Source organism: Theropithecus gelada, chromosome 8, assembly GCF_003255815.1.
Source record: "Theropithecus gelada isolate Dixy chromosome 8, Tgel_1.0, whole genome shotgun sequence".
NCBI lineage: Eukaryota > Metazoa > Chordata > Mammalia > Primates > Cercopithecidae > Theropithecus > Theropithecus gelada.
This window is the reverse complement of record NC_037676.1, coordinates 50,067,199-50,211,377: the sequence shown is the minus strand read 5'-3', so window position 1 is coordinate 50,211,377 and position 144,179 is coordinate 50,067,199. Positions and strand designations below refer to the sequence as shown.

At 43.6% G+C, this 144,179-nt stretch overlaps 2 protein-coding genes across 8 annotated transcripts; one reads left to right on the top strand and one right to left on the bottom strand.

Annotated features, from left to right (window-relative positions):
- Positions 1-42,249: 42,249 nt before the first annotated feature.
- Positions 42,250-115,933, bottom strand: UBE2V2 (ubiquitin conjugating enzyme E2 V2). Of its 6 annotated transcripts, none has more exons than XR_003120763.1 (4): positions 81,816-82,322; positions 74,726-74,851; positions 60,509-60,922; positions 42,250-42,265 (listed from the first exon to the last, which is right to left on the bottom strand). XR_003120763.1 is itself a non-coding variant. In XM_025393659.1 (4 exons), exons 2-4 carry the CDS (start codon positions 81,858-81,860, stop codon positions 60,776-60,778), a joined length of 318 nt encoding a protein of 105 aa, XP_025249444.1. In that variant the 5' UTR covers positions 81,861-81,961; positions 115,859-115,914; the 3' UTR covers positions 56,922-60,775. The 6 variants fall into 6 exon arrangements, 5 of the variants coding, with proteins under 5 accessions (XP_025249444.1, XP_025249445.1, XP_025249440.1 ...); XM_025393659.1 differs by lacking the exon at positions 42,250-42,265 and adding an exon at positions 115,859-115,914 and having other exon boundaries at positions 56,922-60,922; positions 81,816-81,961; XM_025393660.1 differs by lacking the exon at positions 42,250-42,265 and adding an exon at positions 115,762-115,882 and having other exon boundaries at positions 56,922-60,922; positions 81,816-81,964.
- On the top strand, positions 70,398-71,068 carry LOC112629874 (28S ribosomal protein S18c, mitochondrial). Of its 2 annotated transcripts, XM_025393662.1 has the most exons (2): positions 70,409-70,574; positions 70,659-70,872. In XM_025393662.1, the coding sequence occupies exons 1-2, from the start codon at positions 70,420-70,422 to the stop codon at positions 70,852-70,854; spliced, it is 351 nt and encodes a 116-aa protein (XP_025249447.1). In that variant the 5' UTR covers positions 70,409-70,419; the 3' UTR covers positions 70,855-70,872. The 2 variants fall into 2 exon arrangements, with proteins under 2 accessions (XP_025249446.1, XP_025249447.1); XM_025393661.1 differs by having other exon boundaries at positions 70,398-71,068.
- Positions 115,934-144,179: the final 28,246 nt, after the last annotated feature.

The window sequence follows — 144,179 nt, the reverse complement described above, 5'->3', positions numbered from 1 at the left end:
ACCAAGGCCGGCCTGGCCTCCTACTAGAAGGTGAAACCTGGATCTGGGCACAGTGGCTCACACCTGTAATCCCAGCACTTCGAGAGGCCAAGGTGGAAGGATCATTTGAGGCCAAGGAGTTTGAGACCAGCCTGGGCAACACAGTGAGACCTCATCTCCAAAAAAGAATTTTTTAAAAAAATTAGCCAGGCACAGTGGCATGGCTGTAGTCTCAGCAAGTCAGGAGGCAGAAGTGGGAGGCTCACCTGAGCCCAGGATTTCGAGGCTTCAGTGAGTCACCATTGCGCCACAGCACTCCAGCCTGAGTGAGAGTGAGACCCCATCTCAAAAAAGCAAAAAAGGAAAAAAAGAAGTGAGACCTCCCACCCCACCCCCACATCCTCATGGTCATTCGCCGGCTGAGAACTCAACAGGATGTTCTAGCTATTTGTTCACTGAGCTATTTCAAGTGTAAAGAAGAGCATGGACAATAAGATAAATATTATTTTGTCATATTTTCTTCTCTTTTTATGAAACAAAGTCTGTCAAGAGGCTGGAGTGCAGTGGCATGATCTTGGCTCTCTGCAGCCTCAGCCTCCTGGGCTCAAGTGATCCTCCCACCTCAGCCTCCTGAGTAGCTGAGACTACAGGTGCTCATCACCACACCTAACTCATTTTGTACTTTTCATAGAAACAGAGTTTTGCCATGTTGCCCCGGCTGGGCTCGACCTCCCAGGCTCAAGCAATCCACCCGCCTCAGCCTCCCAAAATGCTGGTATTACAGGCATGAGTCACCGCACCCAGCCTTTACTTCCTTTTCTAATGAACATGACTTCACGGATCACATTGAAGCCCATGCAGCACCCTTCTCCCCAGAGGAAAGCATTTCCACATCCCCATGTATACTCAGACGCTCTCAATACTATGGGCATAGAGGCTCCCTGTGTGTCTTCTGTCGAGTCCGCCTCCAGATCTCCTCATTTCATAAGGACACCAGTCCATATTGGATTAGGGCCCACCCTAATGACCTCATCTTACCTTGGCTTTCTCTGTAAAGACCCTATTCCCCAATAAGGTCCCATTCTGAGACACTGGGAGTTAGGACTTCAGGAGATCTTCTTGGAGGGACACAAGTCAACCCAGAAGAGTCTGCTATATTTTTTCTCTCAAAGTTTTAGTTTTGCTTTTCACACGTAGGCCTGCATTTGTCTGGAACTGGTTTTTGAGTGTGACGAGGAATCTCATTCATTTCCTGTCTGCATAACTTCTCCTGGCGCCTCGTATGGAAGAGTCCATTCCTCCCCAGGAGTTCTCAAAGATCCCTCTGCCTTGGATCTAGTTTCCATACACATGTGAGTCTGTCTCTGGGCTTTTTCTCCTCTGCTTAATTGAGCTATTTCCTATTTCTGTCTCTTAATTACATAATCGTATAAAGGGACTTGCTATCTGGTAGTAATAACACTCTCTCTTGGTACTTCCTCTCCAGATTGGGTTTTTACTGTTTACAGCTGTTAGAGTCTCCATGAGAATCTTAGGATCAACATCTCATGCTTTAACAAAAGTCGGTTGATACTTGATTGGTATTGTACTAATTAATCAGGAAGAAGTGACATTTCTTATATCAAGCCTTCCCAACAATGCACACAATCTCACTTCCTACTTGCGCATACATTCGATGAAGTCTTACGTTTAGTCCAAACATATCTGCACAAGTTTGTTTCATTTGTTATAACCTACAAGTTGTTAAGTTCTGTTTCTCTGGAGAACCCAGATTAACACAGTGCAAAACAGTTTTTTGTAACTACTTCAAATTACCCTGTGACTACCTCCCTTCCCCTCCTCATATTAATAAAGACAAGAAAATTCTGGTGTCAAACAAGGTATTGGAGGTAAGGACTGTGAAAGCTCCTAACATCAAAAGCCAATGCTGGCCAGGCATGGTAGCTCACGCCTGTAACCCCGGCACTTTGGGAGGCCAAGCGGTGAAGATCACTTCAGCCCAGGAGTTCGAGACCAGCCTGGCCAACATGGTGAAACCCTGTCTCTACAAAAATTACAAAAATTAGCCAGGCATGATGTCGTGCTCCTGTAGTCCCAGCTACTTGGAAGGCTGAGGCAGGAGGATGGCTTGACCCTGGAAGGTCAAGGGTGCAGTGAGCTGTGTTTGCACCATTGCATTCCAGCCTGGGCAACAGACCAAGACCCTGTCTTTAAAAAAAAAAAAAAAAAAAACAGCCAACGGGCCTGGCGTGATGGCTCACGCCTGTAATCTCAGCACTTTGGGAGGTCAAGGTGGGTGGATCATAAGGACAGGAGATCGAGACCAGCCCCGTCTCTACTAAAAATACAAAAAAATTAGCCGGGTGTGGTGGTGGGTGCCTGTAGTCTCAGCTACTCTGGAGGCTGAAGCAGGAGAATGGCGTGAACCCGGGAGGTGGAGCTTGCAGTGAGCCGAGATCGTGCCACTGCACTCCAGCCTGGGCGACAGAGTGAAACTCCATCTCAAAAAAAAAAAAAAAAGAAAAAGGCCAATGGTGGCATCTACCATTCTAGTGCAATGCCAAAGATGTCATTCCTCAACTCATCATGTTACATCTCTCACCCACTAAGATTATAAAAAACACAGCCAATATAGTTTCAGGATTTGTAGCAGGGAAAAAAAAAAGATGGTGGCAAAGCTTTACACTCTTGCCTTGCCCTTTTGATTTCCTGAGCTATGATTCACATGATGAATGCTCCCTGCTCTCGAGGGAGGACCTCACAGGCAGGAGGGGCCATTCCACACACTGCTGAACAGACCCAGAGCTGCTGGACCCCGGCAGCCATGGAAGAATCGGGCAGGCAGCCTCAGCACACACTGGGACATTCTCGAAGGAGCAGTGGGGCTGGAATCATAAATATGTTTGTGAGCACATATAAGCTGCCTATCTGGGGGCTTGCAGAAATAACAGGAAAGGGGGTACTCTGCAGGAGGGGAGAAGAAGTCCTCGATGGGCCTGGGAGGCCAGGAGCCTAGGTTGTCAATATGGTTGTCAATAGGAAGGAGGCTATCATGAATGCCTGTGTGTTTGCCTGCCCCACACAGCGGTGTCCCTAGAAAGACCCCTCTACCCCACCTTAGTCCCTATGGCCTGAGTGTGGCCCACCCCATCCTCCAGCTACAGAGTTTTCGCTGGAGGCCAGAGGGCTTTCATTCACCTAGGCCAGAGGGCCTGGCAAATGAGGACTATGAGTGGTTGGGCTCCTGGATGGAAAGGAAAGGCCAGATAGAGCAGGCAGCAACCCCAGGACCCCACAGGAACAACTGAGGGGTGACAATCTGAGTTTCCAGGCAGAAGAGATCCCACCTAGGGTTGCCTCCACCTTGTGGGTGGAAAGTGGGGTGTGAGAGTGCAGGAGTCCCCCTGCGAAGAAGCCCACACAGAGGCCAAAGCCATGAAGCAACCAATTCCTTGGCAGCCAACTGCATTTTTACTGGCCTGTGAAGCATGAGACACACCCAAGGCAGGTCACTCCATGAAGGACATGGATAAAAAGTCACATCTGTGCCTAATCAAAACCATTGGCAAACTAACCGTGCAAGAGCAGAAACTTCCTTACGTGAGAGTCAACCTCTGATGGAGGGCTTCAGCAAACACAACCACTAACAACATCTTGTTCAAGCAGGAAGAAGACAAGACATTCGGGCCTGGCTGGCTGGGCCTCAGGTCTGTAATCCCAGCACTTTGGGAGGCCAAGGCGGGTGGATCACAAGGTCAGAGTTCTAGACCAGCCTGGCCAACATGGTGAAATCACATCTCTACTAAAATTACAAAAAGTAGCCCGGTGTGGTAGTGGGTGCCTGTAATCCAGCTACTCGGGAGGCTGAGGCAGTAGAATTGCTTGAACCCTGGAGGCGGAGGTTGCAGTGAGTCAAGATCACACCACTGAACTCCAGCCTGGGCGACAGAGCCAGACTCCATCGCAAAACAAACAAAAAAGACAAAGCTGAGGTTCAAATCAATGCTACAAAGAAAGGGAAGAGTACTAGAACGGAAGAGAAAATGCTTGCCATATGCGGACGACTAGAACTTTTGAATGATGAAATAGAATATAAGTAGCGTGAAAAGTGACAGGCTAGGAGAAACAGTTTTCAATGCACATAAAACCAATGGATTAATAGCCAACATTTATCAACAGTTTCTACAAAACCAACAGGGGGCCAGGCACAGTGGCTCATGCTTGTAATCCCAGCACTTTGGGAGGCCATAGAGGGTGGATCACTTGAGGTCAGGAGTTTGAGACCAGCCTGGCCAACATGGTAAAACCCTGTCTGTACTAAAAATACAAAAATTAGCCGGGTGTGATGGCGCACGCCTGTAATCCCAGCTACTTGGGAGGCTGAGACACAAGAATCACTTGAACCCAGGAGGCGGAGGTTACAGTGAGGCGAGATCGCGCATCTGCACTCCAGCCTGGCGACAGAGCGAGACTCAGACTCAAAAAAACAAAAAAGCAAGCCATGGAGCATTACATGTAGAATAAATCCATTTATCGTGTTTTAAAAATATGTAAACACAAGAATGATGGAACTTCTCCAAGGCTGTAAGAAATGCGCGTTTTATTTTTGTTTTTTAAGTGTACAATGGTATTGACATACCATCTATTAACATTTATAAATGGATTTGTTGGGCCCAGCGCAGGGGCTCATGCCTGTAATCCCAGCACTTTGGGAGGCCGAGGCGGGCGGATCACAAGGTCAGGAGATCAGACCATCCTAGCTAACACAGTGAAACCCCGTCTCTACTAAAATACAAAATAATTAGCCAGGCATGGTGGCAGGCGCCTGTAGTCCCAGATACTCGGGAGGCTGAGGCGGGAGAACGGTGTGAATCCGGGAGGCGGAGCTTGCAGTGAGCGGAGATTGCGCCACTGCACTCCAGCCTGGGCGAAGGAGCCAGACTCCGTTATCAAAAACAAAAAAAACAAAAAAAGGTTGGTGTGAATTCTGTAAATGTTTGGTAGAGTTCAGCGCAAAGCATTTGGGCCTGAGCTTTTCTTTGCAGTTAGTTTTTTTTTTTTTTTTTTTTTTAATTACGAATTAGATCTCTTCTTTTTATGGTTCTATTCAGATTTTCTGTTTATTCTTGAGTTAGTTTTTTAGTTTGTGTCTTTCTAGGAACTTGTCTTTGTTATCTAGCATGCTGGCATAATCCCTTTTATTTCTCTAAGATCAGTAATAATACCCCTGATTGGAGTCATTTCAGTCTTCACTCTTTTTATTTTCTTGGTCAGTGTAGTTAAAGGCTTGTCAAATTTGCCCATGTACAGACTCAGCAGAACTCAAGGTGTCAAGAGACACCAGATGCCATCTGAGTCCCACTCTCGTGTGTAGTGGTGGGTCAGCAAGCGCTCATCCCTCCATGCATGCTCCAGAATCACACTCTCTTCCCTTTCCCTCAATGACATTCAAGTAGCATTGAAATTGGCCCTATGTAAGTATTTTGGAAAACTTTATTTCTACAAAGGTAAAGGCTTAAATAACCTCAGTAAATGTTGAGCACAAGTTTCACATTTTGAAACTTAAATTAAAAATTAAAACTAGCAGAATGATCAAACAATGATACATAATATCATTAGAAAATATATGTAGCATTGGCCAGGTGCAGTGGCTCACGCCTGTAATCTCAGCACTGTGGGAGGCTGAGGTGGGTGGATCATCTGAGGTCAGGAGTTTGAGACCAGCCTGGCCAACATGGTGAAATCCCATCTCTACTACAAATACAAAAACTAGCTGGGCATGGTAGCAGGTGCCTGTAATCCCAGCTACTTGGGAGGCTGAGGCAAGAGAATTGCTTGAACCCAAGAGGCAGAGGTTGTAGTGAGCTGAGATCATGCCATTGCACTCCAGCCTGGGGGACAAGAGCAAGACTTTGTCTCGGAAAAAAAAAAAAAATATGTAGCATCCTAGCCGGGTGCAATGGCTCATGCTTCTAATCCCAACACTTTGGGAGGCCATAGAGGGTGGATCACTTGAGGTCAGGAGTTCAAGACCAGCCTAGGCAACATGGTGAAACCCCATCTCTACTAAAAATACAAAAATTAGCCGGGCATGGTGGTGTGTGCCTGTAGTCCCAGCTACTCGGGAGGCTGAGGCAGGAGAGTCGCTTGAACCTGGGAGGCAGAGGTTGCAGTGAGCTGAGATCACACCATTGCACTCCAGCCTGGGTGACAAAACAAGACTCTGTCTCAGAAAGAAAAGAAAAGAAAAGAAAGAAAAGAAAAGAAAAGAGAAAAGAAAAGAAAAGAAGGGAAGGAAGGAAGGAAGGAAGGAAGGAAGGAAGGAAGGAAGGAAGGAAGGAAGGAAGGGACATATATGTAGCATCCATGATCAACTTACTTTGAAGTCATTTTCCCTCTGTTAACTAAGATTATTTAACCAGCCTCCAAAGTAGATGACCTAAGTACTAAAATGTTAGAACCCGAAACCTGGACAGTCCCATAATTTTCAGAAGGACAAAAGGGTCCTTGTGCTTGCCTTACTGCTATGGCTTCCTGAAGTCACTGCCTGGGCAAGGAAAGGATGTCTCATGTGCTGTGCACTTAAAGGATATGGGCGAGTGGCTGTTCATTTCTTCTCTGTAACAAAGAAGTGATAAGAGTTGAACTTAAGTCCTAATATCGGTGGTAGCCTGGACAAGGACAAGATCATAACATCAGAGAAACAGCCTTCACAGCGACCTTTCCTTGAAACTCACATCTGTGCCCCTGCACACAGTGTGCAAGTGTACACACACACACACACACACCCCTGAACTAACCCCAAAACAGAGATAGAGAGATCTGAGCAGAACTAAGTCAGATGCACAGCTCCAGCTGCAGCATGACCTGGAATCAGGCTCATCCAAGTCATAACAGTTTGTTTCAGAAAAGAACAAGGTTTGACTGTAGCTATTCACGTTCTCTACAGTCTTTCCCTCAGATCCCAAGCTCATTTTGTCCATCAATTTGAGCATCAGTTTTGGAGGTAAAAACGTCGAGAAGCAGGACGGCACTACACGTGCACTCTCGGGACAGCCGTGATTCTGTAGGGAGGGAAAGACACAGAAGAACAGTGAACATTATCTGTGCCATGTGGAGGACTGAGGCTTGCTCTACTAATTCCAGATGAGGAATCTAGCAGGTTGACTCTCAGATTTAAACAGCAAACAAAGAGTCAAAAACTTAAATAAAAGAGTAACTGTGACTGGATCAAGGCGACATCTGCCTTGCTAGGCTGATGACAGTGAGAAGCTCCTCCCTACCCATCAGAGATGAACAAATGAGTAAAGGAGAGTGCTGTGGACTGAACTGTATCTCCCCCAAATTCATATGGTGAAGCCCTAACCCCAAATATCATTGTATCTTTGGCAATGGGCCTTTGGGAGGGGTTAGGGTTAGATGAGGTCATGAGGGTAGGCTCCTCATGAAGGGGTTGGTAGCCTTATAAGGGGGGAGAGAGGGTTGTCTCTCTCTCCTCCATGTGAGGACACAATGTGGTGGCTGGCTGCAAGCTAGGAAGGGGTCCTTGCCAGATAGCAAATCAGCCAGCACCTTGATCTTGGATTCCCAGCTTCCAGAACTGTGAGAAATAAATTTCCATTTTTAAGTCACCCAAACTATGCTATTTTGTTATAGAGACTCAAGAGAATTGATACAAGCAGCAATCACAGAGCTGGGTCTTAACTGAGCCCTATGTGTCTTTTCCTACAGATTGCAGAGGAATGATTGGAAGCACTGTCACTTTCACGGGACTACACCGTGTGTGTGTGTGTGTGTGTGTGTGTGTGTGTGTGTGTGTGTAAATATGTGTAATGGCTCTGATCTTAGAAAGGTCAGGACTCCAGCCTAAGCAACATAAGAAGACTCCAGTTCTACAAAAAATTTAAAAATTAGCACAATGGTGCACAGCTGTAGTCCCAGCTGTTGAGGAGGCTGAGGCAGGAGAACCATTTGAGTCCAGCAGGTTGAGGCTGTGGTGAGCTATGATTGCGTCACTACACTCCAGCCTGGGCGACAGAGTGAGACACTGTCTCAAAAAAGAAAAAAAAATAGAAGTTAGGACACGGCAAAGAAGGATATCAATATAAAGTAAGAGTATTATCCTACCTTCCATTTTCTGTCATTGCAGATGCTGAGACACATACAATAATCACACAGTCCAGCAGGAAATACTTGCGAACTTAAAATTATCTTACTAATAGGACATGCTAACCTCACAAAAATTTCCTAGGGGCATTTTTATAGCACATATATTTTCATAGCAGCATTTCCCAGTGGATAACACTATTGTATAATCAATCTTATTGATACTTTGAAGATAAATGTAACATGGACCATGGGAGTCTATAAGTTACTTTCTCGTTGGGAGCACATCAATCTAGAGAAGGAAAGAGTGTCCCAAGATGTCTGATTAGAGTGTTTTAGACCAGCACTTTTCAAATCAGTTGGTGCAGAATTCCTCACTGCTTCAGGGAAGTGGAGCCCTGGGGTGGGAGGTCAGGGGAACGGCTCCATGCTCCTCCAGCACCGCCCCTCACTCACAGCTGAGCCACTTGTATCTGGTTCACATACTGGACACAAAAATTGTGGGGTTTATGTGTATCTTACATTGTATATACTTTATCTTTTCATGTTACATATTTATATACTTATATCTCTGCTAGAACTCATAAATTGACATAAAATACTATTTATAATAGGAAAAAAAACTAAAAGATTGGGGGTACACTGAAACTACTAAATATTGTTGACAGAAATCAAATAAAACAAAAACAAATGGAAGGCCGGGACTGGTGGCTCATGCCTGTAACCCTAACACTTTGGGAGGCTGAGGCAGGCAGATCACTTGAGGCCAGGAGTTCGAGACCAGCCTGGACAATGTGGTGAAACCCAGTCTCTACTAAAAATACAAAAAAAAAATTATCCAGGCATGGTGGCACACACCTGTAATCCCAGCTACTCAGGAGGCTGAGGTGGGAGGATTGCTTGAACCCAAGAGCCAGAGGTTGCTGTGAGCCGAGATTGCATCTCTGCACACTCCAGCCTAGGTGATAGAGCAAGACTCCATCTCAAATAAATAAATAAATGGAAAGATACTATATTAGGGTTCTCCAGAGAAACAGAAAATATATATATATATATATATATATTCTAAAAACATATATATTCTGAGAAAGGGAGAGAGAGAGATTTATTATAAGGAATTGACTGGGCCGGGTGTGGTAGCTCATACTTGTAATCTCAGCCCTTTGCCCACAGAAAAGAAAAAATGAAAAAAAGAAAAAAAAAGCTATTGGCTTGTGTGATTCTAGAGGCCAGCCAGTCTGAATATCTGCAGGGTGAGCCAGCAGAAAGGAGAGCTGGGGACTGAGAGCTTCAGGCTGAGGCTGGGAGGGGGAAGACCCAGGAAGAACCAGAGTTTCCGTTTGAGTATGAAGGAAGAAAAACGCCAATGTCCCAGCTCGACGGCAGGCAGGAGGAACCTTCTCTTACTTGAGGAGCCCTTGTGTGACTCTTTTTCCTCTTGGTGTTTCATTGTGGATTCTTTCTATTGCCATGTAGTTAACTTCACTACTACTTATTCTGCAGTGTCTAATCTATTAATCCCATTCAGTTAGGATGAATTCCTAATCCTATCAATTCTACTTCTCATCTCAGACATTGTGGTTTTTACTTCTAGAAGTTCAACTTGAGTCTTTTTTATATTTTCTATGTCACTACTTAACATGTTCAATCTTTCCTGTAGCTTCTTAAATGTATCAAATGCAGTTATAACTGTTTTAATGTTCTTGTTTGCTCATTCTATACCTATGTTATTTCTGGGTCAGTTTTGATGATTTTTTCTCCTCATTGTGGATCTTATTTTCCTATTCCTTTGCATGCTAGGCACTTTTTTTTATTACCAACGTGATTGTCAGGTGCTAGACTTTTTTGTATTCCTAAAATAATCTTGAGTTTTGGATATAGTTCGTTTCTTTTTATTATTTATTTATTTATTTATTTATTTTGAGACGGAGTCTAGCTCTTTCGCCCAGGCTGGAGTGAAGTGTCACGATCTCGGCTCAATGCAAGCTCCACCTCCCAGGTTCACGCCATTCTCCTGCCTCAGCCCCCTGAGTAGCTGGGATTACAGGCGCCCGCCACCATGCTCAGCTAATTTTTGTATTTTTAGTAGTAACGGGGTTTCACTGTGTTGGCCAGGCTGGTCTTGAACTCCTGACCTCCTGATCCACCTGCCTCAGCCTCCCAAAGTGCTGGGATTATAGGTGTGAGCCACCACGCCCAGCCATAGTTTATTTCTTAAAAACAGTTTCATCCTTTTAGATCTTGCTTTTAAACTTTGCAAAGCAGGACCAGGTCAGCATTTAGTCTCTGGTCAATTTATCCTCATAACAAACTGGCTTTTCCCCATTTATCCAGCGGTCTTTCAAGATTAAAAGTTGGGGTTTTCAAGGGAAAAATTATCTTCATGACTGAGGCATTACCCTTCTGTGTGTTCCGCCTGACTGCTGGGGGAACAAGCTCTGTCTCAGGTCCCAGGTGAGCACTGAGGAGTGGGCTTCAGATCATCCCAGGTGTCTCTTTCCCCAGTCTCAGGTGCTTTTCTCACACTCGTGCTAATCTGTACTGAGCTGGATACTCAATGCGGACGTCTGTAGACCTCCAGAGTTCTTTCTTACTGTGCAGCTGTCTCCTCTCCAGCACTCTGCCCTGCAAAATCCAGCCATCTTGGCCTCCCAGATTCCCAGCTCTGCCTCCCAAGTCAGGGAGGCTGTGGGCTCCTCCTGGGTTCTCCCTCCCATGCCACAACCTGGAAACTCCCTGCACGCAGCAAGCTGGGGCAGCTGCGGGACTCAGCTCCCTTGTTTCTCATCTTCATTGCTTGATATCCATGGTTTTATATCTTCTGTCTGGATTTTTGGTTCCTTCAGGTAAGAGAATATATTTGGTCCCTGTTAAAGAAATGTCTGTCCTTATCTGTGCAAGTACCCTATAGCGAAACAAGTGAAAATTATGAACAAGTATTTCATCATGAACTTTTTCATATTGTTGAAGCAACTGCCAATATGATGCAGGAGATTCAAACCCCTACAAAGAGAAAATACGAGGACACAGAAAATATTTGATAAGGAAATAGTGTATTTTTTTAATGACTGGCAGACCTTGGAAAAGAAGTAGAAGGAAAGAAAATCACAAAAATAAAAGCAAATTGGAAGTAACACAAGGGAGACTAAGCATTGCCAAAAACCCAGGAAGAGCCGCAGAAGAGAGAATTAGGAAAGCAGGAGAAAGAAAATGGAAGCAAATAACTAGAAAAAAAAAAATCAGAGAGAAACTAACTGCTACGGATGAATGGCAATGGTGGCCCAATTTAGGTATAAGATGAAAACAAAAATAATGAGACAAACTAAATGTTTAAAAATATAACTCAAGAAACTGTTCCAGAACTAGGAGAAGACATAAATCTACCATGTCCGAGAAAAAATTAACACAAAGCATTCAACACTGAGGCATATTCCGAAAAGCCTGCATAGCTCACGCCTGTAATCGCAGCACTTTGGGAGGCCAAGGCGGGTGGATCACCTGAGGTCAGGAGTTCAAGACCAGACTGGCCAAAATGGCGAAACCCCATCTCTACTGAAAATACAAAAATTAGCTGGGCATGGTGGTGTGTGCCTGTAATCCCAGCTAAACAGAAGGCTGAGGCAGGAGAATAGCTTGAACCCTAGCTAGGAGGCAGTGGTTGCAGTGAGCCGAGATCACGCCATTGCACTCCAGCCTGGGCAACAAAGTGAGACTCTGTCTCAAAAAAAGAAAAGAAGAAGAAAACAAAAAGCCTGTGTACATCAAGGTAAAAAGTTCAAGTCACCCATAAGTAGAGGCAGCAGGGAGTGAATGAGGCTGACGCCAAGGCTCTGCCCATCAATGTTCAATGCTGGAAGACAGTGGAGTAACGTATAAATGTGCTCAAGGAAAGAACAAATAGCCTGAGAACTTTATATACAGCCAAGCTGTCATTCAGGAGCTAAGGTAAAAGATTAAAAAGCCTCAGCTTCCTGATTTCCGTAAGTTTGTCTTTAGAAACTACCAAAGAATGAATGTCAGCCAACCAAACATAACAGGAAAAACTATTGCAAAAAAGAAGCCGGTTGTGGTGGCTCACACTTGTAATTCTAGCACTTTGGGAGGCTGAGGGCAGGAGGATCACTTGAGCCCAGGAGTTCGAGACCAGCCTGGGCAACATAGTGAGATCCCATATCTACAAAAAAAATACAAAAATTAGCCAGGTGTGGTGGCACACACCTGTAGTCCCAGCTACTTGGGAGGCTGAGGTGGGAGGATCAATTGAGCCCAGGAGGTTGAAGCTGCAGTGAGCCATGATCAAGCCACTGCACTTCAGCCTGGGCAACATAGCAAGACCCTGTCTCAATAAAAAGCAGGGGTGGGCTGAGTGTGGTGGCTCACGCCTGTAATGCCAACACTTTGGGAGGCTGAGGCAGGCAGATCATGAGGTCAAGAGATCGAAACCATCCTGGCCAATATGGTGAAACCCCACCTCTACTAAAAATACAAAAATTAGCCAGGCATGGTGGCACGCACCTGTAGTCCCAGCTACTCAGGAGGCTGAGGCAGGAGAATCGCTTGAACCCAGGAGGCAGAGGTTGCAGTGAGCCAAGTTTGCACCACTGCACTCCAGCCTGGCCACAGATCAAGACTCAGTCTCAAAAAATAATAATAATAATAAGCGGGGGTGGCAAGAATAGGACTAACATTAAAACAAATATGATTACAGAATAATACAAATATTATAAATACTGGCAACTAAATATAATAATCAAAAATTGGAAAGGGAAGGGAGAGAAGTTGGCAGCTGACAGCTTTCACATGAGATCCCTCTGCCTGAGGTTAAGTCCTTTCCGGGGGCAGTCCACATGCAATGCTAGTCCGTGCATGGGTCCGAGGGCCCAGTGCCCTCCCTGGATCCGCAGCACTCTAAAGGGCCTCCCGAGCTTCAGAGCACCTCAGGGACTGGCCGCAGCTTCTACTGTGACCACCTCACATCTGAACCCTCTTCTAGGGTGCAGAGGTCCTGCCACTTGGGCCACACAACTCAGGAAGCCTATGATATTAGAGGTATCTGCGGTGAGGAAAGACAGCAGGTGGAGCAGTGTCTTAAGGCAGGTCCCCAGGCCTTAAGCAATGCCCTGTTGGCAGGAGCAGACAATTACACATTTTGAGAATGGCTCTTGGTGCACTATTGGCCCTGGGAGACAGAGTGTGCGTGATCATAGCCAACCAGGTGGCCGAGCAGCCAGGGCTGCCACGATGGCAGGCTCTGTCAGACCTACCAAGCCACAGGTCCAGTGAGCCCATCACCTCACCTTGCAGGGAGCAAGCCACTGGGAAGGGAAGGGGTGCCCGGGGTCGGGCACAATCCGGACCAAAAGGGGCAGCGAGCCCACAAGCCAGTGCTCTGAACATCACACCACCCCCATCATCACCTCAGTGTCCTCCTCCGGTGCACACCTGTGGCCACACTGGGAAGCAGGAAGTCTCTGGAGCAGCTCTTCATGGAAGAGCAAGGCCCACACAGCTCCAGTGCTGGTCCCTGGCGTGTCATGCACCACAGCCCCACCGAGGACAGCCCTGCGAGGCGGCAGCCCCTGGCCCACACCCACCGTCCCTGCGACCTGAGGTTGGAACACACAGGGACTTGTGGAAGAGGCAGCAGGCTCGGCTGGCAGGGAGCGGCCTGAAGGAAAACAACAGGAAGCCAGAGACATGGAGGACGAAGGAAGGGGCCACGGCGGCCCTGTGGGAGTGGCACAGAGCGTGGGCACCATGCCCACCACAGCAGAGACACCCAACACCCAGGCAAGCAGAGCAGTTCAGCAGCCAACACCAGCGGGTCTGTCATCAGCCACCTTGGAGCCAGCATGGCAGGCGCATGCAGAGAGTGTCAACAGTGGAAGGAAAGGTGGAGGCCGCAGGGCCACAGCCTGGGCTTCCACTCCCCAAGGTCACTCTTCCAACCACCGCTGTTCAGTGTCCCACCCACTTGTGACAGCGACCGACACAGGGCCCTGTACACCACCACTCCAGAGATGGTCAACCAGATCCCTGGGGCACAGAGGGTCCACTGGAGCCCTTCCCCTGGGAAGGGTGGCTCCACCCCGCCTGGAACAGATATCCCCTTGGGATGGGTCAGCCCTTCCTGCCTCACACCCTGTTCCTAGCGGTAGCCAGGACCACGGCTGCCTGACGGACATAAAGGCCCAGCTCCCTAAATTCAGACGGTTCTGAAGGGCCGTCCCTCTGTTGTGACTGCATCACAGCTCACATTCTCCCTCTGCCCATTCCTGATCTTTTTACTCCCAGGAGTGTTGCTCCTGGGAGCAATTCTCAACAACCTCCCTGCATGAAAAGCTCCACCTCATAGCCTGCGTCCTGGAGACCGACTTGCAACAGGAGGCCAGGCTAGAGACAGAAAGATCAGACGAGGCCAGTGTGTGTGGGTACCTCTCCACACACCTCAGTGTTGGTCTGGACCAGACAGCTAGGCATAGTCTAGTGTTAGGTTCCCAAAGACAAAGCAGTTGATTCTGATCTCTCAGTTTCCATCAAGGGATCCAGGCAGCCGCTCACAGACCTGAAGGTGCATCCAGGGCCTGGATCTCTGGCTTAGAGAATCAGGATTCCAAGAGAAAATAAGAAGAATTCTGTTAAACTGGCAAATACACTTAACAACAACAAGGGCCCCATTTGCAGCCACAGGCTGTGATGTAACTTGCATTAAGTAAATAAAAATCATAAAATAAAATGCACCCGGCCGGGCGCGGTGGCTCAAGCCTGTAATCCCAGCACTTTGGGAGGCTGAGACAGGCGGATCATGAGGTCAGGAGATCGAGACCATCCTGGCTAACACAGTGAAACCCCGTCTCTACTAAAAAAATACAAAAAACTAGCCGGGCGAGGTGGCGGGCGCCTGCAGTCCCAGCTACTCGGGAGGCTGAGGCAGGAGAATGGCGTAAACCCAGGAGGCAGAGCTTGCAGTGAGCTGAGATCCGGCCACTGAACTATAGCCTGGGCGACAGAGCGAGACTCTGTCTCAAAAAATAAATAAATAAATAGAAAATAAAATAAAATACACCCTGTGTGAATTTTTAAACAACCAGAACAGAGGCTGGGCATGGTGGCTCACGCCTATAATCCCAGCACTTTGGGAGGCTGAGGCGGGCAGATCACCTGAGGTCAGGAGTTTGAGACCAGCCTGGCTAACATGGTAAAACCCTGTCTCTACTAAAAATTCAAAAAATTAGCTGGGTGTGATGGTGCATGCCTGTAGTCCCAGCCACTCGGGAGGTTGAGGTAAGAGAATCGCTTGAACCTGGGAGATGGAGGTTCCAGCAAGCTGAGATCGCACCACTGCATTCCAGCCTGGCAGACAGAGCAAAACTCTGTCTCAAAAAAAATAAACACTGAACGGCTTGGCTTGAATATGGCAGCAAGGATGAGAACATTAGTCTTCTGACTTGGAAAATGGGTTGTGTCTGGAGGAGAGCGTATTATTAAACTGGATTAAACCACACTAAAATAATGTCTCTGCAGTCAGCTAGGTGATCCCTATCAACAACCTACAGTGAGTCGATCCATAGTGACACAAAGCAAGGTGCTGTTTTTATGGTGCTATTCGCAAGGTACTATTCTTAATCCCCGTAAAACATGAAAATAGGCAGTCATACAAATCCTGAAATGACTTAAATATGGCTAATATGGCTCACTAAGAAAACTGCCAACTCTGATAAGTCAAGGAGAAATAGAGATTTAGTTACTGTATCCCCCTTTCCATTCCACTTTCCCTTTCTTTCCTTTTTTTTTTTTTTTTTTTTTTGAGATGGACTCCAGGCTGGAGTGCAATGGCATAATCTCGGCCCACTGCAACCTCCATCTCACGGGTTCAAGCAATTCTTCTGCCTCAGCCTCCTGAGTAGCTGGGATTACAGGCACCTGCCATCACGTCCGGCTAATTTTTGTATTTTTGTAGAGACAGGGTTTCACCATGTTGGCCAGGCTGGTCTTGAACTCCTGACCTCAGGTGATCTGCCCACCTCAGCCTCCCAAAGTGCTGGAATTACAGGCATGAGCCACTGTGCCCAGCCTCTTCCCTGTTTTCTCAGAGGTCTCTTTTCCTGCCACAAAAGCCAGAAATTACCAAATAAAAACAAGCCCTTGAAATCATATAAGGTACTTGCAGGGCCTGACACAAAAAGATGATTCTGATATCTGTCTTCCTAGAACTTTAATTTTTATACATGCCATAGTTATAAACGTCACATTAATCCTAATATCTCTATTCAATTTATCAAATGAGTATAACAAGATATCTAAGCAATTCAATATTGCAAATTTTCTTATAATTTTATCACACTTCATTAAATGACCTTCAATATATTAAAACAAGATAAATCCTGTAGATATAAAGACATAGCCAAATCCCTGTTGAGACATAACCAAATAAGGTGGCAAAGGTGATAAAATCATAATTTAGGGCCCTGGAGAAAATATGGGTTCTAATTCAATACTGGAAATACTAGAAATTCAATCAGAAAGCAGATAACAGCCCTCCTGGCATTTGGTTTTCTCAACCAATATTCTGATATTAACCAACAGTTTTATGTCCCTGGGTAACTCTGGTACATTCTCTGTTTGCTTGTCTAAGATCAGTCTCTGTTTACAATGGGTATTCCTTTTTTTTAAAACTGCCAGGGGCCAGACACAGTGGCTCATGCCTGTAATCTCAGCACTTCGGGAGGCCGAGGCAGGCAGACCACCTGAGGTCAGGAGTTCTAGACCAGCCTGGCCAACATGGTGAAACCCTGTCTCTACTAAAAATACAAAAATTAGCCAGGTGTGGTGGTGCGTGCCTGTAATCCCAGCTACTCGGGAGACTGAGGCAGGAGAATCACTTGAAACCAGAAGGCAGAGGTTGCAGTGAGTTGAGACGGCACCACTGCACTCCAGTCTGGGCGGCAGAGCAAGCTTCCTTCTCAATCAATCAATCAATCAATTAATAAAAATAAAACTGCCAGGATCATTTGAGGAAACTCTATCCATAGTTTCTCTGAACATGGTTGCCACATATTGAAATGGCACATAGCATTCCATAAAAAGAAGTATGGGCATGCTCCTCTCACAGGTTTCTGAACCCTCATCCCTGCCTCCCACAGCCAGGCTGGCTCCACCTCGCCCTGTGTCTTCTGCCAACAGACTCAGAACTAGAAGGGAAGGGAGTCATACTCAAGGTAACCTACTTTTTTAAGAGCAACAGAGGAAGACAAAGGGCTTCAGAACTATGTAGGTTTCACTTATGTGTTCACAGCACGATATAAAAAGTGAATCTTCAGGAGAATCAAAAAAGAAAAGCACCTTCATGCTCTAAGGACATGCATTTGGTTTCTGATGAGTCTCTCTAGAGACCTGTGTTTTTATGCACACACTCGTCTCACCCAAGCTGGACTCCCTCCATGTACACAGCGCTGAATGCTATGGTCGGCTCTGATTTCTATTGTGTCACATGAAAGGCAATTGCAATAAAACATATATGCACATTTTTACATTTATAAAGTGCCTGATACTAAACAAGTCAGGTATTTGCAAACTTTCAGCTTTTACTTAGCAAAACCAAAAGTAAAACAAACAAATGCCCTGTTTCTCTTAGGAACTGCCTACTGGCAAAACAGTTCTGGTCAAACACAGGAATTTTTGCTCCCAGAAGGCCAAGATAACACACGTGCCTATAAATAGCAAAGAAGCTGTTCTGGAAAGTAATACATGAAAACGGGCTATGTCAAGCTTCTTTCTCTCTGAGTCTTGCATCAGCCGCAGTGAATTTCCTCAAATGGCTGCCTTGCTGAGGCTGCTTATTTTCAAGTCAGTCTGAAAATAAGTCACCTCCAGCTATTACATTCACTACCAGGTCAGAAGAAACAGATGGGCTTTTTGCAGGTAATCCTTTATCCAGAGCGCTGCCAAGTAACACCATTACTCACCCAGATTAGTACTGTTTTTCTCTGAATCCTAAAGGCTGTTAACCGTAACAATAGAATAGAAAGCACTATGTTATTCAGATGTTCTTTATTTAGCTTAAGTTTTAGGTGTCTCCACTGCTTCCCAGTTCAGCTGGATGGGAAGTGACAACTTACTTGATGAGCCGGTACTTCAGAATTCAGTCAGCTCCAGTTTTAGCAATATTCCACTCCTTTCTTTGCATACTGCCAACCAGGAAAGTCAGTCCTGGAAAAACCGAGGAGGCAGAGTAAGATGGTAGAACAGATGGCTCCACCAATCTTCCTTCCCCTGCAATGACACCAGTTTAACAACCATCTACACACACACACACACACACACACACAAAACCTTCGTGAGAACCAAAAATCAGGTGGACACTCACAGTAGCTGGTTGTAACTTCTTATCACTGAAACAGGCACTGAGGAGTTAAGAAAAACAGTCCTGAATTGCCAATGCCTCCCCTCCCCAACCCCTGGCAGTGGCTGCATGGTGCCCAGAACATCTCTGTGCACTGGGGAGAGGGAGAGCACAGCAATTGTGAGGCCTCAAACCCAATGCTGCCCTGTTATGTCAGAAAAGAAAGCCAGACCAAACTCAGCTGATCCTCACCCAGGAAGGGAGCATTTAAATCAGCCCTGGCCAAAGGGGAAACGCCCATCCCAGCGATCTAAACCTGAGTTCCTACAAGCCTTGCCACCATAAGCTGAAGTGCTCTAGCACCCTACATCAACTAGAAAGGCACTCTAGGTCACAAGGACTGCAACTTCTAGGACAGTCCTAGTGCTCAACTGTGCCCAGAGCCAGAGGACTGGGGGGCACAAGACATACTGAGACATCAGCCAGGGCAGCTAAGGGAGTGCTGGCATCACTCCTCCCTTAAACCCAGGCTACATGGCTTGTGGCTCCAAACAAGACCCCTTTCGTTTGCTGGAGGAGAGAAGACAGATGAGTGGGGTGGACTTTGTCTTGTATCTTGGATGTCAGCTCAGCCATAGCAGGATAGGGCACTGGGCAGAGTCATGAGGCCCCCTTTCCAGGCTCTAGTGCCTAGATGATATTTCTAGACACACCCTGGGCCAAAAGGAAACCTGCTGCCTTGAAGGGAAGGACCCAGTCCTGGCAAACTCATCACCTGCTAACTGAAGAGCCCTTGAGCCCTGAATAACCAGCACCGACACCCAGGTACTGCATCAGGGCCTTGGCTGAGACTCTGAGACTCAGCACATTCCCAGCTGTGGTGGCTATGGGGCAAGATTCCTTCCGCTTGAGTAAAGGAGAGGAAAAAGTAAAGGGGATTTTGTCTTGCACCTTAGGTACCAGCTAGGCCACGGGGGAGTAGAGCACCAAGTGAGCTGTTGGGGTCCCTGATTCCAGGACTTTTCTCTTGGACAGCATTTCTGGACCTGCCTTGGGCCAGAGGGGTGCCTACTGCCCTGACGGGTGAGTCCTTGGCCAGACAGCATTCACCACAAGCTGAATGAAGAGCACTTGGGACTCAAGGGAACATTGGCAATAGTCTGACAGTACTCCCCATGGGCCAGTGGAGGCGGTGGTCATGGGGTGAGGCTCTGTACCTTGGAAAGGGGAAGAAGAGTGGGAAGGATTGCATCCTGTAGGTTCAGTGCCAGTTCAGCCACAGTACAATAGAACACAAAGTAGACTTCTAAGGTTTTTTAATCTAGTTCCTGGCTCCCAGACAGCACCTTTAGACCAGTCCAGGGCCTGGGAGAACTTGCCACCTTGAAAGGAAGGTCACAGGCCTGGCTGGCTTTGCTACTAGCTAACTGTAGAGTCCCAGGGCCTTGAGAAAACATAAGCAGTAGTCAGGGAGTGGCTACAGCAGGCCTTGAGCAAGACCCAGTTCTGTGCTGGCTTCAGGTCTGACCCACCACGGTCCTAGTGGTGGTGGCCACAGGGGTACTTGTGTCACTCATCCCCAGGTCCATGTAGCTCAGAACCAAGACAGAATTTTCATTTGGGAGAAAGTAAGGGGAAAGAACAACAGTCTCTGCCTGGTAATCCAAGGAATTCTTCCAGATCTTGTCCAAGACCATCAAGGCCATACCTCTACAAGTCTACAAGAACCACAGGGGCTTGGGATGACCCCTAATGCAGATACATCTTAGATAAAAACACTTAAGTCCTTTTGAATATCTGGAAAGTATTCCCAAGATGGACAGATTCAAACAAGCGCAGACTGAGAAAACTACAATAAATACCTAACTCTTGAATGCCCAGACACAAACATCTACAAGTATCAAGACCATCCAGGAAAACATAACCTCCCCAAATGAACTGAATAAGTCACCAGGGATGAATCCTGGAGAAACAGAGATATGTGACCTTTCAGACAGAGAATTCAAAATAGCTGTCTTCAGAAAACTCTAAGAAATTCAAGATAACACAGAGAAGGAATTCAGAATTCTATCAGATAAACTTAAAGAGACTGAAATAATTTAAAAGAATCAAGCATACTAAAGAATGTATCAGAGTCTTTTAAAAGCAGAACTTATCAAGCAGAAGAATTAGTGAGCTTGAAGACAGGCTATTGGAAAATGCACAGAGAAGGTTGGGCATGGGGGCTCATGCCTATAATCCCAGCACTTTGGGAGGCTGAGGCAGGTGGATCAACTGAGGTCAAGAGTTCAAGACTAGCCTGGCCATCAGGATGAAACCCATCTCTACTAAAAATACAAAAATTAGCTGGGTGTAGTGATGGGTGCCTGTAATCCCAACTACTCAGGAGCCTGAGGCAGGAGAATTGCTTGAACTCAGGAAACGAAGGTTGCAGTGAGCTGAGATCACACCACTACACTCCAGCCTGGGCAACAGAGCAAGACTTCATCTCAAAAAAATTAAAAGAAAATACACAGAGGAGACAAAATAAAAAAAGATTTTTTTTAAATGAAGCACACCTAAAGGATTTAGAAAATAGCCTCAAAAGGTCAAATCTAAGACTTACTGGCCTTAAATAGGAGGTAGAGAAAAAAATAGGGGTAGAATTTATTCAAAGGAATAAAAACAGAACTTCCCAAACCTAGAGAAAGATATAAATATCCAAGTAAAAGAAAGTTAAAGAACACAAAGCAGATTTAACTGAAAGAAGACAACCTCAAGACATTTAATAAACAAACTCCCAAAGGTCAAGGATAAAGAAAGGATCCTAAAAGCAGGAAAAAAAAAAAACAACATGCAATGGAGCTCCATTACGTCTGACAGCAGACTTTTCAGTGGAACCCTTACAGGCCAGGAGAGAGTGGCATAACATATTTAAAGTGCTGAAGGAAAAAAACTTTTACCCTAGAATGGTATATCTGGTGAAAATATCCTTCAAACATGAAGGAATAATAAAGATTTTTCCCAGACAGACAAAAGCTGAGAGATTAAAGCTGAGAGATTTCATCAATGCCAGGCCTGTCCTACAGGAAATGCTAAAGGGAGGACTTTGATCAGAAAAAATAAAGGACATTCTGAGCAATAATCATCTGAAGGTTCAAAACTCGCTGGTAATAAGAAGTACTCAGGGCCGGGCGCGGTGGCTCACGCCTGTAATCCCTGCACTTTGGGAGGCCGAGGCGGGCGGATCACGAGGTCAGGAGATCGAGACCATCCTGGCTAACAAGGTGAAACCCCGTCTCTACTAAAATACAAAAAATTAGCCGGGCGTGGTGGCGGCGCCTGTAGTCCCAGCTACTCGGGAGGCTGAGGCAGGAGAATGGCGCGAACCCGGGAGGCGGAGCTTGCAGTGAGCCGAGATGGTGCCACTGCACTCCAGCCTGGGGGACAGAGTGAAGACTCCGCCTCAAAAAAAAAAAAAAAAAAAAAAAAAGAAGCACTCAGAAAAACACAGAATATTATAATACTGTAACTGTGGTGTTTAAAGTACTCTGAAGTAGAATGACTAAATAATGAACAATCAAAAATAATAACCACAAGAAGAAAAATAATAATAATAATAACTACAACTTTTGAGACATGGACAGTACAATAAAATATAAATAGAAACAACAAAAAGTTTAAAAGTGAGGAGGTAAAGTTAAGGCATAGAGTCTCTATTAGTTTTCTTTTTGCTTGTTTCTTTCTTTATGCAAACAGTGTTATCAGTTTAAAATAATAAGTTATAAGATAGTATTTGTAAGCTTCATAGTAACCTCAAATAAAAAAAAAAATACAATGAATACACAAAAATATAAAAAGCAAGAAACTAAATTGTATCACCTGAGAAAATCATCTCCACTAAAAGGAAGACAGAAAAGAAAGGAAAAGAAGAACACAAAACAACCAGAAAATAAATAACAAAATGGCAGGAGTAACTTCTTACATATCAGTAATAACATTGAAAGCAAAGGGAATAAACTCTCCAATCAAAAGATACAGAGTGAATGAATGGGTAAAAAAGTAAAAATTTTTTTAAAAAACACACAATGATCTGTTGCCTACAAGAAATACACTTTACCTATAAAGACACACATAGACTGAAGGGATGGAAAAAGATAAAATTCCATGCCAATGGAAACCAAAAAACAACAGTAGTAGCTGTATTTATATCAGAAAAAAATAGATTTAAAGACAACTATAAGATGAGACAAAGAAGGTCATTAAATGATAAAGAGATCAATTCAACAAGAGGCTGTAACAATTTTAAATATATATGCACCCAACACTGGAGCACCCAGATATATAAAGCAAATATTAGAGCTAAAGAGAGTCATGGGTCACAATACAATAACTAGAGACTTTAACACCCCACTTTTAGCACTGGACAGATCTTTCAGACAGAAAATCAACAAAGAAACATTGAACTTAATCTGCACTATAAACCAAATGGACCTAATAGATTAATAGATATTTACAGAACATTTCATCCAATGGCTGCAGAATACACATTCCTTTTTTTTTTTTTTTTTTTTTTTAAGATGGAATCTAACTCGATCACCCAGGCTGGACTGCAGGGACACGATGACATGATCTTGGCTCACTGTAACCTTTGCCTCCCAGGTTCAAGCAGTTCTCGTTACTCAGCCTTCCAAGTAGCTGGAATTACAGGAGTGCACCACAAGGCCCAGACAAATTTTGTACTTTTAGTAGAGACTAGGTTTCACCATGTTGCCCAAGCTGGTCTCAAACTCCTAAGCTCAGGTGATCTGCTAGCCTTGGCTTCCCAAAGTGCTGGGATTACAGGCATGAGCCACCACACCTGGGCCAGAATACACATTGTTTTCTTCAGCACATACATCATTCTCAAAAATAGACCAGATGTTAGGTCACAGAACAAGTCTAAAAGCATTCAAAAAAAATGAAATAATATCAAGCATCTTCTCTGACCACAATGGAATAAAATTAGAAAAATGACAAGAAGAATTTTGGAAACTATACAAATACATGGCAATTAAACAATATGCTCCTGAATGACCAGTAAGTCAATGAAGAAATAAGAAGGAAATTGAAAAATTTCTGGCAACAAATGATAACCAAAACACAGCATACCAAAATCTTAGTACTGTAAAAGCAGGACTAACAGGAAGGTTGATAGCTATAAGTGCCTCTATCAAAAAAGAAGAAAAACTTCAAAGAAACAATCAAAGGATACATCTTAAAGAATTAGAAAAGCAAGAGCAAACTGAACCCAAAATTAGTAGAAAAAAGAAATAATAAATATCAAAGAATAAATAAATGAAATTGAAATGAAGAAAACAACACCAAAGATCAATGAAACAAAAAGTTGGCTTTTGTGGGAAGTTAAACAAAATTGGCAAACCATTAGCCAGACTAAGAAAAAAGAGAGAAGATCCAAACAAATAAAATCACAGATGAATGATGATACATTAACAGCTGAAATGATACATTAACAGCTGATACCACAGAAATTCAAAGGATCATTAGTAGCTACTATGAGCAACTATATCCCAATAAATTGGAAAATCTAGAAGAAATGGACAAATTCCTAGACACTTACAACCTACCAAGACTGAACCATGAAGAAAACCACAATCTGAACAGACCAGTAACAAATAATAAGATCAAAGCCATAAAAAAAGTCTCCCACTAAAGAAAAGTCTGGCACTTTGGGAGGCTGAGGCAGGCAGATCACCTGACGTCAGGAGTTCAAGACCAGCCTGGTCAACACGGTGAAACCCCACCTCTATTAAAAATACAAAAACTAGGCCGGGCGCAGTGGCTCAAGCCTGTAATCCCAGCACTTTGGGAGGCCGAGATGGGCGGATCACGAGGTCAGGAGATCGAGACCATCCTGGCGAACACGGTGAAACCCCGTCTCTACTAAAAAATACAAAAAACTAGCCAGGCAAGGTGGTGAGCGCCTGTAGTCCCAGCTACTCGGGAGGCTGAGGCAGGAGAATGGCGTAAACCCAGGAGGCGGAGCTTGCAGTGAGCCGAGATCCTGCTACTGCACTCCAGCCTGGGTGACAGAGCGAGACTCCATCTCAAAAAAAATAAAAAATAAAAAAAATAAAAAAATTAGCTGGGAGTGGTGGCACACACCTGTGGTCCCAGCTACTTGGGAGGCTAAAGCAGCAGAATTGCTTGAACCCAGGAGGTAGAGGTTGCAGTGAGCTGAGATTGCGCCACTGCACTCCAGCCTGGCGCTGGATGACAGAGCGAGCCTCATCTCAAAAAAAAAAAAAAAAGAAAAGAAAAGGAAAAAAAAGAAAAAGAAAAGCCCAGAACCCAGTGGCTTCACTGCTGAATTCTACCAAACATTTAAAGAACTAATACCAACCCTATTCAAACTATTCCAAAAAATAGAGGAGGAGGGAATCCTTCCAAACTCATTCTATAAGGCCAATATTACCCTGATAACAAAACCAGATAAAGGCACATTAAAAAAGAAAGAAAGGAAGAAAGAAAACTACAGGTCAATATATCTGATGAATACTATTGCAAAAATCCTCAACAAAATACAAGCAAACCGAATTCAACAATACATTAGAAAGATCATTCACCATGACCAATGGGATTTATCTCTGGGATGCAAGAACGGTTCAACATACACGAACCAGTCAATATGATACATCATATCAACAGAATGAAAAACGAAAACCATATGATTTAAAAAAAAGAAAACCGGCTGGGCGCGGTGGCTCACACCTGTAATCCCAGCACTTTGGGAGGCCAAGGCAGGCGGATCACGACGTCAGGAGATCAAGACCATCCTGGCTAACATGGTGAAAACCCATCTCTACTAAAAATACAAAAAATTAGCTGGGCATGGTGGTGGGCGCCTGTAGTCCCAGCTACTCGGGAGGCTGAGGCGAGAGAATGGCATGAACCCGGGAGGCGGAGCTTGCAGTGAACCAAGATTGTGCCACTGCACTCCAGCCTGGGCAACAGAGGGAGACTCTGTCTCCAAAAAAAAAAAAAAAAAAGAGAAAACCATATGATCATTTCAATTGATGATGAGAAAGCATTTGATAAAATTCAACATCCCTTCATGATTAAAAACTCAAAAATGGGATATAAAAGGAACATATCTCAACACATTAAAAGCCATATAAAACAGACCCACAGCTAGTATCATATTGCATGGGGAAAAACTAAAAGCCTTTCCTCTAAGATCTGGAACATGACAAGGATATCACTTTTACCATTGTTATTCAAGAGAGTACTGGAAGTCCTAGCTAGAACAATCAGAAAAGAGAAAGAAATAAAGGGCATCCAAATCAGAAAAGAAAAAGTCAAATTATCTTTGTTTGCAGATGATATGATCTTATATTTGGAAAAACCTGAAGACTCCACAAAAAAACTATTAGAACTGATAAATTCAGTAAATTTGCAGGATACAAAATCAGTAGCATTTCTACATGCCAACAGTGAACAATCTAAAAAAGAAATTTAAAAGGTAATCAACGTAAAATAGTCACAAATAAAATTAAATACCTAGGAATTAACCAAAGTAATAACAGATTGCTATAATGAAAATTATAAAATGCTGATGAAAGAAATTGAAGAGGACGCCAAAAAAATGAAAAAATATTCCATGTTCATGAATTGGAAGGATCAATATTGTTAAAATATCCATACTACCCAAAGCAATCCACAGATTCAATGCAATCCCTATCAAAATACCAATGACATTCTTCACAGAAATAGAAAAAAAAGAACCCTATAGTTTATATGGAACCACAAAAGACTCAGAATAGCCAAGGTTATCCTAAGCAAAAAGAACAAAACTGGAGGAATCACATTACCTGACTTCAAATCATACTACAGAGCTATAATAACCCAAACAACATGGTACTGGCATAAAAACATTCACATAGGCCAATGGAACTGAATATAAAACTCAGAAACAAATTCACACATGTACAGTGAACTCATTTTCAACAAAGGAGCCAAGAACATACACTGAGAAAAAGACAGCTTCTTCAATAAATGGTGCTGGGAAAACAAGATATCCATATGCAGAAGAATGAAAGTAGACCTCTATCTCTCACCATATTTAAAAAAAAAAGTCAAATGGATTCAAGACTTAAATCTAAAACCTCAAACTATGAAACTACTACAAGAAGACAGCAGAGAAACTCTTCAGGACATTGGTCTGGGCAAAAATTTCTCCACAAGCACAGGCAACCAAAGCAAAAATGGACAAACAGGATCACATAAAGTTTAAAAGCTTCTGCACAGCAAAGGAAACTATCAACAAAGAGACAACCCACAGTATGGGAGAAAATATTTGCAAACTACCCATCTGACAAGGGATTAATAACCAGAATATATAAGGAGCTCAAACAACTCTATAGGAAAAAATCTAATAATCCAATTTAAAATGGCCCAAATATTTGAAATAGCCATTTCTCAAAAGAAGACATACAAGTCCTCGCGCAGTGGCTCATGCCTGTAATCCCAACACTTTGGGAGGCCGAGGTGGGAGGATCACGGGGAGGCCAGGAGTTCAAGGCCAGCCTGAGCAACATGGAGAAACCCTGTCTCTACAAAAAATACAAAAATCTGCCAGGCATGATGGCATGTGCCTATAGTCCCAGATACTCAGGGAGCTGAGGTGGGAGGACTGCTTCAACCTGAGAAGTGGAGACTGAGTGAGTCAAGATTATGCTAGTGTACTCCAGCCTGGGTAACAGAGTGAGACTCTGTCTTTAAAACCTACAAGCAAATGGCAAACAGGCATATCGAAAGGTGCTCAACATCACTGATCATCAGAGAACAGAGAAATGCAAATCAAAACCACAATGAGGTATCATTTCACCCTATTTAAAATGGCTTTTATCCAAAAGACAGGCAATAACCAATGCTGGGGAGGATGTGGAGAAAGGGGAACCTTCATACGCTGTTGGTGGGAATGTAAATTAGTAAAACTACTATGGAGAACAGTTTGGAAGTCCCTCAAAAAGCTGAAGAGAGAGCTACCATATGATCCAGCAATCCTACTGCTGGGTAGATACCCAAAAGAAAGAAAATCAGTATATCAGAGATTTCTGCACTCCCATGTTTGTTGCAGCACTGTTCACAATAACTAAGATTTGGAAGCATCCTAAGTGTCCATCAACAGATGAATGGATAAAGAAAATGTGGTACATGTACACAATGAAATACTATTCAGCCATAAAAAAAAGAAAAAAGATGAGATCCTGTAAATTGCCACAACATGAATGGAAATGGAGGTCATTATGCTATTGAAATAAGCCAGGCACAGAAAGACAAACATCTCATGTTCTCACTTATTTGTGGGATCTAAAAATCAAAACAGTTGCCTGAGGTCAGGAATCCGAGACTAGCCTGGCCAACATGGTTAAACCCCATCCCTACTAAAAATACAAAAATCAGGCCGGGCGCGGTGGCTCAAGCCTGTAATCCCAGCACTTTGGGAGGCCGAGACGGGCGGATCACGAGGTCAGGAGATCGAGACCATCCTGGCTGACACGGTGAAACCCCGTCTCTACTAAAAAATACAAAAAACTAGCCGGGCGAGGTGGCGGGCGCCTGTAGTCCCAGCTACTCGGGAGGCTGAGGCAGGAGAATGGCGTGAACCCGGGAGGCGGAGCTTGCAGTGAGCTGAGATCCGGCCACTGCACTCCAGCCTGGGCGACAGAGCAAGACTCCGTCTCAAAAAAAAAAAAAAAAAAATACAAAAATCAGTCAGTCATGGTGGTGTGCGCCTGTAATCCCAGCTACTGGGGAGGCTGAGGCAGAAGAATTGCTTGAACCAGGGAGGTAGAGGCTTCAGTGAGCTGAGATTGCACCGCTGCACCCCAGCCTGGGCGACAGAGCGAGACTTTGTCTCAGAAAAAAAAAAAAAAAAAAACAATAATAATAATCACATACTCTTTGAAAATAAACAAAGGCAGTACATATTCAAGACAGTAGGAAATAAAGGAAAGTTTTCCTCAAAGGAAAACTTGTAACAATGATTTCATGAAAAACAAGAGTGAAAATAAATTAACTCATCTTCCACTACAAGAGAGTGGTAATAACAATAGTAGCTAACATGCATGGAGGGTTCGTATGTTCTAAGTGTTTCATGTGTATTACTTCATTTAATTCTCATGCCACACTATAACACAGGCATGATTATATTGTCATTTTACTGATGAGGGCACTGAGGCTCAGTGTCTACTAAACATACTGGTACAACAAACTGAGAGGAAGCTTCCACAGCCCAAGCTGTTAACACTGAACTGTCTATGACTCTAATAAAAACAGCAAAACAAAGCCAGAGCAAGCAGAGAGCAGATAATACAGAAAAAAACAGAAGCGAATGAAATGGAAAATATAATTTTCAAGAAATACAGAAAGAACCAAAATATATTTGACAAGTAGTATAAATACTAAAGAAAACAATAACCTCAGAAGTTTAAGGTTAATTCCCAAATAGGTGATATATTCTGAATGCTCTAAGGAAGAATTATACCAGAGCTTTAATGAGCCTATTATTATTATAAACTGTCCAACAGAGCAGAACTTGTTGGGAAGCTTCTAAATTCATTATATTACTACCACAAATCCTAGTATAACCCTGATAACCAAATTATACTATAACAGAACAATTAAGAAAAACTCAAAAATGCCAAAAAATCAACAGGTAAATGTCCCTATGAATAAAACTGCAAATATTTATAAAAAGTAGCATACAAAAGCCATCAATATATTAAAATTATTACAGTACAGCAGTAATGCATGGGAAATTTATCATTACTACATTTAGCAATATAACTAGCCTTATTAATAAATATTGCTTTCTAGGCTGGGCACAGTGGCTCATGCCTGTAATCCCAGCACTTTAGGAGGCTGAGGCAGGCAGATCACCTGAGGTCAGAAGTTCAAGACCAACTTAGCCAACATGGTGAAACCCCGTCTCTACTAAAAATACAAAAATTAGCTGGGCATGGTGGCGGGTGCCTGTAATCCCAGCTACTTGGGAGGCTGAGGCAGGAGAATCGCTTCTTTGAAAAATATACAGAAAGAGTTCATACATAAGATGAATACTAAACAGAAAAAACGAACAAGGAGTAAATAGCAAGGGAAATACAAAAGAATAAGCTTATTAGAAGATGACCAGGCAGGGCATGATGGCTCCCACCTGTAATCCCAGAACTTTGGGAGGCCATGGCAGGAGGATCACTTGAGACCAGGAGTTTCAGATCAGCCTGGGCAACATAGCAAGTCCCCATGTATACAAAAAAAAAAAAAATGAGCCAGGTGCAGGGGTGCACGCCTGTAGTCCCAGCTACTCGGGAGGCTGAGGTAGGAGGATGACTTGAGACCAGGAGTTCCAGGCTGCAGTGAGCTCTGATTATACCACTGCACTACAGCCTGGATGACAGATTGAGACCTTGTCTCAATCTGTATGCTTGAGGAAATGGATTATGTTGTCTACTCTTGGTTCAGCCTTTGAAAAGAAAATTCGGCAGCTTTCTCTTAAATTTTTGGGTTTGCCATTTCTAGGGAATGATCCTACAGAAACACACATTTATAAGAGTATGTACAAAAGCTGTTCACTGCAGAATTATTAAGAAAAAAAAATAGATATTCACCAATAGCAGTTTATTAACCTGATACACCCATAGCATGGAATGCTGTGAGCAATGAAAAAGAATAAGGTACTTTATACGTATAAACATGGAAAGATCTCCAAGACAATGTAAAAAACAACAAAAACATCTGCAGAATATATAGTCAATATGGTACCACTTAAGTAAAAACACACAAACTCCCAAACTCTGTTTCTAACCTTACATAAATATGTATGTAAATATATAGAAACCAATCTGAAATAACAAAGGCAAAATTGTTAAAGGTGGTTATTTTGGGAGAGAAATGGAATTAACAAGGGAGAGGAGGTTGATGTAGGAATAGGGGCTTGCATTTTAACATTTTTCTTAAAAATAAGCAAATATTATCTCATATATATATATATATACACACACACACACATATATATATAATTTAGCAAAACGAGAAAGTCCTAGAAATATGCAGACATTTAAAAAACACTATTGGCAAAATAAAGGCTCAAATCAAAAGAGTGACAGACCAATTCTTGGTTCAAATAATGGTTCTCAACCCAGGTGCCATAAAGTGAAAACTATGAATTTTATAGCATATTAAAATTAAGACATATGGCAAATGACTGGGGGAAATTATCCTCAATACATATGACAGATAGCAGCTAATTTCCTTAGGAAGGGATGGTCACAAAACAGTAAGGGGGGACAAATGAACGACTGAAAAATGGGTGAACAGCCAGGCATGGTGATGTGCACCTGTGGTCCCAGCTACTCAAGAGGCCAATGCAGGAGGATTGCTTGAGCCCAGAAATTGGAGGCTTCAGTGACCTATGACTGCGCCACTGCGCTTCAGCCTGGGTGGCACAGAGACCTTGTCTCTAAAAAAAAAGTTTTTAATTAAAAATTTAGGCCAGGTGAGGTGGCTCATGCACTTTGGGAGGCCGAGGCAGGCAGATCACCTGAGGTCAGGAGTTCAAGGCCATCCTGACCAGCATGGAGAAATCCTACCTCTACTAAAAATACAAAATTAGCCGGGCGTGGTGGCACATGCCTGTAATCCCAGCTACTCGGGAAGCTGAGGCAGGAGAATCGCTTGACCCAGGAGGCAGAGGTTGCAGTGAGCCAAGATCACACCATTGCACTCCAGCCTGGGCAACAAGAGTGAAACTCTGTCTCAAAAAAAAAAAAAATTTAGAAATCAAAAAATGAGTGAAATATTTGAGAAGGCTATGAACAGAGAAATGACAAAAAGTTATCAACTTTGATCACCTTTATTTTTAGCAATGAAATTACAACCGGCTGGGTGCAGTGGCTCATGCCTGTAATCCCAGCACTTTGGGAGGTCGAGATGAGTGGATCACCTGAGGTCAGGAGTTCAAAATCAGCCTGGCCAACATGGTGAAACCCTGTCTCTACTAAAAATACAAAAATTAGGCAGGCATGGTGGCATGCACCTGTAATCCCAGCTACTCGGGAGACTGAGGCAGGAAAATTGCTTGAACCTGGGAGGCAGAGGTTGCAGTGAGCTGAGATCATGCCACTGCACTCCAGCCTGGGGAACAGAGTGCGACTCTGTCTCAAAACAAAAAAAGAAAGAAAGGAAAGAAAAAGACAGAGAGAGAGAGAGAGAGAGAGAGAGAGAGAGAAAGAAAGAAAGAAAGAAAGAAAGAAAGAAAGAAAGAAAGAAAGAAAGAAAGAAAGAAAGAAAGAAAAGAACGGGAGAGAAGGAGGGAGGGAGGAGGGAAGAAGGAGAAAAGAAAGAAAAGAAAGAAAGAAAGATAGAAAGAAAAAAGAAAGAAAGAAAGAAAGAAAGAAAGAAAGAAAGAAAGAAAGAAGAAATTAAAACCAACATCCTTTTTACCTATCAAGTTGACAAAGATGATACATTTTTATTATAAGTCCAGTGATCCTCAATATGTGAGAAAATAGACCCTTTTGCATTATAGGCTGAGTGGAAAAAAACAAACACTTTCTCCTCTGCTCTCACACCACAGTAATCAATACAGAAGACTCTATGACCACACATGTGGGGATTTCTCTCCATCAAACAAGCACACAATCAATTCTTCAGTGGACACCACCTGGGTGTCCTCCAATTCAACTGGAACACTATCTACCTGGACATAGCATCAGATCCCAGAGGCCCACAAGACTGGCCTCCACTTCCAACGACAATGGCAAGCCCCAGTTTGTTTTACCTGTGCTTCTGACAGACTAGCTATAAACCAGGTTTCCACCACCCCCTCTTTGAATTCCATTAATCTGCCTAGAGCAGCTCACAGCACTCAGGGAAACACTTACATTTACCAGTTTATTATGAAGGATATTGCAAAAAGTACAGATAAAGAGATGCATAGGGCCAGGTATGGGGGGAGCCAAGCACATCTTCCAGGAAGTTCTAACCAGAAGGTCTCTAAATCCAGTCCTTTTGGGGTTTTTATGGAGGCTTCATTACATAGGCATGATGGATTAAACCATAGGCTACTGGTGATCAACTCAACCTTCAGCTTCTCTGCCCTCCATGGAAATTGGGTTTGGAGCCGAAAATCTCACCCTTCTAATGTTGCCTTGCTCTTTCCTGTGAGCAGCCCCATCCTGGAGCTACCTAGGGGCTGCCAGCCACCAGTCAGCTCATTAGCACGTATCCAAAAAAAGACATCACTTTAAAGATTGCTAGGATTTAGGCCATGTTGCCCAGCCTGGTCTCAAACTTCTGGGCTCAAGAGATCCTCCCATCTCCAACCCTAGAAGTGCTGAAATTACAGGTGTGAGCCACCATGCCCCGCCACGGGACTGCTTTTTCATAAATCATGGATATACTCCATGATTTTAATCGCATTAAGTCCAAGCATTTATATGACCACCCCTCCTTTGAAAGTTACAATAAAATATTCAAAGTAATGAATGATAAAAACATTGTTATCAGTACCGGAAAATACAAGAGTTACGAGCTTTGAGACATTTCTGCTGCATTGTAGAGATGCGCATGGTTCTCAATCCCAAGGGAACAGCAGAAGGTGTAGTAATTACCAATCCCAGAGGATGATTCTAAATGCGTCTATCCATTGTATCTTGGTATAGCATTCACCAAGTGAACATAATGCAGACAAGCACTGGATGGAACAAGGCTTTACCTACATGCAGAGAGAGGAGACAGTGGAAGTGGAATATCAGCTTCAGTGGTGTCCATCAGTCCCCCATGGTTAGCAGCCAACCCTAACACCACTCCAGGACAGATGGCAATTTGGCTGCTCATACCCCTCTCCTGCAGCAGCTCCAGAAGGACCTTGACTTCTGTCAGTACAGTGTGAAATACTGAACGCTTGGGGTACACCTGGGAGTCATTGATGCACACTCTGAAGCTAAATAAAGGAACAATGAGTCTGAAACAGGGCAAGTCTTACTTGGAGCGGAAGTATTCTGGGCTCCAGGTCCAGTCTTACGTGGCCCAGTGGGGTCAAAGATTGCACACATGAGACTGTTTATCCCAGGCAGTTCGACGAAGTTCTGAATGAGTCAAACTTGTTTTGCACCATTTAAGAGTAAAATATGCTCAAATTTAAGCTGACATATTATTTATACAAGTCATATAAAGGAAGAAACGATGTGGTTGAATGTTAGATTTGCTGGTTTAATGACAATTTCAGTGTTGTACAAAAGCCATGGATATCCCTCATAAATGCCTATTGATGTAATGTAAAATTAATCATCTACTAATCAGCAAAGAATATTACCAACATTGGCCAGACGCAGTGGCTCACACCTGTAATCCCAGCATTTTGGGAGGCCAAGGGAGGTGGATCACCTGAGGTCAGGAGTTTGTTGGCCAGCCTGGCCAACATGGTGAAACCCCATCTCTACTAAAAATGCAAAAAAATTAGCCAGGTGTGGTGGCGTGCGCCTATAGCCCCAGCTACTTGGGAGGCTGAGGCAGGAGAATCACTTGAACCTGGGAGGCGGAGGTTGCAGTGAGCCAAGATTGTGCCACTGAAGTGCAGCCTGGGCAACAGAGTGACACTCTGTCTTTAAAAAAAAAAAAAAAAAAAAAGGAATATTACCAACATCTGAACAAAATATTCATGATTCATCAGCCGGACTTGAAACATAAGTAAAGTTCTTAAAATAGCTAGTGGGTTCATTGAAGGAAATGAGAATATCCTTCAAATTTAGAATAGAGTGAGAGAGGTATAATACGTCACCAAAATTTATTTCAGATGTAAATCATTTAGAAAAAGAGAAGATGAATTAAAGTCATAAGTTATCTCAGGAGGCTTGGAAAAAAGGAAGAATTGTAATGAAAGGAGAATGTAATATATGTATAAAACAAATGTTATTTTCTTCACAAAGCAACAAAGAATGAAACAGTGTCAGAAATCCTTCTCCCCTCACCCTCAGTGTCCCTAAAAGTCCTTGGAATGAGACATCAACTCTGGGAACGGAAAGCTGTTGACCCTTAATGAGGCCATCAGGCAAACGAAGGTAGAAAATATTTATGTTCTGATGTAAATATTTATGTAAAATCAGGTATTTGTCACACCTGAGCATTGCCAGTCTCAGTCTGATTAATATAATTATTCAGAATCACCCTCCTCCAATCAATGCTCTCCCCACCTGGTCCTGATTTCTCCAGATGACTCCAGAGCAGAATAATATTTAAACAAAAGACATTCCAACTTTTTCTTAAAGGTCTTTTGGCGAACACGCGTGGTTCTTAAACTGCCATGCATCGGGGCAGGGGCAAGGCTTCTTACAACACAGATTTGCAGATCTCTGGGTTGAGGGTTACAAGGATGCTGCTGGTCTCAGAGTCACAACGTGAGAACCACAGAGCTAGACGGTTTTCAGGGTTAAGTGCTATTAATTCATCATATATTTGGCCAACAAAAGTTCTAAGTTTTTAGACTGTCCCAAATGTTTCACCTGAAAGCAAATCAGGAAAGCATCTTCCTATGCGGTGGAGCCTAGTAAAGCTGGGTGAGGCTCAGGGAAAAGGCATAAAGCTCCGCCCTTTCTGCTGTCAGACCCCGCCCATGGATACTTAAGCCCACCCTGGCCTGATGGTGCTCAGATCCTTGCAGAGGACAGCAGTGGTTAGAGCCTGCTGCTGGTTCTGGGTGCACCCGGGAGCTTACCGCATCCTATGACCTGGGAGCGGATTCAGAGGACAGGACAGAACACTTGGGTAAGTGAATCTCTGTCTGTCTCATTTGTTTATTCCCACTTTCCTAAGGAGCACACACTTCTCACCACACACACATACTCACTCACTCTACCCTTCATATTGGGGGTCAGAAAAGAAGTAAGGGACCCTGGGAGCTCCTGGTTTCTAATCATGTCTGCATCTAAGAATAGTGGGGTCTCACCTGGCTCCTTCCGTGAGCAGTCCCCCAGCCTGGTCTCAAGATCCATGCCAGCCTCACCCAGCTTCTCTCTCTCCCCTCCCACAAACTCAGACCCAGGAGGGGGCTCCTGGGTCTACCAGGACCCTGGGGCTACTTTTCATCATCCCCTAAGGCTTGACTACACTCACTTCCTCCTTCACCAAAATCCCACAATATCCCATTTCCCTTTCCTAACCATGAGGGACAATCACAGAAGCCACTGGGCTCTGCCCTTCCCTGGGGCTTCTTCACAGTCACCACATGCATCAGTAATATACCACATGTTCTTACTGCCATGGCCCCACAGCTCACCCCCAGCCCTCAGGGACTCTCCTGTGTCTCCCAGCTACTCCTCAAACCACCGATGATTTCTGACACAGTCAGCCCGTCACACCCAAGAATTACCTAGAGACTCACAGACCTCACTGGGGTCCTCCCCTATGACTCCCACCCCTTCAGCTCCAGCCCTCAGGGACTCTCTCATGTCTCCCAGTTACTCTCTAATCATCCCCACATGTCTCCAACTGACTGTTGCCCCCCAACACTCAAGAATCACCTGCAGACGCAAATCTGAGTGCCCTCCTCCACGCTGTCTCTCAACTCTTCTCCTGCAGCCCTTTGGGACGCTCCAGTGTGTCCAAGCTCCTCTCTAGCCATCCCCAGACTTCTCCTGGGGGCAGCCCCTAACACCCAGGAGACCCCTAGAAACTCACAGGCCTTCCTGGAATCCTCCCCCATGTCTCCATCCCAGCCCTCAGGGACTCTCCGGTGTCTCCTAGCTCCTCTCCAACCATCCCCGCATTTCAGCTGGAGTCAGCTCCCCACACCCAGGAATCACCTAGAAACCCACAGACCTCCCTGGGATCCTCCCCCATGTCTCCGCGCCTTCACCCTTTGCTCTCAGGGATGCTCCTGTGTCTCCCAACTCCTCTCCAACCACCCCCAGATTTCTGCAATAGTCAATCCTACACATCTAGGAAACACCCAGAAATTCAGAGACCTCACAGGGCTCCTCCCCCATCTCTTTCAACTCTTCACCCCCAGCCCTCAGAGACTCTCCCATGTCTCCCAGCTCCTCTCCAGCCGTCCCCAGATTCCAAACGCCCCACATCCAGGAATTACCTAAAAACTCACAGACCTCCCTGAGATCCTCCCCTATCTCTCTCACCTCTTCACCCCCATTCCTTAGGGACTCCTGTGTCTCTCAGCTCTGCTCCAACCATCTTCAGTTTTCTGCAGAAGCCAGCCCCAGGCACCGAGGAGACCCCTAGAAACTCACAGACCTCACCAGCATATTCTCTCACAACGTCCATCTACACAGCAGTAGCCACCACATATTCCCCAGTGGCTCACACCCATCTCCTTTCACACTCAGACACTCCCAGGGCCTCACAGCCACTCCCCATTATTGTCCTTCAGCTCATAGTGCCGGCCAATCTACCAGCCAGCATGATCCGCTTACCTGTCCATTCCCCACGTTCCTACTCAGGGTCCCACATCCAGCCACAGAAGAGCCCCTGCTGCGTTCCACACAGGCCTGTCCTTCTTTCTACTGTCACACACTTGCCAGCAGAAGAGGCCCCTCTAATGGCCGACATCACCACCTAGGCTATCATTACCCTTCAGCTGGGCATCAGGACCCTCCTGCCTGCCGATGTGGCTGCCAGCGCCATTGCCAGTGTGAACCCCAGTCTGTCTGCAGCCCTGCGGGCGACCCTCCTGTCTGGCAGTGACACTATTGGTGTGAACCTCCATTTTCAGATCTCTGATTTGTAAATATGACCATGTTCCCTTCTCTCTATTTCTTCCATTCACAGGACGTCTCATTCTCTCTGTTTCTGCCTCCGTTGCAAACATTTACTCGGTTTTTTTCCCTTTTTCACTACATCTGCCCCAGTCTCAACATAGATGCCCTAGATAAGATTCACCCATTTAAGGTGATGGATTGAATGGCTTTTAGTATATTCATAATTGCGCACAGTTGATTTTAAATCACAGTTTTATAACACTTTATCCCCCCTCCCCCAAGGAAACCCTATAAACATTAGTCATTCCTCATACTGTCTCCAAGCCCCAACCCCAACCACAACCTCGGCCCTAGGTAACAGCTCCATAGAGAGCTCTCCCCTATCTCCATAGATTTGCCTATTCTGGGTATTTCCTATAAACAGATAACACAATATGTGAGCCTGTACAACTGTCTTTTTACTTAGCATAATGTTTTCAAGGTTCATCCACATTGTAGCATTACCCACGGTTTCATTCACTTCATGGCCAAGTGATACTCGACTGCATGAATATGCCCCTGGGGATGCTAATGAGTTGATGGGCATTAGGTTGTTTCTACTTTTTTGCTTCTGTGAATAATGCTGCTATGAACACTCCTGTACACTATTTGGTGTGGACATCTTTTCTCTTGGTGCATACCCAGGAGTGGAACTCTTGGGTCATATGAAGACTTATGTGACGTTTAACATGTTGAGGAACTGCCAGATTTTCCAGCATGGCTGTAGCATTTGACAGTCCCACCAGCAATGCAGGAATGTTCCAGCTTCTTTGCATCCTCATCAGCATTTGTCATTATCTGCTTTTTCATTCTGGCCATTCTGGTGAGTGTGAAGTGGCATCATTGTTGTTTTGACTTGACTTGAGGATACAGAGAATCATTTCATGTGTTTCTTGTCTATTTGTGTATCTTCTTTGGAGAAATATCTACTGCAATCCTTTGCCTATTTAAAAATTGGATTATTTTTCTTCTTTTTATTGAGTAGTAAGAATTCTTTTTGTAATCTAAATACACGTTCCCTATCAGGTATATGATTGCAAATATTTCTCCCATTTTGTAGTTGTCTTTTCATATTTGAAACACAACAGGTTTTGCTTTTTATAAAGTACAATTATTGTATTTTCGTTTGTCACTGGTGGTTTTGATGCCACATCTTAAAAACTTTCATCTCACCTGCAGTGATATTTTCTTCTAAGATTTTATCTTTTTTTGTTTTATTATTTTTTATTTTTTAAGATTATTTATTTATTTATTTATTTTTCTTTTGAGACAGAGTTTCACTCTGTTGCCCAGGCTGGAGTGCAATGGCACAGTCTCAGCTCACTGAAGCCTCTGCCTCCCAGATTTAAGCAATTCTCCTGCCTCAGACTTCCGAGTAGATGAGATTACAGGCACGGGCCACCACGCCCAACTAATGTTTGTATTTTTTTAATAGAGACGGGGTTTCGCCATGTTGGCCAGGCCTGGTCTGGAACTCCTGACCTCAGGTAATCTGCCTGCCTCAGCCTCTCAAAGTGCTGGTATTACAGAAGTGAGCCACTGCGCCCGGCCAGATTTTCTCTTCTTAGCTCTTAAATTTACATCCATAGTCACCTTGGAGTTAATTTTTGTGTGTGGTCTGAGGAAGGTATCCAACATTATTCTTTTGTATGAGGGTATCCCATTGTGCAAGCACCATTTGATAAGAAGAGGATTCCTGGCTGGCCACGGTGGCTCATGCCTGTAATCCCAGCACTTTGGGAGGCCAAGGTGGGCAGATCACCTGAGAGGTCAGGAGTTTGAGACCAGCCTGGTCAACATGGTGAAACCCCATCTCTACTAAAAGTACCAAAATTAGCCGGTTGTGGTGGTGCCTGCCTGTAATCCCAGCTACTCAGGAGGCTGAGGCAGGAGAATCACTTGAACTCGGAGGCAGCGGTTGCAGTGAGCTGTGATCACACCACTGCACTCCATCCTGGGCAACAGAGTGAGACTGCATCTCAAAAATAATAATAATAATAGGATTCCTTCCCACAATGAGTTTTCTCAGCACAGTCTGAAAATCAGTGGACTGTAAATGTAATGGCTTACTTCTGGGCTCTGTTTATTCCCCTCATCTATATCTCTATGTCTGTATCCCAGTACCATATGGTCATGATTATTGTATCTTGCAAGATGCTTTAACATAGGGAAGGGTCTTATAATTCTGTTTATTTCTTTGAAGATTATTTTAGTTATTCTGGGTCCTTGATATTTCCTGTATGAATTTTACAATCAGCTTACCAATTTCTGTGAACTTGCCAACTAGGCTTTTGATGGGAAGTATGTGGAACCGACACAGGAATTTTCTCAGTTACTTTGTCAGTCGGGACCTCTAGCCAGCGATGCCCCTGCAACCCTGGGCCTTGCTCAGCCCTGGGACTGCCACTGGTGGTGCCCCAGCTCACCTGTGTTACATCTTGGTGGTTCCCGAGTTCTTGTCCTATGTCCAAGAAGAATGAGGATACACTGACAGTTGAAGGGTAAGGATAGGCAGAGAATTTTATTGAGCAATGGAATAGCTCTCAGCGGAGAGGGGGTGCAGAAGGATGGGGAAGGGGGTCCCCCACCTCCGCAGTCGGGTGGTTTTTCTCTCTCAGCGTGGCTGGGCCCCAGGCTTTTTATGAATTCAGAATGGGGAGTGTTTGCTGATTGGCTTGTGAGTATGCAAAAAAGGTTAAAGCAAAGACACTACTCAAAGGTGGACATGACAGTGTAGAAAATCAATTAGGAAAGATTAGGTATATGTAAAACAGGTGAAGGGTGGGGATCAATCAGAGGAGAAAGCGTGCCAAATGGGAAGACAAGTTCTCAATCCAGTCCGAAGATTTAACTTGTAGCTTGGCTTTCAGGCTTTAAACTGCCTTCAGCTTGTAGGTGGGGTTTCACCGGGGACTCACCCCTATCTGCCTGGGCATTTGGCTGCCTCCTGTCACTATCAGAATGTGTAGAACACTTTGGGAATTATTACCATCCCAGCAATATGAAGTCTTTCCATCCATGAACGTTTTTTGTCTTTCCATTTATTTATGCCATCTATAATTTCAATAATATTTTGTAGTTTTCAGGGTATATGTTTTGTATTTTTTGGTCAGGCTTATTTCAAGTATTTTTATTCTTTTTGATGTTATTGTAAATGGAATTGTTAAATTTCATTTTCAGATTATTCATTGTTATTGTGTGGAAATTTAATTGATATTTGTATATTGATCTTGTATCCTGAAACCTTGCTGGACGCATTTCTTAGTTCTAATAGTTGTTTTAATGGTTTCCTTAAGATATTCTACCTGTTGGATAATGTCTGCAAGGAATAGAGATTGTTTTTCTTCTTCCTTTCTAATCTAGATGCCTTTTATTGCCTAATTTCCCTGGCTAGAAACTCTGGTACAATCTTGAATAGAAGTGGCAAAAGTGGACATCTTTGTCTTTCTTATTCATGATGTGAAGCAGAAGGCATTCAGTATTTTGCCATTAAACATTGGTTTTTTGTGGGTTTTCTTTTGTGTGTGTGTAGCTGTTCTTTATCAGGTTAAGGAAGCTCCCCTCTGTTTACAGTTTTTTAAGTGTTTGTGTTATGAAGTGTGTTGTATTTTTTCAAATGCACTTTTTGTGTCGATTGAGATTGTCATGTGGTTTTTGTTTTTATTGATATTGATAATTGATATGTATGTTTCACATTTAGTTCTCCAAGAACTCTCCTTCAGGACTCATATTTCTAGTCATGATGAAAATATCTTTGTGTTTTTGCTCAGTCTGGAGATACTTCTTCTATTTGACATTCAAGTCCACACTATAGTTGAAATATGCCAAAATTTCCCTTTTTAGCTCCTATTTCAAATGTTTAAATTTGTGAAACTGATTAAGTTTCTGCTTTTAGTACCACCAACCGTCTTCTCCTTCCTCCCTTCCTTACTCCTCCCCCTTTCCTTCCTTTACTTTCTTCCCTCCTTTCTTCCTTCCTGTATGTTTCCATGTCAAATTCTTGAGAGTTCTCAGTACAATTTCACTGTTGTTATGTATCAGTGTCTTTCTTCCATGGTTCCCCATCAATTGTAAACATCTACTGGTTTCTCTCAAGTCACTTAGTATCCTTTCATTAGTTACACCTTTTTTGCCTTATACAGCTACTCCTGGATTTTCAATGGTGTTATGTACTGATCAACCCATCATAACTCAAAAATGCATTTAATATCCCAATGAACCAATTGTAAAGTTGGGGGGAAAAGATAATGGAACAGCGATTAGACAAGAAAAAGAAATCAAAAGTATTTAGATTGGAAAAGGAGAAAACCTATTTGCAAATGATAGGATCTTATATATAGAAAAGCCTAAATAGTTTATGCAGAAAAGCTATTTAGAGTTAATAAACTATTTCAGCAAAATTGCAGGATACCAGACCAATACACAAAAACCAGTTGTAGCAATCATCCAAAACTCAAATTAGGAAAACAGTTCCATGTATAATAGCATCAAAAAGAGTAACATATGTAGGGATAAACTAAAATGGAAGTGCAAACTTATATGCTGAAAACCACAAAATATTGTTTAAAAAAACTAAAGAAGATATAAGTAAATGAAAAGATATCTCATGTTCATGTGTTGGAAGATGTAATATTAAGATGGCAATACTCCCCAAAGCGATCTACAGCTTCATTGCAATCTCTACCAAAACTTCAATAGCCTTTTTTTTTTTTTTTTTTGGCATAAATACAAAAATGCAAGGAACCCAGAATAGCCAAAACAGTCTTGAAAAATAAAACTGGGCCTGAACAGAACAAAAAGTGGAGGATGGGAAAACTTGTCCCTTCTGCCTGATGTTTCAGCTGGGACATCAGTCTTCACCTGCCCTTAGACTAAGACTTACACCATCAGCTCTCCCAGTTCTCAGGTCTTTGAACTCAGACTTTCCTGCATCTCCAGCTTACAGACAGCACATGGTGGTATTTCTCCACCTCCATAATCACGTGAGCCAGGTCCTCATAATAAATCTCTATCAATTGATCTATTGGTTCTGTTTCTCTGGAGAACCCTCTATAGTGACCTTGGACTAGGCAACAGTTTCTTAGATAAAATCCCAAAAGTACAAGTCACCAAAAAATATATATAGAGAGAGAAAAAGTGGGCTGCATCAGAATTAAAAACTTTTTTTTGCATCAAAGGATAATATTAAGAAAGTAAAGAGATAATCCAAAGAATGGGAAAAATATTCAAAAGCTATATATTTGATAAGATCTAGTATCCAGAATACATATATAAAAACTCTTACAAGTCAACAAAAAATGGGCCAGGCACGGTGGCTCATGCCTGTAATCCCAGCACTTTGAGAGGCTATAGCAGGTGGATCACCTGAGGTCAGGAGTTCAAGACCAGACTGGACAATATGGCAAAACCCTGTCTCTACTAAAAATACAAAAATTAGCCAGGCGTGGTGGCACACGCCTGTAGCCCCAGCTACTCAGGAGGCTAAGGCAGGATAACTGCTTGAACTCAGAAGGTGGATTTTGCAGGGAGCCAAGATCGTGCCACTGAACTCCAGCCTGGGCAGTAGAGCGAGACTCCATCTCAATTAAAAAAACAAAATGACAAATAACCTAAATTTCAAAATGAGCAAAACAGCCGGGCACAGTGGCTCACGCCTGTAATCCCAACACTTTGGGAGGCTGAGGCAGGTGGATCAGTTGAGGTCAGGAGTTTGACACCAGCCTGGCCAACATGGTGAAACCCTGTCTCTACTAAAAATACAAAAATTAGCTGGGCGTGGTAGCACGTGCCTGTAATCCCAGCTACTTGGGAGGCTGAGGCAGGAAAATCACTCAAACCCAGGAGGCGGAGGTTGCAGTGAGCCGGCCGAGATCGTACCACTGCACTCCAGTTTGGATGACAGAGCCAGACTCCGTCTAAAAAAAAAAAAAAAAAAGCCAGGTGCACGGTGGCTCACACCTGTAATCCCAGCACTTTGGGAGGCCGAGACGGGCAGATCACCTGAGGTCAGGAGTTCAAGACCAGCCTGACCAACATGGAGAAACCTCGTCTCTACTAAAAATATAAAATTAGCCAAGTGTGGTGGCACATGCCTGTAATCCCAGCTACTTGGAGGCTGAGGCAGGAGAATCGCTTGAACCCAGGAGGCGGAGGTTGTGGTGAGCTGAGATTGTGCCATTGCACTCCAGCCTGGGCGACAAGAGAGAAACTCCATCTCAAAAAATAAAATAAGATAAAATAAAAAGGCCAGGCGTGGTGGCTCACACCTATAATCCCAGCACTTTGGGAGGCCAAGGCAGGTGGATCACTTGAGGTCAGGAGTTTGAGACCAGCCTGGCTAACATGGTGAAACCCTGTCTCTACTAAAATACAAAAATTAGCTAGGTGTGGTGGTGCATGCCTGTAACCCCAGCTACTTGGGAGGCTGAGGCAGGAGAATCGCTTGAACCCGGGAGGCAGAAGTTGCAATAAATCGAGATCACGCCACTGCACTCCAGCCTGGGTGACAGGGCAAGACTCTGTCTCAAAAAAAAAAAAAAAAAAGAAAAGAAAAATCAAGTGAGCAAAGGAGTTGGACAGGATTTCTCCAAAGATATACAAATAACCAATAAGCACACGAAAAGATGTTCAGCAGCACTAGTAATTTAAAAAAACACTGTGAAACCCCGTCTCTACTAAAAATACAAAAAAATTAGTGGTGGCGGGCACCTGTAGTCCCAGCTACTCAGGAGGCTGAGGCAGGAGAATGGCACGAACTCAGGAGGTGGAGCTTGCAGTGAGCCAAGATCGCACCACTGCACTCCAGCCCAGGTGACAGAGCGAGACTCCATCTCAAAAAAAAAAAAAAAATGAAAACACAATGAAATACCACTTCACACCCACCAGGAAGGCTAGAATTTAAAAGACGAGCAATAACAAATGTTGGTGACGACAGGGAGAAATTGAAACTCTCATCCACTGCTGGTTAGGATGTAAAATGGTACAGCCACCTTGGAAAACATGCTAACAGTTCCTCAAATGGTGAAACAGCTTCTGTATGACTCAGCAATTCCACCCCTACCCAACAGAAATGAAAACGTCCACACAAAAACTTGTACACAAATGTTTATAGCAATATTATTTAAAATAGCCAAAAGGTGCAAACAGCCCAAATGTCCATCATTCTGGAATGTTCTGGAATTAGTGGTAATGGTTACACAATCTTGTGGCTATAACAAAAAAGACTGAATTGTACAATTTAAAATGGTGCATTTTATAGTATGTAGTTTATATTTCAGATAAAAAATAAATAGAAATGAAAAACCCATGGAAACAGAGGCATAACAGAACCTCACCTCCCAGCCATTCCTGTCCTCCAAGCTCAGCACCACCAAGGTTAGAACTGAGTGGGCCTCATGGAATGGCAGGGCCACATTCCAGCACTGGCCAACATGACTTCAAGTCCAGTGACCACCCTGGGCACACAAGTCATTCATGCTTACAAGAGTAAGGAGCCCACTGGGGCCGGGTGCGGTGGCTCACACCTGTAATCCCAACACTTTGGGAGGCCGAGGCGGGTGGATCACCTGAGGTCAGGAGTTCAAGACCAGCCTGAGCAATACAGCCAGGCATGGTGATGCATGCCTATAATAGCCCAGCTACTCAGGAGGCTGAGGCAGGAGAATTGCCTGAACCCAGGAGGCGGAGGTTGCGGTGAGCCAAGATCGCACCATTGCACTCCAGCCTGGGCAACAAGAGCCAAACTTTGTCTCAGAAAAAAAAGAAAAGAAAAGAAAAAAAGAAAAAAAAAGCCCACTGGGCAGTGTTTCATATGAAGTTAACTCAAAGGTGGACTGGCTTCCTCTACATGCTCTACCTCCGCATGTCCAGGGTGCATCTGACACATCCAAAGGGGACCTGTCTACCCCCTACTTGGTTACCTTGGAGACTGAAAGGTCTATATTTCTAGTGGGCTGCACCAACCAGCATGGCATGTGCCAATACATGGGCTCCAGTAAGCACTTGATAAAGACTGACTGAAGCATGAATAAATTACACCATGAACAACACTTCCAGATTCCATCTGCAGCTTGCATTAGGACAGAAAAGCAAGGCAAACAATCATAAACCTACTCATAGCTCACATGATCATGGAAAAGGCAGGCATGGAGCTGGGCTTCAGAAATCACAGGAGCCAGCCCTGAATCACAGCACCTTCCCCTCTCTCCAACTTCATGTCTGTCTCTGTGGGCCAGCTTGTCCTCTCAGACTGCTTTCACCCTCACATGGGGAATTATGGCCCCCAGCATCCCCTCTCTCCCATATCATACACATCTGCCCTCAGGGGGCACTAATCAACGTCCACCTCTCAGATGAAAGCAAAGAGGCCAGCAATGGGTATCTCCCACACTGCTTTGCAAACTGTTTTTCAAATTATACAGAACTCATGAAAATTTCATTCCAGGCTACAACATAAATATTTAGAACCTGAGCTGACAAAAAATGTTCTGAGTCATCGTGGGGGATTATTTGTACCTTTACTGTTTGCCTAGAGAAAACGATTCCAAAAAGCAGTACATCTGTTGACAAAAAGAGGCATACTTCTCAGTGATGAAAATATTTTCAACACAAAGGCTGCTCATGATGAAACTATTCCATCTTTGGTTCTGGCAGGATCCACCTATAACATAGCTGATCCTTGACAAGTAGCTGACTTCTTCCTGGCCCAGGGAACACATCTTGAAACTCAGTGGTAACCAAATAGTTAGAGCCACCATTCAATGAGAAATATTCTCAAAAGAAATTATTTCGGCCGGGCGTGGTGGCTCACGCCTGTAAGCACTTTGGGAGGCTGAGGTGGGAGGATCACCTGAGGTCAGGAGTTCGTGACCAGTCTGACCAAAGTGGAGAAACCCAGTCCCTACTAAAAATAGAAAATTAGCCAGGAGTGGCTGGGCGTGGTGTGGGCTTTTGTGTGTTCATATACACACAAAAGCTCTGAAGTTTGAAGTAGTTGAAACTCAGCTTGAGAATATGTTTCTTTACATCTTAAAGGGAAAAAAAAAATGATTTCTATGGTAGAGATCTTGGAAAGCTCCCTATCTAGCCCCAGGGTAGATCGCTAGGAGGTAGATATGCAGGGGCAGAGCCCAGCAGGGATTCAGCCTGGGTTTGAGTGAGCTGACTCAGGTTTCTCTAATGCTGGTGGGAGGGATGGCATTTGAACTCGGACAGTCTAAAAGGCTTCCCCCCATCCCTCACAAGCCAGGCCAGAGGATGAGCCCTGGTGTGATGCCATAATTCTTACTCATGTCTAAAAGAAAGTATGCATTTTATCACTGTGGCCTTTTAAATCAAGAATACAGTGCTTTATGTGTGGTAGACATCCGGGTATCTGTCGATGAGTTCTGGGTGTGGTTTCCATGGGCAGAAGGATATTCCTAGTAAAACTGTGGCCAGTGTAGTTTTGTTGTTTCCATTGTCTTCTCCCAGCCCATGGTTGGGAAAGAATCATGAGTTTTTTGAAACACTGATGTCCTTGTGTTAAACTATGCTTCAACCCTCCTCCACTAGCACAAGTCTTCAATAAAATTGGCCAAACCCAAAAAGCTGATATCACTTACAGGATATGAGCTTTCATTAGTGGATTAAGGGATCAGAGTCCTGTCCAACTGGGTGGGGAGGGAAAGGTGTGAGTAGCAATCACAGGAGGCAAGATTCAGAACAGAGATCCAAGGTTTCAACAGATGCGGGATCCTGGAAACAACAATGACCCTGTGAGTGGTCACTGCTCCATGATTTAAAGGATAATTAGGGGAAGTGTGCCATTCACAGTACACAGGCTACAGGCTCAGCTGCTCTGTTCAATATTAAAACATGGGAGAACCCAAATAGACTGCAGAACTAAGACCTATTCAAGGAGTTTACACTTGGCTTACAGGATTTTCTTGTTGTTGTTGTTAATTCTTTAAAATAAGTAGCTGGTGAAGGTAGGGGGAGGGAGAGTATAGGGATAGATTTGCTCATGGATACAAAATTACAGCTAGATAGGAGGCATGAGTTCCAGTGCTCTATATGACTATAGGATGACTATATAATAACAATGATATATCATATAGGCCAGGCACAGATTCCAGCCCTTTGGGAGGCCAAGGCAGATGGATTACCTGAAGTCAGGAGTTCGAGACCAGCCTGGCCAACATGGTGAAACCCTGTCTCTACTAAAAATACAAAAATTAGCTGGGCGTGGCGGCAGGCGCCTGTAATCCCAGCTACTCCGGAGGCTGAGGCAGGAGAATCGCTTGAACCCAAGAGGCAGAGGTTGCAGTGAGCCGAGATCGTGCCGTTGCACTCCAGCCTGGGGGACAAGAGCAAGACGTTGTCTAAAAAAAAAAAAAAAAAAAAAAAACAGAAAGAGAGAAAGAGAGGAAGGAGAGGAAGCAGAGGAAAGGAAGGAAAGGAAATTAGCCAGGCGTGATGGCGCATGCCTGTAATCCCAAGCTACTTGGGAGGCTGAGGTGGGAAAATTGCTTGAACCCAGGAGGCGGAGGTTGCAGTGAGCCAAGATCATGCCATTGCACTCCAGCCTGGGCAACAAGAGTGAAATTCTGTCTCAGAATAAAAAAAGAAAAGAAAAGAAAAGAAATTATCTCATAATTAGAGAAAAGTCATATTCTACCAAAAGTGCTAACAGAGGCCGTAGGTAAATAACAACATAATCTCAGAAGAATGTTTGTAGTGCTTAGAACACATTACAAGGCTTTCTACCTCACAAATTGACAATATCTACTATCTATTTGTATCTATCTGTCACGTATCTATTGGCCCTGGTCATTTAAAAATTTTTCAGGAGTATATACTGAGTTAAAGCCCCCCCACAGTTCTGCCGTGCTGAGACCTGAGCAAGGGGCTGCGCTCTTCCACTGTACACTGGCGTTTCTACCTCACCCTACAGCTTATTTCTGCCCGCCCTGACCCTCACACCCAGGTGCTCTGCCGGCAGCAGGCAGGGTGGCTAGTGCTGGCGAGCATGGCACACACACCACGACAAACACTTTGTGACTTCCATCTCATTATTTGCCTTAATCAATACAGCTTGAGGGAGAGACAAATAAGCATGACCTGCAATTTTTTAGTTGAAAAGGTAACATTTAAACTTGGCCTTAACAGATGGAAGGACACTTTTGGGATATAAAACCTACCTACTATGTTTTTCCCTGAAATAAATTTCATTCCTTCTGCAACAGGAAGCAGTCATGTGCCTGGAACAGGGATGAGGAGGAGAAGCTTCCCAGGCCTGGGGAAAGGGCAAGCGTGCCCGGAGATGAAGGTTAGAATCTGTGAGGTGGCATCAGGAAATGCCCACCAGGTGAAGGGCCCTGCAAATACAGCCCAGAAGACTCAGTGCTGCAGGTGCGCACCCACAGGTCATCTACAAAGTGCCCAAGCTCAGCAAGGGGATGTGCCAGAGACATCATAAAGATTATTGTACACACAGCCCAGATGGGAACATTTAAAAGGAAACTGATTTTTGTGATGTGGCAATGTTAAAATTTAAATATTTGCGGTGAAATTGCCCTCTATGCCCATCCCTGCACACACACAAATATACCAAATACACAGGCTCTGAGAGTCAGAAGGTCTCAAGTCAAAAGTATGGGGCCAGAGAGGAAGTTCCAGCAGAGGGCCATGAAAAGTGAGTGGGCAGGGAGGTAGGGAGACGAAACCAAAACAGCCAAGGACACCATGGTGAGACCGTGCTTGCTCCTCTGTAAAGAGAATTTAAGTATATGCACCCCAAACATGGTCTGCATTTCCTACTCCACGGATGCCCGCCAGACACACATCCATTAAGCCTCCTCCCAAGCCACTGTTTATTAAGCCCTTTGCTCCTCAAAGTGTGGTTTACCAACCAGTGGCCATCATGAGAAGCCTGTAAGAAACAGAACCTCAGGTCCCACCATAGACCTACTGAATTAGAATCTGCACTTTAACAAACCCTCAAGAATGCCATTAAAATCTGAGAAGCACTGGTCTATACCAAAATGATGTCCTTTCAAAAGACAGACTGTACACTACATGTGAATAAAACTATACTTCTGTGTGTCTCCCATAGGACCAGCAAGGTTCCATATACCGTAAAGCATTCTATGCTCTTAGAATACACAGTGTAGGCCAGGCGCAGTGGCTCATGCCTTATACCCAGCACTTTGGGAGGCCAAGAAAGGAGGATCACTTGAGCTTGGGAGTTCAAGACCAAACTGGGCAACATGGCAAGACTCCATCTCCACAAAACCCGCAAAACTTAGCTGGGTACAGTGGCTCATGCCAGTAATCCCAGCACTTTGGGAGGCCAACAAAGGCAGATCACTTGAGTTCAGGAGTTCAAGACCAACCTAAGCAGCATGGCAAGACCCCATCTCTACAAGAAATGCAAAAATTATCCAGGCACAGTGGCTCATGCCTGTAATCCCAGCACTTTAGGAGGCCAAGGCAGGTGATTATTTGAGCTCAGGAGTTGGAGACCAGCCTGGGCGACATGCTGAAACCCTGTCTCTACAAAAAATGCTAAAGTTAGCTGATCGTGGTGGCCTGTGCCTGTAGTCATAGCTATTCAGGAAGCTGAGGTGGGAGGATCACTTGAGCCCAGGTGACAGAGGTTGCAGTGAGTTGAGATACCGCCACTGCACTCCAGCCTGAGTGACACAGTGAGATCCTGTCTCGAAACACACATACACACCACACACATAGATTAAATGACTGAGAAATTAAGTTAGCACCAAAGGCGTCTAAGAAATTGACTACTCCAGTTTCCATTTTGTCAAGACTAAACTATTCGCGAGAATGTGTGGGCTGTCCAGAGTCTAAGAGGTAAAGCTCAGTATCACTGATCATTAGAGAAATGCAAGTCAAAACCACAATGAGATACCATTTCACACCAATCAGAATGGCTATTATTACAAAGCCAAAAAAACAACAGATGCTGGCGAGGTTGTGGAGAAAGGGGAACACTTATACACTGTTGCTGCGAGTGTGAATTAGTTCAACCATTGTAAAAAGTAGTATGATTCCTCAAAGAGGTAAAAGCAAAACTGCCATTTGACCCAGCAATCCCATTACTGGGTATATACCCAGAGGAATATAAATCATTCTACCTTAAAGACACATGCATGCAAATGTTCACTGCAACACTGTTCACAACAGCAGACATGGAATCAACCTATACGCCCACCAATGACAGACTGGATAAAAGAAAATGTGGTACATATATACCGTAGAATACTACGCAGCCATCAAAAAAGATGAGATCATGTCTTTTGCAGGAACATAAATGGAGCTGGAGGCTATCATTCTTAGCAAACTAACAGGAATAGAATACCAAATACAACATATTCTCACTTATAAACTGGGGCTAAATAAGAACTTGTGAACACAAAGAAGGAAACAACAGACACTGGGGTCTAGAGGTGGGATGGTGGGAGGAGGGAGAGGAGCAGAAAAGATAACAATTGGATGCCAGGCTTAATGCCTTGGTGATGAAATAGTATGTACAACAAAACTCCATGAGACGTTTACTTACGTAACAAACCATCACATGTAGCCCCAAACCTAAAAGTGTAAAAAACTTTTTTTTTTTTTGAGACAGGGTCTCACTTTGTCACCCAGTCTGGGGTCCAGTTGTGCGATCACAGCTCACTGCAGCCTTGCTAACCTCCTGGGCTCAAGTGATCCTCCTACCCCAGCTTCCCAAGTAGCTGGGATATGCCCAGCTATTTTGTATTTTGTGTAAAGACAGGGTTTCACCATGTTGCCCAGGCTGGTCTCAAACTCCTGGGCTCAAGTGATCCACCCACCTCGGCCTCTCAAAGTGCTGGGATTGTATAGGCGTGAGCCACTCCGCCCAACCAACAATATAACTTTTTTTTTTTTTTTTTTTTTTTGAGATGGAGTCTTGCTCTGTCGCCCAGGCTGGAGTGCAGTAGCACCTGGCCTGCCGGGTTCAAGCGATTCTCCTGTCTCAGCCTCCCAAGTAGCGGGGATTACAGGCACAGGCCGCCATGCCCGACTAATTTTTTGTATTTCAGTAAAGATGGGGTTTCACCATGTTGCCTAGACTGGTCTCAAACCCCTGAGCTCAAGCAATTCACCTGCCTCGGCCTCCCAAAGTGCTAGGATTACAGGCGTGAGCCCCCGCGCAGGGTTTAACTTTTTTTTTTTTCCTGAGACGGAGTCTCACTCTGTCGCTGGGGCTGGAGCGCAGTGGCGCAATCTCGGCTCACTGCAAGCTCCGCCTCCTGGGTTCATGCCATTCTCCTCCCTCAGCCTCCCGAATAGCTGGGACTACAGGCGCCCGCCACGACGCCCGGCTAATTTTTTGTTGTTGTTGTTATGTTTTTAGTAGAGACGGGGTTTCACCGTGTTAGCCAAGATGGTCTCGATCTACTGACCTCGTGATCTGCCCACCTCGGCCTCCCACAGTGCTGAGATAACAGGTGTGAGCCACCGCACCCGGCCTCGGCTAATCTCTTTAACAGTTACCAAACACCAGGATAAGGAGTAAACTCGTTATATGTAGGTGTAGTTTATATTCTGCTTAAAAGACAAGCTATTAATAACACTTGTTGTAGCGCTTTTCAACAACCTCAGAAATTTAGTCCTGGCTGGGCATTGTGGTTCACACCTGCAATCCCAGCTCTTTGGGAGACCGAGAAGGGAGGTTGACTTGAGCCCAGCAGTTCCAGACCAGCTTGGGCAAGAAGACAAAACCCCGTCTCTATTAAAAATACACAAAATTAGGCCGGGCGCGGTGGCTCAAGCCTGTAATCCCAGCACTTTGGGAGGCCGAGACGGGTGGATCACGAGGTCAGGAGATCGAGACCATCCTGGCTAACACAGTGAAACCCCGTCTCTACTAAAAAAATACAAAAAACTAGCCGGGCGAGGTGGCGGGCGCCTGTAGTCCCAGCTACTCGGGAGGCTGAGGCAGGAGAATGGCGTGAACCCAGGAGGCGCAGCTTGCAGTGAGCTGAGATCTGGCCACTGCACTCCAGCCTGGGTGACAGAGTGAGACTCCGTCTAAAAAAAAAAAAAAATACACAAAATTAGCTGGGCGTGGTGGGGCACACCTGTAGTCTCAGCTACTCAGGAGACTGAGACACGATAATAGCTTGAACCCAGGAGGCAGAGGTTACAGTGAGCTGAGATGGTGCCACTGCACTCTAGTCTGGGTGACACAGCAAGACTCCATCTTAAATAAATAAATAAAGAGCCTATCTCTTAAGTTCCACCACATTATACATGTGAGAAAAGAGGCTATGTATCTTCAGCATCTAACAGTGCCTGCCCAAAGGCAAGAATAAGACAAAAGCCCTAGTCTCAAGATTTGCTGGAAGCACCACCCACTGATGCTTATTAAAAGTAGAAATCGACTTTCTTTCACAATTCATATTACTTCACTATGATTATATTCACAAGTGACTAGTGGAAAAAGGTAAGCTTAAAATGTAATCTCCCTTTCCTAATTAATCAAGTTACTTTACATAGGTTGCATATATGAAGAATTGAGTTTTCTATTATAATGTAGTTAAACCATGGACTTTTCAACCCAAGCTTTGTGAACCTGGCTTTCCATTACCAGTAAGTTACCTCTTTCCAACAGACCTCATCTTAATGGCCTGCTGCTGGTACCAAAGCAATTGTGCCCAACCTGGGATGCATCCACCAGGGCCCCTGCGGCAAGACGTGTGGGGGCATCCTCTCAGCAGTGTGGGGGCATCCTCTCAGCAGTGTGGGGGCATCAAGAAGCCTATCACAAACATCCAAAAGCCTATCTGTTCACCTTTGACCATGGGCAGAAATTAACTGAATTCAGAATGCACAAATGCCTTAATGGCGTCCCATATGACCTCTTTCAAAAAACCAACCCATTCTTTACATAAAAGTACAGGCTTGATGCAAATGTATATTTTATTTTATTATTATTTTTTGAGACGGAGTCTCATTCTGTCGCCAAGCTGGAGTACAGTGGCATGATCTCAGCTCACTGCAACATCAGCCTCCCGAGTAGCTGGGACTACAGGCATACGTCACCACGCCCAGCTAATTTTTGTATTTTTAGCAGAGATGGAGTTTCACCATGTTGGCCAGAATGGTCTCAATCTCTGTACCTCATGATCTGCCTGTCTCGGCCTCCCAAAGTGCTGGGATTACAGACATCAGCCACCGTGCCCGGCCACAAATGCAAATTTTAACATAGACTAAGTGTTCTTAGATTAATAACATTAAGAAATATTACCATTTATTGATCACTCTGCATCAGACTGTGATTAAACCTATTCATGTTATTTCATTACACGACAACTCAAGAGGCAAGCACAGCCTTTACAGAATAAACTAAAGGTTACGGGTCTAACTGCCTACAGTCACAGGGCAGAGGGCAAAATAGGTGTTTTCCCTAGGATTTGCAGTAGATTCCTCTGAACTGCTCTTCATTTATCCATATTACTATCCAGTACCAATTAGAACATTGTGATAATTGCTTCATTTATCCATATTACTATACAGTTAAGCTGAGAACATTATGCTAATGGCTTCATTTTGCATATTACTATCCAGTTCAATTTAGAATATCATGCCAATGGCTTCACTTATCCATATTACTATCCAGTTCAGCTTAGAACATGATGCTAATGGGTAGTTAGACTCTACCAGATAGGAGGTGCCAGATGAGGGACCAGCAGACTTGATCATCATCTCTGTTACAAAGAGTTGACAATAATGTACATATATTTACCTATGAACTCAATATTATCATCTACATACAAGTACCAAGTAAGTAGCCTTTTATAAGGACTTCATATAGGGAGGGTTTAATAACAAGCATGCCAACATGTTTGATAAACAGAACTCAATAAAATTTTCATTTCATAAAAAACTACCTAGTTTTTAGCAATAAAGCTTTTTTTTTTTTTTTTTTTTTGAGATGGAGTCTTGCTCTGCTGCCCAAGCTGGAATGCTGTGGCATGATCTCAGCTCACTGCAACCTCCGCCTCCCAGGTTCAAGTGATTCTCATGCCTCAGCCTCCCAAGTAGCTGGGACCGCAGGCACACACCTCCATGCTCGGTTAATTTTTTTATTTTTAGTAGAGACAGGATTTTACCATGTTGGCCAGGCTGGTTTCGAACTCCTGACTTCAGGTGATCTGGCTGCCTCAGCCTCCCAAAGTGCTGGGATTACAGGCGTAAGCCACTCCGCCGGGCCCACTTTATAATTTTAAAAGATCTTGCAGTTTTGTTACAGGTCTAAAGAAGAAGAAAAAAAAAAATCTAAGAGCCTAAGTTCAAACAATGTATGCATTAAACAATAGTTTAATAAAAATAATTCAAGACAACACTAAGTCCACAAGAATTTTCCTTCTCAAAGGGATCCATATGTTACTAAAATTTAAAAACCGATGCAATTAATTTACTCTTCTTGTGAACTCAATTATTTTCACTTGAGTATTAGGATAACTGAAAATGTGCCCATCACCCACTTTGAATTTGTCTGAATAATCATTGCAATTATCCAGATTTGTTTACATTATAGCAACAAAAAGATAATTTATAATAATGGATGGAATCAGAACATTTGAGCACCATTACTTAAGTGGCTAATGTGGCTTGATAAGGAATGAAACAATATATCTTTTTTTTTCTTTTTTTGAGATGGAGTCTCGCTCTGTCGCCCAGGCTGGAGTGCTGTGGCCGGGTCTCAGCTCACTGCAAGCTCCGCCTCCCGGGTTCCCGCCATTCTCCTGCCTCAGCCTCCCGAGTAACTGGGACTACAGGCGCCTGCCACCTCGCCCGGCTAGTTTTTTGTATTTTTTTAGTAGAGACGGGGTTTCACCGTGTTAGCCAGGATGGTCTCGATCTCCTGACCTCGTGATCCGCCCGTCTCGGCCTCCCAAAGTGCTGGGATTACAGGCTTGAGCCACCGCGCCCGGCCAATATCTTTATCTTTATCAATTATCAACTGTGGAAAAAATCTGTTCAAGTTAAAGGCTGATAAGCCTCAAAGGCTATCAAATGTAATAAAGCATTTGCAAGTATCAAGTATCATGTTTATTAATTATAAATGGATGAAAGTCTTTAAATGAAAAAACAGGATATTCAGTATTAAAACTAATTTTACTACATTTTAATATGAGGATGTCCTGTTAAAATCTCATTTCATGATAATGTGAATTTTTGATATTACCTTGTAATCTATTATTAAAAGGGGGGGAAAAAAACTGAGCTGGGCAAGGTAACTCAGGCCTGCAATCCCAGCACTTTGGGAGCATGGCTCGAGGCCAGGAGTTTGACACCAGCCTGGACAACATAGCAAGACCGCCGCTACAAAAAAATTTTTGAAAATTAGCCGAGTGTGGTGGTGTGTGCCTGTGGTTTAGCTGCTCGGGAGGCTGAGGCAGGCAGGAGGACTGCTTGTTTAAAAAACAAAACCAAAAAAAAAAAGCCTCCTTGTAATCTTTGAACAATGTTTTTCTTTCATTACTCAACTACTGTACTGAACAAGCAATGCAAAGTATTCACTACAGATAAGGTCAACAATTTGCTTTTCTATTTACCACAGGTTTCTTTTGACTATTGGTTTCTTAGTGCCAATTAAGAATAACAACTCTGAGGCCGGGCGCGGTGGCTCAAGCCTGTAATCCCAGCACTTTGGGAGGCCGAGACGGGCGGATCACGAGGTCAGGAGATCGAGACCATCCTGGCTAGCACGGTGAAACCCCATCTCTACTAAAAAATACAAAAAACTAGCCGGGCGAGGTGGCGGGCGCCTGTAGTCCCAGCTACTCGGGAGGCTGAGACAGGAGAATGGCGTAAACCTGGGAGGCGGAGCTTGCAGTGAGCTGAGATCCAGCCACTGCACTCCAGCCTGGGTGACAGAGCAAGACTCCGTCTCAAAAAAAAAAAAAAGAAAAAAAAAGAATAACAACTCTGGTTTTGTATAATCTTTTAACTGCCAAAATTTCTAGATAAAGTAGCTGCTCACTACTGACGAGGACAAGATAAAAGAATTCACACATTGAGTCTATATATTTGGCAGCAAATGGATCACTGCACAACACTTACATGGTATTTGGTCAGTTAAACACTGGAGGAAGGATAATCCCTGGAATCTTCATAAGAAAACAAGATCTATCAGCCTTTATCATTTATTTCACAAATTAACCTGAAACAAAAACTTTGAGATGGTTGTATAGACTACACAGAAATATGAGATGCCAGCCAGGGGTGGTGGCTCATGCCTGTAATCCCAGCATTTGGAAGGCTAAGGCAGGAAGATCACTTGAGGCCAAGAGTTTCAGACCAGCCTACACAACATAGTGAGATCCTGTCTCTACCAAAAACAAAAACAACAACAACAAAAAAAACCCAGACATGGTGGTGTGCACCTGTATGTAGTCCCAGCTACTAAGGAAGCTGAGGCAGGAGGCGGGAGGACCACTGGAGCCTAGGGTATCAAGGCTAAAGTAAATCATGATTGCACTAACGCACTCCAGCCTGGGTGACAGAGCGAGACCCTGTCTCTAAAAACAAACAAAAAAAACTTTTAATTTTAAACATGAGATGGAACAGATTCTTAGGAATTTTTTAGATGAAAAGATCCTACTAAGGATATAAACACCACAGTAACTTCCTCGTATCCAATGATTTTTTTCAGTCATGTAACTCACTCCTTGAGTTTGCACAACTCCTTTATTGCAACAAAATGGACTTTAACTTGTCACTTATTTCCTATATCATTAAATACCTTCATTAATTTTCTCTTCAGAAAATACTTATTATGTATCTTTATTTTCAACACTCCACAATACTTTTTAAATAAACATTTTCAGTACGAACTATGGTAAGATTTCATCATTCTATAAGGCATATTATTTAAGAGGTATTCCTTCCTATGCAGTAAACTCAGTATCAGGTAAAAATTAACTGCTAATGTTCCTATCAACAATTCATCCATTCCTTTTTATGACACTTTTATCTTGTATAGAAAAAAATACACTTTTCCCAAACCTTGAGTTGAACTTTGTGTGTGCGTGACAATAATTAAAAGCCAGTCAAGTTGGTACTAGAAAATTATTTTGATACTTATCAGAAAAGTAAAAGCAGTGCCTTTCAATCCATCCCAGCAATAAATGATACCATGACATTACACATACAGATGCCTAAAAAGCATACTATAAAAGGAAAATTCCTGAAATGCCTCCAAAATCTTATTATGCATATTAGACTTTATCATCAATACTTATATTCCTCAAAATGTACCTAATACAGTCACATGCTCATTAAAAGAGTTGATACAGTTTTGATGGCAGGCTACAGTTCACTGCTGTCTTTCCATGATGCATCAGCAGAACCTAAGCCACACACACCAAACCTATTAAGAAAAAAGCATTCATAATTCCCAGCTGTGTCCTCTACATTTTCAAAACAATATTAATTTCACATGTATTTATCAATATTATATATTTAGTGGGAATTAACATTAAAATCAACATATTGTTCTTAAGTAATCCAGACTAATAAACCATGAGTCAAACAAATCTACTCTGCGAAAACCTCAAATCACTAAGTGTGATAAATTATTTTAATAACATAAAACTATAAATTTTCTCTATTTTTATATCCAAGACTAAATACCATTGACTATCCTTCAAAATATGTTCCAAAATCCTGTAGTTACACATAAATCCACAACAAAAGACATTACTCTAGAATGCTAGAAAAAATATTTTTTAAAATTATCAATTCTTAAAATTGGTTAAGTAATTAAAACCATTAAATCATAACACTGACCTAACAGGACGTTTCTTTTGGTAATCTTTATTAATATATGATCACCCTCAAGGGTCTCACTTGCTAGCCTTTTAAACAAATTTCTAAGGCAATTTTACAGTTCATTTAAAAGGTAATACCACACACTCCTACAACCTTAGCCACTTTACAAAACAAAGGAAAAATTTCTTCCAAATGTTACTATAATTAAGAGCTTTTCTATATTAATTCCTCTTACAGTCTCCCAGTGTGTCTTAGATTGCCAAGTACATCTTGATTGTGACATGCAAAATGGATTCGGCTTTAGAAATGGGTTAAATGGCATGCAAATGTCTGCAGAGATCCATAATCTCACAACCAAGAGGGGAAATGAACATTATAGGGCTGACTCTGACAACATGTACTTGGCAGGAGAAGGGGGCGGGGGTTGGCAACTTCACAATCATAGATTTGGGGGAAGGAAAGAGGACAAGAGACTGAGGTACCCAGACCCTCATCCTGCCAACAGCATTCAAGTAGTTACTAGCTTCCATGTATAATAAGACACATTTTCAAAATGGAGAGGAGGTTATCAGAGAGATGGATTCAGATTATCAGTTACCATTAGACTACAGTGTCAGTTCATTCAATTTAATCTTCTTTAACCATTAAAAATTTTTAAAGACTATATTTCAAGGTAATAGTTCATTTCAAATTTAACAAATTATACATGCACTAATTTGTATGTATATGTTCTCTATGTATCATCTTAAAGCATTTTAAATATTTTTGGTAAATAAAATGGAACAGCCATGTTGAAATTAATGTTTACATAAACTCAGTGACTTTAATGTACTATTGGCCAAAAAAAGGTAGCTCAAAGCTTTAACTTTATATGAGCTTGATAAAAGCCTTTCAGGGCATGTTTGAGAAATGTGCCCTACTATAAAAGTAACTATTTTAATATACAGCCAAGGTCAATTATTAATATATATTTTTTTGAGACGGAGTCTTGCTCTGTCGCCTAGGCTGGAGAAGTGGTGTGATCTCGGCTCACTGCAACCTCTGTCTGCCAGGTTCAAGCAATTCTCCTGCCCAGCCTCCCGAGTAGCTGGGACTACAAGTGCCCGCCACCACACCTGGCTAATTTTTTGTATTTTTAGTGGAGACGGGGTTCCATCATATTGGCCAGGCTGGTCTCAAGCTCCTGACCTCAAGTGATCTGCCTGTCTCAGCCTCCCAAAGTGCTGGGATTAGAGGCATGAGTCACCACATGGCCAATACTTTACTTTATAAGCAAACTTTGAACATCTAATTTAATATTTGATAAGGTTTTGGTTTGCCTATATATACCGGGGTAAAGTATGAGACAAATTATTAAGCTTGACAAAATAAAAGGAGACTTTACCTGACCACTTTTCTATATTCTTCAGTGAATTCATCAAACAGCATTTTCAACAAAGCTTTGTATCCAGTACTTTGAAGTGAAATAGTGACCTAACGTCTCATGTCACTTTGGTAAAAGCAGAACATAAATGAATTTTCAACTTCAGAGTTCATATTTGTTAGAGTAGAGAACAGTGGAATGAATAAAGTTATCCTTGTTAGTATTAAAAGCCCTAACTGGAAGATAAAAGTCTCCAATTAGTTCACCCTATTTATTAACCAAAAGCTTCACAGAAAAACAACTAAAAAAGATGTTTCGATTTTAAAAATGGGATATGTATTTGGATAATTTGCAACCTATAATCCTAAAAGAATTGCTAGACTGCAAAGATCTTTTTAATAATATTGTTTCTGGTGAAATCAAACTCAAAATATAATACCTAGGACTCCTCCTTGTCCAAAGAAGAAATTAAACTAGAAAATTTCTTTTCTGAAATAGTCTGCACATTATAATTCACAAGAAGTACACAAAATAGGGTAAATAAAAGTGTGTATACAGGAAAAGCTACATAATTCCAATTTTTGCTTCCCTAGCATGGTACTGTACATATACTACATCAACATAATAGAAATGGCACAGTCTCTGAGGACACGTTCCACATTTTATTTACATTTTAAGACTAACTTTAATCTCCAAATCACATATCCATACACCTATTTCCTTTTTGTTGACTTCACTTAAACTTAAATGCATGGTTAAACAAAGACTGTAAACAAATATTTACCATGTCTGTTACATGTAACACACAAGAACAGCTTTTAACAGAAATTCATCAACTCCCCCCAACATTTTTTATTATAAATACAGGTATCAAAACAATCCTGAACATATTTTTGATACTACTAGTAGTCAGCACCCACACCGCTTCAAAAATTAACACATCTGTGACAATATTCGTTGTACCTGCTACTTTTTAAACAATTTCAACTGCAGCTCTCTTTCACTAAGCAAGATGGGTAAAGCATGCCATTTCTGTTTTCTTTCTTGAGATTTTCACTTTTTAGAAACACACATGCTTCCACTGCCATCTGACACTTCTCCACACGCTTTCATCTTGTAAACCTGAATTCTACTTTGAGTACTCCAGGTTTATGTTTAAATGACAGTGCCTTAACAAGAGAAAAAAAATTGTGCTGCATTTTTCCTCCTGTTACCTGAAAACATAATGGGTGTACATGTATTAAATATATTCTTACAAATGTCCAGGTCATGTTTACCAGCTGGAATTCTTTTACTTAATGTGTGGGTATTTTTCATTGTGATATTTAATCAAGACATTAACATGAGTAGAAGGTTGTTGATTTAAGACAAGTTTGAGATCCACTAAAATTAATTGTTGTATGTTTGTCCTTCTGGTGGCTGTGGAAGCTTCATATTTTCTTTGGACATCATTAGACGTCTTAGCTCTTGAAGTACAACTTTAATGCTATATGAATTTTGCCATTTTGCTAACACTGGTATGCTCCGGGCATCCACCTGAAAGGGGAGGAAAGAGTACAGTTAACTAGCAAGTTTAAAGTACTATGGCACCAATTTGTTAAGTGTATTTTAATAAGAATGATTTTGAAAATTCATAGCTTGCCTCTATTTTCACAAAACATACACTGTGAAATTACTAATACCATAATTAGTATATTTTATCATAATTAGTTTAATATTTTGAGAAAATATAAAGATATAAAACATATAGTGAACTTTGGTCATCAGAAATAAATGTTATATTAAATAACTACTTTGTAAATAAATTTACCAATTCCTTCTTAATGGAGTAAGGTCAAAAAGTTCCTCTCCATTTCCAATGCCACTACCCAAAATCTGGGGAATTATCTCACACTGAGATTTAGACGAAAGCTACTAAGCTGATCTCTGCTTTCAGATTTTCCTTTCCAATGTATTCTATGCACTATTCCTAATTATTCTTTTTTTTTTTTGAGAGTCTCACTCTGTCACCCAGGTTGGAGTACAGTGACATGATCCCAGTTCACTGCAACTTCCGCCTCCCAGGTTCAAGCAATTCTCCTGCTTCAGCCTCCCAAGTAGCTGGGATTACAGGCACCCGCCACCACACCTGGCTAATTTTTCTATTTTTCATAGAGACGGGGTTTCGCCATGTTGCCCAGACTGGTCTCGAACTCCTGAGCTCAAGTGATCCACCTGCCTCAGCCTCCCAAAGTGCTGGGATTACAGGCATGAGCCACCGCACCCGACCCAAATCAATCTTCTGTGAAAGAGCAACAGAATGGGGATGAAGCTCCTTGCAAGCCCATTCAGTTAACTGTCAGCATTTGACCTGTCCTGCAGTTCCCTGGAAAACTCCACTCACAGAACTTTCCTTTATCTGACCTCAGAGCTCACCTATCTTCAATCATCTCCTACGTTGGGCATTTGTCAAAAAAAGCTGAGTCAAACAGGAAGGTGGGCCAGATGTGGTGGCTCACGCCTGTAATCCCAACATTTTGGGAGGCCAAGGCGGGTGGATCACAAGGTCAGGAGTTTGAGACCAGGGTGGCCAACACAGATAGTGAAACCCCGCCTCTACTAAAAATACAAAAATTAGCCGGGTGTGGTGGCACATGCCTGTACTCCCAGCTCCTTGGGAGGCTGAGGCAGGAGAATCACTTGAACCTGGGAGGTGGAGGCTTCAGTGAGCCAAGACTGCGCCATTGCACTCCAGCCTGGGCGACAGAGTGAGACTCTGTCTAAAAAAAAAAAAACACCGGAAGGTAACCAAAATACTTAAGCAGACAAGCTGGGAAATGAGGTGTCTATAGAGGTGTTGAAAAGCCCCAAAACAGGCCTGGGAATCCAGAAGACCACACACATGTGTAGGGCTATGCACCAGCTTATGAAAGAGCTGAGAAGGCCATAAGCTGTCATCTACAGCTGACCTCAAGCAACATATAAGACTATATACAGACTGGGTGCAGTGGCTCACGCCTGTAATCCTAGCACTTTGGGAGGCCGAGGCGGGCAGACTGCCTAAGTTCAGGAGTTCGAAATCAGCCTGGGCAACACGGTGAAACCCTGTCTCTACTAAAATACAAAAAATTAGCTGGGGGTGGTGGTGTGCGCTTGTAGTCCTACCTACTCGAGAGGCTGAGGTGGGATAATTGCTTGCACCTGGGAGGCGGACATTGCAGTGAGCTGAGATCGTGCCACTGCACTCCACCCTAGGCGACAGAGCAAGACTCCATCTCCAAAAAAAAAAAAAGATTATATACAAGTAGGACCTATCCCAGAAACAGAAGATAGATTCAGTATTTTAAAAATCAGAGTAATATATCATATTAACAGAACAGAGAACAAAAACCATGATCATCTCAATGGATGCAAAAAAGCATTTGACAAAATCCAACAACGTTTCATGATATAAATACTCAATAAATTAGGAATAGAAGGAAACTACCCCTCAACCTAACAGGAATCTACAGAAAACTTAGAGCTAGCATCATATTTAATAAAGGCCAAATGTTTTCCTCCTAAGATGAGGAATAAGACAAGGATGTCCATTCTCATCACTTCTTATATTTTCTTTCTTTTTTTTTGAGACAGGGTCTCACTCGTTGCCCAGGCTAGAGTGCAGTGGCACAATTGTGGCTTACTGCAGCCTCGACCTCCCTGGGCTCAGGTGATCCTCCCACCTCAGCCTCCCAAGTTGCTGGGACTACAGGCACGCACCACCACAGGCCCAGCTACTTTGGCTTGCTGCAACCCACACCTCCCCAGTTCAAGCAATTCTCCTGCCTCAGCCTCCCAAGTATCTAGGAAGACAGGTGCCCACCACCACACCCGGCTAATTTTTTGTATTTTTAGTAGAGACAGGGTTTCATCATCTTGGCCAGGCTGGTCTTGAACTGCTGGGCTCAAGGGATCTGCACACCTCGGCCTCACAAAGTGCTGGGATTATAGGCATGAGCCACCACCACCTGGCCCCGTTCTCATCACTTCACCATTGTACTGGAGAGGTTCTAGCCAGGACAATTAAGAAAGAAAGTGAAATAAAAGGCACCCTGATTAGAAAGAGAAGAAGTAAAACTACCTCTATTTGCAGAAGAAATGAAATAAATGATCTGGTATATAGACAATTCTAAGGAATCCACCAAAGAAATGATTAGAGCTAATAAACAAGTTCATCAAGGCAACAAGATACAGGTTCCATATACAAAAATTAGTTTTTATTTACACTTGCAACAATCTGAAATAAAAAATAACATACCTAAGTATAAATTTAACAAAAGTGCAAAACCTGTGCACTGAAAACTGTAAAATAGCTCCCCTCCCTCCTTCCTACCTCCCCCTTTCCCTCCCTCCCCAGAAAAAAGAGAAAAAAAAATTAAATAGAAATAATTTAAAGGTCGGGTGCGGTGGCTCATGCTTGTAATCCCAGCACTTTGGGAAGGCGAGCCAGGCAGATAACCTGAGGTCGGGAGTTTGAGACCAGCCTGGCCAACATGGCAAAACCCCCGTCTCTACTAAAAATACAAAAATTAGCTGGTACATGCCTGTGATCCCAGCTACTTGGGAGGCTGAGGCACAGGAATTGCTTGAGCCCACAAGGCAGAGGTTGCAGTGAGCCAAGATTGCGCCACTGCACTCCAGCCTGGGCAACAGAGCTAGACTCCATCTCAAAAAAAATAAATAAATGAAAATAATTTTTTAAAACTGTAAAATATAGTTGATAGAAATTAAAGAGCTAAATAAATATACATGGGTCAGAAGACTTATTACTATGAAGATGACAATATTCATCAAGTTAATTTAGAGATTCAATACAACTCCTATTAAAATTTCAACTGCTTTTTTCTTGCTTGCAGAAATGAAGGCTTATCTTAAAATTCATATGCAAATGCAAGAAACCCAGAGTAGCCAAAACAATATTAAAAAAAGAAGAACAAAATTATGATTTCAAAACTTACTACAGGCCAGGCATGGTGGCTCACTCCTGTAACCCCAGCACTTTGGGAGGCCAAGGCAGGCATATCAGCTTGAGGCTGGGAGTTCAAGACCAGCCTGGCCAACATGATGAAACCCTGTCTCTACTGAAAACACAAAAAATTAGCCAGGCGTGGTGGCGCATGCTTGTGATCCCAGCTACTTGGGAGGCTGAGGCATGAGAAGTGCTTAAGTCCAGGAGGCAGAGGTTCCAGTGAGCCAAGATTGTACCACCGCAATCCAGCCTGGGTGGCACAGCAAGACTCTGTCTCAAAAACAAACAAAAAAACTTACTACAAAGCTACAGCAGTCCAGAAAGGCAGGCCAGGTGCAGGGGCTCACACCTGTAATCCCGACACTTTGGGAGAGATAGGCGGGTGGATCTCTTGAGCCCAGAAGTTAGAGACCAGCCTGGGCAACATGGCGAAACCACATCTCTAGTAAAAATACAAAAACTAGCCGGGTGTGGTGGCGCACACCTGTATTCCCAGCTACTCAGAAGGCTGAGGTGGGAGGATCGCTTAAGCCCAGGGAGATCAAGACTGCAGTGAGCCATGATCACCCCATTGCACTTCAGCCTGGATGACAGAGTGAGACCCTGTTTAAAAAAAAAAAAAGGCGGGGCGTGGTGGCTCATGCCTATACTCCCAGCACTTTGGGAGGCTGAGGCAGGCAGATCATCTGAGGTCAGGAGTTCATGACCAGCCTGGCCAACATAGTGAAACCCTGTCTCTACTGAAAATACGAAAATTAGCTGAGTGTGGTGGCAGGCACCTATAATCCCAGCTGCTCGGGAGGCTGAGGCAGGAGAATCACTTGAACCCAGGAGGCAGAGGTTGCAATGAGCTGAGATTGCTCCACTGCACTCCAGCCTGGGTGACAAGAGCGAAACTCTGTCTCCAAAAAAAAAAAAAAGAAGGGGTGCTCCCATAAGGATATACAGATCAATGGAATACAATTGAGAGTCCAGAAATAAGTCCTTATGTTTATGGTTGATTGATTATTGACAAGGATGCCAAAACAATTCAAGGGGAAAAGAAAAATCTTTTCAACAAATGGTACTGGGACAATTAGATATCCACATGCAAAAGAATAAAACTGAACTCTTAACTCATACCATTCACCAAAAATATCTCAAAATGGATCACAGACCCAAATTAGGACTTAAAACTATAAAACATTAGAAGAAAACATAGGAATAAATCTCTGTGATGTTGGATTTCACAATGGTCTCTCAGATATGACATCCAAAGCACATTTGACAAAAGAAAAAGTAGATAAATTAAGACCGTATCAAAATTTAAAACTTACACTGCTAACAATGCCATCAAGAAAGTAAAAAGAAAAATCAATAGAATGGGAAAAAAATACTTACTAATCATATATCCAGTCAGGGATTTTTGTATAGCACATAGAGAACTCTTACAACTAAATAATAAAGGCCAAACAACCCAATTAAAATGCGGGCTAAAGGCCAGGCACGGTGGCTCATGCCCGTAATCCCAGCACTTTGGGAGGCTGAGGCAGGTGGATCTCCTGAGCTCCAGAGTTCGAGACCGCTCTGGGCGACATGGTGAAACCTCATCTCTACTAAATACAAAAAATTAGTAGTAGCGCCTGTAGTCCCAGCTACTCGGGAGGCTGAGGCACAAGAATTGCTTGAGCCCGGAGGCAGAGGTTGCAGCGAGCCAAGATCGCACCACTGCACTCCAGCTTGGGCTACAGAGTAAGACTGTCTCAAAAAAAAAAAAAAAATGGGCAAACGCAGACTGCGATAGGCAACTTTTAAAACAGCTCCCAAATATCCCCAACTCCTAATATTCATGCCCTATGTAATCTCTCCTCTTGAGTATGGGCTAGATCTATGATTTCTTTTTATTTTTGAGACATGGTCTCACTCTGTTACCCAAGCTGGAGTGCAGTGGCACAATCTTCGCTTACTGCAGCCTTGACCTCCTGGGCTCAAGCCATCCTTCCATCTCATCCTCCTGAGTAGCTGGGACCACAGGCATGTGCCACCACGCCCAGCTAATTTTAGGTTTTTTTTTTAGAGCCGGGGTTTCACCATGTTGCCCCGGCTTGTCTCGAGCTCCTGAGCTCAAGCAATATGCCTGCCTCAGCTTCCCAAAGTGCTGGAATTACAGGCATTGAGCCACTGCACCTTTCTTTTTTTTAAAATGTTTTTGAGACGGAGTCTCACTCTGTCGCCCAGGCTGGAGTGCAGTGGCGAGATCTCAGCTCACTGCAAGCTCTGCCTCCCGAGTTCAGGCCATTCTCCTGCCTCAGCCTCCCGAGTAGCTGGGACTATAGGCGCCCGCCACCACACCTGGCTAATTTTTGGTATTTTTAGTAGAGACGGGGTTTCACCATGTTAACCAGGATGGTCTCAATCTCCTGATCTCGTGACCCACCCACCTCTGCCTCCCAAAGTGCTGGGATTACAGGTGTGAGCCACCACGACCAGCCTTAATATTTTTTTTATTCATTGTTTTACGTACAAAGAGTTGTATATAATTAATGTATACTACTGGATAAACTTGGAGATAAGTATACATCCATAAAACCATCACCACAATCTATATCATAAACCTATCCCCTACTTCCAAAATTTTCTCTTGCCCTCTTATTATAATTTGTGTGTGTGTGTGTGTGTGTTTGTATGACTCTGATTTTTAAAAAGTCTGGCTTTCATCTTGCTCTCTTTTGCTTGCATTCACTGGCCTCACAGACAGACATCACCTGCCTTGTGGTGAACTACCCTATGGAGAAGCCTATGTGGCAAGGAACTGAGGGCGGTCTCTGGGTAATAGCCTGAGAAAAACTGAGGCCCTCAGTCCAGAAACCCACAAGGAACAAAATCATGCCTACAACCATATGAGTGGGCTTGGAATTGGATCCTTTCTTAGTTAAGCATTCAGATGAGATGGCAGCACAGGCTGACATCTGAATTGCAGCCTATGTGAAACCCCAAACCACAGGACCTACTGAAAACTGCACCCATATTCCTGATGCACAGAAACCGAGAGAATGTTTGCTGTTTTAAACTACTTTTAAAAAATGGGCAAAGAATCTGAATATGTATTTCTCCAAAGACATACAAATGGCCAATAAGCACATATAAGGTGCTTAACATCATCAGCTATCAAGAATTGTATCAAAACCACAATGAAATACCACCTCACACCCAACAGGATGGCTAGAATCAGACATAGTAACAAAGTCCTTGATAAGTCAGGACTTGCTTCTGCCATTTTGTTATTTATTTTCTGGTTGTTCTGTGGTCTTCCTTCCCTCTTTCCTCGTTGTTTTCCTTTTTTTGAAAGTGATTGTTCATGTTGTTATGTTTTAATTTCTTGCTTTTTATTTCTGTGTTTGTGTTGTAGATTTTTTATTTGGGGTTAGCAAGGATGTGGAGAAGCTGGGAACCTGCATACACTAGTGGTAGCAATGTAAGATGGCCCATTCACTTTAGAAAACCTTTCTTGACAGTTCCTCAAAAACTAAAACATAGATACCATATGACCCAACAATTCCACTCCTAAATATATATCTAAAAGAAATGAAAATATTTGCCCACTCAAAAACTTGTACACAAATATTCATAGCAACAGTATTCATAATAGCCAAAAGTAGAAAAATAGAAATATCTACCAGGAGATAAATGGATAAATAAAATGGGATCTCCATACAATGGAATATTATTCAACAATAAAAAGGAATAAAGTACCAATACACACTACAAACGTGGGTAAATCTTGAAAACATTACGTTAAGTCACCGAAGAACACATACTTTATGATTCTATTTATATGAAACATCCAGAATGGGCAAATCTATAAAGACAGAAAGTGGATTAATGGGTGTTTAGGGTTGAGGGAGGTGGGATGGAAAATGACAACTGATGGGCACAGATTTGCTTTGGGAAGAACAAAAATGTTCCAAACCTGGGTCATGGCAGTGATTCCACAATGTTGTGAATACTAAAAATCCTTGAATTTTACACTTTAAATGGGCGAATTGTATGGTATGGTATGTGAATTATATCACCATGAAAGTATTTGAAAGTAGAAAAGAAAAATAATTTGAGTGATATTTATTTTAGAAACTAACGCCAGGTGCAGTGGCTCACACTTGTAATCCCAGCACTTTGGGAGGCTGAGGTGGGTGGATCGCCTGAGATCAGGAGTTAGAGACCAGCCTGGCCAACATAGTGAAACCCCGTCTCTACTAAAAATACAAAAAATTAGCTGGGCATGGTGGCGGATGCCTGTAATCCCAGATCCTAGGGAGGCTGAGGCAGGAGAATCGCTTGAACCCAGGAGGCAGAGGTTGCAGTGAGCTGAGATCACACTACTGCACTCTACCCTGGGCAATAAGAGCGAAACTCCGTCTCAAAAAAAAAAAAAAAAAAGGAAAAGAAAAGAAACTAACTAAAAGAGTAAGAAAAATGTTACAGTGGTAAGGTACATTTAAAATGCTTCCTCTAACACTTTTACATTAAAGAGTGGCAACCTCATTAGCTTATTTTAAATAGACTCCATAATTGAACAGTTTATAAAAATAAGTAGAGAGAATACCAAGCTATTTCTAAAGCAGACACAAACACTTCCAGCTGTAAATGGTAGTTAAATAAACATAAGTGATTGCAAATCCTGTGAAATACCAACAGGGTGGAAAAAAAAAAAAAAAACACTGGAGGAAAAGAAAAACAAAAAAGATGAAGAGAGAAGACACAGTAAAGAGCATGAGAAAATAAATATCATGTCAGAATAACATCTGCATCTTATCAGTCTACAACATACAATGACCTCCAAAATGTGAGATCTCACTGCATAAGACAATGAAATTTACACTTCAGAATGCTAACCACCCACAGGGAATAATTTTGCCTCGTCGTATTAAATACATATAAACTAAAATTACTAAAGCGACACCCACCATCAATGCCTGTGAACTACAATTCATGAGATACTTAGCCTCAAAATATATAAAACTATCCTGGCACAATCACCAGTGTGAAATTCTGTACCATTTACTAGTTATAAAAGTAATAATCCAAACTCTTAGATGTAAATGGAAGAGAAAAACAGATGTCCAATATATTCACCCTACCCACAACCCTCTATACACACATCTACACTCCAATAATGATTAAAATCAGTATTTATTTTTCTATTTCCCAGTCCCCATTCCAGATTGACAGTAAGAAGGGTTGGTGGGAATATACATTCACAGGGTCCTGTTATACACCACTGGTGGGACTGACATTGACCCGGCCCTGCGGAGAGCAGCTTGGCAATATTCAAGCTGAAGAAAGCCCCACGCCACGGCACACTTCTAGATGTATTCCGAGAATAGCGCTACTCAAGGTATGTCCATGGAAAGGGGCAGGCCACGAACTGAATTCTACTGGTCCTTGACAAGATAAACATTGCAATTGAGAGTAAGAATTTAGAAAGTTTTACAGCAATCTGACGGAGAACATTTTAATTTAAAAATTTTAAACTTGGCTAGACATAGTGGCTCACGCCTGTAATCCCACCCAGCACTTTGGGAGGCCGAGGCAGGCAGATCACCTGATGTCAGGAGTTCGAGACCAGCCTGGCCAACGTGGTGAAACCCCATCTCTACTAAAAATACAAAAATTAGCCAGGCGTGGTGGCGGGCACCTATAATCCCAGCTACTTATGAGGCTGAGGCGGGAGAATCACTTGAACCCAGGAGGCAGAGGTTGCAGTGAGCTGAGATTGTGCCACTGCACTCCAGCCCGAGTGACAAGAGCAAAACCCCATCTCAAAAAAAATAGGAAGGGGAAACAAGAGAAAGCCACACACAGAATTAACTCTATTTATAATGTAGTCTTTGTACCAGTAAGAAAAAAATCTGGGCGGGCAGGGTGGCTCACACCTGTAATCTCAGCACTTTGGGAGGCTGAGGCGGGTGGATCATTTGAGGTCAGGAGTTTGAGACCAGCCTAACCAATATGGTGAAACCCCATCTCTATTAAAAATACAAAAAAATGGTGGAACAAACGCGGAACCATGGCCGCTATGGTTGCTGTTTGCGGTGGTCTAGGGAGGAAGAAGTTGACACGCTTGGTAACGGCTGCTGTCAGCCTTACACATCCCGGGACTCACACGGTGCTTTGGAGAAGAGGTTGTTCACAATATAAACAGGTATCCAGCAACGAGGACCTGCCCATTACAATGGAAAATCCTTATAAAGAACCTCTTAAGAAATGTATCTTGTGTGGAAAGCGTGTAGATTATAAGAATGTACAGCTTTTGTCCCAGTTTGTTTCTCCATTTACTGGATGCATTTATGGAAAGCACATTACAGGTCTTTGTGGGAAGAAACAGAAAGAAATCACAAAAGCAATTAAGAGAGCTCAAATACTGGGGTTTATGCCAGTTACATACAAGGATCCTGCATATCTCAAGGACCCTAAAGTTTGTAACATCAGATATCGAGAATAAATTATATCACATTTCCACCAATAAACTTATTTTACAGTAAATGGTTGTATGATGCCAATATTGACTCAAACCAAACTTTGGATAGAAAAGTGTTTGAGGAGTGAGGTAAAGAATGACACTTCCCTTCATACCAATGTCCATTAAGCAGATTGCTTATTTAAAATGTTAACACTCATCACATTTTACATATGTTGAATAAAAGTGGTTCTGTGTGGAAAAAAAAAAAAATACAAAAAAATTAGCTGGGCGTGGTGGCACATGCCTGTGGTCCCAGCTACTTGGGAGGCTGAGGCAGGAGAATTGCTTGAACCCAGGAGACGGATGTTGCAGTGAGCCAAGATCGCGTGACTGCACTCCAGCCTGGGAGACAGAGTGAGACTCTCTCAAAATAAAAAGAAAAAAATCTGTTACAAATAAGACAAATGTTAACATTTGACAAAGCTAGGTGGAGGACACATAGATGCTGGTTCTATCATTCTCTAAAACTTCCTCTATTATATTAGAAACATTTCTTTTAAAATCAAAAAAATAATAAATTTATAGTAAGTGCAACAAAAGAATAAGAGTGACTATAACAAAGCAATAGAAGGGACATAACTCAAGTTGGAACATCAATAAAGAGTTCTGTTAAAAAGTGGAATTTAGGCTGGGTGCGGTGGCTCACGCCTGTAATCCCAGCACTTTCGGAGGCCAACGCGGGTCAGGAGTCCGAGAACAGCCTAGCCAACATGGCAAACCCCCATCTGTATTAAATTAGCCAGGTGTTGTGGCACACACTTGTAGTCCCAGCTACTTGGGAGGCTAAGGCAGGAGAATCACTTAAACCCAGGAGATGGAGGTTGCAGTGAGCAAGACAGTGCCACTGCACTCCAACCTGAGTGACAGAGCAAGACTCTGTCTCAATAAAAAAGAAAGGGGAATTTACAGTGAGAAATGAAGGACCCATAGGAGTTAGCCAGACTGTGGAGGAAGGAGGAAGAGCAGAAGTGCAAAGGTCTTGAGACCAAACGAAAGGCATGCAAGCCAGTGTGCACCTTGAGCATTCCCACCCAGTGAGCCATGGCAAGAAGCAAGCATGCTGAGGCTGATGCCCCTAAAGGAATTTGAAGTGCAGAAATGACATGACACAATTTGTCTCTTAGGAGGATCCCTCTGGCTACTAACTTTGGAAAGATTGGAAGGGATTTTAAAAAGCAGAATCAGAGATGTTGTTGCAAGAGTCCAGGAAATAAATGATGGCCAATATTCACTTGGTGGCAATGTAAACAGAAAAACAAGACCTAAATTGAGTTACAGTTGGAACATAAAACTGACAAGGCTTAATGATAAATGGGTTGGGAGAAGGGAGGTAGAAAGGGATGCAAAATATCAACTAATGGACCAAAAGCCCAAGAGATCAGATAAGCTTATTAGAGGTAGGTCTGAAATTTAATCTAAATTTCCTAGCTTCCATGACAATGTAGAACACACCATTGGTTACTTGATTTACAGCAACTATAATGTAAAAACAAACCAGTAGTGGAGAAAAACAGATACATCTAGTAGCAAAATCTAACAAAGATCTTCTTCATAAAGGCAATGCTGTGCATCACACAGGACATTCCCTAAGTAATATCCTTTCTGTGTACTCATATGCTTTATAATCCTGCTCCTATCAAATTTCTTAAAAATAGGTAAGTGTACATAATTTCTAGAATAACCACTGAAAGAACACAAACAGAATGAAAGAAGTTGAGAACAACCATTCCAAAAGTAGGCAAGAAACATGCAGAAAAATAGAAACCACCAACTAAGATGATCTATTTAAACCTGAACATGTCAGTAATTATGTACATTAAATGTAAATGGACTAAATGCTCCCAGTAAATCACAAAGACTGACCAACTGAGGACTGTGAGGGCTAGAGAGACTCTCAGGTCCCAGCTCTGAGTTGGCACAGGGGTGGGCAGTGGGAGGGGTGTGGGGGGTGTTAATGGCCCAGCAGGTGCAGGGCTAAGGTTTCCAATGACCTTTTCCCACCTTCTTCCTTTCTCAGGGTCATGCTTTATTTGGCCTGGTGCCTCCCTGCTGGACGCACCAGCCAATCTGGGGCCCTGCCTCAGACCTGCGTATTAGGTTGGGGATGAGGGGCAGGGAGCTGGCTGTGAATCCAAGATTCAACTTGTTGCCAGAAGTACAGTTATATGAAGGGGAAATTGAGTAAATAAGTAAATGCATTGGGGAGCATGGGAGCCAGGTTTCTCAAATGGAAATGAAGAATCACAGAACAAACCCTATAGTCTTAGAATAAAATTAGTGGGAGTTGTTAGTATAAACTCGTAATTTTTAACAGATGGTAAATAGATGAGAAGGAAAGAGAGAAGGAGAGAAGAAAGGAGGATGAATTTGTGTACATATGTGATACATTTGTAGTACAAAATACACTGGTAGAGAGAGGAAACACAGGGATGGGATGAGAAATCAAGGATACTGAGATCCTATTTCCTAAGATGGATGATACTAATTTTATGATGATGATATGTTATTTTGCTTCCTAAAATGTATTTTGTATGTGGTGTGCTCTCAACATGGCACCAAGAGAGCCTAGGCTTCAAAGACTTATCATGAACTTAACAATCTACTCATATTGGAAATTCAGCTGTTTCTACTAACTAACTTGTGTGGGTCAAGCAGGGCATGTCATTTTGTTTAAAGAGACAATAGGCTGGACACAGTGACTCACGCCTGTAATCCCAGCACTTTGGGAGGCCAAGGTGGGCGGATCACTTGAGGTCAGGAGTTTGAGTCCAGCCTGGCCAACATGACAAAACCCCATCTCTACCAAAAAATATAAAAATTAGCTGGGCTTGGTGGCATGTGCCTTGTAGTCTCACGTACTTAGAAGTCTGAAGTGGGAGAATCACTTGAGGCCAGGGGAAGTGGGGGAGTACCACTGCACTACAGCCTGGGGGACAGAGTGAAACCCAAAAATAAACAGACAATGATGCTCAGCCATGATTGTTTCAACACAGATATACTTGCTCCTCAAAGAAAAAAACCCTTTATGAATATTCATCCTTTTCATGAACAGTCATCCTTTTAATCCCACCAAGTGTACCTTAACCCTCAGAAAAGTAACATTCAAAGAGAAATAATGATCATCTTTATTTCTGACGGCGTTTCACTCTTTCACCCAGGCTGGAGTGCAGTGGCAATCTCTACAGGAGTGAGCACCATGCCCCGCCCAATAATGGTCATCTTTTTACCAAATAAAGATCAACTGAAATATGACTACTAAGGCAATTAAAACCCTAAGAAAACTTTTGGCCGGGCACAGTGGCTCACATTTGTAATCCCAGCATTTTGGGAGGCCGAGGCAGGCGGATCACCTAAGGTGAGGAGTTCGAGACCAGCCTGGCCAAACACTGTGAAACCCCGTCTCTACAAAAATACAAAAATTAACCGGGCATGATGGTGGGTGCCCGTAATCCCAGCTACTCGGGAGGCTGAGGCAGGAGAATCGCTTGAACCCAGGAGGCGGAGGTTGCAGTGAGCCGAGATCACACTATTGTACTCCAGCCTGGGCGACAGAGTGAGACTCTGTTTCCAGAAAAAAAAAAAAAAGAAAGAAAAAAAAAAGTTTTAACCACCACATACATCTATTCCAGGCAAGCACATTAAGGTTTTTAAGGATGGCCTAATTTATATTAATAAAATAAAAACAACATAATGCAACCTTCTTTAGACTTCTGGCTTAACAAAAGTCCTCTTTTAAAAACTTTCTCCTAACTACATATTAATATCTTACACATATTATGCTGTGTGTATGTATAATTAACATATAACTCTATACATTATGTTATATAAAACCAATATGACTATATTAACTTACCATCCCACTGGAATTATTTATTCCATTCATATTAATTTTTGTTACAAATCTAACTGACGGAGGAGCTTCTGGGTATTTAGGTCCACATTCTACTTTCAGGCTATATATTCTGTTTTCATAATTTGTCTGGAAGGCAAAAAACAAAAGACAATCAAAATAACAATACCTAAAATATTAATGTCTAAATGCTAAAAAAAAAAAAAAAGGAAAAGTACAATATGAATGTACTTGATAAGACAGTGTTTATGATCAAGAATTTATTTTTCCACATTCAAATTTATTTCACCTCTATGGTGAGAAAAAATGCAATAAGCATACTTAAAAATTGAGATTTTACAAAATTAATTCCATGAGATCTTACCAAATTAATTCTACAAAGTATTATCAATATGATCACAACTTGCTTTTGTGATAAAAATGATGCCTGTAACAAATTAGAAGGAAGAAGGAAAAAGGAAAAACCAAACCACTTAAATTTAGATTTTGCTAAAAATTTTACATTGTAGAGGGAGGGGCTACTTGAGACTTGTGTCAAACATATATGAGGTTTCTGTTTTACACAACAGTTCTGCTTATTCCTATTGTTCCAGAATTGACTATTAATAGTGCCTGTTTTCATTCTCAAAAGGGTCTTGTTGGATAACAAATTATATGATCATCCTACTTAATATGGCAATCAATAACTTCTAGCAAAAAAGAAAACCCCACATTATACCATTGTGCAGCAATAAAACATAATTATTTTATGTCTCCTGTTAGTTATACTTACGTTGCTACTTCATTAATTTTGAGGTTCATTAAATCCCATTATCTGAATTCAGAGAAACAATAGCAAACTTTATGTTTACACATCATTTTCAAATAGGTATCAAACTTAAAGCTTCTAGATTATCCAGGGCTTATTTTCAGGCCTATAAATTAGCTCTTCTTTCTCCTATGGCTTTTGTTCACTTGGTTAACTTATTAGTGTACCATTAAAACAGCAAAGTAAAAAATAAACGAATCCTTGGCCGGGCGCGGTGGCTCAAGCCTGTAATCCCAGCACTTTGGGAGGCCAAGATGGGCGGATCACGAGGTCAGGAGATCGAGACCATCCTGGCTAACACGGTGAAACCCCGTTTCTACTAAAAAATACAAAAAACTAGCTGGGCGAGGTGGCGGGCAGCTACACGGGAGGCTGAGGCAGGAGAATGGCATAAACCCGGGAGGGGGAGCTTGCAGAGAGCTGAGATCTGGCCACTGCACTCCAGCCCGGGCGACAGAGCAAGACTCCGTCTCAAAAAAAAAAAAAAAAAAACCAAAAAAAAATAAATGAATCCTCACCTTGACTCAGGAGATTAAAAAGAAAAAAATTGTTTTAAAGAGAATTTATAATTATTGAAATTTTAATAAATTTTCTAAATTATAATTAAAATAACATAAAAATATATACATAAATAAATGAAAGTGAAAAATTTAGTATCTGCTGGCTGCTGAATAAGACCAGAGAGGGAGGAAGCTAATCAATCATCTACAGATCTCACCTACTCAAACTGATCCTGTCCCCATAAACAACAGCTATCCAAATGGAGGTCAGATTTGCAGTATTAAACTACTCTAATGTAAAACCTATGCAACAATCTTATATGTATGTTATTAAATATTTCAATATTTTTAAGAAAAAAAGCTATATAAAACTTTTCTGAGATTAATAGCAAGCAAATATTAATAATATCCCCAGCACTTTCAATATATAAAAATGACTAAAATCAGATAGATCTAAAGATTATCTTGGCTGTGGTTCTCCAATCTGGATGCATATCAGACACCCCTATGATAGAGCAATTCTTTTTTTTTTTTTTTGAGACAGAGTCTTGCTGTCGCCCAGGTCGGAGTGCAGTGGAGCGATCTCGACTCACTAACTGCAAGCTCCACCTCCCGGGTTCACGCCATTCTCCTGCCTCAGCCTCCCAAGTAGCTGGGACTACAGGCACCCGCCACCACGCCTGGCTAATTTTTGGTATTTTTAGTAGAGACGGGGTTTCACCGTGTTAGCAAGGATGGTCTCGATCTCCTGACCTCGTGATCTGCCTGCCTCGGCCTCCCAAAGTGCTGGGATTACCGGCGCAAGCCACCGCGCCCGGCCCTGATACAGCAATTCTATTCCTAGGCATTTACCCAAACGAAATGGAAACAAACATGTTCACAAAAAGACTTCTACAAGAATGCCCATAGCAGCTTTATTTGTAAAAGCAATAATGTAGATTAAATCCAAATGTCCATTAAAAAAATTGATAAACACACTGTGGTATATCCATATAGTAAAATACTATTCAACAATAAAAAGAAACACACTCCTACTACCTGAGATAACACAACTGAATTGCTCAGACTTCATGCTGAGTAAAGACGAGAACCGTAAGTGTACACACTATATGACCCTACTTATCAAAGCTCTACAACTTGCAAATCTCTCAGGTGCAGGAAGCAGGGGTGGGTGTGGGAAAGGGCACAGGGAGCTTTCTGGACTGACGGGAATGTTCTTTATTTCCGTAGGGGTAACAAGCTACATTTGTCAAACTCACGGCACATCTGTGCATTTCACTACATGTAAATTCTACCTCAATTCCTTTTAAGTTAAAAAACAAACAAACAAACAAAAAACCAAAGCTCTTTTCTGAAGGATTTTATGTTAAGAAAAAAAATTTTAGGCTGGGCACGGTGGCTCACACCTGTAATCCCAACACTTTGGGGGGCCGAGGCAGATCACGAGTCAGAAGATCGAGACAACGGTGAAACCCCATCTCCATTAAAAATACAAAAAATTAGCTCGGTGCAGTGGTGGGCGCCTGTAGTCCCAGCTACTCGGGAGGCTGAGGCAGGAGAATGGCATGAACCCGGGAGGCGGAGGTTGCAGTGAGCTGAGACCGTGCCACTGCACTCCAGCCTGGGTGACAGAGTGAGACTTCGTCTCAAAAAGAAAAAGAAACAAAATTTAATCCCAAAGCTAGCCTATTAATCTAATCCAATGCTTACAGTAAATATCACCCTAACTTCTGACACCTTTGATTTTATCCCCTCTAAATTTTAAATTAACAGGCTGGGCATGGTGGCTCATGCCTATAATCCCAGCACTTTGGGAGGCCAAAGGCAGGCATACTGCCTGAGGTCAGGAGTTCGAGACCAGACTGACCAACATGGTGAAACCCCGTCTCTACTAAAAAGACAAAAATTGGTAGCACATGCCTGTAATCCCAGCTAGTCGGGAGGCTGAGGCAGGAGAATCACCTGAACTCAGGAGGTGGCGGTTGCAGTGAGCTGACATCAAGCCACTGCACTCCAGCCTGGGTGGCAGAGCAAGACTGTCTCAAAAAAAAAAAAATTACATTAACAGCCAAGTTTTCCTGTTATCTAACAAAAAGCAAGAGCAAAAAAAAAAGAGGAGAAAAACAAACTAATATTTACTAAGTCAAGTACTCAGGTATTCTCCTATTATGTAATCATTATTTCACTTAATTCTCATACTGTTTCTATTTTAAAGATGTAGACAGTACCTTCATTTACATATGAGAAAACTTGACAAAGTACTAAACTCTAGTGACAACAAATATTGCTTCAGAAAACTGAACACAGAAACATAGAAAAGAAAAACTGCTAATCATATAAATCCAAATAAATACTAGAACAAAAAAATGAGGGATCTGGCTGGATGCGGTGGCTCACGCCTGTAATCCTAACACTTTGGGAGGCCGAGCAAGCAGATCACCTGAGGTCAGGAGTTCGAGACCAGCCTGACCAACATGGAGAAACCCCATCTCTACTAAAACTACAAAATTAGGCCAGGCACAGTGGCTCACGCATGTAATCCCAGCACTCTGGGAGGCCGAGGCAGGCGGATCACGAGGTCAGGAGATCGAGATCATCCTGGCTAACACAGTGAAACCCCGTCTCTACTAAAAATACAAAAAATTAAAAGGGCATGGTGGTGGGTCCCTATAGTCCCAGCTACTCAGGAGGCTGAGGCAGGAGAATGCCGTGAACCCGGGAGGCAGATGCGGTGGCGAGCTGAGATCGCACCACTGCACTGCAGCCTGAGCGACTGAGCAAGACTCCGTCTCAAAAAAAAAAAAAAAAATACAAAATTAGCTGGGTGTGGTGGCATATGCCTGTAATCCCAGCTACTAGGGAGGATGAGGCAGGAGAACCACTTGAACCTGGGAGGCAGAGGTTGCGGTGAGCCAAGATCACACCATTGCACTCCAGCCTGGGCAACAAGAACCAAACTCCGTCTCAAAAACAAACAAACAAACAAAAAACTCTTCTTTTTCTTCTGGCGAGATGTAGGTACTCTACCCTGGAGATAAAACTGTTCTCAATATCTCACCTTCTAAGGAGAAAACAACTGTGGTAAGACACCAACTCCTGCCTGTTTTATGAAAAGGCAACTGAATATACCCGCTATAACCTCCTGCCTTCAAGAGAACTGAGAGAGAGGGTGATGCAGAGAAGATCATCAGGTGGTGAGCAGAGGCCAGCTCCAGAAGAAGCCTGTGCCTTTGCAGGGCACACCCTCCTACCTCTGCCTGGCACTCAAAGAAGTGAGCGGGTCTCTGATGAGGTTCAAGACACACTATCCCAAAGTACGGCACCTTGGCACTTAAGAAAACAGCAGAAACAAGGTTACTCTTACCTTACCTTCACCCCCTTCTCCTCTGAAGCAGACCCTAAAATCTAGCTGACCTCCTCATGAAGTAGGTCATGAGAACCACTCCAAAGGGGTCTTGTCTTATGCCAAGAAAGGAATGAAATCCATAGACACAGGAATAATCTGAACAAACAGGCCCTGGTAAGTTCCCCCAGTTTATTACCTAGTGTGTTACCATCAGATCCAATCACGCTGTTACATTACTGTCCACTCTTCACCAAATTTAGCATAAAAATACGCAGGTTTCCCTGTTTCTTTGGGTCTTCCTTTCTGAATGTTCCCATGTCATGTAAAACTTAAATAAATTTGTATGCTTTTCTCTGCCTTTTATTATAAGTGCCTCAGCCATGAAGCTTGAGACAAGTGAGGAAAAGCTATTACGACCTTTTCTCCCCTGCAGCTCCAAAACCACCAACCACTGAGAGTGGAGGACCGCCATAGCATCTTGTCAGTGTGCCCTGCGCCCCTTGAGCGAGGAGAGAGTTGTGGAGAAGCAGCCTTCACCCCCATCCCAGTGGATGGAGTTTCCTGAGGTTCAGTGACACCAGGAATGGCAACCAGTTGGGGCATCCTGCAGGGGGCCCCAACCAGGTGAAAGACCAAGCAGGAGCCGGTCCACCACAGCTAGGAACTGTGCTGTGGGTCAGCCCACAACACCACTGATGAACTCATCACAAGCTCCAAAACATTCTTAAAGAATAAAGTCTGCTGCAGGCAGTGGCTGGAGAAAAACCAAATCTAAATAATTCCAAATTTATATTCTACCAAGTTCTGACTGTTAAATCTTCAAATCAGTAAGTCAGAATGTTCATCAATTATAAGCACTTTTTTTTAACCAAACAGACCATAGTAATAACGTTCACAGGCAGTGAAAATCAAGGTTTTCATTATGCATACCAAGTTATAAGGAACTCTATCCATCAATATTATATTTCCTTCCTCAAATGTCTTTAGGAAAAAATAGAGCAAGGTACACAGGGAGCCTATCAGTTTAGGAGTGTGCATGAATTTTGCAAAGGAACACCAGAAAACAACATAAAACACACTAATTCATTCTCTATAATTAATGTTGCTAATTACCTGATACATTTTTCTTTTGTAATAATCAGGAGGGGCTGGGTGCGGTGGCTCACACCTGTAATCCCAGCATTTTGGGAGGCCAAGGCAGGTGGATCACTTGAGGCCAGGAGTTTGAGACCAGCCTGGCCGACATGGTGAAACCCCCTCTCTACAAAAACTACAAATATTAGCCAGCAGTGGTGGTGCACACCACCTCAGGAGGCTGAGGTGGAAGGATCGCTTGAGCCCAGGAGGCTGAGACTGCAGTATGCTGAGATCACACCACTGCCTGGGTGACTGAACAAGATATTGTCTCAATAATAATAATAATCATCATCATCATCATCATCAGAAGGAACTCTAAACTCTACCCAAGAGCAAAACTGTTGAAATGCTCTCATCATAAGGTAGCAACCAGTATACAAAACCAAAGACTTGAAAAACCCTTCAAATGTGTGCTCTTTCTAACAAGCCAAAAACATTACAGACACACATTTCAAAGATTCGCTGCAAGGAGTGCAGTGGATGGGACCATTAAGTAAGGAATGCAACGTAAAAATAAATAAATAAATAAAAATTTTTTTAAAAATCCCAAGCTAGATAAAAAGACTTTGAGTAAAAATAAAACTTCATAAACCCAAGAAAGACCTAAGACAAAGTACAATGGGCCAGTTGCCAACCATACTAGAAAAAAGTGCAAGAATCATAGACTTTTTATAGATGAAGAAACTGAGACCTACAGCATTTCTATGGCATGTGAAGTGTCAGACGGCAAATAGCAACGTGCACTCAATGCAAACCAATTTAGAAACCCTCAGGTTCACACCAGAGGTTAGTAACATGTTACGTCAAAATGACTGCTCTCCCCACATACTCCCTCCATTTCCTCACCTTTTGTCCTCTCTATCTGGAATGTTCTCCATCCCCATCACCACCTTCTGAAATCCTACCAGTCAGTCCTTTAGCGCTCATTCCAAAGGCAACTTCCTCCACTGTTCAGCCTTCCTCAATTATTCCAGCTAGAAGAAACATATTCTAAAGTCCCGCAGTGAACTTGCGCTGTCATATTTAGAATCTGTCAATTTGTACTGATTTTTTTCTCCTTTACTAAACTGCAAAACTTTGATGGCAATGACCGTATCAACCTTCCTCTCTGCAATCCTCTACGTAATCAAGGATTATATCCTGCACATGGGAAGCATCAATAAATGTAAACAAAATAAATAAAAAGGAACTATTTTAGAAGTTATCATAATTGCTTATTTTAATATCAATAGTATAAAATTAAATGTTAACTCTAAAGTAACAATAAGTATTAATAGAAAAAATATAATTTATAACACTGACCCTTGGTGGCCCAATAATCATGCCTGTCCACCTTGTAAGTGTCATATCTTCATCATCTTCAAGGCCCCAGCTAACCGTACCATCGCCTACTCCTTTTTGTCCTTCTTCAAGTTCTTCCAACAAGCGAAAATTACGAGGAACTTTAACTCCTATACAAAAGAACGTCAGTGTAAATGTAAAAAGCTCATAATTATAAGAGCTACACATATTTAAATTCAGCTTTTTCCAAATTAACTTTTATAAATTATTTCCCAAAAAGACAAAATTCCCTTTAAAAGGCATTCTGCTCCAGAAAATGCTGGATCTAACAACCCCTCAAAATGAAAACCCTAAAGAAAGCACTGTACCAAACATTAATAGCAGTATACAACATGTGTATAATTCCTCATCCATTTTATACTGATATGTCAATCAATCATAAGGAAATCGTTACAAAGTGAACGTTTCCCCTACTTGAGGTTTCTGTTACAGTGAAGGACTCTGCATCAAACAAACAGCCATGACCAGAAAGTTAATAAAAGCCAAAGTTCATTAATACATATTCTCTAATGATTTTTAAAGAGTAGAATTATGTTCCATCTTAGAAAGTGCACCAGAAGGTACTGTCTTTTAGAATCCTGAAGCAGTCCCACCCATGTAGGGGCATGTGAAAACAGAATCTGTCCGATCGCAAGTTCGTGACCAGCGTGACCAACGTGGAGAAACCCCATCTCTACTTGAAATACAAAATTAGCCAGGCGTGGTGGTGCATGCCTGTAATCCCAGCTACTTGGGAGGCTGAGGCAGGAGAATCGCTTGAACCCGGAAGGTGTAGGTTGCGGTGAGCCGAGATGCCACCATTGCACTCCAGCCTGGGCAACAAGAGTGAAAGTCCGTTTAAAAAAAAAAGAGTGTTTACACAAGTAAAGTGTGTCTGCTTTTTAAGAGTTTATTCAGTTTAGGAAGGGGAGTCAAAATTTGTACTTGATTTCAATTTATTGAAATTGAAAGTATTCCTAACGTTTTTTGCTTTCGTGTATATGCAAAGGTAAATATTTATTAATCAAACCTTATAAATTTGAGGTTATTTTAGCCTGATTTCTCAGAACTTTTAATTTGTCTGTGTAGAAATGGGTTTACTAAATATTTTTAGACAATTTTTAAGTATCTACTTTTATTTGCATACAGTAAGTTAGGAAAGACATTTAAAGTTCCTCATACATCTGCTGTGTTATTTTGTGTGTATGAGAGTCTCGCTCGTAGCCAACGCAACCTCCACCTCCCAGGTTCAAGCTATTCTCCTGCCTCAGCTTCTCAAATAGCTAGGATTTCAGGCGTGCGCCACCATGCCCGGCTAATTTTTGTATTTTCAGTAAAGATGGAGTTTCACCATGTTGGCCAGACTGGTCTGGAACATTTAATGTTCTAGAGGCAGAGGCTGCAGTGACCCGAGATTGCACCACTGCATTCCAGCCTAGGCGACAGAGCAAGGCTCTGTCTTAAAAAAAAAAAAAAAAAAAAAAAAGGCCGGGCACAGTGGCTCATGCCTGTAATCCTAGCACTTTGGGAGGTCAAGGCAGGTGGATCACGAGGTCAGGAGATCGAGACCGTCCTGGCTAACACCGTGAAACCCCGTCTCTACTAAAAATACCAAAAATTAGCCAGGTGTGGTGGCGGGTGCCTGTAGTCCCAGCTACTCTGGAGGCTGAGGCAGGAGAATGGCGTGAACCCGGAAGGCAGAGCTTGCAGTGAGCTGAGATCACACCACTGCACTCCACCCTGGGCGAAAGAGCGAGACTCCATCTCACAAAAAAAAAAAAGAAAAGAAAAAAAAAAAGACCAGTCTGGCCAACATGATGAAACCCTATCTCTACTAAAAATACAAAATTTAGCCAGGCATGGTGGTGCACACCTGTAATCCCAACCAGCAACATGGGAGGCTGAGGCAGGAGAATCGCTTGAACCCAGGAGGTGGAGGTTGAAGTGAGCCAAGATCAAGCCCCTGCCTGGGAGACAGAGCAAGACTGTCTCGAAAACAAAAACAAAACAAAAAAAGAAAACAAAACAGAGGGGACACTTTCCTAGATTTTAAGACTTCCTCATCAGCTAAAGAAATCATTAAGAAAATACGGAATTAGTGCAGAAATGAACAGACTAATGAAAAAGAAAAGCCCCAAAGCAGACATATCATATATGAAAATGTGCTTTTTAGTAGAGGCAACACTAAAAGTCAGTAAAGAGACTAGAGGCATGACAAGTAAATGCAACCTTGGTTATCAGGAAAAATATTATTGTCATTATTTTGCTTTAAAGAACAGTAGTGGTGAAATCTGAATAGGGCTGGTAGATAACAGTCCTTTCTCAATATTAATTTCCTGGTTTTAACAATTATATTGTAAGAAAATGTCCTAGTTGAAGTATGTAGGGGTGAAGAGACAGTATCTGTTAACTTACTCTTGAATGGTTCCCCCAAAAAACGAAATCGAATGTGGAGGGAGGGGGGAAGAGAGTACACACAAGAGCAAGCAAAAATGTTAAACATTAATATTTGATGGATCTGCATGAAGGTATATGGGAATCCTTCGTACTACTTATGTAACTTTTCTGCAAATCTAAAGTTATTTCAAAAGAGAACAAACCAAAAAAAAGTAGAAAAGGCTAGGCATGGTGGCTCACACTTGTAAACCCAGCACTCTGAGAGGCCAAGGTGGGCCAATCAACTGAGCCCAGGAGCTGAAAACCAGCCTGGGCAACATGGCAAGACCCCATCTCTAAAAAAATACAAAAATTAGCCAGGTGTGGTGGCTGGCACATGCCTGTGGTCCCAGCTATTCAGGAGGCGAGGATCACCTGAGCCCGGGGAGGTCAAGGCTGCAGTGATCTGTGATCACACCACTGCACTCCAGCCTGGGCCACAGAGTGAAACCCTGTCTTAAAAGAGAAAAAAAAAAAAGTAGGAAAAGTTAATGGTGTTGGAACATTTTACCAATATGGAAAAATAAAATTAGAACCCAATCTGATCTCATAGTATATATAAAAATCAAGGCAGATTAAATGAAAAGATAAGCTACAGACTGAAAAAAGATATGAATAACAAAAAGCAGACAAGAATGTTATTCAAAATACAGAAAGAATTCCTCCTAGAAATCAATAAGGAAAAGAAAACCCTAGAGAACAATGAGAACATATTAGGAATAAGGTTTACAGAAAACAGTAATGACCAACAAACATAAAAATATGCTCAACCTCATCAGTGATCAGGGAAACGTAACAGCTTATTCTAGCCACCAAACTGACAAATATTAAGTCTGATAATTCTTTATTTGGGCAAAGATGTAGATATTGGAAGTTCATTCACTGCTGCAGTTAGAATACACTGGTATAGAAGCTCTAAACAAATGTAGTTTTTATACGTATATACATATGTAGCAAAAAGTATAAAGGTGTTAGTGGAAAAGATATTTAAAAATCAGGGGTCGGGCGAGGCACAGTGGCTCACGCCTGTAATCCCAACACTTTAGGAGGCCAAGGCAGGTGGATCACCTGAGGGCAGGAGTTTGACACCAGCCTGGTCAACATGGTAAAACCCATCTCTACTAAAAATACAAACCTGTCTCTACTAAAACTTCTCCTGAGGCAGGAGAATCGCATGAGCCCAGGAGGCAGAGGTTGCGGTGAGCTGAGATCACGCCACTGCACTTCAGCCTGGGTGACAGAGCAAGACTCTGTCTCAAAAAAAAAAAAAAAAAATCAGGATTATTGGGCCAGGTGTGCTGGCTCATGCCTGTAATCCCAACACTTTGGGAGACTGAAATGGGCAAATCACTTGAGTTCGACACCAGCCTGGTCAACACTGTGAAACCCTGTCTCTACTAAAAATACAAAAAATTAGCTGGGAGGCTGGGCGTGGTAGCTCACGCCTGTAATCCCAGCACTTTGAGAGGCTGAGGCAGGCGGATCATTTGAGGTCAGGAGTTTGAGACCAGCCTGGCCAACATGGTGAAACCCCATCTCTACTAAAAATACAAAAGAATTAGCCAGGTATGGTGGCGTGCGCCTGTAGTCCCAGCTACCTGGGAGGCTGAGGCAGGAGAATCAGTTGAACCCGGGAGGCGGAGGTTGCAGTAAGCCAAGACTGCGCCACTGCACTCCAGCCTGGGAGAGAGAGCAAGACTGCATCTCAAAAAATAATAATAATAATAATTAGCTGGGCATGGTGGTATGCACCTGTAGTTCCAGATACTCAGGAGGCTAAGGCGGGAGGATCACTTGAACAGGGAGCAGAGGTTGTAGTAAGCCAAGATCACGCCACTACACTCCATTTTGGGTGACAGAGTCCGACTCTGTCTCAAAATAAATAAATAAATACAAATAATAAAAAATCAGGATATTGATGACCTCTGGGCAAAGAGAAAGTGGCCTAGGACTTAGAAGGGAAAATAGGACTTTAAATGTACTAGAAATGTTCTATTTCCAAAAAACAATCTGAAGCAAGAATTTATTAGAATGTGAACAGCCAGGGTGAGTACATGTATATTCACATATTTTTCTGGTGTTTGAAATATTTAAAAAGAAAAGGGAGGATTGGGCGGGTGGAGCCAAAAAAAAGGCGTGGGGAGGACATTACAAAAGAGAGACAGAATGCTGGGCAATGTTTGGGGACTGCAACTGAGTATGAGAGCAAAGAGTCAGAAATGGCCTGGAAGGGGCACCCTTAGCAATTCAGCCTTTATCTGCAGTAATGAGGATTCAGGGAGGACATAAACTTCACTTTGCTGCAACGTGGGAATGGATTGGGAGGTAAGAGGAGGAGAAAAGTATCAGCTGTTATAAAAGACCAAGAAAGAGGATGAAGTGCTAAGCACTCAGTTGACTGAGAAAGTTGTGGTTCATTTTACTGTTGTAATTATTTGGTTTTATTTATTTATTTCCATTTAAACAGCACCAAATGTCTACTGTGAGCCAGAGAATTGTGGCTAGGCCCCTGATCTTGCCGTGATAGTCGAAGTCCTGCTCTTGTGGAGCTTAATGTTCAGCAGCGCATCAAGACACAGAAACCACGATTAGAGTAGGAGAAGCGAGAAAAAGGAGGTAACAGCATAAAGTGAGAGTTTTGCTCTACTAAGAACCTAACTAGATGACTGAGCAAAGTGTTTTCTTTTTATACTTTGCATACTTCGACTAAACCATATCAGTGACATATATACAACTTTTTGTCTACCCCAGTATATCTCAATGACCAACACACAAGAGTCTAGCACAGGAAGGCAACCCACTGCCCTGGGTAGAAGAGGCAAAAGAAAGGAGAAATCCTATCGCCTTGCCTCCGTCCCCCACCTCTATCCCTAGTCAGAATTCCTGCTGAAACACATTATTTCTAAAGCCTTAGCCTTTCATAAACTGATTCTAAAAGAAACAATCTATCCCTCTGATGCCCAAAATGTCACTTCCTAAGACTTCATAACCCATATATGTATTTTTCTTTTTAGAGACAGAGTCTTGCTCTTGTCGCCGAGGACAGAGTGCAATGGCACGATCTTGGCTCACTGCAACCTTTGCCTCCGGGTTTCAAGTGATCCTCCTGCCTCAGCCTCCGGAGTAGCTGGGATTACAGGTGCCTGCCACAATGCCTGGCTAATTTTCGCATTTTTAGTAGAGATGGGGTTTCGCCATGTTGGCCAGGCTGGTTTCAAACTCCTGACCTCGTGATCCGCCCGCCTCGGCCTCCCAAAGTGTTGGGATTACAGGCGTGAGCCACTACGCCTGGCCAACCCTTATATATATTATCTGTCATGAGTCAAGAATCTGGATACGACAAATACCCTGAGATTTGATCTATACATTCTATGCACACAATGAAACATCACATGTACCGCACAAAATATGTAAAATATTACATATCAACATCACTTGAAAAAACAGTTTTGAGTCGGCCGGGCGGTGGCTCATGCCTGTAATCCCAGCATTTGGGAGGCCGAGGCAGGTAGATCATGAGATCAGGAGTTCAACACCAGCCTAGCCAAGATGGTGAAACCCCATCTCTACTACAGATACAAAAAATTAGCCGGGCGTGGTAGTACGTGCCTGTAATCCAAGCTACTCGGGAGGCTGAGGCAGGAGAATCGCTTGAACCCGGGTGGCAGAGGTTGCAGTGAGCGAAGACCACGCCACTGCACTCCTTCCTCAGCAACAGACTGAGACTCTGCCTCAAAAAAAAAAAATATATATATATATATACACACACACACACACACTTTTTTTTTGAGTCAAGAATCGTTATACTCTGTACCAAATTAAAGATGGCCACAAATTCTTTGCTTTTCCTCCCACTAATAGGTGAAGTCTGATTTTCCTCCTTTCTTCATTTTATTTGGAACACTACTTAAGAACATCATACATGACCCTATCCTAAGATGTTTTTTTAAAAAAATTGGCCAGGTGTAGTGGCTCACGCCTGTAATCTTAACACTTTGGGACACCAAGGTGGGAAGATCGCTTGAGCCCAGGAGTTCAAGACGAGCCTGAGCAACATGGCAAAACCCCATCTCTACAAAAAATGCAAAAATTAGTCAGGCGTGGTGGCGCACATCTGTAGTCTGAGCTGCTCTGGAGGTTAACGTAGGAGGATCACTTGAGCCTGGGAGGTAGAGGTTTCAGTGAGCCATGTTTGTTCACGCCACTGCACTCTAGCCTGGGTGACAGAGTGAGACTCGGTCTTGGAAAATAAAAAAAGAAATTAAAGGCAGAGGGAGAAAAGTAATAATTACAAGGCACACAACTATCCATTTTTTTTTTTTTTTTGAAATGGAGTCTCACCCTGTCACCCAGGCTACAGTGCAGTGGCATGATCTCAGCTCACTGCAACTGCCTCCTCATGAGTTTAAGTGATTCTCCTGCTTCAGCCTCCTGAGTAGCTGGGATTACAGGCGCCCACCACAATGCCCGGCTACTTTCCGTATTTTTAGTAGAGACGGGGTTTCATCATGTTTCCAGGCTGGTCTCGAACTCCTGACCTCAAGTGATCCACCCACATTGGCTTCCCAAAGTGCTGGGATTACAGGTGTGAGCCACTGCGCCAGGCACAGGCTAATTTTTTAAACTATTTTTTAAAACTCTGTATCAGCTGGGCGCAGTGGCTCACGCCTATAATCCCACACTTTGGGTGGCCAAGGGGGTGGACCACTTGAGGTCAGGAGTTCAAGAGGAGCCTAGCCAACACAGTAAAAGCCCCTTTCTACTAAAAATACAAAAATTAGCTGGTCATGGTGGCACATGCCTGTATGCCCAACTATTCGGGAGGCTGAGGCAGGAGAATTGCTTGAACCCCAGAGGCGGAGGTTGAGGTGAGCTGAGATAGTGGCACTGCACTCCAGCCTGGGTAACAGAGCAAGAACCTGTCTCAAAAAACAAAAACCCTGCCAGGCGCAGTGGCTCACACCTGTCATCCCAGCACTTTGGGAGGCCGAGGCGAGCAGATCACCTGAGGTTGGGAGTTCTAGACCAGCCTGACCAACATGGAGAAACCCCATCTCTACTAAAAATACAAAAAATTAGCCTGGCGTGGTGGTGCGTGCCTATAGTCCCAGCTCCTGCAGAGGTTGAGGCAGGAGAATCACCTGAACCCGGGAGGTGGACGTTGCAGTGAGCCAAGATCATGCCACTGCACTCTAGCCTGGGAGAGAGAATGAGACCCAGTCTCAAAAAAAAAAAAGCACACACACATATATATACACACACACATATATATACATACACATATATGTATACACACACACACATATAAAAAACAAGAATTTTTAAATATGTAGTATGATTTGACTTAAATGCTACTGTGTGAAATTTCCCCTCAGGACAAAACATCAGGGCACAGAATGTCTGCAGAGTGCTGTGAGCCATCCTCCACCCTCCAGACCCAGGCGCACCCCTCCTCCCCTTGAAGCTGCACAGGCCTTCCTACCTGTTTTATCAATAGAATAGGGAAGCAGTGGCAGGGCGTGGTGGCTCATGCCTGTAATCCCAGCACTTTGGGAGGCCAAGGTGGGCAGATCACCTGAGGTTAGGAGTTTGTGACCAGCCTGCCCAACATGGTGAAACCCCATCTCTACTAAAAACACACAAAAAAAAAATTAGCTGGGTATGGTGGTGCACACCTGTAGTCCAGCTACTTTGGAGGCTGAGGCACAAGAATCGCTTGAACCTGGGAGGCAGAAGTAGCAGTGAGCCGAGACTGTGCCACTGCACTACAGCCTGGGTGACACAGTGAGACTCTGCCTCCAAAAAAAGAATAAACAGGGAAGCAGCAACGCTAGGCCAGTTCTGGCACTCGCTTGTAAGAGGAATGCTAACTTCTGCTTTCGTTCTTTTGGAAGACAACTGTCATGTAAGAATTCTGAACACCCTGACACCACCAGGATGTGAGGAAGTCCTAACTGGCCACGTGCAGAGGCTGCAGGGAGGGGGAGCAAGGCGTCCTAGGCAATAAGCCTATCCCTTCACCAGCTTGATGCAACCACATGAGTGACTCTAAGTGAAACCAGCAGAACCACCCAGTCAACTCCCATATTATGAGAAAAAAATCAGTCATCGTTTGAAGCCACAGAATTTTGATATAATTTGTTACACAGCAATAGATAAATGAAGGGAGGGGGGTTGGAAAAGCAATCTGAACAAAAATGTTTATTTGGCAGTGCAAAAACTTAAAGAAGTCAATTGGTATACATTCAGGCAAACTATGTCACATAATTTAAAACATTATATAAAGTCATTTAAACTACATGAATTATATTGTGTATAAGTTAAAAAAAAAAAAAAAAAGGAGTGGGGGAGACCTAATAGCAACACATATATTTTGATCATAATTATAAAAAAACTCTCATATATACAACAGTATGGATCCAAAGACAACCTACAATTGACATTTTAAATTCATTGGGACTGTGGAATCTTTCAAAAAAGAAAACAGGACGAGTGCGGTGGCTCACGTCTGTAATCCCAGCACTTTGGAAAGCCGAGGCAGGGGGATCACGAGGTCAGGAGTTCCAGACCAGCCTGGCCAACATAGTGAAACTCCATCTCTACTAAAAATACAAAAAAATTAGCCAGACACGGTGGTGGGAACCTGTAATTCCAGCTACTCGGGAGGCTGAGGCAGGAGAATCGCTTGAACCCAGGAGGTGGAGGTTGCAGTGAGCCAAGATGGCGCCACTGCACTCCAGCCCGGTGACAGTGCGAGACTCCGTCTCCAAAAAAACAGAGGTCAAATATGAAGACAGAATAAAAACAGTGGTTACCAAGGTTGGGGCTGGAAAGGAAATAGGGAGCTGTAGATCAATGGATACAAAATAGCAGGTATGTAGGATGAACAAGTCTGCAGATCTAATGTTCTGCAGAACAGCCTTGAGGACTTCCTTCTTTTTTTTGCAACAGGGTCTCCCTCTATTGCCCAGGCTAGAGCACAGTGGCTCAATCAAAGCTCACTGCAGCCTCGTCCACCTGGACTCAAGCAATCCTCCCACCTTAGCCTCCCAAGTAGCTAGGACTATAGGCGCGTGCCAACATGTGAGGTAATTTTTGTATTTTTTGTAGAGAGGGAGTTTTGCCATGTTGCCCAGGCTGGTCTTGAACTCCTGGGCTCAAATGATCGGCCCGCCTCAGCCTCCCAAAGTGCTAGGATTACAGATATGAGCCCGCACCCAGCCATGAGGACTTTTAGTAAGAGTTTGCTATGGTGAGGATTTTTGCTCTTGCCACAGGAAGGAAAAACAGGTAACTGTAAGATGATGGATACGTTAATTTGATTCACTACAGTAACCATTTTACTATACGTCTCATAACATGATATATATACCTTAAACACACACAATAAATTTTATTTTAAAAAAACAAGAAATGAGCCAGGTGTGGTGGCTCATGCCCATAGTCCCAGCACTTTGGGAGGTCAAGGCAGGAGGATCACTTAAGTCCAGGAGTTCGAGAACTGCCTGGCCAACATGGTGAAACCCCCTCTCTACTAAAAATACAAAAATTAGCCAGCGTGGTGGTGAAAGCCTATAATCCCAGTTACTCAGGTGGCAGAGGCAGGAGAATCACTTGAATCCGGGAGGCAGAGGTTGCAATGAGCTGACATCACACCACTGCACTCCAGCCTGGGCAACAGAGACAGTCTCAGGAAAAAAAAAAGAAAAAGAAAAAAAAAAAATCACTGAGTCTTTCTGCCTTATAAAGTTGTTAGAATATTTGAAGACACTAAGAAAAGTCAAGTCTTTTCAAGCAAATGAGTCCTTCATGTGATAACTTTATTCTGCCTTGTGCTCTGGATGGTATGCCCCTGCTCCTTTCAAGGCATCCTAGGTGGAATTCCTTGCTGAGTGGGTCTGCCATCCTATCCGCTTTTAACATTCATCCAGCAAAGTAATGAGTGTGAATCATAAGCCCCATCACAGTTCTACACTCAGGAAAACTGTTCCAGAATCCTAACTGGGCCCATAACCCCACTGGCTGTTTCAAAAACATCAGTTACAACCCCACTCTCAAGAACACTATTTGTTGACATTAATAATGTCAATAATGTCAATAATACACAATTATTGACATCAAAGCATATGCTGGGGTGTGTGCGCATGGGTGTCTGTGTGTTTGTTTTGAGACAGGGACTCTGTCGCCATGGCTGAAGTGCAGTGGTGCAATCATGGCTCACTACAGCCTCAAACTCCTAGGCCTTCCATGTCAGCCTCCAGAGTAGCTGGGACTGCAGGCGTGCACCGCCACATCCAGCTAATTTTTTAAATATTTTTAGTAGAGACAAGGTCTTGCTAGGTTGCCCAGGCTGGTTGCAAACTCCCAGGCTCAAGGGGTCCTCCTGCCTCAGCCTCCCAAAGTGCTGAGACTATAGGTGTGAGCCCCATGCCCAGCTACATTTTTTCTGAACTTTAAAATTGAAATACATCCATCATTCAGACACTGTGAATTTATACAAATAGATTTAATATTAAAAACTATATTTACATAATTCACCAAAAAACATCAGAAGGTGATATTCTTTTGCTGAAGTGAAGGTTTACCAGATAAACCAATTTTCAACTTTAGCCTCCAAAATATTTCAAAAAATTGTATGAGATTGAAAACATATTTCAATAGAACACATTTAAGTTTAAATTGATCACAACTGTTTAGTATTCAGATAATAAATGAGAACACATGTCAGTATGTTTGTAGAATCCAGTATTTGAAATCTATTACATATTCACCTCAATGTGGGCATCTTAACAGTTTTTTTAAATACTGTCTTTCATCAAATCTAAGATGGCATAACCAATTACATGATACTATAATTTTAAAAAATTTTTAAACTCTACCAATTAAACTATAACACATATATCCATTGTGGATATTTAAATGTTTTAGAATTGATGAAATATAGTAGATAAAAATGTAATTTATAAAAACAAAATTTACTCACACCTGTAATCCCAGCACTTTGGGAGGCCAAGGCGGGTAGATCACGAGGTCAGGAGATTGAGACCATCCTGGCTAACATGGTAAAACCCCGCCTCTACTAAAAATACAAAAAAATTAGCCAGGAGTGGTGGCATGCATCTCTACTCGGGAGGCTGAGGCAGAAGAATCACTTGAACTTGGGAGGTGGAGGTTGCAGTGAGCCAAGATCACATCACTGCACTCCAGCCTGGGTGACAGAGCGAGACTCCATCTCAAAAAAGAAAAAAAAAAAAAAATTCAAGTCAAACTTTGTACATCTGAAGCATCTGTACTACACTTTCAAACACAAGTGGAAAAACCTCTGGATTAGAGGATTTCCAAAGTATTTCAATGCTGTGGTGTGGAGAACACATTATATACAGGAGAAATTAATCATACTACTGTTATTCTTTAGGTTGTAACCAAAACCACCCTGCCCCTAGCCACTGCCAAAAAATCACCACCTATATGAAGAGTTCATTTAGAATCTATTTGTTAGATACTAACTCAGCTAGATAAGGGGAAAATAAGCAGCTTCATGATTTTAGATTTAATGAATATATGTGACTAAAATATTATTTTAGTAGTTTTACTTCAGAAAAGCAAACTAAAAATAAGACAGTGAAATATTACAATCTACCAAAAGGAAAGGCTGGTTTTTTTAGCAGAGGGAGGGGATTGTTTCTTTGTTTTGAGAGAGAGTCTTGCTCTGTCACCCAGGCTGGAGTGCAGTGGCACCATCTCAGCTCACTGAAACCTCTGCCTCCTGGATTCAAGGGCTTCTCCTGGCTCAGCCTCCCAAGTAGGTGGGATTACAGGTGCCTGCCACCACACCTGGCTAATTTTTATTTTTGTGTTTTTGGTTTTTTTTCTTTTTTTTTTTTTTTTTCGAGACAGAGTCTTGCTCTGTGGCCCAGGCTGGAGGACAATGGTGCAATCTCAGCTCACTGCAACCTCCACTTCCCAGGTTCAAGTGATTCTCCCGCCTCAGCCTGCCAAACAGCTGAAACTACAGGCATGTACCACCACTCCTGGCTAATTTTTGTATTTTTAGTAGAGACGGGGTTTCACCATGTTGGCCAGGCTGGTCTCAAACTCCTGACTTCAAATGATCCGCCCACCTCAGCCTCCCAAAGTGCTGGGATTTCAGGAGTGAGCCGCCATGCCTAGCCAGTTTTTGTTTTGTTTTTTGTTTTTGAGACAGGGTCTCACTCTGTCACCCAGGCTGGAGTGCACAATCTCAGCTCACTGCAACCTCCACCTCCCAGCCTTAAGCAATTCTCCCACCTCAGCCCCGCAAGTAGCTGGGACCATAGGCGCATGCCACCACATCCAGCTAATTTTTGTATTTTTAGTAGAGATGGGGTTTCGTCATGTTGCCCAGGCTGGTCTCGAACTCCTGGGCTCAAGTGATCCGCCCGCCTACGCCTCCCAACGTGCTGGGATTAGAAGCATGAGCCACTGCGCCCAGCCTGAAAAGCTAGGTTTTACTTGAGCCATTTATTTTCTCATTATTAAATCCCTGACACAGAAAGACACTGTACCACAGAAAATGATGACACAACAGGCACTCGATAAACACCTGGTGAATTTATGGCAAATGCTTGCTTTTAATCTTTCTCTCAATATATACAAACTGACAGCAGATGTTGCTGATACTGAACACAGAATTCTTTCCCCAGGACATTACTATCTAGTGGGGAAGACAACCATGTAAGTGAATACATTCAAATATAATGCAGCAAGTTATTGCAGAAGATTTCACCTGGATACACTACAGATATCCCAATGAGATAAGCCAATGAATGTAGTAGTTACTTCACATTCTCCAGTAAGGTAGCTAAGAATGTTTATTGCAGAACTATGAAGGGAGACTTCCCTTAGAATACACTAGAGAGTGGAAGAAAGTTAAATAAGCTAATATATTCTGGTTCCTCTCTAGTTTTAATTTCTAAGTAAAATTAGGATGGCATGCACTTTAAAAGATGTGAGGTCTTCTGACAGAGACTATTAAATGGGCATAACTGCTCACCTGTGAGTCCAGGAAGCTGTAGCTGGCTTCTAGTCAGAAAGCCATATTAAGCAAAATAAACAGTTATCTCTCTATATCACTGTTTATGAGGTAAAAACTTGAGAAAACCAAAGACTTCTCAATAACATAAGTATTTCCTCTGAGGACATAACAATTTACATCAGTACTGTTTTGTAAACAACAATCAATAATTTAGGTAGCAGATGACACTGGCATGAAGAGCAGTACACCAAGCAACGCACTGTCTATACTTTTCGAGAACATTCCAATCCATAAATTGAAAAACCTCTGGCATAATTATACTACTTCCAAAGAATAAACTGTTTACAGTATGCGTGGTATCTGGCTATTGAACTTTTCTTAGTGAGATTAAACTTCACCTGGCAAGGTGAAGCTCAGACTCCTGCCCTTCTGTCATACAGTAATCATAACTAGAGCATCAACTAGAACTCACAGTATTTCATGGAGTTGTTTTTATTCATTTATATTTTAGTTTCTGACCATATTCTGCATGAAACATGGTTCTCTGATGTTTGTGTGTTCATTTTAGAGACAGGGTCTTACTCTGTTGCCCAGGCTGGAGGGCAGTGGTATAAACATGTCTCACTGCAGCCTCGAACTCCTGGGCACAAGTGATCCTCCTGCCTTAGCCTCCTCAGGAGCTGGAACTACAGGCACACACCACTATGCCCAGCTAATTTTTTTCTTTTTTTGTAGCGACAGGGTCTCGGTATGTTGCCCAGGCTGCTCTCGAACTCCTGACCTCAAGTGATCTGCCTACCTTGGCCTCCTACTGCACCCGGCCTGAAACATTATTGTTTTTAAAACAAAGAACCAGTTAGGTGATGAGCTACATACAAAAAGCCAGAATCTGCATTTTAATGAAGTAGAAAAAAATAAAGTGGTCTTCATCAAAATTTTAAACTTTTGGGTTTCAAAGGACAACATCAAGAAAGTGAAGACAATCTACAGAATGAAAGAAAATATTTGCAAACCATGTATCTGATAAAAGACTTGTATCCAGAATATATAAAGGTCTCCAACAACTCAACAATAAAAAGACAAACAGGCCGGGCGCGGTGGCTCAAGCCTGTAATCCCAGCACTTTGGGAGGCTGAGTCGGGCGGATCACGAGGTCAGGAGATCGAGACCATCCTGGCTAACACAGTGAAACCCCGTCTCTACTAAAAAATACAAAAAATTAGCCGGGTGAGGTGGCGGGCGCCTGTAGTCCCAGCTACTCGGGAGGCTGAGGCAGGAGAATGGCCTAAACCCGGGAGGCGAAGCTTGCAGTGAGCTGAGATCCGGCCACTGCACTCCAGCCTGGGCGACAGAGCGAGACTCCGTCTCAAAAAAAAAAAAAAAAGACAAACAGCCCAATTTAAAAATGGGTAAAGGGGTCGAGTGCAGTGGCTCACACCTGTAATCCCAACACTTTAGGAGGCCAAGGTAGGCAGATCACTTGAGGTCAGGAGTTTGAGACAAGCCTGGCCAACATGGTGAAACTCCGTCTCTACTAAAAACTACAAAAAAATTAGTTGTGTTGGTCTGGGCGCAGTAGCTCACGCCTGTAATTCCAGCACTTTGGGAGGCCGAGGTGGGCGGATCACTTGAGGTCAGGCTGAGACGAGCCTGACCAACTTGGCAAAACCCAGTCTCTACTAAAAATACAAAAATTAGACAGGCATGGTAGTGCAGGCTTGTCATCCAAGTTACTTGGGAGGCTGAGGCAGGAGGATCACTTGAACCCAAGAGGCTGAGGTTGCAGTGGACTGAGATCACACCACTGCACTCCAGCCTGGGCGATAGAGCGAGACTCCATCCCAAAAAAAAAGAAAAAGAAGAAGTCTCCTTTTGGAAAACAGCCTAGCAGTTCCTCAAACAGCTAAACATAGTTAACACGTGACCCAGCAATTCCACTCCTAGGTATCTACTCAAACGAAAAAAAACCTTGTACATAAATGTTTACAGCAGCCTTATTCCCAATAGCCAAATGGTGGAAAACACCACCAAAATGATGAATGAATAAACAAAATGTGGTGTATCCAACGCAGTGGAATATTCTTCACCCGTAAAAACATGTAAATACTGATACATGCTATATAACATGGATGACCCTTAAAAACATTATGCTAAGTGAAAAAAGCCAGTCACAAAAAACCACATAATATATGACTCTACACATATGAAAGTACAGAATGGGTAAATCTATTGAGACAGATTATAGTAGCCAGGGGTAAGGTTTGGGGGTATAGGACAGTGACAGTTAAAGGGTACAGGGTTTCTTTCTGAGGTGATAAAAATATTCTAAAATGACCACAGTTGTATATATGTGTGAACATGCCAGAAATCAGTGAATTGTATACTTTAAATAGACAACTATATGGTATGTGAATTATATCTCAGTAAAGTTGTTTTGAAAAAACAGCTCCCTGAAACCAAATTCAATATTCATCTATAACTCCATCCACCAAAAGTTCAGCTGTCTTAGGAAGCAACCCTCAAAGGTGTGGTCAAATCCTAGAGGAAACTGGCCCTTTTCTATAGAACTTCAGATTTTAGTAACCACTTCATAAACCCTAGAGAGAGTAAGAAGCCCAGGTTACATAGCTGTTATCCAGTCTTCCCAGTTCCAAAACTCCTCGAACCAAGTTCTTCCTACCTGATAATATACAGTCTTATCTAGAGGCACCTACTTGGGGAAGTAGGTAAAAGGAAGAATGAAACAAAAAGGAAGGAAGGAAGAAAGGAAGGAAGGAAGGAAGGAGGGAGGGAGGGAGGGAGGGAGGGAGGGAGGGACGGAAGGAAGGAAGGAAGGAAGGAAGGAAGGAAGGAAGGAAGGAAGGAAGGAAGGAAGGAACAGTACTAAATGTTCTAAGGGTCACTTTAGGAATAACAGATGCAATACTAAAATGTTTAGGACAACTCATCAGGTTGTAAATTCTACCTCTGATACAGAGGTAAGTTTCTACAAACACTTACAACACTCCCAGTAACCTCCCTTTCCCTCCCCTCCCTTAGATAAACCTCAGATAGAAAATCCAGAGCTGGGCGCGGTGGCTCACGCCTGTAATCCCCACAGGCAGAGGCAGGTGGATCACGAGGTCAGGAGATCGAGACCATCCTGGCTAACACGGTGAAACCCCATCTCTACTAAAAATACAAAACAATTAGCCAGTGCTGGCCGGCGCCTGTAGTCCCAGCTACTCAGGAGGCTGAGGCAGGAAAATGGCGTGAACCCGGGAGGCAGAGCTTGCAGTAAGCGGAGATGGCACCACTGCACTCCAGCCTGGGCGACAGCGCAAGACTCGTCTCAAAAAAAAAAAAAAAAAAAGAAAATCCAGATTTAGGCCAGGCACGGTGGTTCACGCCTATAATCCCAACACTTTGAGAGGCCAAGGCAGGCCGATCACTTGAGGTCAGGAGTTCAAGACCAGTCTGGTCAACATGGTGAAACCCTGTCTCTACTAAAATACAAAAAAAAATCAGCTAGGCATGGTGGCGCACACCTGTAATCCCAGCTACTCATGAGGCTGAAGCAGGAAAATTGCTTGAACCCTGCACAAGTTGCAGTGAGCTGAGATCACACCACTGCACTTCAGCCTGGATGACAGAGACTCCATCTCAAAAAAAAAAAAAAAAAATCACAGATTTATAACAACCACTGACTGGCTGGGCATGGTGGCTCACGCCTGTAATCCCAGCACTTTGGGAGGCCAAGGCAGGTGGATCATGAGGTTAGGAGAGCGAGACCATCTCCTGGCTAACACGGTGAAACTCCATCTCTACTAAAAATACAAGAAGTTAGCCGGGCATGGTGGCACACGCCTGTAGTCCCAGCAACTCAGGAGGCTGAAGCTGGAGAATCGCTTGAACCCAGGAGGCAGAGATTGCAGTGAGCTGAGAGTGCACCACTGCATTCCAGCCCGGGCAACAGAGCAAGACTCGTTCTAAAAAAAAAAAAAAAAAAAAAAAATCACTAAGGGAATAATTAATATATATGTATTTACCCGCAATACCAAATATGTGCTTACAAAAAAGATTGATGTGAATATTGACCAGCATTTAGCCACTAAAATCGCTTTTTCTAAATTTTTGTTACTTATTTCAATACAATCCTTCACACCTTAAAAGAACACGGAGTTTTAATAATCTATTAATGCCTTCAGACTCTATCAAGTATTTTTGTTTTTTTTTTTTTGGAGACGGAGTCTCGCTGTGTCGCCCAGGCTGGAGTGCAGTGGCGCGATCTCGGCTCACTGCAAGCTCCGCCTCCCGGGTTCACGCCATTCTCCTGCCTCGGCCTCCTGAGTAGCTGGGACTACAGGCGCCCGCCACCGCGCCCGGCTAATTTTTTGTATTTTTAGTAGAGACGGGGTTTCACCGTGGTCTCGATCTCCTGACCTTGAGATCCGCCCGCCTCAGCCTCCCAAAGTGCTGGGATTACAGGCATGAGCCACCGCGCCCGGCTCTATCAAGTATTTTGTCTTGATCCTTAACGGCATTTATCTGTAAAATAACATCTCTGGGTTTCCAGGAAATAAAAGCAACCAAGCCATACATAGGACACAGTCTGATACAGAAGCAGTATTTAAGAATTTTTTTTTTTTTTTTTTTGAGACGGAGTTTAGCTCTTGTTGCCCAGGCTGGTGTGCAATGGCGCAATCTCGGCTCACCACAACCTCCGCCTCCCAGGTTCAAGCAATTCTCCCAAGTAGCTGGGATTACAGGCATGTGCCACTATGCCCAGCTAATTTTGTATTTTCAGTAGAAACAGGGTTTCTCCATGTTGGTCAGGCTGGTCTCGAACTCCCAACCTCAGGTGATCCGCCTGCCCTGGCCTCCCAAAGTACTGGGATTACAGGCGTGAGCTACCGTACGCAACCAAGAATCTTAAATCAAGACACCAGCTCTAGACTCAACATCTAGCTAAAAAATCCTGCAAAAGCCACTTCATATCTCTATTTCTACTGCTCATCTATAAAATGAACTTGGTCTAGAGTCCAGACAATCCATAACGTATGTTTTATTAATCTGTTTTTTTCTATTTCTATTTAAGTACCTATACATGGCCACAAGGATTTAGCTCCTTCTAAGGTTTGAAACAGCTGCTGAGTTCCAGCTTACTGAAAATACCATCCGCTCTCACACAAATCAGCTAAGACTTTATAAACAAGAATAAAGCACTCCCAAATACAGTCCCAAAGTCCCATCTTACATATGTCAAAGACTTATTTTATTTTATTTTATTTTTGAGACGGAGTCTCGCTCTGTCGCCCGGGCTGGAGTGCAGTGGCTGGATCTCAGCTCACTGCAAGCTCCGCCTCCCAGGTTTACGCCATTCTCCTGCCTCAGCCTCCCAAGTAGCTGGGACTACAGGCGCCCGCCACCTCGCCCAGCTAATTTTCTTGTATTTTTTAGTAGAGACGGTGTTTCACCGTGTTAGCCAGGATGGTCTCGATCTCCTGACCTCGTGATCCACCCGTCTCGGCCTCCCAAAGTGCTGGGATTACAGGCTTGAGCCACCGCGCCCGGCCCTAAAGACATTGTAATCAGCTCTTTGAAAAACAGCCTTTGAAAAAGTGAACTACTTTTGAAACAAACTTTCAAACATTGATTTTTTTGTTTTTTTGAGACAGGGTCTCACTCTGTCACCCAAGTTGTAGTACAGTGGCATAATCTTGGCTCAATGCAACCTCTGCCTCCTGGGTTCAAGTGATTCTCCCACCTCAGCCTCTCAAGTAGCTGGAACTATAAGCAAGCACCATCATGCCTGGCTAATTTTTTTTAATTTTTAATAGAGATGGGGTATCACCATGTTGGCCAGGCTGGTCTCAAACTCCTGACCTCAAGTGATCCTCCTGCCTTGGCCTCCCAAAGTGCTGGAATTACAGGCATAAGCTACTGAGCCCCGCCTGAACACTGAATGTTATTCTAGTTTGCATGCTGCATATCCACTTCTATCAAGTTTTATGTTAGGCTGGGCATGGTGGCTCACACCTGTAATCCCAGTACTTTGGGAGGCCGAGGCAGGAGGATCACCTGATGTCAGGAGTCCAAGACCAGCCTGGCCAGCATGGTGAAACCCCGTCTCTACTAAAAATACAAAATTTAGCCGAGCATGGTGGCGCATGCCTGTAGTCACAGCTACTTAGGACGCTGAGGCAGGAGAATCACTTGAACTCAGGAGGCAGAGGTTGCAGTGAGCCAAGATCGCACCACTCTACTCCAGCCTGGCAATAGAGCAAGACTCTGTTAAAAAAAAAAAAAGTATATCTAAAGAAAAAGTAGCAAAAAAACCGTACAAATATGGAGAAAGTTGTAAGTATACAGCTACAGGTTGAAGGGTCTCCAATCAGACTCAGTCCAAAAAAGACTACCCCAAGACATGTTATAACCAAACTGTCAAAGATGAAAGACAAAGAGAGAATCCTCAAGGCAGCAAGAGGAAAGAAGCAAATAACGTATAAGGGGCTTCCAATATACCTAGCAGCAGACTTCTCAACAGAAACCTTAGAGGCCGGGGGAGAGTGAGATGATACATTTAAAGTGCTCGCAGGGGCTGGGCTCACATCTGTAATCCCAGCACTCTGGGAGGCGGAGGCGGGCAGATCGCTTAAGCCCAAGAGTTCAAGACCAGTCTGGGCGACAGACCTTGTCTCTCTTTAAAAAAAAAAAAAAAAAAGTGACCAGGAGAAAAACTGTCCTTTAGACAAAGCTGTCTGTCCCAGGACAAAGCTGTTCTTCAGAAACAAAGAATAAAGACTTTCTCAGGCAAACAAAAGCTGAAGGAGTTTATCACCACAAGACATGCCTTACAAGAAATGCTATGGGAAGTTCTTCAAGCTGAAAGAAAAGGATACTAATGAGTAACACAAAAACATCTGAAAGTATAGAACTCACTGGGAAAAGTAAACACAAGGTCAACTTCAGAATACACTAATACTGTAATGGTGGAGTGTAAATTACTTGTGTCTTCAGTAGGAAGGTTAAAAGACAAAACTATTCAAAGTAACTACAATAATTTGTTTTGTTTTGTTTTTTTGGAGATGGAGTCTCGCTCTGTCACCCAGGCTGGAGTGCAGTGGCACAGTCTCGGCTCACTGCAAGCTCCGCCTCCCGGGTTCACGCCCTTCTCCCGCCTCAGCCTCTCGGGTAGCTGGGACTACAGGTGCCTGCCACCACACCCGGCTAATTTTTTGTATTTTTAGTAGAGACAGGGTTTCACCGTGTTAGCCAGGATGGTCTCGATCTCCTGACCTTGTGATCCGCCCGCCTCGGCCTCCCAGAGTGCTGGGATTACAGGCGTGAGCCACCGCGCCCAGCCGTAACTACAATAATTTGTAAAGGAATACGCAATATAAAAAGATGCAGGCTGGGTGCGGTAGTTCATGCCTGTAATCCCAGCACTTTGGGAGGCCAAGGCAGGTGGATTACCTGAGGTCAGGAGTTTGACAGCAGCCTAGCCAACATGGTGAAACCCTATCTCCACCAAAAATACAAAAATTAGCGGGGCGTGGTGGCAGCTGCCTGTAATCCCAGCTACTCCGGAGGCTGAGGCAGGAGAATCACAGGAACCCAGGAGGCGAAGGTTGCAGTAAACCAAGATCAGACTACTGCACTCCAGCCTTGGTGACAAGAACGACACTGTCTCAAAAAAAAAAAAAAATCCAAACTGTGACATCAAAAATTCAAAATGAGAGAGTAGGGTAAAAATATAAAGGATTTTTTAGGCAATCAAGGCTAAGTTGTTATTAGCTTAAAATAACTTTTTGTAACGGTAAGACCTTTTTTGTAAGCCTCATGGTAACCATAAAGCAAAAACCTTTATGCCAGGTGTGGTGGCTCACCCCTGTAATCCCAGCACTTTGGGAGGCTGAGGCAGGTGGGTCATCTGAGGTCAGGAGTTCTGGACCAGCCTGGCCAACATGGTGAAACCCCGTCTCTACTAAAAATTAGCCAGACGTGGTGGTGCATGCCTGTAATGGCAGCTACTTAGGAGGCTGAGGTTCAAGGAGAATTGCTTGAACCCAGGAGGCAGAGCTTGCAGCAAGCCAAGACTGCGTCACTGCACTCCAGCCTGGGCAACAAAGCAAGACTCCATCTCAAAAAAACAAAACAAAACAAAAAACGAGTTCAAGACCAGCCTGGCCAAAATAGTGAAACCCTGTCTCTACTAAAAATACAAAAAATAAGCTGGGCATGGTGGCAGCTGCCTGTAAGCCCAACTACTAGGAAGGCTGAGACAGGAGAATCGCTTGAACCCGGGAGGAGGCAGAGGTTGCAGTGAGCCGCTATCACGCCATTGCACTCCAGCCTCGGCAACAGGAGTGAAACTCCATCTTAAAAAATATATATGTATAATAGATAAAAAATAAAAAGCAAGGAAGAAGCCAGCGGAGTGGATCATGCCTGAAACCCCAGTGCTCTGGAGCCCAAGGTGGGAGGAGCACTTGAGGCCAGGAGTTCAAAGCTGGCCTGGGCAATACAGCAAGACTCTGTCTCTACAAAAAATTAAAAAAAAAAAAAATAGCTGGGCATGGTGGCACATGCCTGCATTCCTAGCTACACAGGAGGCTGAGGCAGGAGGATCGCTCCAGCCCAGGAGTTCAAAACCAGCTTGCGCAACATGGCAAGACCCCGTATCTACAGGAAAAAAAAAATTAGCCAGGTTTGGTGGCACACACCTATAGTCCTAGCTACTCCCAAGGCTGAGGCAAGAAGATTGCTTGAGCCCAGGAGTTGGAGGTTACAGTGAGCTATGATCATGTCAGAGCAACACACTGTCTCAAAAAAAAAAAAAAAAAAAGTGAGGAAAAAAACATACTACCAGAGAAAATCAACCACCAAATAAGACCATAAGAGAGGAAGAAAGAGTGACTGAATGGTTAAAAAAAACAAGACCCAACTATATGCTGCAACAAGAGACTCACCTCACCTGTATGGACATATGTAGACTGAAGGTGAAGGAATGGAAAAAGATATGCCATGCAAACGGAAATCAAAAGAGAACAAGACCCTGTAATCCCAGCACTCTGAAAGGTCAAGTAGGGAGAACTGTTTGAGCCCAGGAGTTTGAAAGCATCCTGAGCAACACTTTGAGACCCCATCTCCACAAAAAATATAAAAAATTAGCAAGGCATAGTGGCATGCACCTGTGGTCAACTACACAGGAGGCTGAGGTAGGAAAATCACTGATCTCAATAGTTCAAGGCTGCAGTGAGCCATGTTCACGCCACTGCACTCTAGCCTAGAGAGGGAGACCCTGTCTCAAAAAAAAAAAAAAGAGAGAGAGAGAGAGAGAGAGAGAAAGCCCAAGAATTGCTTCACTTATATCAGATAAAATCATTTTTGTTTTTGTTTTTAGACAAAGAGTCTCACTCACTCTGCCCTGGTTGGAGTACAGTCACAGCATCTTGGCTCACTGCAACCTCCACCTCCTGAGTTCAAGCAATTATCCTGCCTTAGCCTACCAAGTGGAATTATAGGCATATGCCACCATGCCTGGCTAATTTTATTTGTATTTAGTTATTTTTTTTTTGAGATGAAGTCTAGCTCTGTCACCCAGGCTGGAGTGCAGTGGCGCAATCTCAGCTCACTGCAACTTCTGCCTCCCAGGTCACGTGATTCTCCTGCCTCAGCCTCCTGAGTAGCTGGGATTACAGGCATGCGCCACCATGCCCGGCTAATTTTTGTATTTTTAGTACAGACGGGGTTTCACCATGTTGGTCAGGCTGGTCTCAAACTCCTGACCTCATGATCTGCCAGCCTCAGCCTCCCAAAGTGCTGGGATTACAAGCATGAGCCACCGCGCCCTGCTGGGTTTTTGTTTTTTTTTTTTGGAGACAGAATCTCGCTCTGTTGCCCAGGCCGGAGTGCAGTGGCGCAATCAAGGCTCACGGCAATCTCCAACTCCCAGATTCAAGCGATTCTCCTGCCTCAGCCTCCTGAGTAGCTGGGACTACAGGCGCCCGACACCACGCCCAATTTTTGTTTGTTCTGTTTCGTTTCGTTTTGAGCAGGAGTTGTGCTCTGTCACTCAGGCTGGAGTGCAGTGGCATGATCTTGGCTCACGGCAACCTCTGCCTCCCGGGTTCAAGCAATTCTCTGCCTCAGTCTCCCAGGTAGCTGGGGTCACAGGCACCCACCACCATACCTGGCTAATTTTTGGACTTTTAGTAGAGATGGGGTTTCACCATTTTGCCAGGCTGGTCTTGAACTCTCAACCTTGTGATCCACCTGTCTCGGCCTCCCAAAGTGCTGGAATTACCGGTGTGAGCCACCGCTCCCGGTCCAATTTTTGTATTTTTAATAGAGATGGAATTTCGCCATGTTGGCCAGACTGGTCTTGAACTCCTGATCTCAAGTTATCCGCCCGCCTCAGCCTCCCAAAGTGCTGGGATTGCAGGCATGAGCCACCACACCTGGCCCTCAATAAAATATATTTTTAAATCAAAAACTGTAAAAAGAGATAAAGAAGGTCATCATATAATAATAAAGGGGTCAATTTAGCAAGAGAACAATTGTAAATATACATGCACCCAACATCAAAGCACCTAAATTTATAAAGCAAATATTAATAGATATGAAGGGTAAGATAGGCTATAATACAGTAAAAGTAGGAGACTTTCACACCTCACAATTAGCAATGCACAGAGCATGCAGACAGAAAGTCAACAAGGTAATATGAGACTTAAGCTACACTACAGAACAAATGGACCTAACAGACATATACAGAACATACCATCCAACAGTGGCATAATACATTATTTTAAGCTGCACATGGAACATTCTCAAGGATAGATCATATGTGAAGCCACAAAATAAGTCTTAACAAATTTAAGAAGATGGAAATCATACCAAATATCTTTTCTGACCACAATGGTATAAAACTAGAAATCGTTAACAGGAAGATCTTCAGAAAATTCACAAAAACATGGAAGTTAAACATATGCTCTTAAACAACCAATACGTCAATGAAAATATTAAAAAACAAATTACGAAGTTTATTGAAACAAATGAAAACTGAAACACAGCATACAAAACCTATGGAATACAGCAAAAGCAGTTTTAAGACAGAAGTTTTTAACAATAAACACTGACATCATATGTCTTCTGTAAACAGGAACAGTTTAACTTGTTCTCCAATTAAGATGCCTTGTATTTCTTTGTCTTACTGCTCTTTCTAGGACTTCCAGTACTATATTGAACAGAAGTGGCAAAATTGGGCATCATGCAGCTGCGCATGGTGGTGGCTCACGCCTGTAATCCCAGCACTTTGAGAGGCCAAGGCGTGTGGATCACCTGAGGTCAAGAGTTCAAGACCAGCCTGGCCAACATGGCGAAACCCCATCTCTACTAAAACTACAAAACATTAGCCAGGTGTGGTGGCGTGCACCTGTACTCCCAGCTACTCAGGAAGCTGAAGTGACAGGCTGGGAAGTTGAGGCTGCAGCAAGCCGTGGCTATACCACTGCACTCCAGCCTAGGTGACAGGTTGAGACCGTCTCAGAAAAAAAAAGAAAGAAAAAAGGCAATCTATGAAACTACTAGCAAACAGGAAGAAAAGTCAATGGCATTGGTTCTGGGCAATGATTTTTGGAGGATATGACCTCAAAAGCACGCTCAAAAGCAAAAACAGACAATTTGGGTCACATAAAACTAAAAATCTCCTGCACAGCAAAGGAAACAATAAAGAGAGAACTGGCCGGGGGCGGTGGCTCTCGCCTGTAATCCTAGTACTTTGGGAGGCCGAGGCAGGCGAATCAACTGAGGTCAGGAGTTTACAACCAGCCTGACCAACATGGATAAATTCCGTCTCTACTAAAAACACAAAATTAGCAGGGCATGGTGGCATATGCCTGTAATCCCAGCTACTCAGGAGGCTGAGGCAGGATAATCCCTTGAACCCAGGAGGCAGAGCTTGTGGTGAGTTGAGATAGTGCCACTGCACTCCAGCCTGGGCAACAAGAGCAAAACTCCACCAAAAAAAAAAACAGAGAGAGAGAGAGAACATACAGAATGGTTCACCACACTTGCAAACCATACATCTGATAAGGGGTTAATAACCAAAATATGTAAGGGACTCAGTTCAATACCAAGAAAATAACCCCATGTAAAAATGGGTAAAATATCTGAATAGACATTTTTCAAAAGACATACAAATGGCCAAGAGGTATATGAAAAAAATTCTCAACATCACTGATCATCAAGGAAATGCAAAAAAAAAAAAAACCACGAGATTATCACCTCACTCCCATTAAGATGGCTATGATCAAAAGGATGAAAGATGAGGCCAAGCACAGTGGCTCACGCCTGTAATCCCAGCACTCTGGGAGGCTAAGGTGGGTGGATCACCTGAGGTCAGCAGTTTGAGATCAGCCGAGCCTGGCCAACATGGTGAAACCATGTCTCTCCTAACAATATGAAAATTAGCCAGGTTGGCCAGGCGCGGTGGCTCAAGCCTGTAATCTTAGCACTTTGGGAGGCCGAGTCGGGCAGATCACGAGGTCAGGAGATCGAGACCATCCTGGCTAACACGGTGAAACCCCGTCTCTACTAAAAAAAAAAAAAAAAAAAAAAAAAAAAAAACTAGCCGGGCGAGGTGGCGGGCACCTGTACTCCCAGCTATTCGGGAGGCTGAGGCAGGAGAATGGCGTAAACCCAGGAGGCGGAGCTTGCAGTGAGCTGAGATCCGGCCACTGCACTCCAGCCTGGGCGACAGAGCGAGACTGCGTCTCAAAAAAAAAAAAAGACAATTAGCCAGGCATGGTGGCAGGTGCCTGTAATCCCAGCTACTCGGGAGGCTAAGACAGGAGAATCGCTTGAACCTGGAGGTGGGTGTTGCAGTGAGCCGACATCTCGCCACTGCACTCCAGCCTAGGCAACAGAGCAAGACTCTGTCTCAATTAAAAAAAAAAAAAAAAAAAAGGCTAGGCACGGCGGCTCACGCCTGTAATCCCAGCACTTTGGGAGGCCAAGGCAGGCGGATCACCTGAGGTTGGGAGTTCGAGAGCAGCCTGACCAACATGGAGAAACCCCATCTCTACTAAAAATACAAAATTAACTGGGCGTGGTGGCACATGGCTGTAATCCCAGCTACTTGGGAGGCTGAGGCAGGAGAATTGCTTGAACCAGGAGGCGGAAATGAGCCGAGATCACATCATTGCACTCCAGCCTGGGCAACAAGAGCCAAATTCCATCTCAAAAAAAAAAAAAAGATGAAAGATAACAAGAGTTGGTGAGTATGTGGTGATAAAGGATAATCTAAGCACGCTGTTGGTGGGAATGTGAATTAGTACAGTCATATGGAGAAAGAACAGTATGGAGGTTCCTCAAAAACTTAAAAATAGAGCTACCATATGATCCAGCAATCCTGCTACTGCATATATAGCCAGAGAAAATAAAATCAGTATGTCAAAGAGAGGTCTGCACTCCCATTTTATTGCAGCACTACTCAAAATATGCAAGATATAGAATCAACCTAAGTATCCATCAACCAACGAATGAATAGGCTGAGCGTGGTGGCTCACGCCTGTAATCCCCGCACTTTGGGAGGCCAAGGCAGGTGGATTGCTTGAGGTCAGGAGTTCGAGACCAACCTGGCCAACATGGTGAAACCCCATCTCTACTAAAATACAAAACAGCCAGGCGTGGTGGCAGGTACCTGTAATCCCAGCTACTAGGGAGCCTGAGGCAGGAGAATTACTTGAACCCAGGAGATGGAGGCTGCAGTGAGCTGAGAATGTGCCACTGCACTCCAGCCTGGGTGACAGAGTCAGACTCCGTCTCAAAAAAACACACACACACACACACACACAGACGAATGGATAAAGAACATATGCTATACATACACAGTGGGATACTATTTCAATCATAAAAAAGAAGTAAATTCTCTCATTTGCAACAACATGGATGAACCTGGAGAACATTATGTTAAGTGAAATAACACAGGCACAGAAAGACAAATACATACTATCTCACTCATATATGGAGTCAAAGTTGATCTCACAGAAGTAGACAGGAGATGGCGTACCAGAGGTTAGGATGGTTGGGATTATGGGGGTGGGGATTGGGAAGATGTTAGACAAAGGATACATAATTACAGTCAGGAGGAACAAGTTCAAGAGCACTACTGTATAGCATGGTGACTAGTTAACGACATACTGTATTACTGAAAAATACTGAGTAGATATTAAGTATTCTCACCACAAAAATGATAACTACGTGAGATAATGTATTTGGTACTTAGCTAGATTTAACCATTCTACAATGTACATATAGTGTCCTTCAAAACATTAGCAAGCATTGGTCAAACTACTTTTAAGTTTTTTTTTTTTGACACAGTGTCTTGCTCTGTCGCCCAGGCAGGAGTGCAGTGACACAATCACAGCTCACTGCAGCCTCAACCTCCCAGGCTCAAGCCATACCCCACCTCAGCCTCCCAAGTAGCTGGGACTTCAGGTGCACATCACCACACCCAGCTAATTTTTGTATTTTCTGTAGAGATGGGATTTTGTTATCTTGCCCAGGCTGGTCTTAAACTCCTAGGCTCAAGTGATCCACCCACCTTGACCTCCCAAAGCGCTGGGACTACAGATGGAAGCCACTGCACCTAGTTTCAAGCTACCCGACAAGTTTTTTTTTTTTTTTTAAGATGCAGTCTCGCTCTGTTGCCTAGGCTGGAGTGCAGTGGGGCGATCTCGGCTCACTGCAAGCTCCGCCTCCGGGTTCACACCATTCTACTGCCTCAGCCTCCTGAGTAGCTAGGACTACAGGTGCCTGCCACCACACCCAGCTAATTTTTTGTATTTTAGGTAGAGACGGGATTTCACCGTGTTAGCCAGGATGGTCTCGATCTCCTGACCTTGTGAACAACCCATCTTGGCCTCCCAAAGTGCTGGGATTACAGGCGTGAGCCACTGCGCCCAGCCAACAAGCTTTTTTTAACGAAATAAAACATTTTAATTCTTAATATCTGATACTTTAAATTACGACATACTAAATATTAATTTTATTGTTTTCATTTTCCTGCACATTTCTAAACAGGGAACGTTCTTAATGTTTTGACATTTTTGAAGGTCTCAGAATAACCATAATTTTCCCAATTATTAAGATTGCTTTGAGTTTTTTGCACGGCCATTTTTACCTCTGCAAACTGCTGTTCAAAAGACTGTACAGTGAGGTTGTACCATATTATCCAAAGCATGTTTATCAAGAGAATTCAGGCTCCCAAATAACCTAGAAAAAAATCAACCAGGCCAGTTATGGAAGCCTCGAGAGGGAAATACACTAGACTACCATAGTTCAGCTCTTCTATTGTTTAGTTCCCAAGTTCTAGATTACGATTTAAACTATGTAATTCTCTTCTATTACCACACCCATGTTCTGTCCATATCCAAGCATCTTCATCTAAAGAAAAGGAAAACAAGATCATGTTGTCCAATCTTTTCACAGATGGGATGAGAAAAGCAATGTTTAGTGATTAACTGACATGCCCTTGGTGGCACGGTAGTCTGTCAGGGGCAGCAGGGAACTCAGACCACTGCTAAACTAGTTCTTCCAGTATATACAATGCTACCCACTTCTGAAGAAGGCAATTAGTAGGTTATATTTTGGTTTTGTTTTCTGCCTACATAGCAGAAAACATATTCTTTAATCAATTTTTTCTGAGTTTCTCATTACTCAAAGACATTTTCCAGGCATCTACAGTCAAAGAGACTAGAGCTTCACTATACCACTAATATTACCTAAGTGATAAATATAAAACATTTCATGTTACAATGTAACGTGGTATCCTGGATGAAGTCCTGGGACAGCAAAAGTACATTAAAGAGAAACCAAGGAAATCTGAACCTTAGTTAATAATAAATGTGTCAATATTGGTTCCTTAATTGTGTACCATACCAATATAAGAAATTAACAGGGAATACGGACGCGGTGGCTCACGCCTATGATCCCAGCACTTTGGGAGGCTGAGGCGGGTGGATCACAAGGCCAGGAGTTTGAGACCAGCCTGGCCAACGTGGTGAAACCCTGTCTCTACTAAAGACACAAAAAATTATCCAGGCATGATGGCGCACGCCTGTAATCCCAGCTACACAGGAGGCTGAGGCAGGAGAACCGTTTGAACCCAGGAGGAAGAGGTTGCAGTGAGCCCAGATCGCGCCATTGCACTCCAGCCTGGGCGACAGAGGAAGACTCCGTCTCAAGAGAAAAAAAAAAAAAAAAAAGGAAATTAACAGGGAAAACTGAATGTGAGGTGCATGGAAACTTTCTGTACTATCTACACAACTTTTCTGTAAAACTAAAACTGTTGTGTTTTTTTAAAACTACTGCACATACATTTTTTTCTTTTTTTTTTTTTTTTTTTTGAGATGGAGTGTCACTCTTCTTACCCAGGCTGGAACGCAACGGCACGATCTCGGCTCACAACGTCCGCCTCCCAGGTTCAAACGATTCTCCTGCCTCAGCCTTCTGAGTAGCTGGAATTACAGGTATGTGCCACCACGCCCGGATAATTTTGTGTTTTTAGTAGAGACAGGGTTTCTCCATGTTGGTCAGGCTGGTCTCCACCTCCCGACCTCAGGTGATCTGCCCGCCTTGAACTCCCAAAGTGCTGGGATTACAGGTGTGAGCCACCCCACCCGGCCTGCATACTTTTCTATCTAAACTAATTGTTATTATTAATGTTGGAATCTAATAAAATTTTGAATGAGTACAAAACAGTAACAGATTTCTATTCGCAAAAGTAGCTTCTTTAACCTTTGTCCTGTGAAATACTCTTGAATTCCATGGGTGACTCTGTCTCTTGGAAAGGGATAACCTAGCTGGTGAGGGCTACGTTCCCCCTTCATCCACAAGAAGCATATGAGTCTGAAACAAGGACTGTGCTACAAAGGGAAGTGTGAAAGGGAGTAATTAAGATTCGTGTTCTGACAAATATTCCAAATTCAGAGTTCCTCATAATGGACAGCGCATCAGACTGAGGGTAAAAGACCTGGATTCTAATCTTGCCCGTACTAACAACCACCTATACATAGCCTTTTACTTGTTTGAGCCTCAGTTTTCTCATCGCAAAATAAGACCAGATGGTATGGCCAAAAATGTTTCTGGCCATGCACAGTGGCTCAAACCTGTAATCCTAACCTCAGGCCAGGGCAGGAGGATCACTTGAGTCCCACAGTTCGGACTAGTCTGGATAACATATGGAGACCTTGTCTCTAGAAATAATTTTAAAAATTAGCCAGGTGTGGCAACGTGTGCCTGTGTTCCCAGCTACTTGGGAGGCTGAGGTAGGAGGATAACCTGACTCCAGCAGGTCAAGGCTGCAGTGAGCCATGATCACACGCCACTGCATTCCAGCCTGGGCAACAGAGCGAGACTCCATCTCAAAAAGTCTCAAAAGTTTTTTCCTTCCAAAATTCTCTTCCAGTAAAAGGGTTAAAGGAGCTAAGGTATATGATGCACACTGAACTCAAGATCAAAACATATTTGTCAGGGCTTTTTCTTTTTGGCCTCTTAAACAACTGTTATCGAGATACTTTGGCTTAAATAAAAAATACGTGTATTAGACCAGGCTCAGTGGTTCATGCCTGTAATCCCAGCCCTTTGGGAGGCCAGGGTGGATGGATTACCTGAGGTTAACAGTTTCAGACCAGCCTGGCCAACATGGTGAAACCCCGTATATTCTAAAAAATATATATACAATAAATTAGCTGGGCGTGGTGGTGCATGCCTGTAATCCCAGCTACTCAGAATGCTGAGGCAGGAGAATTGCTTAAACCCAGGAGGAAGAGGTTGCAGTCAGCCGAGATCACACCATTACACTCCAGCCTGAGCAACAAGGCGAGACTCCATCTCAAACACACAGGAGCATCACATCCATGTAGCTCATCTAATTTTAAATTTTAAGCTGTATCATGCTGCTTTCACAAATACACAGGTACTATTTACTTCCCATGTTACCAAAAAGCAAAAAAAGTATAGCTAATAGTAAAATTAAAACTAATTAGTAGGCTGGGCACCATGGCTCACACCTTATAATCCCAGCACTTTGGGAGGCCGAGGTGGGCAGATCACCTGAGGTCAGGATTTTGAGACCAGTCTGCCCAACATGATGAAACCCCATCTCTACTAAAAAAATAATAATAATAATACAAAAAAATTTGCTGGGCGTGGTGGCGTGCGCCTGTAATCCCAGCTACTCGGGAGGCTGAGGCAGGGGAATTACTTGAACCAGGGAGGTGGAGGCTGCAATGAGCCAAGATCACACCATTGCACTACAGCCTGGGCGAAGAAGCGAGACTCTGTCTCAAAAAAAACAAACAAAAAAAAAAAAAACAAAACAAAAAAACAAACCCAGGCGCGGTGGCTCACACCTGCAATCCCAGCACTTTGGGAGGCCGGATCACAAGGTCAAGAGATCAAGACCATCCTGACCAACATGGTGAAACCCTGTCTCTACTAAACATACAAAAAATTAGCTGGGCATGGTGGCACATGCCTGTAGTCCCAGCTACTTGGGAGGCTGAGGCAGGAGAATCACTTGAGCCCATGAGACGGAGGTTGCAGTGAGTCAAGATCCCACCACTGCACTCCAGCCTGGGTGACAGAGCAAGACTCCGCCTCAAAAAAAAAAAAAAAAAAACTAGTAGTCGGGAACAGTGACTCACCCCTGTAATCCAGCACTTTGGGAAGCTAAGGCAGGCAGATTACCTGAGGTGAGGAGGGTGCAGTGAGCCAAGATCATGCCACTGCACTCCAGCCTGGGCAACACAGCAAGACTCCATCTCAAAAAAATAAAAATAAAAAAAAAGACTCCCTATGTACAATATGCTAATAATTTATCAGTAATCTTTATAATTTATATTCAATTTCCAAAACAACTAAAAGTGATTAACAAAAAATATTTGCCATTAATATCATGTAACCTTTGGTCTTTTCAAAATATTAACATTCACTCATATGTACAGTGTTATGAAAAAATTGTGTTTAATAATGCAATCCACAAAATGAAAATGAAAAGTATTAAATTAAAATGCATTATTTTATTACTAAATTTTCAAAAATCTATGAGGTTCTAAGCACAACTGTTAAAAAGATATGGCCCCGTTAACGAGCACATAGATTAGATTTCAGCAAGCACAGTAAAGTCGTAACACTAAAATTCCACTTTAAAAATAATCCTTGCCTTACTAGTTAGCTCTGACCCAAGTATATATACTATCCCAACACTAGAACTGCTAAAGATCTTAAAACCTATGACACCTATATGTAATAAAGATGTAAAAGACACTACCTAATTAAAATGTATGAAGAATGTATCCTGAGGTATTAAAGTAACAATTACAACATATATTCGAAGCCTTCCATTTCAGTACATACAGATTTGAAAACTCATTTTATTATGCAATGATGACATGAACTATTAAATCACACTGTTCTATAATCCAGTTTCAATGAAGTCTAGAAAAAGGCAGATCAGGCCGAGCGCGGTGGCTCATGCCTGTAATTCCAGCACTCTGGGAGGCCCAGGTGGGCGGATCACCTGAGGTCAGGAGTTCCAGACCAGCCTGGTCAATATGGCGAAACCTCCTCTCTACTAAAAATACAAAAATTAGCCTGGCGTGGTGGCACGCGCCTGTAATCCCAGCTACTTGGGAGGCTGAGGCAGGAGAATCGCTTGAACCTGGGAGGTGGAGATCGCAGTGAGCCGATATCACACCACTGCATTCCTGCCTGGGCAATAGGGTGAGCCTCTGACTCAAAAAAAAAAAAAAAAAAAAAAAAGAAGAAGAAGAAGAAAAAGGCAGATCATACATGTTAACATTTTTAAATGTAAAGTAAAACTTAACATTTTCAACATTTTTGAAATGGTCTAATGTCTAAAACCCCAACGTTAATACTTGTGTGATCACAGGAAACCAAACATTGTATTCAGTAGGAAAGAGGAGTTGAACAGCTTATCTAAGAAACCACTTGTTCTTCAATTAGCTTTCATCTTGCTCTGGTCTTTTATTTTGTTTGCACTGCAGTTTCCTCATACATAATAAAAAGATAACACGTATTCAGTCAGGTAAGAACGATCCTCTCTCTCTCTTAAGGAGCAATCGTCCTCTCCTCCCCAACCGAGGTCAAGGAGAGTCCAAGGGAATGGGACCCCTACTCTGATCCAGGTCACCTCTTGGCCTGACCCATCTTCGGTGCCGGAGGTTGACACCCGCCCACCTTGGGCCTCCTCGCCTCCCTCCCGTAGAGCCTTCAGCCTACAATTCGGACCCGCGCCCGCCGCACCCTACGGGTGCGCCCGCGCGGGAGCCACCCCGCCCCCAGCCCGCCGGCGCGCGGCCGACGCGCGAGCACGACCCGCCAACCCGACGGCCGCCGGGGGCCTCGGCGCCGGTCCCACCCGGTCCAAGGCTACGCTCCGCGGAGAGCGCGGCATTCGAGACAGCGCACTTGGGCTTCTCCCGCACGGTCAGCGCTCGGCCGCCAGCAGCAGGCAGAGGGGCAGAGCTGGGTAGGAGCAGAAAATCAGGCAGCCCGGCCCGGGAACCGACCTGTGGAGACCGCCATCTTCTCCTGCAGCCCGACGCAGCCGCCCGCACGCACGCACGAACCGTCGCGCGTCACTTCCGGGAGCGCGCTGCCCTGCACGCGTCATAGCGGACTCCGCCCCCGGCGGGCGGGGGGCTACCGGAGCGGTGACAGTGAGCACGTGGGCTGAGGGAGTCGCGGGGCCTCGCTGCTGTTTCCGCAATTCCCTTGTGACTCCGCTCTCAAAATGAAACGCTAAAGAATAAGTTCATGAGGGCAGGGCACGGTGGCTCACGCCTGTAATCCCAGCACTTTGGGAGACCGAGGTGATGGGATCACCTGAGGTCAAGAGTTTGAAACCAGCCTGGCCAACATGGGGAAACCCCGTCTCTACTAAAAATACAAAAATTAACCGGGCGAGGTGGCGCGCGCCTGTAATCTCAGCTATTCGGGAGGCTGAGGCACGAGAATCGCTTGAACCAGGGAGGCGGAGGTTGCAATGAGCCGCGATTGCGCCACTGCACTCCAGCCTGGGTGACAGAGCGAGACTCCGCCTCAAAAAAATAAATAAAAATAAGTGGGCATTGACAGATTTGCGTTGATAAATGATTCAAAAGAGTTGGACAATAAATTTGAACAGCTAGGGATGCTGAGGTGGGAGGGTCACCTGAGCCCTAGAGGTGAGGCTGCAGTGAGCAGAAATCGCTGCACTCCAGCCTGGGCAACAGAGGGAGACTGTTTAAAAAAAAAAAAAAGAAAGAAAGAAAGAAATAGGAAAGTAATACAGGCTGGGGGCCGAAACTCACTTCTGTAATCCTAACACTTTGGGAGGCCAAGGCAGGAGGATCGCTTGAGCCCAAGACTTTGAGACCAGCCTGGACAACATAGTGATACCTAGTCTCTACATAAAACTGAAAAAAAAAAAAAAAAAAAAAAAAAAAGGTTTTTCACATCCCTTATAAGTTGTATTCCTAGGTATTTTATTCTCTTTGTAGCAATTGTGAATGGGAGTTCACTCATGATTTGGCTCTCTGTTTGTCTGTTATTGGTGTATAGGAATGCTTGTGATTTTTGCACATTGATTTTGTATCCTGAGACTTTGCTGAAGTTGCTTATCAGCTTAAGGAGATTTGGGGCTGAGAAGATGGGGTTTTCTAAATATATAATCATGTCATCTGCAAACAGAGACAATTTGACTTCTTCTTTTCCTAATTGAATACCCTTCATTTCTTTCTTTTGCCTGATTGCCCTGGCCAGAACTTCCAATACTACCTTGAATAGGAGTGGTGAGAGAGGGTATCTTTGTCTTGTGCCTGCTTTCAAAAGGAATGCTTCTGGCCAGGTGCGGTGGCTCACGCCTGTAATCCCAGCACTTTGGGAGGCAGAGGTGGGTGGATCACGAGGTCAAGAGATCAAGACCTTCCTGGCTAACATGGTGAAACCCCGTCTCTACTTAAAAAAAAAAAAAAAAGACAAAAAAATTAGCCGGGCGTGGTGGCAGGCCCCTGTAGTCCCAACTACTCAGGAGGCTGAGGCGGGAGAATGGCGTGAACCCAGGAGGCAGAGCTTGCAGTGAGATGAGATTGAGACACTGCACTCCACTCCAGCCTAGGGGACAGAGCAAGTCTCCGACTCAAAAAAAAGGAATCCTTCCTTCCAGTTTTTGCCCATTCAGTATGATATTGGCTGTGGGTTTGTGATAAATAGCTCTCATTATTTTCAGATACGTTCCATCAATGCCTAGTTTATTGAGAGATTTGGCATGAAGGGCTGTTGAATTTTGTCGAGGCTTTTTCTGCATCTATTGAGATAATCATGTGGTTTTTGTCATTGGTTCTGTTTATGTGATGGATTATGTTTATTGACTTGCATATGTTAAAGCAGCCTTGCATCCCAGGGATGAAGCTGACTTGATCGTGGTGGATAAGCTTTTTGATGGGCTGCTGGATTCGGTTTGCCAGAATTTTATTGAGTATTTTCGCATCAATGTTCATCACGGATATTGAGCCCACATAGCCAAGAAAATCCTAAGCAAAAGGAACAAAGCTGGAGGCATCACACTGCCTACCTGACTTCAAACTATGGCTACAAGGCCACAGTAACAAAAATAGCATGGTACTGGTACCAAAACAGAGATATAGATCAATGGAACAGAACAGAGGCCTCAGAAATAACGCCACATATCTACAACCATCTGATCTTTGACAAACCTGACAAAAACAAGCAATGGAGAAAGGACTCCTTATTTAATAAATGGTGTTGGGAAAACTGGCTAGCCCTATGCAGAAAGCTGGAACTGGATCCCTTCCTTACACCTTATACAAAAATTAGCTCAAGATGGATTAAAGACTTAAACGTAAGACCTAAAACCATAAAAACACTAGAAGAAAACCTAGGCTATTAATACCATTCAGGACGCAAGCATGGGCAAAGACTTCATGACTAAAACGCCAAAAGCAATGGCAACAAAAGCCAAAATTGACAAATAGAATCTGATTAAACTAAAGAGCTTCTGCACAGCAAAAGAAACTATCATCAGAGTGAACAGGCAACCTATAGAATGGGAGAAAATTTTTGCAATCTATCCATCTGACAAAGGGCTAATACAGAATCTACAAAGAACTTAAACAGATTTACAAGAAAAAAATAAGCCCATCAAAAAGTGGGCAAAGGATATGAACACACACTTCTCAAAAGAAGACATTTGGCCGGGCGCGGTGGCTCAAGCCTGTAATCCCAGCACTTTGGGAGGCCGAGACGGGCGGATCACGAGGTCAGGAGATCGAGACCATCCTGGCTAACACGGTGAAACCCCGTCTCTACTAAAAATACAAGAAAATTAGCCGGGCGAGGTGGTGGGCGCCTGTAGTCCCAGCTACTTGGGAGGCTGAGGCAGGAGAATGGCGTGAACCCGGGGGGGCGGAGCTTGCAGTGAGCCGAGATCGCACCACTGCACTCCAGCCTGGGGCACAGAGCAAGACTCCGTCTCAAAAAAAAAAAAAAAAAAAAAAAAAAAAAAAAAAAAAGAAGACATTTATGTAGCCAAACAAACATGAAAAAAAGCTCATCATCACTGGTCATTAGAGAAATGCAAATCAAAACCACAGTGAGCTAGTGTCTCACACCAGTTAGAATGGTGATAATTTAAAAAGTCGGGAAACAACAGATGCTGGAGAGGATGTAGAGAAATAGGAATGCTTTTACACTGTTGGTGGGAGTGTAAATTAGTTCAACCATTGTGGAAGACAGTGTGGCAATTCCTCAAGGATCTAGAACTAGAAATACTATTTGCACGGCCAGGCGTGGTGGCTCATGCCTGTAATCCCAGCACTCTGGGAGGCCGAGATGGGTGGATCACGAGGTCAGGAGATCAAGACCATCCTGGCTAACACGGTGAAACCCTGTTTCTACTAAAAAATACAAAAAATTAGCCGGGCGTGGTGGCGGGTGCCTGTAGTCCCAGCTACTCGGGAGGCTGAGGCAGGAGAATGGTGTGAACCCAGGAAGCGGAGCTTGCAGTGAGCCAAGATCACTCCGCTGCACTCCAGCCTGCGCAACAGAGCGAGACTCCATCTCAAAAAAAAAAAAAGAAATACTATTTGACCCAGCAATCCCATTACTGGGTATATACCCAAAGCATTGTAAATTATTCTACTATAAAGACACATGCACATGTATATTTATTGTAGCACTATTTACAATGGCAAAGACTTGGAACCAACCCAAATGCCCATCAATGATAGATTGCATAAAGAAAATGTGGCAAATATACACCATAGAATACTATGCAGCCATAAATAAGGATGAGTTCACGTCCTTTGCAGGGACATGGATAATGCTGGAAACCATCATTCTCAGCAAACTATCACAAGAACAGAAAACCAAACACCTCATGTTCTCACTCATAAGTGGGAGTTGAACAATGAGAACACATGGACACAGGGAGGGGAACATCACACACCGGGGCCTGTCAGGGGTTGGGGGCTAGGAGAGGGATAGCATGAGGAGAAATAGCTAATGTAGATGACAGGTTGATGGGTGTAGCAAACCACCATGGCACGTGTATAGCTATGTAACAAACCTGCACATTCTGCCCCTGTTGCCCAGAACTTAAATTTAAAAAAAAAAAAAAAAAAAAAAAAACCTGGCATTCTGGTTTGTGCCTGTAGCCGCAGCAACTCGGGAGGATGAGATGGGAGGATCACTTGAGCTAGGAGGTTAAGGCTTCAGTGAGCTATGATGGCACCACTGTAATACAGCCTGGGCAACAGAATGAGACACTGTCTTAGAAAAAGAAAAAAAAGCGGGGGGCCAGGTGTGGTGGCTCACTCCTGTAGTCCCAGCACTTTGGGAGGCCAAGGCAGGTAGATCACGAGGTCAGGAGTTCAAGACCAGCCTGGCCAAAATGGTGAAACCCTGTCTCTACTAAAAATACAAAAATTAGCCCGGTGTGGTGGCAGCCACCTGTAATCCCAGCTACTTGGGAGGCTGAGGCAGAGAATTGCTTGAACCCAAGAGGTGGAGGTTGCAGCAAGCTGAGATCTTGCCACTGCACTCTAGCCTGGATGACAAGAGGAGACTCTCTCAAAAAAAAAAAAAAAGAAAGAGAAAATAAAGAAGAATCATATTCTTATCTACTGTCAAGCCACTCTAACTTGACAAGCCAAAATGAGACTGTTTTTCTCACAAAGGAACCTGACATAATAACCTAACTGAAATTTCTTACCAGTGCAGAGAAAAACTCTAACATTATCATCAAATTATTAAACTTTCCCAGTTTGTCTGCTGAGTTCTAGAGACCTCAGCATTACATACTTAGCAAGTCTCTAGCTGACCTATCCTGAATACCAATACTTCTTAAACACCACATTTATTATGTCCTTACTGATTGAGAAAACCTGCATTTGCTTCCTTTTGTGTACCACCAGATTGGTAGTAAGTTCATATTGATTGCCAATAATGATTATCTGAAGAGCCATTTCTAAGACCAGCAGAAAAAAAGTCTTGTCATCCCATGTTGATGTAACTACCATAGGGAGTTACAGCAGAAAATGGTCCGTTTACCAACCTGGCCAAGGATGCCAAGCCCAAACACCACGGCCTGATTTTCACAACCTACCAGAACCCAGCCTCCACTGACGTCTCCTGAATGATTTCCCATCTCTCTCCAGTGCATGCCCACACTCAGCCAAGCTGCCTCTCAGGTGCACTATTGCCACTGCCCTGGTGGTTTCTCCACCTGAGATACCACATTTCTCCTCCACCTTTCAATATCCTGTCCTTCCTTAAGGCCCAGTTGAAATCTCACTTCTCTGAATCCTTTCCTGATTCCTTTTTCTTGTCTTTTCGTTAAACTGATCTGCTCTTTCAGTCTGTACTAAGAAGTTAGTACAGCAAAAAAACTGTTATCTCTGTAACATGAAAATCAGATCCATTTTAATCCACTTGACTTTTTGACCCTCAGAGTTGTGGGGCCTCAATAGCCAAGACATTCATGGACTCTCCCACTAACAGGAAACTCAGTACCTGTGATCAAAGCACACTCACACACATGCACACCCAAAAAAACTCATTATGCGCCCTGGGAACATTGTTGCTTTCTTGACATTTTCATGCTATCTCCCCTGTAATTTCAATTTGGAGCTGAGCTGCTTTCTCCTGCTGGGGACAAAGTTCAACCACTTAAAGTGCTTGGTCTAAAGCTTACTCTTCTCCACTTTCATTATGTTTTCCCTGTTTACTGTGCCATCCAGTTATGGAATCTGATGGTTAATTCCCAGTGCTCATCGCACTTGACCTGCCAGCAGCAGCTTCTAGAGCAATCAACCATTCTGTTATCTGAGAACTAAATTCTCTCTCTCCCTTTTTTTCTTTTTTCTTTTTTTTTTTTTTTTTTAGACAGAGTCTTGCTCTGTTGCCCAGGTTGGAGTGCAGTGGCGCGATCTCAGCTCACTGCAACCTCCGCCTCCCAAGTTCAAGCGATTCTCCTGCCTCAGCCTCCCAAGTAGCTGGGATGACAGGCGTGCATCACCATGCCCAGCTAATTTTTATATTTTTATCAGAGACGGGGTTTCACCATGTTGGCCAGGATGGTCTCGATCTCTTGACCTCATGATTCGCCTTCCTTGGCCTCCCAAAGTGCTGGGATTATAGGCGTGAGCCACCGCACCTGGCCAATTCTCTCTTTTTTTAAACAACATGATATTTTGAGATATGTATACATTACAGAATGACTAAATCAAGCTAATTAACATATGTGTTACCATACAAATCATATTCTAGTAAGAACATTTAAAATCTACTCTCAGCCATTTGCAAGAATACAGTATGTTGTTATTAACTATAGATCTCCTGAATTTATTCCTCCTGTCTAACTGAAATTTTTAATCCTTTGACCAACATCTCCCCAATCCCCCCACCCCTGCATACCCTGGTAACCACTGTTTTTCCTTTCCTTTCCTTTTTCCTTTCCCCTCCCCTCCTCTCCCCTCCCTTCTCCTCTCCTCTGCTCCCCTCCCTTCTCCTCTCCTCTCAGTTTCTCTATACTGCCCAGGCTGGTTTCTTAATTCCTGAGCTCAAGCAGTCTGCCCACCTCAGCTTCCCAAAGTACTGGGATTACAGGTGTGAGCCACCATGCCTGGCCTCCATTCCTTACTTTTGAGTTGAACTTTTTTTGTATTCCACAAGTAAGTGAGATAATGTAATGTTTATCTTTCTGTGCCTGGCTTATTTCACTTATCATAAGGTCCTCCAGGTTCACCCACATTGTCACAAATGACAGTATTTCTTTCTTTTTAAGGCTGAGTAGTATTCTACTGTGTACATATATGCCACATTATCTTTATCTAGTCATCCACTGATGGACACAAGTCAATTCCTTATCTTGAGGCTATTGTGAATAATGTTTGCAGTGGTTTGAATGTGTCCCCCAAAGATCGAGTGTTGGAAACTTAATCCCCAATACAACAATGTTAAGAGGTACGACCTTTAGTTAATGATTAGATCATGAGCCTCTGCTTCTTTTGCGAAATGTCTTTTTGGATCTGTTGCCCTTTTTTTTCTTTTCCTGAGTCGGAGTTTCGCTCTTGTTGCCCAGGCTAGCATGCAATGGCGCAGTCTCGGCTCACTGCAACCACTTCCTGGGTTCAAGGGATTCTCCAGCCTCAGCCTTCCAAGCAGCTGGGATTACAGGCATGCGCCACCACGTCTGGCTCATTTTGTATTTTTAGTAGAGAGAGGGTTTCACTATGTTGGTCAGGCTGGTCTCAAACTCCTGACCTCAAGTGATCCACCCACCTTGACCTCCCAAAGGGATTACAGGCATGAGCCACTGTGCCCAGCCTGTTGCCCAATTTTAAATCAGGTTATTTGCTTTCTTGCTTTTCAGTTGTTTGAGTTCCTTATATATTTTTGATATTAAGCTCTTTTCTGATGTATGGTTTGCAAATATCTTCTCCCATTCTGTGGGTTGTTTCTTCTGGAGGACCAATTTTTCACTTGACTTCAAAACTACCACACTTTCCTAGTGTTTTTTGTTTTGTTTTGTTTTTGAGACAGGGTCTTACTCTGTTGCCTAGCCTGGAGTGCAGTGGCACTATCACAGCTCACTGCAGCCCTAACCTCCCAGGCTCAAGTGATCCTTCACTTCAGCCTCCTGAGTAGCTGGGACTACAGACATATGCCACAACACCTGGATAATTTGTTGTAATTTTTGTAGAGACAGGGTTTTACCATGTTGTCCAGGCTCATCTCAAGATATTGGGCTCAAGTGATTTGCCTGCCTCCCGAAGTGCTAGGATTACAGGCATGTCCTAGTGTTTTAAAGGTAGTAGTTTGGTCAGGAGGCAGGAGCAAGAGGGAAATGTGGGTAACAGCCTTAACTGTATTTTCCATGGGAAGGAACAGGAAAGGGATGATAAGCAGGCTTAGCATTGGCTGCTAAGCAAATGCTAAACAGGCTCTGAGGCATAAGGGCTGTCCCTAATTGTCAGGTTACTTTGTCCTTGAATGATTAAGGTGGGAAAACAGTGGCCAGAGTGTGAGCTCAATGAAGAAGGTGGTGAGGGAGCACACTCTGTTGGTTTGTATTTGAAAGGCACAATCCCCAAAGTGCTATTTACTGTCTCTGGGAATTAGCTAACACTGAGAGGGGCCATCCTTCAAGGGTTCATCAGGCCCCAAGTCATCAGTGCATCAAAATACAGAGAAACACCTGGTCCTTCTGCTACTTCACTGGCCATTTATTCTGAGTCTTTCTCTTCTACACGAATTAATAGTATTGAGGACTAGTTCTTTCTTTCTTTTCTTTTTTCTTTTTTTTTTTTTTTTTTTTTACTTTATTTATTATTATTATACTTTAAGTTGTAGGGTACATGTGCATAACGTGCAGGTTTGTTACATATGTATACTTGTGCCATGTTGGTGTGCTGCACCCATCAACTCGTCATTTACATCAGGTATAACTCCAAATGCAATCCCTCCCCCCTCCCCCCTCCCCATGATAGGCCCCGGTGTGTGATGTTCCCCTTCCTGAGTCCAAGTGATCTCAATGTTCAGTTTCCACCTATGAGTGAGAACATGCGGTGTTTGGTTTTCTGTTCTTGTGATAGTTTGCTAAGAATGATGGTTTCCAGCTGCATCCATGTCCCTACAAAGGACACAAACTCATCGTTTTTTATGGCTGCATAGTATTCCATGGTGTATATGTGCCACATTTTCTTAATCCAATCTGTCACTGATGGACATTTGGGTTGATTCCAAGTCTTTGCTATTGTGAATAGTGCTGCAATAAACATACGTGTGCATGTGTCTTTATAGCAGCATAATTTATAATCCTTTGGGTATATCCCCAGTAATGGGATGGCTGGGTCATATGGTACATCTAGTTCTAGATCCTTGAGGAATCGCCATACTGTTTTCCATAATGGTTGAACTAGTTTACAATCCCACCAACAGTGTAAAAGTGTTCCTATTTCTCCACATCCTCTCCAGCACCTGTTGTTTCCTGACTTTTTAATGATTGCCATTCTAACTGGTGTGAGATGGTATCTCATTGTGGTTTTGATTTGCATTTCTCTGATGGCCAGTGATGATGAGCATTTTTTCATGTGTCTGTTGGCTGTATGAATGTCTTCTTTTGAGAAATGTCTGTTCATATCCTTTGCCCACTTTTTGATGGGGTTGTTTGTTTTTTTCTTGTAAATTTGTTTGAGTTCTTTGTAGGTTCTGGATATTAGCCCTTTGTCAGATGAGTACATTGCAAAAATTTTCTCCCATTCTGTAGGTTGTCTGTTCACTCTGATGGTAGTTTCTTTTGCTGTGCAGAAGCTCTTTAGTTTAATGAGATCCCATTTGTCAATTTTGGCTTTTGCTGCCGTTGCTTTTGGTGTTTTACACATGAAGTCTTTGCCCATGCCTATGTCCTGAATGGTACTACCTAGGTTTTCCTCTAGGATTTTTATGGTATTAGGTCTAACATTTAAGTCTCTAATCCATCTTGAATTAATTTTTGTATAAGGAGTAAGGAAAGGATCCAGTTTCAGCTTTCTACTTATGGCTAGCCAATTTTCCCAGCACCATTTATTAAATAGGGAATCCTTTCCCCATTTCTTGTTTCTCTCAGGTTTGTCAAAGATCAGATGGCTGTAGATGTGTGGTATTATTTCTGAGGACTCTGTTCTGTTCCATTGGTCTATATCTCTGTTTTGGTACCAGTACCATGCTGTTTTGGTTACTGTAGCCTTGTAGTATAGTTTGAAGTCAGGTAGCGTGATGCCTCCAGCTTTGTTCTTTTGACTTAGGATTGTCTTGGAGATGCGGGCTCTTTTTTGGTTCCATATGAACTTTAAAGCAGTTTTTTCCAATTCTGTGAAGAAACTCATTGGTAGCTTGATGGGGATAGCATTGAATCTATAAATTACCTTGGGCAGTATGGCCATTTTCACGATACTGATTCTTCCTATCCATGAGCATGGTATGTTCTTCCATTCGTTTGTGTCCTCTTTGATTTCAGTGAGCAGTGGTTTGTAGTTCTCCTTGAAGAGGTCCTTTACATCCCTTGTAAGTTGGATTCCTAGGTATTTTATTCTCTTTGAAGCAATTGTGAATGGAAGTTCATTCCTGATTTGGCTCTCTGTTTGTCTGTTACTGGTGTATAAGAATGTTTGTGATTTTTGCACATTAATTTTGTATCCTGAGACTTTGCTGAAGTTGCTTATCAGCTTAAGGAGATTTTGGGCTGAGACAATGGGATTTTCTAAATATACAATCATGTCATCTGCAAACAGGGACAATTTGACTTCTTCTTTTCCTAACTGAATACCCTTGATTTCTTTCTCTTGCCTAATTGCCCTAGCCAGAACTTCCAACACTATGTTGAATAGGAGTGGTGAGAGAGGGCATCCCTGTCTTGTGCCAGTTTTCAAAGGGAATTTTTCCAGTTTTTGCCCATTCAGTATGATATTGGCTGTGGGTTTGTCATAAATAGCTCTTATTATTTTGAGGTACGTTCCATCAATACCGAATTTATTGAGCGTTTTTAGCATGAAGGGCTGTTGAATTTTGTCAAAAGCCTTTTCTGCATCTATTGAAATAATCATGTGGTTCTTGTCTTTGGTTCTGTTTATATGCTGGATTATGTTTATTGATTTGCGAATGTTGAACCAGCCTTGCATCCCAGGGATGAAGCCCACTTGATCATGGTGGATAAGCTTTTTGATGTGTTGCTGAATCCGGTTTGCCAGTATTTTATTGAGGATTTTTGCATCGATGTTCATCAGGGATATTGGTCTAAAATTCTCTTTTTTTGTTGTATCTCTGCCAGGCTTTGGTATCAGGATGATGTTGGCCTCATAAAATGAGTTAGGGAGGATTCCCTCTTTTTCTATTGATTGGAATAGTTTCAGAAGGAATGGTACCAACTCCTCCTTGTACCTCTGGTAGAATTCAGCTGTGAATCCATCTGGTCCTGGACTTTTTTTGGTTGGTAGGCTATTAATTATTGCCTCAATTTCAGAGCCTGCTATTGGTCTATTCAGGGATTCAACTTCTTCCTGGTTTAGTCTTGGAAGAGTGTAAGTGTCCAGGAAATTATCCATTTCTTCTAGATTTTCCAGTTTATTTGCGTAGAGGTGTTTATAGTATTCTCTGATGGTAGTTTGTATTTCTGTGGGGTCGGTGGTGATATCCCCTTTATCATTTTTAATTGCATCAATTTGATTCTTCTCTCTTTTCTTCTTTATTAGTCTTGCTAGTGGTCTGTCAATTTTGTTGATCTTTTCAAAAAACCAACTCCTGGATTCATTGATTTTTTGGAGGGTTTTTTGTGTCTCTATCTCCTTCAGTTCTGCTCTGATCTTAGTTATTTCTTGCCTTCTGCTAGCTTTCGAATGTGTTTGCTCTTGCTTCTCTAGTTCTTTTAATTGCGATGTTAGAGTGTCAATTTTAGATCTTTCCTGCTTTCTCTTGTGGGCATTTAGTGCTATAAATTTCCCTCTACACACTGCTTTAAATGTGTCCCAGAGATTCTGGTATGTTGTATCTTTGTTCTCATTGGTTTCAAAGAACATCTTTATTTCTGCCTTCATTTCGTTATGTACCCAATAGTCATTCAGGAGCAGGTTGTTCAGTTTCCATGTAGTTGAGCAGTTTTGATTGAGTTTCTTAGTCCTGAGTTCTAGTTTGATTGCACTGTGGTCTGAGAGACAGTTTGTTATAATTTCTGTTCTTGTACATTTGCTGAGGAGTGATTTACTTCCAATTACATGGTCAATTTTGGAGTAAGTACGATGTGGTGCTGAGAAGAATGTATATTCTGTTGATTTGGGGTGGAGAGTTCTATAGATGTCTATTAGGTCTGCTTGCTGCAGAGATGAGTTCAATTCCTGGATATCCTTGTTAACTTTCTGTCTCGTTGATCTGTCTAATGTTGACAGTGGAGTGTTGAAGTCTCCCATTATTATTGTATGGGAGTCTAAGTCTCTTTGTAAGTCTCTAAGGACTTGCTTTATGAATCTGGGTGCTCCTGTATTGGGTGCATATATATTTAGGATAGTTAGCTCTTCCTGTTGAATTGATCCCTTTACCATTATGTAATGGCCTTCTTTGTCTCTTTTGATCTTTGATGGTTTAAAGTCTGTTTTATCAGAGACTAGGATTGCAACCCCCGCTTTTTTTTGTTCTCCATTTGCTTGGTAAATCTTCCTCCATCCCTTTATTTTGAGCCTATGTATGTCTCTGCATGTGAGATGGGTCTCCTGAATACAGCAGACTGATGGGTCTTGACTCTTTATCCAGTTTGCCAGTCTGTGTCTTTTAATTGGAGCATTTAGTCCATTTACATTTAAGGTTAAGATTGTTATGTGTGAACTTGATCCTGCCATTATGATATTAACTGGTTATTTTGCTCATTAGTTGATGCAGTTTCTTCCTAGCCTCGATGGTCTTTACATTTTGGCATGTTTTTGCAATGGCTGGTACCGGTTGTTCCTTTCCATGTTTAGTGCTTCCTTCAGGGTCTCTTGTAAGGCAGGCCTAGTGGTGACAAAATCTCTAAGCATTTGCTTATCTGTAAAGGATTTTATTTCTCCTTCACTTATGAAACTTAGTTTGGCTGGATATGAAATTCTGGGTTTAAAATTCTTTTCTTTAAGAATGTTGAATATTGGCCCCCACTCTCTTCTGGCTTGTAGAGTTTCTGCCGAGAGATCTGCTGTTAGTCTGATGGGCTTCCCCTTGTGGGTAACCCGACCTTTCTCTCTGGCTGCCCTTAAGATTTTTTCCTTCATTTCCACTTTGGTGAATCTGGCAATTATGTGTCTTGGAGTTGCTCTTCTCGAGGAGTATCTTTGTGGCGTTCTCTGTATTTCCTGGATTTGAATGTTGGCCTGCCCTACTAGGTTGGGGAAGTTCTCCTGGATGATATCCTGAAGAGTGTTTTCCAACTTGGTTCCATTTTCCCCCTCACTTTCAGGCACCCCAATCAGACGTAGATTTGGTCTTTTTACATAATCCCATACTTCTTGCAGGCTTTGTTCATTTCTTTTTCTTCTTTTTTCTTTTGGCTTCTCTTCTCGCTTCATTTCATTCATTTGATCCTCAATCGCTGATACTCTTTCTTCCAGTTGATCGAGTCGGTTACTGAAGCTTGTGCATTTGTCACGTATTTCTCGTGTCATGGTTTTCATCTCTTTCATTTCGTTTAGGACCTTCTCTGCATTAATTACTCTAGCCATCAATTCTTCCACTTTTTTTTCAAGATTTTTAGTTTCTTTGCGCTGGGTACGTAATTCCTCCTTTAGCTCTGAGAAATTTGATGGACTGAAGCCTTCTTCTCTCATCTCGTCAAAGTCATTCTCCGTCCAGCTTTGATCCGTTGCTGGCGATGAGCTGCGCTCCTTTGCCGGGGGAGATGCACTCTTATTTTTTGAATTTCCAGCTTTTCTGCCCTGCTTTTTCCCCATCTTTGTGGTTTTATCTGCCTCTGGTCTTTGATGATGGTGATGTACTGATGGGGTTTTGGTGTAGGTGTCCTTCCTGTTTGATAGTTTTCCTTCTACCAGTCAGGACCCTCAGCTGTAGGTCTGCTGGAGATTGCTTGAGGTCCACTCCAGACCCTGTTTGCCTGGGTATCAGCAGCAGAGGCTGCAGAAGATAGAATATTTCTGAACAGCAAGTGTACCTGTCTGATTCTTGCTTTGGAAGCTTCCTCTCAGGGGTGTACTCCACCCTGTGAGGTGTGGGGTGTCAGACTGCCCCTAGTGGGGGATGTCTCCCAGTTAGGCTACTCAGGGGTCAGGGACCCACTTGAGCAGGGAGTCTGTCCCTTCTCAGATCTCAACCTCCATGTTGGGAGATCCACTGCTCTCTTCAAAGCTGTCAGACAGAGTCGTTTGCGTCTGCAGAGGCTTCTGCTGCGTTTATTGTTTACTGTGCCCTGTCCCCAGAGGTGGAGTCTACAGAGACAGGCAGGTTTCCTTGAGCTGCTGTGAGCTCCACCCAGTTCGAGCTTCCCAGCAGCTTTGTTTACCTACTTAAGCCTCAGCAATGGCGGGCGCCCCTCCCCCAGCCTCGCTGCTGCCTTGCCGGTAGATCACAGACTGCTGTGCTAGCAATGAGGGAGGCTCCGTGGGCATGGGACCCTCCCGGCCAGGTGTGGGATATGATCTCCTGGTGTGCCTGTTTGCTTAAAGCGCAGTATTGGGGTGGGAGTTACCCAATTTTCCAGGTGTTGTGTGTCTCAGCTCCCCTGGCTAGGAAAAGGGATTCCCTTCCCCCTTGCGCTTCCCAGGTGAGGCAATGCCTCGCCCTGCTTCAGCTCTCGCTGGTCGGGCTGCAACAGCTGACCAGCACCGATCGTCCGGCACTCCCCAGTGAGATGAACCCAGTACCTCAGTTGAAAATGCCGAAATCACCGGTCTTCTGTGTCGCTCGCGCTGGGAGTTGGAGACTGCAGCTGTTCCTATTCGGCCATCTTGCTCCGCCCCCTCTTTTTTCTTTTTTAGGCAAAGTCTCCCTCTGTTGCCCAGGCTAGAGTGCAGTGGCCTGATCTACACTCACTGCAAGCTCTGCCTCCCGGGTTCACGCCATTCTCCTGCCTCAGCCTCCCAAGTAGCTGAGACTACAGGTGCCCGCCACCATACCCAGCTAATTTTTTTTTATTTTTAGTAGAGACGGGGTTTCACCATGTTAGCCAGGATGGTCTCAATCTCCTGACCTCATGATCCACCCACGTCAGCCTCCCAAAGTGCTGGGATTACAGGCGTGAGCCACTGCACCCGGCTTTTGAGGACTAGTTCTTAGTGGCCTTATCAGAGCCCCAGCAGCAGAGAGTAGTTGGCTTGCAGGTGGTAAAAGAATTTACCAACAACAGAATAAGTTTGAAAAGGAAAGTTTTATTAGATAACACATTGCAGCAGACTGCAACAGGGCGCTTCAGCAAGAGAGGACTGAGCCACACAGTGGATTTTACTCAGGAGTATTTATGGACCTTAAAGTGGGAGCCTAAGGATAATTTGGACCATCTTACCCACACATGTCATGATAAATGATTACATCTGTAGACATTTTGGTGCCAAGATGTCAGCAAGGGTTGCACAATGAGTTTCAACATGCATACATTCCGGAGATGTATAGAAATTCTACTTAAGGGAGGAGACCACCCCTCATATTGTCTTATGCCCAATTTCTGCCTCCAAAGAAAGAAGACGTAAAAACTAAAAGGCAGAAATGAAATCCACAGGCAGACAGCCCGGCACCATGCCCTGGGCCTGGTAGTTAAAGATCAACCCCTTACCTAACTGGTTATGTTATCTATAGATTCCAAACATTGTATGGAAAAGCATTGTGAAAATTCCTGTCCTGTTCTGTTCCATTCTGATTACTAGTGCATGCAAGCCCCCTTGCTTGCTCAATCAATCACAACCCTCTCATGTGGACCCCCTTAGAATTGTAAGCCCTTAAAAGGGACAGGAATTGCTCACTTGGGGAGCTTGGTTTTTGAGATGTGAGTCTGCCGACGCTCCCGACAGAATAAAGCTCCTTCCTTCTTTAACCCAGTTGGTGTCTGAGGAGTTTTGTCTGCAGCTCGTCCTGCTACATAGTTCTTATACGTTTTTTGTAAAGAAGCTTGGTACCAGAATCTGGCTTTAGATAATAGGGAAGTCTAGGCGGGGTGCGGTGGCTCATGCCTGTAATCACAGCACTTTGGGAGGCCAAGGCAGGTGGATCACGAGGTCAGGAGATCAAGACCATCCTGGCTAATACGGTGAAACCCCGTCTCTACTAAAAATAAAAATAAAAAATTAGCTGGGCATGGTGGAACATGCCTGTAATCCCAGCTACTCAAGAGGCTGAGGCAGGAGAATCACTCGAACCCAGGAGGCAAAGGTTGCAGTGAGCCAATATTGTGCCACTGCACTCCAGCCTGAAAACAGAGCAAGACTCCCTCTCAAAAAAAAAAAAAAGGAAGTCTAATTACTCATGAATTCCTCAGATAAGGAGTGTTGCCTCTGGATGGTCCGCTTGATAGCCACCAGGTGATCTTTGCTCTCCTCAGTTCTCAGTCCTTGGATATTGTTAGGGACAAACTGCCCCAAAAAAGCTCCTTGATGCTGCCCACCCCTCCCCCTAATGCTCTGGAACTCTTCTCTGTGCCGCCCACCCTTCTCCAAGTACTCTTTACCTTTCTAAGTCCTTATCAAAGGCCACAGTGAAGCCAGCCGACTTCACTTATCAGACCTTGCTGCAATAAGCAAACCCCAATTACAAACCATCCAGACCACACAGGGGAAGGTTGTGGGAAGCATAAAGAAACTTTACCTACACCCTCCTGTAATAAACGTCACAAGGTGATATGTGGCAAAATTAACCAGCAAACAATCCCAGGATGCAGCCATACCAAATAACTCTCTCAAGCTCCTCTCCCCAATATAAACCCCTCATTGTGTAAGCTTGGTGCTGCTTCCCTTGACTGTTAAGGGGGCAGACAGCAGATTAATAAAAACTTGCTCACCTAACTGGGTCTATTTTTCCTTTCTCATGACTGACCTTACATTCTGGTGCCGAAACCTGTGAAGGGGATAGATTCTGGCTGGCTGGCCCTCTCTCTCTCTCTCTCTCTCTCTCTCTCTTTCTCCCTCCCTCCCCATCACGCCTCTCCGGGCCAGTCTCTCCCCCTTCCCTGAACCTGCTGAAGACCCAGAGAATCTCCTAGACTCTCCCATTGCTGGCGACTTCATCCACCATCAAAGCCTCCGCCAGGGTGAGTAAAAAGAGACTGTTGCCGGTCCCCAAAACTCTTGTCTCTCCGTTTCTGAAAGACCCAGCGCTGGGTCAAGGGCTTCCCCTGGCCTCCAGGCCTCTGGTTCCTCTGTTTCAGGGACGCTTGACACGGCGGTTACCTTCTCTATTCCGGACAAGTTACGTGGGAAAGGGGACGCCCTCTTCCACGTCCTTGTCACCGGCAGTCTCTTCTTCCTCTACAGGCCCCCCTACTTCCATTCATTATGGGAGCCTCTCAATCTGCTCCTCCTAAAACTACCCCCCTTGGGTGCCTCCTATGCAATCTCAATACTCTTGGCCTTCGTTCAGAAATCCGCCCTAAAAGGCTTATCTTTTACTGTAATACAGCGTGGCCTCAATACAAATTAGACCATGACTCCCAATGGTCCGAAAATGGCACTTTCAATTCCAACGTGCTCAAAGACTTAGACAACTTTTGCCACAGCAATGGGAAGTGGTCTGAGATTCCTTATGTTCAGGCTTTCTCTACTCTCCGTAGTCGTCCTCCCGTCTGCCAGTCTTGCTCTACTTTTCAAATTCTCCTCGCGCGCTCCTAAATCCACTCACCTCCCGCTCCCCTCACCCCAATAGCCCCAGCCGATGACTCCTCCTCCTTTGATCCCGCTGATTTTTCCCCTCCTCCACAACATCCTAATCCTCCACCAGAACAGCATGACCCCCCACCGTATGCCTCCACTCTGGCTCTACCTCCCTCTCTCCAACCATACCGCCTCTGAGTCCTCCCCGGACTCTGAGTCGTCCCCGTCTCCACCCCTTACTCATTCTCGAGCCCAACATGCCCAGCAGCCCGCTCCCTTGCTTTCTCTCCGGGAAGTGGCAGGGGCCGAAGGGATTATCCGTTTCCACGTCCCCTTTTCCCTCTTCGATCTCTCCCAAATTGAGGAACGTCTGGAGTCCTTGTCCTCCGATCCTGACACTTATATCAAAGAATTTAAATATCTCACTCAGTCTTATTGACTTACTTGGCATGATCCCTATATTATTCTGTCTTCTACCCTCCTTCCGGAAAAGAAGGAAAGAGTGTGACTTGCAGCCCAGGCCCATGCGGATGACTTCCATTGGCAAATCTTACTAGGCCAGTAGGGGCCGCTGCAGTCCCCGCCCCAGAAGAGCCTACCCAGGAATACTAACCCACAGACCCCAGCCCGGCCTCCGGTAATCATACGATTACTTGCCTCATTGCAGGCCTTAACAAAACTGCCCATAAAGGCTGTACATTCCGAAAAACTCAAAGAAACCTCCCAAAGGCCGATGAAAACCCTGCCCAATTCCTTTCTCGCCTTACAGAGGCTCTCCAAAAATATACCCATGTCAATCCTACCTCCCAGGAAGGAACTATTCTTTTTTTTTTTTTTTTTTTTTGAGACGGAGTCTCGCTCTGTCGCCCAGGCTGGAGTGCAGTGGCCGGATCTCAGCTCACTGCAAGCTCCGCCTTCCGGGTTTACGCCATTCTCCTGCCTCAGCCTCCCGAGTAGCTGGGACTACATTAGCTGGGACTACAGGCGCCCGCCACCTCACCCGGCTAGTTTTTTGTATTTTTTAGTAGAGACGGGGTTTTACCGTGTTAGCCAGGATGGTCTTGATCTCCTGACCTCGTGATCCGCCCGTCTCGGCCTCCCAAAGTGCTGGGATTACAGGCTTGAGCCACCGCGCCCGGCCTTTTCTATTGTTCTTAACATCCATTTTATTTCCCAATCTGCTCCTGACATCCGGCGCATATTTAAAAAGGCTGAGGATGGCCCTCAAACCCCACAACAAGACCTCCTTAACCTGGCTTTCAAAGTCTTTAATAGCAGGGATGAGCAAAATAAATTAGATAAAGCCCAAAGAGATCATGCTAAATAAAAACTTCCAGCAGCAGTTATCCGTCAACCCAGTCATATTACCCAAGGGCACAAAGCAGCAACCCTCCTGGGCCTTGTTTTAAGTGTGGCAAAGAAGGCCACTGGGTGCGGGCATGTCCTAGCCCTCAAGTGCCAAAGAGCCCTTGCCCAGTCTGCCAGCAGACAGGCCACTGGAAGTCCCACTGTCCTCTCAGCAAATGGACAGACAAGCCTGCTCCTCAGAGCCACCACCCCTTCAACAAGACAAAAAATGAAGAATCACTTGCACTCCCACAGGTCCTCGGCCTAACCACTGAAGACTGACGATGCCCAGAGCCTCCGGCCCCCATTGCCATCACTGCATGGAGCCTAGGGTAACTCGACTGGTAGTAGGTAAGCCGATCTCTTTTTTAATCCATAGCAGGGCCACCTACTGGGCTTTGCCTAAATTTTCAGGACCCACTCATCCCTCCCAGGTCTCAGTTGTGGGCTTGACAGACTCATCTCACTTCAGTCCACGCACCACCAGATCCCTTACTTGCTCTCTCTTTGATACTGTTTTCTCATACTCTTTCCTTATCATGCCTCGTTGCCCTACACGCCCCCCCCCCCCATCCTAGGCCAAGACCTTTTAGCCAGATTCAAAGCTTCTATCACCTTTTTCTCCCTTCCTCAACCAGAGTCCCTCCTACTCTTCCTCACTAGTCTGGCCCCTGAGCCCTCTTCCCAGTACCCACTTCCCACGTCTCTTGTAAACCCAGTAGTGTGGGACACCACCACCCCTTCCCTATCTGCTCACCATGACCCCATCAAAATCCAGTTAAAAGACCCCTCTAAATTTCTCAATGTCCCCCAATACCCCATCTCCCTAACCCACCAAAAAGGCTCACGGCCCGTCACAAGCTCTGCTCATGTGGTCTTCTTAGGCCAACACATTCTCCATATAACACCCCCATCCTCTCGGTTAAAATATCAGATGGCTCATACCGACTCGTCCAAGACCTCCAAGCCATCAATCAGGCCATCCTTCCTATTCATCCCACAGTCCCTACCCCCTATACACTTCTCCCTCTCATTCCCTCCAACACCACCCACTACACTGCTATTGACCTAAAAGATGCCTTTTTAACTATTAACCTGCACCCTGACTCCCAAAACCTCTTTGCTTTCACCTGGACCGACCCTGACACCCTCCAATCACAACAACTCACCTGGACTGTCCTCCCTCAAGTCTTCAGAGATAGCCCTCATTTCTTCGGACAAGTTTTAGCTTGAGATCTCACCTCCTTAAACCTTTCCCTCAGCCATCTTCTTCAATACGTGGACGATCTTTCCCTTTGCAGCCCCTCTCTAGAAGACTCTCAAACCCACACAGTCTCTCTCTTAAACTTTCTCGCCACCAAAGGGTATAGAGTTTCCCCCTCCAGAGCTCAACTTTCCAGCCCCATAGTAACTTACCTAAGAGTTCAACTTTCCCCTGGGGACCAGGCTATGACCCCGCCCGAGCGGCACTAATAGATAATCTGTCCCCGCCCTCCACCAAAAGGAAAGTCTTTTCCTTCCTAGGACTGGCAGGCTTTTTTAGAATATGGATTCCCAACTTTGCCCTCCTAGCTCACCCCCTCTATGAAGCAGCCAAAGGCCCTCTCAGTAAGCCCCTAAATCCCTCGCATAACATACTCCCCAGCTTCTGCAAACTTCAAACCGCTCTTGTCACTGCACCAGCTCTGTCCTTACCTGACATCTCCCAACCTTTCACTCTCTATACTGCTGAAAGCTGAGGAATAGCCCTTGGTGTCTTAGGGCAACAGAAAGGAGACCCTCCTTCCTTTGCCCCTGTAGCCTACCTCTCTAAACAATTAGACAACACAGTTAGAGGATGGCCAACCTGTCTTAGAGTGCTACAGCAGCAGCTGTTTTAGCTCTAGAAAGCAGGAAACTAGCATTTAGTCAACATACCGCCATCTACAGTCCTCATAATCTACAGGATCTCCTCTCCTCCCGAGCATTAGGCTCCCTTCCTCCTTCCCGGATTCAATTACTCCATGCCCTCTTTTGTTACGGGAAGTCAGGGACCCCGAATGGAGGGACTGGCTGGAGCCAAGGCAGAAGAACATAAATTGTGAAGATTTCATGGGCAGGTATCAGTTCCCAAAATTAATACTTTTATAATTTCTTACGCCTGTCTTTACTGCAATCTCCGAACATAAACTGTGAAATTTTCATGGACATTTATCACTTCCCCAGTCAATACTCTTGTAATTTCTTATGCCTGTTTTTACTTTATTCTCTTATTCCTGTTATCTTCATAAGCTGAGAATGTACGTCACCTCAAGACCACTGTTGTACAAATTGATTGTAAAATATGTGTGTTTGAACAATATGAAATCAGTGCACCCTGAAAAAGAACAGAATAACAGTAATTTTCATGGAACAAGGAAAGATAACCATAAGGTCTGACTGCCTGTGGGGTCAGGCAGAACACAGCCATATTTTTCTTCTTGCAGAGAGCCTCTAGACAGACGTGTGAGTAAGAGAAATATTGCTGAATTATTTTCCCAGCAAGAAATATTAATAATTGAGACCCTGGGGAAGGAATGCATTCCTGGGGGTAAGTCTATAGATGGCTGCTCTGGGAGTGTCTGTCTTATGCAGTTGAGATGAGGACTGAAATACGCCCTGGTCTCCTGTAGTACCCTCAGGCTTACTAGGATTGGGAAATTCCATTTTGGTAAATTCTAGTTAGACTGGTTGTCTGCTCTCAAACGCTGTTTCCTGTTAAGATGTTTATCAAGACAATGAGTGCACAGTGGGACACAGGCCCTCATCAGTAATTCTAATTTTGCCTTGCCTTGTGACCTTTATTGCCCTTTGAAGCATGTGATCTTTGTGACCTACTCCCTGTTCGTACACCCCCTCCCCTTTTAAAATCCCTAATAAAAACTCGCTGGTTTTGTGGCTTGGGGTCACCATCACTGTCCTACCAATATGTGATGACATCCCCGGACCCCAGCTGTAAAATTTCTCTCTTTGTACTCTTTCTCTTTATTTCTCAGACCGGCCGACACTTAGAAAAATAGAAAGAACCTATGTTGAAATATTGGGAGCTAGTTCCCCCGATACTCTTTATCAAAAATCCCGAATTTAGTCTTGCCAAAAGTGCTTTCCTCACCCAGCATCCTTACTCCCTGTATCTTCTTCCCCTGCTACTCATTCTTGCACTGACATCCTAGATCACCTGCAACCATACTTTCCAAACATTTCCTCCAAGCCTCTCACCAATCCTGATGACCAGCTATTTATAGATGGCTCCTCTTCCTGGCCCACTGGCTCCCCCAAAACTGCTGGGTATGCAGTTGTTTCCCTTGACTGAGCAACTGAAGCTAAGCCCCTACCTCCAGGAACCTCCTCTCAAAAAGCTGAACTCATAGCTCTCACCAAAGCCCTAACCGTTTCCAAAGGCAAACGAGTCAACATTTACACAGACTGCAAATATGCATATCACATTCTTCATTCCCATGCCACCATCTGGCAAGAGAGGGGATTCCTTGCTGCCAAAGGGACCCCTATCACTGACAGCTCCCTTATTTACCAACTCCTTCAGGCCACACACCTCCCAACTGAGGCAGGAGTTATACACTGTCAGGAACATCAAACGAGAACATATAAAATCTCAAGAGGGAACAGAAAGGCTGATGAGGCAGCAAAAGAAGCCTTCCTTTCTTCCACTCCTGCCTCCCTCCTCCTCATTACCCCTGCCATCCAACCTCAATACCACCCTACTGAAAAGACCTTATTACTACAATAAGGAGTCTTCCTCCAGGGCGACTGGATAGTTAAGGACCAGAAGCTAGTCCTGTCGCCAGGAACAAACTGACCAAATCCTGACATCCCTCCACCAATCCTTCCATATTGGTGCATGTCCCCTGTATCTCCTCCTGCACCCGTATTTCTTCTCCCCTCACCTGTTCACCTCACTAAAAAACATAACTTCAAATTGTTGTATATGCTCTGTAACCTCCTCTCAAGGAGTCCTCCATTCCCCATCTGTTCCTGCACACTAGCTAAGAGGAACGCTCCCAGGGGAACACTGGTAAATAGACTTCACCCACATGCCTCCTGTCAAAAACACAAGATTCCTTCTCACTCTTATAGGCACTTTCTCTGGGTGGATGGAGGCATTTCCTACCTCTTCAGAAAAAGCCACAGTAGTCTCCCAGATCCTTGTCACAGAAATCATCCCTAGGTTTAGTCTCCCTCACTCCATTCAATCAGAAAATGGCCCTGGCTTCATTTCCCAAATCATCCAACAGCCCCTTGGTGTCCAGTGGTGCCTCCATATCCCATATTGACCCCAATCATTAGGAAAAGTTGAAAGGGCAAATGGAATCCTTAAAACTCAGTTGACCAAACTCACTCTAGAAGTCCAGAGGCCCTGGACATCCCTCCTACCCATAGCTCTAGCCTGCATCAGAGCCAGCCCAAAGGCACCCTCCTTCCTCAGCCCATTTGAATTAATGTATGGATGCCCTTTCCTCTTACAAAACAGGCCTCCTTCTGATTCTCATTTAGGAGAATACCTCCCAACACTCTCCCTCATCCGCCATCTCCTCCGCAAACAGGCAGACCAGGCCCTCCCAAAAAGTCTGCCAGTGGTCCCATAAAGGCCCCACTGACCAGACCCTCCTACCAGGAGAACATATTTTCCTAAAAACCCTTAACCCAACCAGCCTTTAACCAAAAGGGTAAGGCCCTTTCCAGGTCATCCTTACAACGCCTACTGCAGCCAAACTCTCAGGACATACCTCCTGGTATCACCTTTGCAGGTTAAAGAGAGCTCCCACCGCCAATCCACCGACCTGCACTTCGCCAACTTCTAACCGGTATTCCAGCCCATTCCTCGGGCCAACCTGACTCTGCCTCACATCCATCCCAGAAGAAACTTCACATCAGTAAATCCATCCGTCTCAAACAGGTTTAAACTACTCTTACAACTAGCCTCCTTTTATGGAAACACTCTATTACACCTTAATTGCAGGCATTATAGTACTTATCCTATATAGTGTAACTCCTTTCAATTGGAATACCAGCCAAGAAGTCTCCCTCACTTGAGCCTTCTGCCTAATCGTTATCCTTATAGCAGGAATCACAATCACTAACAAACAAACATTCCCACATCCTCCCTAGATGCCCTGCTTTTGTCTATCCTGCCGCTTCACTCTCTTCCTCACTTCCTCTCACAAGATATTTCCTGGTTCTGCCCATGGAACAACACCCTGGGAACCTTTTTTGAGTGGATAACTGACCTTTTCTTCCAAGGCTCTCTATGGCTTCACTCTGGTGAAACCGAACTATTTACTTTTCTGCTCACTCTCTGCCTTTCTAACCCATGTCAGAATCAATACCTCAACCCTTCTTTCAGCCCAACCAATACCTATAACCCCTGAACACCTACACAGAACACTTAATCTCACACACTCCTTACTAAAAAACTCCAATTCCTCCCTGACAAGAGACTGCTGGCTCTGCGTACCCCTCCTCTCCACAACATACAATGCAATCCCTGCCTCAGCCTATAACCGGACTTGCACCCATGTAACCTACCATCCCGAAATCCTCATTAACAGCCCCTCAAACTCGACATGCAGGCATTAACAGAAATCTCCCCCACGTTAGCTAGCGAGTTCCAGCTGTTACAACCTTACACCCCTACTTACTCAACCTATCCCCCTACCGCAGCCATAATAAACCCATATTAGGAGCCATAACAACCCACACAATCTTATCCTATCCAGCACCACTGTGCATCCAACGACATCTACCCTCTGGCATTCCCCTCGGCCACCTGAATTCCAAACTATACCCTACAACTCAAACCTTCCACTGAACATACTACTCTCAGAGCCGCCAACAATAAAGACAAGCACGTTTCTCTAGCCCCCCAGCCCTTGACACCTCCCACCTCCTTAATAAAAATTCAGAGTACTGTAACAGCCGACACCTCCCCTGTTTATTCCTCTTCCCTTGGCTCCCCTCTCCATGCACCATTCCTGCACCCACCACCTGCGACTGTCTCCTTATCCTAACATTCAACAACACTCCCACATGGATCTTAGTGGATACAAAACGCTTCCTCTTACACTAGGAAAAAAGAACTCAAAAGCCTCCCGGCCTAAACCAAACACCCCTTTACAACCACTTACAGCAGCAGCCCTAGCCAGGACTCTAGGAGTATGGATGCATGAGAATAACAAAATAATACATCTTTTTAGCATACACAACCAGCTCTGTCTACCAAGCTAAGGCATAGTTTTCCTACATAGTACCTCAACTTATATTTGCCTTCCCTCTGACTGGATGGGCACCTGCACCCTGGTTTTCCTCACTCCAAAAATCAACGTTGCCCCAGGAGACCAACCCCTACCAATCCCAGTTAATACCTCTATCAGACACCACCGTGCTATATAATTCATACCTCTATTAGTAGCCATTGGAATAACTACAGGAGTTGGAACTGGGATTATAGGATTAACCACCTCTGTTTCCTATTACCAGTCCCTCTCCAAAGACCACAGATAGCTTGGAAGAGATAGCCAAATTCATTACAACTCTCCAATCACAAATAGATTCTTCAGCGGGGATGGTTCTTCAAAACCACAGAGGCTTACACCTACTCACAGCCGAAAAAGGAGGACTCTGCCTTTTTCTAGATGAACAGTGTTGCTTTTATCTTAACCAATCTGGCTTAGTACAAGATGCTGTAAAAATACTTAAGGACCGAGCACAAAAAATTAAATAAAACATCCCGCAATGGCCAGCGTGGCCCTCCCAGTCCTTTAGTACCTGGTTTCCATGGCTAATGCCACTCCTAAGCCCAGCCATAACCATTCTTCTTTTTGTAGCATTCGGCCCTTGTCTCCTATGCCTTCTCACCCAGCATTTACAGGACCGTATCAGCACCTTCACCCACGGGACAGTACATGATACGATGCTGCACCAGGAATACCAACGGCTCCAAGAACGGCAGTCCCTACCATCCAGCCTTCCCCCACAACCGTCGCCCCTTTCCACTTAAGAAGCAGCCAGATGACAACCTCTTCTATTACCTATTAAAAGGCTGGAATGTTAGGGACAAACTGCCCCAAGAAAGCTTCTTTGTGCTGCCCACCCCTCCTCCAATGCTGTGCAGTTCTCCATGCCACCTACCCTTCCCCAAGCCTCTTTACATTTTTAAGCCCTTACACAGTTGCCGCGGTGAAGCCAGCAGACTTCACTTATCAGACCTTGCTGCGATAAGCAAACCCCAATTACAAACCATCCAGACCGCACAGGGGGAGGTCATGGGAAGCATAAACAAACTTTACCTACACCCTCCTATAATAAACGTCACAAAGTGATATGTGGCAAAATTAACCAGCAAACAACCCTGGGATATGGCCATACCAAAGAACTCCTTCAAACTCCCCTCCCCAACATAAACCCCTCATTCTGCAAGCTTGGTGCTGCTTCCCTTGACTGTTAAGGGGGCAACCAGCAGGTTAATAAAAACTTGCTCACCTATAGCCGGGCATGGTGGTGCATGCCTGTAATCCCAGCTACTCGGGAGGCTGAGGCAGGAGAATTGCTTGAAGCTGGGAGGCAGAGGTTGCAATGAGCCGAGATCGTGCCATTGCCCTCCAGTCTGGGCAACAAGAGCGAAACTCCGTCTCAAAAAGAAAGAAAGAAAAGAAAAGAAAAACTTACTCCCCTAACTTTGGGTCTATTTTTCCTCTCTCTTGGCTGACCTTACAGATATCTTTTTATCTCTGTCTACATTTACTTGGTGATCACACAATGAGGCTCATCACTTTAAGTCGCATCCATATATATATATATATATATATATATATATATATATATATACACATATATATATATATATTTATTGTTTGTTTGGTTTGAGATGGAGTTTTGTTCTTGTCACCCAAGCTGGAGTGCAGTGGCACGATCTCAGCTCACTGCAACCTCCGCCTCCCAGGTTCAAGCGATTCTCCCACCTCAGCCTCCCAAGTAGCTGGCATTACAGGCATGCACCACCATGCCCAGCTAATTTTTGTATTTTTAGTACAGATGGGGTTTCACCATGTTGGCCAGGCTGGTCTCAAACTCCAGACCTCAGGTGATCTGCCTGCTGTGGCCTCCCAAAGTGCAGGGATTACAGGCGTGAGCCACTGCGCCCGGGGAAGCATCCATATATTTCCACTCCCAATTTCTTATCTGAAGCCTGAACCCCTCCCATAAGTTCTACGCTCTAATATCTAACTGCATACTCAGGTTAGCATCTAAAAGGCTGTCTATTAGATGTCTCAAATTTAATTCAACTCCTATATTCTCCCCCTACAGAATTCTACTGGAAGCCTTTTTTTTTCTTTTTTCCTTTTTTTTTTTTTTTTTGAAACGGAGTGTTGCACTGTCACCTTGGCTGAGTGCAGTGGTGCGATCTTGGCTCACTGCAACCTCGCCTCTCGGGTTCAAGAGATTCTCCTGCCTCAGCCTCCCAAGTAGTTGGTATTACAGGCGCCCACCACCACACCCAGCTAATTTTTTGTATTTTTAGTAGAGATGGAGTTTCACTATGTTGGTCAGTCTGATCTCAAACTCCTGACCTTGTGATCCGCCCGCCTCGGCCTCCCAAAGTCTTGGAATTACAGGCATGAGCCACCATGCCCAGCCAGAAGCCTTTTCTTTCTTAGTAAATAACAAATCCATTCTTGCTAAGGCCAAAATCCTTGGAGTCATCTGATTTTAATTGCTTTCCCATATACCAGCAATCATCAAATAGAATCTGAAATTTTTTTTTTTTTTTTTTTTTTTTTTTTTTTTGAGACGGAGTCTCGCGCTGTGTCACCCAGGCTGGAGTGCAGTGGCGCGATCTCGGCTCACTGCAAGCTCCGCCTCCCAGGTTCACGCCATTCTCCTGCCTCAGCCTCCGAGTAGCTGGGACTACAGGCGCCCGCCACCACGCCCGGCTAGTTTTTTGTATTTTTAGTAGAGACGGGGTTTCACCATGTTAGCCAGGATGGTCTCGATCTCCTGACCTCGTGATCCACCCGCCTCGGCCTCCCAAAGTGCTGGGATTACAGGCTTGAGCCACCGCGCCCGGCCTAGAATCTGAAATTTAAAACAAAATACTGAAACTGCCTTAGCAAAAATCATAACTGAGAAAAATATTAGAATGAAAGAGATCCATCTTGCTTCTAACCCCCAGGCTGTCATTGCTCATTCCTGGGCTTAGGCTTAACCAACTTTGGGAGGAACTTAGTTTACAGTTTAGCTTTGAAACAAAGACAATAGCCCTTTCCCAAAACAAGCCTCCTTCCTTCCTGGAGACTAGACTGCCTTTGCAGGACTAACAAATTAGCCACAGGATTAGATTTATGGTTTAGGAGCCATACTGCTGGAGGCTGCAAGATTCTAAACCTCTTCAAATTGCTCCTGGAGATAACATCACTATTGCAAAACCTAAGATCAGTGCTTGAGATATTTTGCAGACACTGCACTTGATGCATCAGCTGGCACCAATCAGATCCATAAACTGGCTCATCTGGTCTTATGGCCCCCACCCAGGAACTGACTTAGCAGTGACAAGAGGACAGCTTTGACTACCATCTCTGACCTGACCAATCAGAACTCCCAACTCACTGGCCCCCTACTCAGCAAAAAAAATTTTTTTTTTGG

Coding starts and splice junctions, on each gene's coding strand:
- LOC112629874 (XM_025393661.1), top strand. CDS start 70,420: ATGGCCGCTATGGTTGCTGTTTGCGGTGGTCTAGGGAGGAAGAAGTTG.
- UBE2V2 (XM_025393655.1), bottom strand. CDS start 82,022: ATGTGTAGCTCTTATAATTATGAGCTTTTTACATTTACACTGACGTTC. Junction 74,852..81,815: donor TGATTATTGGGCCACCAAGG/GTCAGTGTTATA, acceptor TTTGCCTTCCAG/ACAAATTATGAAAACAGAAT. Junction 60,923..74,725: donor TAAATAATTCCAGTGGGATG/GTAAGTTAATAT, acceptor CTCCCCTTTCAG/GTGGATGCCCGGAGCATACC.